Consider the following 144,179-nt stretch of genomic DNA (forward strand, 5'->3'; position numbering starts at 1 on the left):
AGGTCACACGATCGGACTCGGAAGGGAACTCTCACAGTTTTGTTTAGGCTTCTGATGGAAGTAGGAGTGAACTGTGCCTGTGGTTTGCTGAAGTGAAACCTGGACTAGTGTAGACTGTAGTCTGGACTGAGTTGCCGAATCTTCCGCTGTTTCGACGTCGGATGATTGAGGACCGTGATTCGTGAGCACTTGTACTAGGCCTATTTGTAGTTGGACTGAGGATGAACGTTCGTTATCTCGTCCTGGGGCTGGGGGAGCCGACGCGTAACGTTAGACCTGATTATTGGCTGATGGCATGTGTTCGATACCGTGCGTTTGGACGAATTTTGCAGTTAGAATAACAGTCAGTAACTTACCGTACCGGTACTGGGATCTTGGGGAGATCTATCGCTTTGGAGCTAGGCCTAAAGACGAGAGCTGAACATGTTCTAGTGAGTGCAAACTGGTTCAATATTATTGATATTTGGACGCTTTGCTGTGCTATAGTCTTCTTAATTGTTTTCTTTTCGAGCAATTGTTATTTGGACCAGTCTAAACTTGTTTGTGGATCTAGCCTATATTGATGGAAACTGTAGACTACATTTCTGGACTATTTGTCTTGGACCTGGTCTAGACCTAGATGAGTGGAGTTTTCATCATTTCCTGTGCTGGTTTTGGAATATGTTGAGCTGCTGAGACAGATTGATATCCATTTCGTGATGCCCAAACCCTGGACCTGGTCATGCTGGTTAGACTGATGGTGATGTCGAGGACTAGGACTAGAGATCTAGGACTAAGCTGTGAATTTTTGGACCTGGTGAGTTGGACTCAGTTGTGGATCATAAAAGGACTCAGTTGTAAATTTCAAATTGCTATGACTATGATGAGATACAATTGTTGTTTACAATTTGTGTATAATGTATGCTATGTTGAACATGTTTACATTCTATTTCTGGATTGAGAATTAGCTCTTACAGCTGACAGGTCATTGCTGGTTATATTTTATATTGTAATGTTCACTTTTTAATATTTATAGAAGTCTGTTATACTTATATTAGACACAGTAAACCTCGGATGTGTCGAAGTCGGTAAAGTCGAAAACCTCGCAAAAGAAAAGTCCCGATTTTACTTATGTAATTGGATTTGCCGAAGTAAGGAGTTGAGTTTCAGCTGTGTTGATGCATTTTTCTCAGTCCCGAGGACTTCGACATGTGCGAGGTTTCTTTGTACTCATTTGTTTTGTCAAAGAAATCAATAATTGTAAATTCTTCACATTTATGTTTGGAAATGAATTGCAATGAAAATATTGTGTTAGGAAATTACAATAGGGCTAGGGCTAGGCAATCGCATAGGAGAAGGTACAACATAAAATTGCAAATTGGAAGTAAAGATGGAATCTATATGACATTGATTTATTTCAAGGGGTAGTACAGCTGTTGTGTGGCCAAGTTTTAGTATTCAAAACTTGCAAAATAACATTACAAACTTAGTATTATGCTGCAAAAGTATAGAAAATTACATAAGATTATGTTACCAGCATGTTATCATTTAAAAGAACCATTAAAATACAAGAGAGCGCTATCAAAAAAGAATTTTTAAACTTTGTTTTGATACAAAATTATACATTTGATTTTTTCTTCAATAATGATTAAATATAGTAATCAAAAATTTTTAAAACCTCTTAGAAAATGTTCAAATAGTTCAAGAATTTGTTCTTATTTTTTTTAAGCCTAATAAATCTTAGGGCCCAGATTTATTACGATTGGGGATACATTTATCAATATTTCAGCTATTTATGAGCTGTTCTGACAAAATAAATTTTGTTCTGTCATTAAAATTGAATTTTCCTTGAAATTTGCAACTCAGTTTTTTGTTGCCTCGCTAAAGATGTGAGTTGTCCAGAGCCTTCTCTACCAAAGTTGAACTACCCCTTTAACGTTGTTTTGGTTAATACATAAATCAAATGTTAATAAAATGTTTTTAATGGAATGTTTTACAAATATTCACAATATATGTTGGAATACTGTTTTTATAATGTATTGTGAGAATCTCGGGGTAGGTCCTAGCCACTCTGGGCTCTTGTTTTTTGTATGCAGTACGTCGTTTCATTCGATTTGATATAGTTTATCAATTTGCTGAAAATGTATTTATATTAATTGATTTCTGCATTGAAGCTTTGTTCTATTTTATAATGGGAATATTGGATCGACATAATTTGTTTCTATACTTGTACATGTGATTTGAATTGTGAAGGATATGGGGATGCACGATTGGGTAAAACAGATATCATTAATTCCTGCCTTAATCATTGCAATTATTTCATTGTCATCCCAACTTGCCCCATAATAATGCAAGCTTAAGACACTATGTGTTAATTGTTTCGCCATTATTTATAAGAATATATGCAAATTGTTGAATTTCACTTGATTTCGTGTGCATGTCTGTCATTTGTTATTCACATTGTCATAAATAACCATGTTTTCGTGGCTATAGCAGGGCTGCGGAATGGCCACGTTACGACCACGTTTCGTGTTTAGGAATAATAACCACGTCCGAAGTGGTTAGGACAGAACCACGTTTGGAGTTATTAAAATGATAACCACGTTACGTGGTCATTTTCGGTAACCACTCGAGGCGTGGTCAATTTGACCACGTGCGTGACGTGTGCATAGTTGACGACGCGTGCGTGGTCATGCGTGGTCACAAAAATGTATATAACCACGCTTCGTGGTCATTTTCGGTAACCACTCGAGGCGTGGTCAATTTGACCACGTGCGTGACGTGTGCATAGTTGACGACGCGTGTGTGGTCATGCGTGGTCACAAAAATGTATAACCACGCTTCGTGGTCATTTTCGGTAACCACTCGAGGCGTGGTCAATTTGACCACGTGCGTGACGTGTGCATAGTTGACGACGCGTGCGTGGTCATGCGTGGTCACGAAAATGTGACCACGCAACGTGGTTACGAAAATGTGACCACGCAACGTGGTTAGGACAGAACCACGTTTGGGGTTAAAGTTATAACCACGCTTCGTGGTCATTTTGGGCAACCACTTGCTGCGTGGTCAATTCAACCACGTGCGTGACCTGTGCATAGTTGACGACGCGTGCGTGGTCCAAAACGACCACGTTTTGGTCGTTTTTTAACCACGCATTTTTAAGAGTGCATAGTCATCTAATGGGAGTGTCAAGTGTGTGATGTATGCCAATACATGTATCATTGCCTAACTACAACTGTACGATATTTATGCCTAACTATATGAAACCACTATGACTCAACCAACCATTGTCATGATTGTCAGAAACCTTTGTAACTTGTAAATAAAAATCACTCCTCATCTGTACCTCAACCAAGTCAGACGTGTATTTGAGCCTCCTTGTTTCCTCTTAGTAGAAACATCACATGGTGTCAGAAGTGGTCACATTTTGAGTGAACCTGTTACACTGAATTGAATTTGAATTTTGAAATTGTCCGAGTTCTGTTTTTGAGGAGTCACCATGTCGGGATTAAAACCCCCAGGACCCCTTTCCTTTGAGGGAAATGTGTCCAGAAATTGGAAAGACTGGTTGAGAGCCTTTGAATTTTTTGAGACGGCTTCCGAGCTGACAAGGAAACCGGAAAGTGTGAGATACGCAACATTTCTTCATGTTGCCGGACCCACAGCACAGCAGATCGTTGAAACTTTTCAATTCAATTCTGATGAAGACGGTAAAGTGAGTGCATTGAAAACAAAGTTATCTGGATATTGTGAACCGCGGAAGAACTTATCCGTTATCCGGTATCTTTTCAACTCGCGGAACCAGAAGACAGGAGAAAGTTTCAGTGCCTATGTAACCGACCTGAAAGCCCTGACTAAGGACTGTGAGTTTGGGCTGCTTGGAGATGACCTGCTAAAAGACAGAATAGTGTGTGGCATCAGAGACACGAACTTGAGAGAAAGGCTGCTTCAAGTTCAAGACCTGGATCTGCAGAAATGCCTTGAAATTTGCAATGTAGCCGAAAACAGTGCAAAGCAGATGGAGGAACTCCAAGACGCTAAAGGATCGCCCTCCAACGCCGATGTCGACTTTGTGCAACGTAGACGACATGATAAAGAACAGAACCGAGAGAAATGCCCTTATTGCACATATGTACACCGAGGCAAGAAATGCCCAGCAGAAAATGAAAAGTGTAGGGAGTGCGGAAAGATAGGACATTTCTCAAGATCGTCGAAATGCCATCGACAACAAAATGATCAATGCCAGAGATCAAATGATGATAATGACCACCGACAAGCTCGACGTCAGCGTCCACACCAGCCTGGACGAAGCTACCGACGACGAGAGGTAGAGGACCTCGAAAGAGATGACGAGGATGGACGCCACAATAGACCAACCCGTGAATCGACCAAGAAATATCGATATAAAGATGAATCTGATGATGATGATGATGAATTAGTTTACATTGATTTAGTTGTTGATAAACTAGACAAGGAAGAATGGAAGAAGCAGTGTTCCATTGATGGAGTGAACGTTAACTTTAAGTTAGATTCTGGAGCATAAGTTAATATTCTTCCTGAGCATATTTTCAGAAAGACGAAATTGATTCTGGAAAAGACGAGAGTGAGATTGCGCTCGTATTCTAAGCATTTGATGATTCCACTGGGGAAGACAACCTGCAATGTGATGGTGGGTAAGCATAAATACCTCATTACATTTCAAGTGGTTGGTGGTGATGTGACACCATTATTGGAATTGAGAGCATGTGAAAACATGAATCTAATTAAGAGAATTGGTGATGAAGTTGACGAAAATGTTGATGATGTGACAAAGAAAGCGAGCGAGGGAGCAAGCAAAGCGAATAATGGTGCTCCCAATCGCGCACGCGAGCGAAACAATGACCCTACCGAGGCGCATGCTGATCTATTTACAGGATTAGGGAGACTAAGAAATCATGAGTATAGTATTGCTATTAGTCAAGATGTAGAACCTGTTAAGTGCCCGCCGCGAACAATTCCACATAAGATTAGAGATAAAGTTAAGGAGGAATTGGCACGCATGGAAGAATTAGGTGTTATAGAGAGAGTAGACAAACCCACCGAATGGGTTAACCAAATGACAGTAGTTCATAAGCCGGATGGTCGAGTCCGAATTTGTTTAGATCCCCGTGGTCTGAACACAGCCATCCGAAGAGAGCACTTTCCGATGCCTACTTTTGAACAAGTAGCCGCCCGAATGGCTGGAGCGCAAGTTTTCTCGAAATTTGACGCAACAAGTGGATATTGGCAACTTCCACTAACTGAGAAGAGTTCGTATTATACGACATTTAATAGCCCGTTTGGTAGATATAGATACAAAGTCATGCCATTTGGTATATCATCTGCCAGTGAAATTTGGCAAAGAGCAATGACAGATGAGTTCGGACAACTCAAAGGAGTAGAAATCGTAGCAGACGACATACTTGTCTGGGGAAAAGACGAAAAAGAGCATGATGCGAGACTAGAAGCACTGTTAGAGAAAGTAAAAGCATCAGGGCTCAAGCTGAACAAAGCGAAATCAGTAATACGCAAAGATAGAATTGAGTATGTTGGACACGTTATCTCGAAAGACGGTGTCAAACCGAGTGATGATCGAATCAAATCGATACTTGATCTACCCTACCCGACTAACAAGAAGGAGGTTGAAACCCTTCTTGGCATGATGACTTATCTCGGAAAATTCATTCCGAACCTTTCTGAAATCACAGCGCCATTGCGACAATTAACACAGAAAAATATAGCTTGGCATTGGGAACCTGAACATGCAGATGCAGTTGATGCTTTAAAGAAAAAGATAACATCAGCCCCAACGCTTAAGCTGTATGATGCCCAGAAACCCGTTTCCATGGCAACCGATGCCTCGAATGAAGGGCTAGGTGCAGTATTGATGCATGACGAGTCCTACCCGATAGCATACGCATCTAGACGCGTAAATGACGCAGAAAGGAATTATGCTGCAATTGAGAAAGAAATGAGTGCGATTCTATTTGCATGCCGTAAATTTCATGACTATATATTTGGACAGAAGGTGACGATATTCACCGATCACAAACCATTGATAGGGATTTTCAGCAAACCATTGCATAAACTTAGTCCCAGACTACAGCGAATGAGGCTCCATCTCATGTCATATGACATAGATTTGCGATGGAAGCCAGGCAAAGAAATGTTTGTGCCCGACGCACTAAGCAGACTGCTGCCGGTAAGCAACTCAGATTTCAAATCTGAACAGACCCATGACATCGCAATAGAGACAGTCGATTGCATAATGCAAATGTCAGCCCCTAGACTTGAACAATTCAAAGTGCAGACGAAACGTGACCCTATTCTACAAAAGATAAGCACGTTCATACGCAATGGATGGCCAGAAAGTAAGCGCGATATTCCGAACAATATCCGTCCATACTACTCATTCCGTGATGAGTTGACAGAAATTGATGGCCTTATCATGAAAGGTAACAGACTTGTAGTACCATCTTGTCTACAAAAGGATATGTTAGATGTCCTGCATCAGTCGCACTTAGGAATAGTAAAGATTAAAGCAAGAGCGCGGCAAGTCCTATTTTGGCCTGGGATGAGCGCACAAATTGAAGACAAGGTAGCAAGATGCATTACATGTCAAACTACACGAAAAGCCCAACAGTCTGAACCGCTAATACCGCACCCAATGCCTAACCGACCTTGGTCTAAACTTGGGATGGATATATTTCATTTGGATGGAGTCAATTATCTTCTTGTAGTAGATTACTATTCAAAATATCCCGAAATACAAATGCTCACAGAAATGACGTCTCACAAAGTTATTTCTTCTCTGAATGAAATCTTCTCAAGAAACGGTATACCAGATACCGTCATATCAGACAATGCCCGTCAATTTGTTTGTTCTGAATTTAGGGAGTTCACAAAAAAGTGGGAGATAAAGCACATAACATCCAGTCCCACATACCCACAAAGTAACGGTCAAGCTGAAAGGTGCGTTCAGACAATCAAGATGCTCATGAAACGAGCTAAGATGAGTGGGAATGACCCCATGTATGCATTGCTAGAATATAGGAACACACCCATGGATGGTTTAAGAGGATTTGCACCATCTCAAATCCTGAATGGTAGATTATTGAGAAGTTGCATTCCAGTACAGTCATCCCTTCTCTGCCCTCAGGCTATACCCCCGTTGCAAACTGAGCTAAAAGAAAGACAAAGAAAGCACATGGCAAACTTCAATTCAAGAGCCAGACCCAGTTCCCTTTCCCCATTGCGAACCAATCAAAAGGTTATATTTCGTGCAAAGCCAGGCACGTGGCAATCTGGTTACATAACCAGCACAGCGCAGACCCCAAGAAGCTACAATGTAAAGACAGAACAAAGAGAGTATAGAAGAAATAGAAAACATATTCGACCAATGCCCCCTTCCCCTTCCACATCCAGCGCCCAAAGCTGCAGCGCGCCTTTGTCACGTCAACAACGCGATCAACAAAATGATCAACGATCACAGAGACATGAAACAATCACACTCTCAAAGCCCACAACCACTCGAAGTGGAAGGGTATCCAAACCACCTGAGCGTCTGCAATTGTAATACCCATATTATTGTTAATTTCATATGTTTCTATTTACTTTACTTTGCTCTCACTCACTATCAAATATTAATTCTGATCAATTTCTGCATGAACATTGACGTCTCATTTGTGTAATGAATACTTCGTTAATAATGATTGATAACTGTTGAATAATTATATTAATTGTAACAAATAACCAGTTAGTATTGATGCAATACCAACAAAATATATATCACCAAGCCTTTTATTCTTAGATTTAAATCTTTGTCATACCCATCATACGGAAGTGATGATAGTAACACAATAGAAGTTCGAACAGAACCAGAACTAGATATTTAGTGAACAATAGAACCTATTACAGTCATGAATAGACCAACTCTCACTATGCGTGTAAATACATCTGTAAATAAATCAGTGGTAATTGAAGAAAACCACATAAGTAGTATTGATGATGGAAAGTAACCATCAGTAACAATATTGTAGATTAACACAACTTTGATCAATTGTAGAAGTAGCGGTAACTACTAAAGCAATTCTTGGAAGATGGGAAGAAAGGAAATTATTGTATCAAAGAAGTTGAAAGTACATGTTGATTAATTGACTAACAGATAAACTAACCAAATTCATTAAGAACTTGTAATCATCTAGTACAGAAATAGACTGGGAATAATGAAAACTGTTATCTCTGAAAAGAATCCAATTAGGACTTGGGAACAATTGATACCTCAATTATAAAAGAGTTGTTATTCACAATTCTATTGAGCATTGTTTGTAAAAAGTTTCTTGATCTGAAGGTTCTTGAACTAAGGGGGGAGATGTGATGTATGCCAATACATGTATCATTGCCTAACTACAACTGTACGATATTTATGCCTAACTATATGAAACCACTATGACTCAACCAACCATTGTCATGATTGTCAGAAACCTTTGTAACTTGTAAATAAAAATCACTCCTCATCTGTACCTCAACCAAGTCAGACGTGTATTTGAGCCTCCTTGTTTCCTCTTAGTAGAAACATCACAAAGTACATGCTGAATTTGTTAGAATTACACCTAAAGACATACTTTTTGTAGTCATCGTAGTCTTATCATACGCATCTCACTCGTCAAATATTGCGAGCGTGAAAAATTCATATGGGAAATTAACGCCTGAAGAGGGACATTATGAGGCTTGTTTGTAGGAATTTGCGTAGACCATGCGTATTTCACTAACCAAATGATGCGAGCGCAAGCTGAAACTTTTGATATTCAGATCAGAAAAAGGGACATTTTAAGGACTGATTTTAGGAAATCATGAAGAGCAGACATATCTCACTAATCCACCAATGCGGCCTAAGCACGGACGGGAAATGTTTGATATTAAGACCTTAAAATGATATGTCACTACGTAAAACAATTATAATTCGAAGTGCGAGGAAATATATTTTGCCCGGGGGGGGCCACTTCCATTCACGAGTGGATACCATGCGCGACCATGGGGTCTCGAAAAGCACCCTAAACACGTAATTTCCATTTTCTGAAAATGCACCCCTTAACAAGTATTGGCGTGTGAAACCCTACCCTTAACAAGTATGGGAAACAAAACGATACTCTTGGCAAATATTCCCTGTAATGAACCCCTAAACAAGTACAGGAATGTTTTGTTGTTACGGGTCCTTCGGTCGTCGCGGCTTTACCTTATTTGGTTTAGTACGACCCCACCTTCTACACCTCGCGCAAATCGGACCCTAAACACGAAGTTTTGGGGCAAAAAGGACATCCTTTATAAAACATTTTAATTTTGTTTTATCATCCCAACATATTCGACCCTAAACACGTAATTTTCCTAGCGAAATAGATACCCTTTTTTCTTTATTTTTGTGTTTTGGACACCCTTATCACGTTACGTACGTAACGTGCCCTATCGTGAAAAAGACATCCTTTTTACGTGTTTTTTGGTCGCGCATGGTATCCACTCGCCAATGTAAGTGCCCCCCCCCCGGGATACTTTGTGTATATTAAACGGGAGGTTTTAGTACTACAGGATTATATATCTCAACAGACAATGCGACTCGGATCATTAACAATCGGAAGACATAGGCCCTGAGCAAATTGTTTTTCACACATGTAATGATCTATGTAATAATTTCTTCCTTCCCACTATACGTTTCTTTCACTTTCTCCCTCTTTTTATCTTTGTCCCCGTTTTTTCTTTTTTTTGGCAGACCGATGGGATAGTAGTTACGTCACTGCCTTTAATCTCTCTTAAACTTGTCAAAATTTCATGCCATGTACTTCTTTTGAGACGAGCTCAGCTCCTTGAAGGTCTCCCCCTCTTTACATGTATTTTCATCTTTAATCTGTTTCTTTATAGGCCTATAGATTTATTGTGAGCGATCGCGACAATCGAAAGGAGAAAGAATTACCATGATCACTAATACCACGTCAACAATCCTTGACAGCCAATCAAAATGAAAATTTCAGGGAAGCTAATTATATTGGATGGCAATGTTACATGATTGATGATAACTTTTCTGCACCCCCCCCCCTTGGGTTGTATCATAAGCGCCATGAGCACCGAAAGGTGGACCTGTGCGCTATATAAGTAGCCACCATTATTATAATTATTATTATAAGGCCATCAGGGGAATCCCCTGCTGCCTGGTCTGCAGCGCAGCTCTCAAGCGCAAGCATTATACCTTGGTCACATTTGTTAATTTATTAATTTAGATTTAAACCACCTTCATGTAGTTGGAAAAAAAATGTTAAAACGGCTGTTTTAGACTCGCCGTACGGCCGCCGTAGAATGGTGTTAAGCGCGCCTAGCCCAACGAATTGTTAATAAGGTCAAGTCCACTTCAGAAAAATGTTGATTTGAATCAATAGAGAAAAATCAAACAAGCACAATGCTGAAAATTCCATCAAAATCGGATGTAAAATAGGAAAGTTATGACATTTCAAAGTTTCGCTTATTTTTAACAAAATAGTTATATGAACGAGCCAGTTACATCCAAATGAGAGAGTCGATGACGTCACTCAATCACTATTTCTTTTGTTTTTTATTGTTTGAATTCTACAATATTTCAATTTTTACGAATTCGATGATTAGGATCGACCTCCTTGCCTGAAGCACAAAATGTTAAAATAATGGAATTCCACGTGATCAAGGAGGAATGAAACGTCATTTCACAAGACAATGACGAGAAAATCAAAATATTTCATATAATAGAATAAAAAAGAAATAGTGAGTGAGTGAGTGAGTGATATGTCATCAGTTCCCTCATTGGCATACCGACCGAGATAGATGTGCATATAACTGTAGCGAAACTTTAAAATGTCATAACTTTCTTATCAGTTTTACATCCGATTTTGATGAAATTTTCAGTGTTATGCTCGTTGAATTTTTCTCTTTTGATTCAAATCATGTTTTTGTTGGGGTGGACTTGTCCTTTAACTATTTCTGTGGCCTAGCCCAAGGCCTTGGCCAGCCTTAATTTGCCTAGCGCCTAGCTAGCCTAGCCTAGACCACTGATCTAGAGATCAGTGGCCTAGCGGCCTAGACCACTGATCTCTATAAAAAATTTTTATAGAGATCAGGGGCCCGTTTCTCAACACCTGGACAAGTTAGTCATATCTTTATCCACCAACCACGGAGTTAGTTCCAATCTTACTAAACCCGTTTCTCGAAAGGCTTCCTAACTAAAATACCTTGATATCGATATTATCGGTAAAAAGAGCAGACGAGACGTAGCCTTAGTCACAAAATAGCATAATTTTCAAAAAGAAAAATTATAACAAAATTGGAAATATTGTGATGAATTGGGAATTTCATCTTTTAAGAATAATAGCACAGGTATATTATGCACCATACATACTTAGACCATGAAGACTTGAGCATTCAATTGCTGAGAAAATGGAATTATGAATAATTGATCTCGTGACTAAAAAATCACATGTGGACATTGAGATGGGTACCCCCGGGATATCCAATTTTAATAGTTTACGAAAGTAAAACCATAACGGTTTTCGTTGTAAAGTGATGATAATTATACGGTATTTTACGATTCCAAACATCATCAAAATATAGTTTAACATTTTTCTTTTAAATCTTAGATACTGAAACTTACTATTTGACAAATTCTATGCATAAATTAGAGATAGAATTTATCAAAATGTTAATAGGGGTCTGAAAACGACAAATACGAGTCCATTTATGGATGGCCTGACGTGGTAGAATCTTTATAAAATAAATTATTTTACTATTTCAAAATGAATGGTTTTGTGGAGTATTACCAACAGTTTTTGTAGATTCTTTGTATTACAATGATCATAGAATGCATTATCCAACTTGTTTTTTGATGTAATTTCAACATCTTTGATTGATTACGTAAGATTATAATTTTCTCATTTCTAGGCACTTTTGCATGTCATAGTCTACCCACGTGATGCCACTACGTCATTAAGAAAGAAGTTGTGACAGGTTCGGAGGTGTCATAAATATTTAGTGAGGTTGTTGTACCCGATCTTGGTAAAGAGGGCTTCGTGAAACGGTTAGCGGACAAGTAGCTCACCATCTCCGATTTAGTCAAGAAGTTAGACTTATGACGGTGTTGAGAAATGGGCTACTGTGGCCTAGACAGACTAGACCTGGCATAGCCTGGATGTAGATGAACGTAGAGGGCTAATGTGGCAGTTTGACTGAGTCGTCGCGTCTACGTCTCCGGCAGCGAAACACCAATTTCGTGCTTTTTTGCGTTAACTTGGTAGGACTATATTTGGGAACAGCCTAAAGTTCAATTTGGTAAGCTCCTTGTGGTTTGATGAAGAAAGAGTCTGACTTGTCAAAGAGAGATTGGTAACTAGCGCTAATATACGATTGTGCGATGGCAAGTCAACTGTGCAGTGCCAGTGCAGTGGCAATGGCATGGTTAGCGGCACTCAAGGGTTCAAATCGTCTCGTGTGTGAAGGATTCATATGCACCGGTGCACGCGAATCTTTCACACCCTTTTTACTAAAATAACTATGACTTTACATCGTAGCTAAGCATTATATTTGAGCTATGACACTTACCGAACCATATGGATCGTTTGTTGAATTCTCTTTGCTGTTTTTTTAAATAAAATAAGAGCATTTTTCGTGATCTTCACGTAGATGCCTCTTGATCAGCGTTGATATCAACTTTTGCCACTTGTTCACTGCTACCATCTGGCCTGTGGAGAATCTACAGGTAGGACTATGGTATGCCAATGCTGTATAGAGCACACACTTTAAAAAATCATTAAAATATCACTTTTGTGACCAAAATTACTAATTTCCATATAGTTTTAATTTATTTATCATTAGTAATGTGGTAATAATTTTTGTATTCACCAGAGCGCTCAAAAACTTGAATTTTGGGCATATTTTTGTGTACGCCCTCTATTGGTGGAAAGTAATATGGCAAGAAAATTTTCATTTTTTGATCTCTATTTTTAATTAAGAAAAAATTATATAAAGAATCAAATTTAAATAAGAGCCAAGCAGTATGAATTAACAGGTCTAATGGAAACTGTCAGTGTAAAAAAAATCTAACATTTGCCCCAAAGAAAAAGAGAAAATAAGCCAAACATTGCCACCTTTATTTTGTCACACATGGAGATATAACTGAGAACAAGGTTATATTATAACCTTGTTCATTGAATGAGTGCCTGTAGGGCCTACTTGTTAATTAGGGGTTCATTTCAAGGAATATTTGCCAAGAGTATTGTTTAGTTTGCAATAGGCCTACTTGTTTACTTTAGGGCACTCATTCAATGAACAAGGTTATGATATAACCTTGTTCTCACTTATATCTCCATGTGTGGCAAAATAAGGGTGGCAATGTTTGGCTTATTTTCTCTTTTTCTTTGAGGCAAATGCTTGATTTTTTTACACTTACAGTTTCCATTACACCTATTATTCATACACAACTTGGCGCTTATTTAAATTTGATACTTTAAATCATTTTTTTCTTAATTAAAAATAGAGATCAAAAAATGAAAATTTTCTTGCCATATTAATTTCCACCAATAGAGGGCGTACACAAAAATATGCTCAAAATTCAAGTTTTTGAGCGCTCTGGTGAATACAAAAATTATTCCCAAGTTACTAATGAAAAATAAATTGCAACTGTACAGAAATTAGTAATTTTGGTCACAAAAGTGATATTTTAATGACTTTTTAAAGTGTGTGCTCTGGACAATGTTGGCATACCATAGTCCTACCTGTAGATTCCCCACAGGCAGGGTGGTAGCAGTGAACAAGTGCTTTAGGGTAGGGTTTCACACACCAATACTTGTTAAAGGATTCATTTTCAGAATATGGAAATAACGTGTTTAGGGTGCTTTTCGAGACCCATGGTCGCGCATGGTATCCACTCGTGAATGGAAGTGGGGACTAGACCGCGGGCCGAGGTGCTTTTTTCTTTCGTTTCGTGGCTCAAATTCTGTATTGTATCTACCTATAAATTTGTCACTATCTGTAAAAAATACATGTAATTTCAAAATCATGTGTCGAACTCATCAGTGACAAAACTTGCACATTTTCTGAAAAAAGTGAAAAAATCATAGGGCCTACCATAATAAATAATGTTTTCTTTATTACTGATTGTAGAATTGATTTCTGGAGCTTACTTTATGAGGTAAAAAAGAAAAAAAATTAGGGGAGATTAGGGTTAGTCGGAGCATGGTAGTGTTAGGCACTTCAGTCGGGCGCGCGATCGCGCGGACAAAGCGCTAGACGTCGATTTTTGCATTGCAGTGAATGGCAGGCGTATGTCTAACACACACAGTTCGCTCCGCTCGGCACTTCGGCCGAGTGCTTGAGTTGCATTCGGATTTTGGCCGAAAAGACAGAGTCATTTTCTTCCTTTATTTCCATGATTTTGATTGGTCAAAACTTCTCGCAGTTGCTTCGAACATCTTCGGTAAACGTCGGAAATACTATAACACAGAGTTACACTTACCTTCTTGCGAGGGAAGGACCTAATATCGAAGTATTTATTTTTCTTTGCTTGAAATTTCCTTCTTGTAATCATCAGATCTCTTGATAACTTTGGTCATTTATAAGTTTATATATTTGAGAACATTTTGTGAAATTTTAATCGAATTTGGTCCGTAGAGAGACTCCGAATTTGAGCTTCAAATTTGAGTGTCATGAGGCGTTTGCGAATCTGACTTGACGATCGAGCATGGTAGTTTTGACCGTGTGCGCGATCGCGAGAAGCTGTGTGTGACGTCATCCCCGTTGCGATGGGCATCAAGATTAGCCTGGATTTTCAGACACATTTCGTTTTGTTCGTTGTATATATTTTTTTGAATTACGATTTGAGCTCTATTTATTATGAAATTTGAATTGTTTTTTGAAAATTAATTTGTAGATTTTTCGCGAAATATGTATTAAGACAAAAAACTGCGAGTAAACTTCAAGAATTTTGATTGATAAGGGATTGTTTTGTTTCAATGCGTCTGAATGCATAGAATATGGAATTGTCAACGGAAGTCGTATTTTTAAATGGCACAGAAAGCCTTTGAATTCAAAAATACATGTGATACATCTGATTTATGGACCTTTGTTTTGGTGTTGATTATTAGTTTGAAGACAATAATGAGGCAATAGTGATGAGACATTAATAATAATTAGACAATAAATGTTGAGACAATTATAATGATTATTATTACAATAATAATTATTATAAAAGGATTTCAATTATATCAATTATAATTATAATAATTATGATTGTAATAATTATTGAGACAATGTTAATGAGACATCAATAATAATTATAAAATAATTATAATTGCATAGATAATGACAATTCTAGTATTTATTGACAATAATAATTATTATTACAGTAATCATTATTATTATAAAATAATTGTAATGATAACAATTATAATGATAGTACTTTTAGTTGTAATAATTACTGAGACAACAATATTAATGAGATATCAATAATCATAACAATACTCATAATCAAAATAAATGTAATTGTAGAAATGATTATAATTATAGTAATTATAATTATTGAGACAATGATACATTGTAACTATTATTACAATAATTATAAAATAATTATAATGATAACAATTACAATGAAAGTAATTATAATTGTAATAATTACTGAGACAGTAATATTGATAAGTCATCAATAATAATGATTATTATAAAAATGATTATAATTATAAAAATAATCATAATTATGATTAAAGGCCTTATAATTATTGAGACAATACAATAATAATTATTATAAAAGAATTATAATGATAACAATAATAATGTAAGTAATTATAATTGTAATAATTACTGAGACAGTAATATTGATAAGTCATCAAAAATAATTATTGTCATCAAATTAATATAATTATAATTATAAAAATAATCATAATTATGATTAAAGGCCTTATAATTTTTGAGACAATAATAATTATTATTTCACTAATAATTATTATGAAATAATTATAACAATTATTACTATAATGATAGTAATTTTTATTGTAATAATTATTGTAATAAAAATTTTGACAATAATGAAACGATGATGAGACAATAATATCAACAATTTTATTGAGACCACAATAACAATAATGAGATAATAGACAATTGAAATCAATCTGTTTTTATTTTTTCAAGAAATCCTAAGATTATTATTTTAATTCTTTGATGACAAATTATGTTAATTGAAAACTTAATTTCTAATGTTCAAGCAAAGTAAATCAATATCAAGTCATGTTTACCCTGTGCACAAACCTACCACAGGGCAATTACCCCCGAAATAGGCATAGGTTTACAGTATTACAGTATAGTTGTCCGGCGGGGGGGGGGGGGGGTAATTGTCCGGGCGGGGGGGGGATTGTCCGGGCGGTGGATAATTGTCCGGGGGGTGGGGGAATTGTCCAGGGGTAGTTGCCCTTGAACCAAAGACATCATATGCCAATATGTCAAATCAATCTGAGTACTTTAAGATATATTAAAAGATTGTACAATTCCCCATAAGCTATGTGTTATAAATGTGCCATGCCCAAAACAAAGAAAATAATAAGATTTTGCAATCTTCTTTTGTCCACAAAACGCCCTGTTTTTTCATCACAAAGATGACAATAACTCGACTTCTAGATATCGGAATTTGAAAATTCAAACAGTTTTGTGAATCGTAGATATAGGGCCTCATTGTGAGCCTATCAAATATGCTGGAACAGTCTTTCCTAATTTTCACCTGAAGTGCCTAGCATGGGGTAAGTTGAAACATTGTAATTTTCTTTAACACCTGTAAAATAAATTCATGCAATACTGCACTCAATTTATTGCTGTTAATAATACAACAGTGTGGAATTATTATTGCAATAAAATTGAGGGCAGTATTGCTTAAATTTATTTTACAATGTTTCAACGTACGCCATGTTCCGACCAAATCTGGTCTCCCCTAAAGTTTCACAAAAATAACTAGATAAAATCGAAATGTTCATTATTTCCCTTATTCAGAACACGGTGTTTAGAGACACCTTTCATTGATATTTCAACGAAAGAGACCCTTGTCCGACATAAAAATTGATTTAACTGAGTAATTTCGCCATTTTATTAGTTCAATATTCTACTTTAATACTCATATATAATGATAAGTTTGCAAATTATGCGTTAATATGTTATTTGTTGAGGTAGAAATAGGGTTTGAATGGAGTGAACAAAATCAACAGTGTCTAGCTGATTGTATGATCGACTAAAAAGGAAAATATTAGAGGCTGCGTGTGAAAAAAACTACTTAATTTTTTTTTTGTCCAATATAACGCAAGAAATACAAATGTTAGTGTAAACATACCTCACTTGCATAATGAGTTACCGAAGACAAGGAAAATATGAAAATTGCTGCATACATATCCAAGTGGATAAAGTAGAGCATGCTTTGCAATACAGTAGGGTCATTCCATAAAGGTCGGACGTACATGTACGTTCGGACACATTTAAGAGCTGCATCTCCTTTGATTTGATAGCAGTGTTATTATTTTTTTTCAAGTGTATCATAACATGTGACCTAGGTTATCATTACACCATGACAGGACCAGGCTGCAATATGAAGAATAGAAAATATTGGCAAAAATGTGAGGGGTCGGACGTACATCAGACGAAAGCAGGTTTTATGCTTTTAGAGTTCATGTCAAAATATCTGTGATTTTTGTGATGCAGGTACTAAAATTCTAATATGAGCTGTTAGCTAAAGGATGAATCTTAAAAGAAATGAAGCAAAGAAATTGATAGGCATTGCCTTGTTTTAGTTACAGGCTGATCTATTTGGGTCGGACGTACACTTCGAAGGGGTCGGACGTACATTGTGCAAAATATTTGCACACTGTACGTCCGACCCCCATTGAAGATCAGTTACACAAAACAGACAATCTAAACTGGATTTTTTAAATGTACATACTGTTTGGTTAGTCGTCTTTCACATAAGACAGAATTAACAAATGAATCTGATGCTGGTGAAGAGTTATGCTTGATTAAAGTTGACATGCATTCAGACAGTGTAAGTCCGACCCCCATACTGATTTTCTTATAGTCAAGCAAAATGCTCCTCATATCTATTACAAATAAGTCAGTGGGGTTATTCCCTGTCTCCATTTTGATATCTGTATTTTTAGATCACATCAATAATGAAACAACACAACTATTCACACAATGCAGGATATTTTTTACTGTTAAACTTCAAGTAAAAGGTATCTTTTTTTAATGGTTTGCAAAAGACATGACAAAGAATTTTCTTCAACATTAAAAAATTGATGTACCTGAGATTGAGGTGAAATGGGCAATTTCTTCTTTTATATGGAACTTCTTTGTTTATTGAATTTCTCATGTTATATTTTTAATTTTTATTTTCTTAAATTCTAATTTCCTGCAGGCTGTTATTCAGTCATAATTACCACTAAATTCATTAAGTTATGTGATAATTTGAGATGAAGGAAGGCAGTTTCCATTGAATATGCACACAAAACACAAATAAATCACCATTTCTGGAAGGTGATATCATCATATAAAAAGCTACATATTGTCAAAAATGTGTGGTATTCTTAATGAAATTGGTCTCAAAACTTGAGCGAGACTTCAAAAAAAAAAAACCAAAAGAACTATACAGCGATATCAAGGTGTATGTACAGTATCCAAGCCTTGAAATAAGTGGGCGCTGAGCGCAAATTCGCGCTCATAACTCCATCAATTGCGCCCATGAAGCCCCAAAATCATCAAAATTTTGACGACCGGGCGCAAATATTTTCCAGGTAATTGCGCCCGCCGTGAGTGAGCAGTGAAGCCATATCATACATGTAATTTAAATATCTGTAAAGCCAAAATCAAATAACTTTCAATTTACGATAAACACAGTTTAAAATTGCCAAGTGCGTCTTTTTTTCTGTACCATAAAAAGTGAGCTACGTCCGTCTTTTTTTTTCCTGTAATACATGTGCGCGCGTTCTTCCGGTAGCGGTTTTTCCATACTTCACCATGTGCAATTTCTAATGCACACATTTCCAGTCGGGATATCACAATTCTGTGATATAGTAATTCGAATTGCACAGGAGATAAATCCCTGTTCACAGCACATAAGATGTGCAAGTCTTTTATCCTCACAGTCGCCGACCTTGCTTGTCAAAACGGAGCCTTAATAATCCAAAATAACTTAGCTTATAGTTGTGAATTGTAGCTTTTTAATTTCTTTCCTGGAGAGGGGTAAATATCAGACAAAAAATAATCTAACAAGGCTCCATCTAAAAAGAAAAATAGGACGCCGCGGGCACTTAAGTGTGGTGTTAGCAAGCCAGTTTTGAGCTCATGTCTGCCAGAGCTCTGGGTGAGAATTCTATCAGTAATGGCCTAAGTGATGGTGATTTTCCATTTGAGATAGAGTTTAGATTTCATGTTAATTTTTGAAAACTGTCAAAAAACTTTATGATTTCTTCATTGTGATGAATATTTAAGTTATTAATGAATACATTTTCACAGAATTCAGACTCTCCCAGAATGAAAGGCATTTTCTGTGGAGATCTGCGTTTTCAAATAACTTGTGAAAAACTTAAGGTACGTGAACCTACAATACATGTACATAGCCTGTGGCTATGTGCTGGAATTTGAATAGACTGAGTTATTTATTGATTTCGTTTCTTAATTTCTTTAACATAATTTATATGCAATCCAAGTGCACCTCACAGCCACAATCACACACAAACACTCACCCACTCCCATGATTCAAACCATAAAAAACCCTTAAAATTTTTTTTTTCTAAATTTATTATTTGATCTGAATTCTCTTTCTCCATCTCTCTCTTTTTTTAAATTTTTATTTCATTCATTTATTTAGATTTTTTTTTTTTGGGGGGGGGTTCATTGATCATGGTTCATTAAAGACGAAAAATGAATAAGCCCATGTGTGTGTGGTTGTAAAGGGGATGTGGAGTGAGGGTGTCAAAACACTTAAACATTTAAATCTGATTTCTTAAATGTTTGAATAAGCCTAATACTTAGCATATGCTATTCATTTACTAATTAAAAAATTGCAGGAGCTGCGCTTACTATAAACAAATTTGCGGTGTGGTTCACCGTTATATATATATTCTTTAAATTGCCCCTGGTTCCAGAAAATTGCCCCCGGTTCCTGTAATAAGCCCTTGAGCCGGGGGCAATTTTTTTAAAAAATTGCCCCCGGCTCTCAGGTGCTTATTTCAAGGCTTGACAGTATCATGCAAAATGTTAAAGATTGAAAGTGAATTTTGCCCCCATTATTGTTGGGTAAAGAAAATACAAAAAAGGGTCATTTAAACTAGGTTGAAATTGAAATTTGTATTAAATTTTGAAAGATTGATACGAGTAATGGATGTTATGATATTAAACTTTTGCAAAAAACATCTAAGCAGTGCAAGATAACTTCAGAAAAAAAAGTTTAAAAGGGATCAGACCTACAGGGGGTAGGATGTACAAAAAAGTTGTACCCTGTACATCCGACCCCCACTTAACTTGAAATCCCAGACTAGTGGTGAGCTACCTTCTGGTGTATATATTAAACAAACCAAGCTTGCTTTACATCTGACTTTGGGAAAATTTATCTGCTTTTGTTTTGCTTGTAAGAAAAAAAGTATTCTGAAAAGGGGTCGGATGTACATTTGAAAGTGCCTGCTTTTAATATCTTTGGTTTAAAAAATATAAGAAAAATAGAAAAAACCTAACTTATTTTTTAGAAACCTGACATAATAACAACTTGGACAACATCCAACTTTGATTATTTCAAAGCTTATACAAGGTTTAAAATTTGTTGCAAACTTGACCTTTTAAAATAAGTAAAATTCTATTTTGTTGCTATGGTGACTTCAATGCCTTGCCAAAATTAAACGATACATTGTTTGAAATTACATGTACTTCTTTCAGATTTATACATTTCAGTGTCTGAGCTTTCAAGTGATACCTAATTTGTTCTGTTTGTAGGATTTTGAAATTTTGACCAAAAGGTTTACTATTTTATGGAATAGCCCAGTAGTAATTAAAACATAGAAAAAGGTGTGCAATTCGCAATGGAAAAAAATACTATTAACAGAATTAATTCTAAAAATTATGATCATAAGTGGTAATATTTAATATTGATCATTTAATCTATGAAAGTTTGTATAAGAATATAAGTTTTAATGATATAAAAGATATGTATGTTCAACCTTTCAAAGTTAAGGAATAGAGACTAAACACATATATAGCTATGGGTCGAAGGGGCCTGTATACCTTTGATTTAATGATGCGCCTCTTCTTATGGACTTTCCATTATCTTTTCATCTGGTCATTTTCAAACTTGAGTTATACGACAATCATGACTACTATATTATATACAATGTAGGACTGGCATGGGCCACTGCCAGTTTGATTTGAATTCTACTATTAGTTTAGTAGAATCACTCCTAACTGTATGAATATCATTGTTGCAGAAATTATGGTGGTGATGAAGCAGAGAGCATGAATGTAATTATTAAGCAAGATACTGATGGCTGGGAAGATCTCTCGGATACAGAAGAAGGAAATGGTGCTGATCTGACATGTAAACAAGAACAAGGTTTGCAAATCTTGAAAGGTTAAGTCTACCCTACATGTAGCCTCTTGTTGAGGCCCCGGCAGCTGCTTCCCGAGCGAAGCGAGGGATTTCGTAATTTGCGAAATTGGCCTGGCGCTGGCAAGGGCTTCCTGACATCTGAGCTGAATTATATTTTCATGAGGAACGTCTTCCCAATGATTATGATGAGTCATGATATTATCGGTCACCTACATGTAGGGCTAGTAAACCAATGAAATGTCAAAGCTGTTTTGTCCGGGGTTCGCAATGAAATAGTAGTCCACTATTCTGCAGGGGATTCATTTAATTGCGGGAGAATATTAAAGGGGATATAACCAGTAAAATGCTACAAGTAGTGGTACTACTACTGCTACTACTAGTATTGGCCGTATTACAGGCAAACCCATCACCGCCCCAAAACTTCCCGGGAGATACCGGTCAGCCACTGGTCAGACTCGAGTCAAGGGGAAGCTCCACTCCAGCATTCCCTCACTGCACAGCGGAGATCGATAATCGACGCATAGTGGAATCACATGAAATATTACATTTTTTCCATATCCTGTCGGTAGATTTACAAAAACATCTTGTCCTTTCAGTGCAGATTTAATTTCATCGACTTGCAAGTCCTTAGATTGGTCAATATTCAGCATTTTAGAGGCATATTCAATGCTCTTTGATATTTCATCGTCACTCTTCGCCAAGAATCCACGGGTTGCCATTCAAGATGACCTCATGAATAGGCAATATGACGTCATAGTGGCCCGTGCTCTCATTGGATGATTTTCAACGACCAGTTCTTGGTCGGAATATTGGTCAAACAATAATAAACAAAAAAAGTCAGTGAAATTCGACTCAGATGTCAAGAGGCCCTGTCTCACAGAGCTCTGCTTTGCTCTCTCCCTTGCTTAGCCATGTTCGCTCGGAAAGCAGCCAACAGGGCCTCGACAAGAGGCTAAGTCTACCCCTGAAAATGTTGATTTAAATCAATAAAGAATAACAAAACATGCATAACATTGAAAATTTAATCAAAATTGGGTGTGATATATACATGTGGGCTGTGACATTTTACTTACATATATTTTTCTCAAAACAGTTGATGCACCAAGTAGTAATTCGCAATAAGAGAAAGTCGATATCCCACACTATTTCTTTTTCCTCTTTACTCTTTTGAATTATAGAATATTTTGAGTTTATAGATTTGACAAATTACATGATGACAGAAATTCAAGATATATTATGAAATACAAAAATAATTAGTGGGGGTACATGTATTCTTGTTTAAAAATTTAATAGCAAGATTCTTTAAAGTTTTTCAAGAGTGAAGTTAAGCAAGCTCTCCATTGATGGTAATAGTTTGTTAACATTTTTACTTTGTTTATGCTAGGTCAAACCGTCACCTTCAGATCAGAAGAAGGTAGAGTCATAATGGACAAGGAAACAGACCAGGACAATCATTTTGTACAAGGTGAGATGAACTTTGATTTTTTTATAAAGTAAGTGCCTCCAATGAAAGAGGTCAAGATTAACTAAGTTCTATAAAATGAATTAAAGCTTGATTTCCAATAATTTTATGAAATGAAAAGGTTTTACATCATAGCTTTCAGACTTATTTTAACACTAAACTATGTGTACAATCAGCCGTGTGTACATTGCCTTTTGTTAAATCTGTGAAAACGTGATTTTTATAGGAAATACAAGCATCATTTCAACAAGACAGAACCTTGTTATTTCTTGACATTTTCTGTGATTGATGTACCAAATTAAAGTGCAGATTTTATAAAAATGTGACTTTATTTTTTAAACTCAAGATGCCACCCAATTCTTCAAATGTTTTACTCAATCATACATGAATGAGGAATCATAAGTTATACCAGATGAAGAAGAGACTATACAACTCTACCATGATAAATCATATATCCATTGGTTTTTTTTCTTTGAAAAATGATAAATCATTGATAGTTCTTTGGGTTTTTTGTGGGATATGCTGTACAAGGCAACCTTGACACAGTAATATGGTAACCAGTAGCATATGCAGGATTTTTTAAATGGGGGGGGGGGATTCTTAACCTGAATGAAGTTGACCAGCAAAAAAGGGCTAGTACCTTTAATTTGAGGTCATTTCATATACAAAAAACTGACAAGCAGAGAAAAATAAAAGGTCATCAACAAAAATTATTAAAGGTTGGTTTGTACTAGAATTGTTTTAAGGGGGGGGTTGATCTTTTAAGAGGGGGATTTGGTTTTCAAAATAAAATTGAGGGGGAGGGGGGGAACCCCTAAAACCACCCACCTGCGTATACTACTGATGGTAACAGAAATTTGTTGTGGCGAACTGTTCAAAGATATACCACACAATCAGATCTGACAAGAAAACCCAATCACAAATAGCTTGACGGAGCATATTAATATGAACCTCAAATATAATTGTAACTTCAATGAACAATTCAATACAAAGAGGTTGACAAAACAAAGTTTATTGATGCTCTGGTTCTGGCAAGCAATTTAGACATTCACTTTACAAATAAAATATACTCAAAAGAGCTATTCTTTGTGGTCTTAGGATATCTACATGTATGGTAATACCCAGGGGAAGGGGAGGGGTGCCGCTTTGATGACCTCCTTTTTCAGACCTAATTTTCAGTTCTCTAGATGTTTCGAATGACGGAACTTCAGTTCAGATGCCGCCGAGCCCCATCTCGCAAGACCAGGCCGTTTCTAGACATCTCAGTTCCCCAGCCCATCCAAAATTGTCAAGCGCTAGCGGCGTGCACCATACCTATATAGTGCCATGATCCGCCTCAATAGACCCTGCTTTTCACACACCGCAATATAGATTTAGTTCCCAAGACCCTGGCGTACTTTACCCTTTTAGTCAGTTCCTTAGAACCCATTTCAGAGTTTTGTGAGGCACACCCTCATCAAAAATAGATGGAAGACATTGCCAACAACGTTACAGGACAAAATCAATGGTCCAAGTAGTATAAACTGGTTCATTGTAATGTCGGTGTTTCTAGTTAGTAATTGCACTCATGTCAAACAGAATCAGTCAAATTTACATACCGTTAGTTTCTTTGTGTGTAGTATTAATGCAAAGCAATTCACAATCCAAGTTAGAATTCCCATTGCTAAGTATAACTTTTCGCCACTTGAGGGTAGCAATACACTTTCAAGATTGAGGACATTGAAGATACTTCACATATATTCTAGAACAAGCTTGTTTGAAGCTTAAAGGGTGAAGCATTGTTGATCGTTATCACTTAGTAATTTGTTTAAAATTTATCTTTTTATACTAGGTCAGACCATAACAATCAAACATGAGGTAGATGAAAACATGACCAACCCTGATACAGCTCAAGACCAATGGACCACACAAGGTAAGATAAAATGGTTCATGTATACATAACCACTTATGAACCATATAGGGGAAGGCGGGGTAAGTTGAGCATAGGGGCAAGTTGAGCCACCAGCCCCAGGCCAATAATGAATGAGTCAGACATTGTGGTGGTGTCATGTATTGATGACCCATAGCATAACCCCTAACCCCACCATATTGTTTTCAACTTTGAAACAAAAAGTAGTTTTTTAGAGGGAAAAATATGAATTTCAGCCAAAAAAGTAAAAAAGAGTGTGAAATAGATAAGTGCTTTATAAACACACACGTCTTTAAATATAATAAAGACATGATAACAACATTATTAGTCCAGGTATGGATCTTCATCCTTGTCATAGTCTTTTATATAATGGATGCATAATAAATGTGTGGATACAAAATTATCGCACTAAGTTCGGACTGGGGTAAGTTGAGCCAAATGGCATGGGGCAAGTTGAGCCATGGTAATTCCTATGGTAATGTATCTTAAAAAACAAACACACCATAAAAATCGATTGAAATGCTGGCTGAAAGGAGCAAATTTACATGACTGCTCTTTTCCTTTTAAAGGATGTTAGTATTTATAGAGAATTAGCAAGTGAAAAGACTTTACACAAAAAATTGACATGCTGGTTCCCCCTCATACATTTTGTACATAGTTTTTGTGGCTCAACTTACCCCAGAAGGTGGCTCAAACTTACCCCATATATGGGGCAAGTTGAGCCATTTGACATCGTTTTTTTCAAAGGTCACGATGACTTTCAGTGTGGGGATAGAAAGTTATATATAGGTGGAAAATATTTCAGAAGAATTAAATTTCAAGGCAAGGTACTTATTTCGACAAGATTATTAATCATATCAATTCTAACATGCAAAAAGCAAAAACTGTCACAACTTACCCCGCCTTCCCCTACATATTCTAGAACAAGCTTAATTGATGTTCAAAGAGTCAAACATTGTTGATTGCGGGGGGGGGGCACGACCAAAAAACACATAAAAATGATGATTTTTTTCAAAATAAAGCATGTTACGTACGTAATGTGATAAGGGTATCAAAAACATTAAAAAGATGAAAAAGGGGTATATTTTTTGCTAGGAAAGCTACATGTTTAGGATAATAATTTCCTGGGATGACAAAAAAAATTATAATGTACGTGTTTAGAGTCCGATTTTTGCGAGGTTTTGAAGGTGGGGCCGTACTGAACCAAATGGTGTGTCAAAGGTAAAACCGACGACCGAAGGACCCATGACATAACAATGAAATATAGCTGTACTTGTTTAGGGGTTCATTTCAAGGAATTCTTGCCAAGAGTTAATGTTGTAACCCGCTCCCGTTGCGGTACGGGTTAACCTGCTGATATGCCCCCGATTGCAGGCAATTCCGAGTTCATTCTCAAACACGCAGACCGTCATGCGAAAAAAAAGGGAGTAATAACGACGCATAATAAAAACATTAACAATCATGTCCTTGTTACGTGGCAGATTTTTTTAGAGACATAGATATTTTCTTTAAAAAATGCCAGCATATTTTTGTCTTGAACAGTGAACAGGACTGAGACAGTTCAACATAATACATCGAGCTGCTCTTTCATAGGAGCGCAAGTGCAGCGCAGTCAAAAGCAATCGCATTTCATCGAATGAAATGCAAAAACAGAAGGAAATAATATGGAGATATACGAGAAGAAAAAATTGACTGTATCATTATCGAGGTATTTATTTAAATTTTGATTACTTTATAGACGAGGTCCCATAGAATTGAATATTGTAATTATGATTGTTGTGAGTCGCTGTGTCGACTGACCTGGACTGAAAAACAACATTGCCGATCTTTGCTGGGCAGCCTGGGTCAGCTAGCACGCGGTGATCTGCGGCTCCGATCCGAGGAGTTAATTGCGTAATGCTGTCAATTTTTAGATCAGAGCAGACCCATTTCGTGGTACAAAGTCACCAAAAAAAAATTCTCTCCGGGATAAAAGGCGAATTTGCAAATTGTAAGTAAATTCACTCTAGGCTAGGTTAGTAGTTGGCATATATTTTCCTGATTTGAGCCTGTATATCGTGGGGATTGCTGAAATAATATTTTTCATTGTTCAAAGATGAATTGACTTGCGGGTTAAAACCCGACGGGTCAGCGGGTCCCGCTTGCAAATTATTGGATTATACGGGATGGTTCGGGTTTTCACTTGCGGGTTATCGCTTTGTTTCCGATACTTGTTAAGGGCAGGGTTCCACATGCCAATACTTGTTATGGGGTGCATTTTCAGAATATGGAATATCTGTATTTAGGGTGCTTTTCAAGACCCCATGGTCGCGCATGGTATCCACTTGTCGATGGAAGTGCCCCCCCCTCCCGGTGGGGGTCATACTAAACCAAATGATGTGTAAAGGTCAAACTGACGACCGAAGGACCCATAACATATCTTCATTATTTGCTTACTATTTATCTGTTTATACTAGGTTCAACCTTCACCATCAAACAGGAAGTAGATGAAGACATGACCAACCCTGATACAGCTCAAGACCAATGGAATACACAAGGTAAGATACACTGGTATTTTGGGAGTTCATATGGTCAGGGGGGTGGCTCAGGCCAGCTTTGAGATCTCGGTCGTTGATCTCACGATCGCGTAAAAAAATTGCATGCAGGTTGTCTGGAACATAATATACAAAATTTTATGTAATTTGATTCATGCAAAGGCATAATTAGTATGCAAAATTATACTTTTTCCTCTAACTGTACTCCCTAAATAAAGCTCCAAATGGTCTCAAAAGTGGTTTCAAAAGTTGTGCAAGATTTGAAAGTAAAAAAAAGGGAGCGGCGTGGTAAAAAAAAATTTGTATGGCAAAAATATTGAATGAGTTGTTTAGGTGCCTAGATAGGGTTAAGAATCATGGGTTCCTGTTTTTGTCTCACCTGCATAGCAGTGTGAGACAAAAAGTGTTGGTGTCAACACCAAATCTTAACCAAAGGTTAAGTTTTTGAAATGAAAGCATAACTAAGAAAGTATATGGACCTAGTTCATGAAACTTGGCCATAAGGTTAATAAAGTATTACTGAATATCCTGCCTTAGTTTCATGTCACATCACCAAGGTCAAAAGTCATTTAGGGTCAATGAATTTATACCATGTTGGGGGAATCAACATCAAAATCTTAACCTAAGACTTAACCCTAAAAAGACTGGGGGGGGGCTGATTCAGCCCCCCCCCTCGACAATTTTCGCGATAAATCCGCCGCGCGAAATTTTTTGACCGCGTCGCTCGCTGACATTTTACTTTCAAGTCTCGCGCAACTTTTGAGACCAAAATTGTGACCCCCGGGTACGCGGTCCCAAAATTACGCAACATTTCGTAAGTGCATGCAGACCCAAAATTACTCAAAAACGTGAATTTGTGTACAAATCCAATGCAAATAGTGTTCTTAGCCAAAATTCATAAATGTATCATTATTTTTCCTTTTACTGCTTAAAATCAATCAATTTCATCTTTTTTATGGTCAAAATAAATTCCCCAACAATTTCCATAGAAAAAACAATAAAAAACAAAAATTAAAAAAACAAAGAAATACATAAGAAATTTAGAAAACAATAGGAAAATAAATGTGATTTTGAATTTTTTTTCAAATCAATTTGATCAGATGCCTATCTAGAGTATGTGAAACAAAAATTAGCATTTCAGAGGCATTATTTTATTAATTAGAGCAAACTTATGATTTTTACGCATAAATTAGCATAATTAATGAAACATGAGATTTTTTGCAGAATTTGATGTTTATAGTTTTGTAGATAATGCCATGGGTAACGCGTGTGCCAATTTTCGTCGCGCTCGATCGACGGCCGAGATCATAAGGGGGGGCTTAATCAGCCCCCCCCCAGTCTTCTTAGGCGTCGAAATGGCCCAGTCTATTTAGGGTTAAGTTTTTAGCTCATCCGGCCCGAAGGGCAAGATGAGCTTATTTATGGCGTGGCGTCCGTCGTCTGTCCACAATTTCAAAATGCTACTACTTCGCCATTTCAAGTCCGATTTCAATTATGTGTGCTTTATATGATAGCACAAGGTGGGGGATTCAAAACTTCTACACAGACTTTTGAAATTCATTAAATATGCTAATTTATGCACATTTTTCAAAATTCACAAAAGAAAGCTTCTTCTTTATTTGTTGACAGATTTTGAATTTTTGCTTCCATCTGGTACTAGAGCTTCATGAGGTTTACCAAACTTCTACACAGAATTTTGAAATTTTGACCAGAACAATTTTTATGCTAATTTATGCGAAATTAATGTATTTATATTTTTAAAAATTCACATAAAATGCTTTTTCTTCCATCTTGTAGAACTTTTTGAGGTTCACCAAACTTCTACACAGATAATTATTAATACTTAATTCATATGAAATTTATTCAAAGATCACAAATTTCTATATCCTCAATTTATGTCACCAATATAATTCACTACAATGTCAACAGAGCTGAAATTAAAATTGTGTTAAATTTTGTTGCGAGATGCTGGATGAGCTCCACATCATTGATGTGCTAGTTGAAATGTCATCATAGCTTAGAAAATATATGGACCTAGGTCATGAAACTTGGACATAGGTTAATCAAGTATCACTGAACATCCTGCATGAGTTTCATGTCACATGACCAAGGTCAAAGGTCATTTAGGGTCCATGAACTTTGGCAGAATTGGGGGAATCTGTTGAATTACCATCATAACTTTGAAAGTGTCTGGATCTGATTCATGAAACTTGGACATAATAGTAATCAAGTATAACTGATCATCCTGTGCAAGTTTCAGGTCACATGACCAAGGTAAAAGGTCAATGAATTTAAGCCGAAAAGGTTTTTTTCAATTTTGTTTGCTTTATATGATAGCTTGAGGTGGTGATACAAAATTTCAACATAGAATTTTGAAATACATTAAATATGCTAATTTATTCATATATTTTTAATAAAAACTCACAAAAATTACTTATTTATGTGTTGATTGATTTTGGTTATTTTTGTTCCATCTGAGAGCTATTAGGTTCAGCAAGGTTCTACACAGAGTTAAGAAATTTTGACTAGATAATTATTAATACTTAATTCATATGAAATTTATTCATAAATCACAAAAAATGCTTCTATGTCATTTCTTAATAAAATTCAATTCTATATCCTCAGTTTATGTCACCAATATAATTCACTACAATGTCAGCTGGGCTGAAATTAAAATTGTGTTAAATTTTGTTGCGAGATGCCGGATGAGCTCCACATCATTGATGTGCTAGTTGAAATATCATCATAGCTTAGAAAATATATGGACCTAGTTCATGAAACTTGGATATAAGTTTAATCAAGTATCATTGAACATCCTGCATGAGTTTCATGTCACATGACCACGGTCAAAGGTCATTTAGGGTCAATGAACTTTGGCTGAATTGGGGGAACCTGTTGAATTACCATCATAACTTTGAAAGTGTATGGATCTGATTCATGAAACTTAGACATAATAGTAATTAAGTATAACTGATCATCCTGTGCAAGTTTCAGGTCACATGACCAAGGTCAAAGGTCAATGAACTTTAGCCGAATAGGTTTTTCTTTGTTGAATTACCACCATATCTCTGTAAGTGTATTAGTCTTGTTCATAAAACGTGGACGTAAGAGTAACCAAGTATCACTGAACATCTTGTGCAAGTTAAAGTAGTTTTCAAAGTCAGCACTGCAGCTATATTGAATCGTATGATGCAGGTGAGATGGCCAGAGGCATTCCACTTGTTTATTTCATGTATTTGAGAATCTAGGTTAATATCCTTTTTGGTGAATAAATGGTCTCGCTGGGAGGCACTGAGAGCAAGACCCAGGCGCGAGATTTCCCCGATATTTATCGGTTCCCGATATTTTTTCACCAACATGGGTGGTCTCTGAGATCGATGTAAATCCGGTATAAAATTAAAGGGGTTAGGGTGTCTATTTTCAATGCCTTATTCGGAAAAATTGCTAGAAAATGAAAGGCACATTGTGCCCAAATTCACACAAAGTTGTAAGTTCTGGCAACTTGCTGTCGTTAATTTTCATGAAAATTGCTGTCATGCAATCGAAAACTTGATTCTTCGACGGCTATTTGATGTTCACACAGTCGGTATTGATCATGGGCGCTGCCATTTTGTATTACCCTCCAGACCGTTCACGCGTTGCAGTGAAGGAAACAGTGTGCACTCGGTGCGCGCGCGATGGCTGCATTCAGTTCATGCATGCAGGTGCTTGGATAACCCAGGGAACTCGGTTTGCGGGCCGGAGCTCCCTGGGTACCGCTGGGCGTGATTACGGTGATTTCTCATTACAGAGGTTCTTCCGTGCGAGCGAAAAACAAGAAAAGTTTGTGAAAAATTATGGCTTTTCAACAGAAATTTCTTGATCGAGGTGAAGAGGTGAGGGTAAAAGGGATTGACGCCACAGTTCGTGAGAAATGGACTTTGAAGTGAGTTGAAAAATCAGTGGATAGAAGGGTAGCAAGTCAGTGAGTGCATACGGAAAATTGAGGAACCCGGTATAAAGAAGCTATAAAGAAGTCAAGTACGCGAATGGCGTCTGGAGCATAGTCAAGCAGCACATGGCCAAATCTAAATAAAAATTATAATCTAGATCTAGATAATAGAAACATGTATCAGTTATCAATTAGATTTAGTTTAGACTAGATCTATCTAGGTAGATCTTGCCTCACTTATCCAATGTACAACTACAAGGTTATGATATAACCTTGTCCTCAATTAGAAACCACTGTGTGGTGAAATTACATGAATAAGATTGTCAATGTTTGCCTGTTTTTTTCTCTTGATAGAATGGATAAATGTTTGATTTTTTTGGTTCAGTCAGATTTTACTACACAGTTATTTCATTAAAAAATATGCCTTGGCCCAAAACTTGATTCTTCAAATTATTTTTTCTAATTAAAAAGGGAGCCTGTAGAAACTCCCTCCAGGGCGTTGTCCCTGGACCCTCGGCCGTTAGGTGTGAGACTCTGGTCACTTCGCTCCCTACATTCACAAAAAACAGATTTTTTTTTAAAGGGCCACTCTCAGGCCTGGCAAGACCTATGAAAGACTGCTGTGAGACCATGAAACTTGCTTGATCTTTCAAGTGTCCTTTCTAAGATCTCAGAGGTCTTTCACGATTCCTGATGGCTCTTTCAGTGGTCTTCATGGTCTCCATGACCTCCAAGACTTTTTGAAATGGTTCAAAACAGTCTTTCAGCTGTCTTACTGGAAAATATATATTTTTTTTATTTCAGCAGTCTTTCAGTAATCTTTCAATGAACTTTCAAATTTCTTTTCGGTTTTTGCATGATCTTTCAGCAGTCTCTCAAGATTTTTGCAGAGATCGCTGGAGGGCTTGTGAAAGATCAATATGACATATAATTGAGGGACCAAGGAGGGTCCTTGGAAAGAATTCTGAAAGATCAATTTTTGCATAAAAGATCTCTTTAAGACTGTTGAAAGATCTCTATAGGACTAGCCAAAGACCAAACAGATAAGAAATATCCATCAGTCTTTCAGAATTCTTTGAGGGGTCTTTCTGAGCCATTCCACAGAAAATGACATATTTCAGTTATATCTTGAAGACTGCTGTGAGACCTTGACAAATTTTGGTCTTTCAAAGGTCCTTTAAAGGATAGAGCACTCACAATAGATTATGTCTTAGTGTTGAATGAAATGATTTTGTTTTCATTCCAGATAAAGATCTTTTGGATGGAGAGGACATGAGACAATCATCCATGACAGAATGCAGTGAAGATGAGTCCCATCCGTGTTTACAATGCAATAAGACATTTACAGATGAGAATTCTTTAGTTCTACATCATAAAACACACTCTAGGGAAGTTGAGTTTTCTAGTCATGCTTGGACAGAGATTGGAGACAGATGCTTCAAGTGCCCCCATTGTCATAAGAATTTTGAATGTAGGGATACTCTTATGACCCATGTGAGCACACACACTGGAGAAGAATCTTATAGTTCTCATTGTGATAAGGGATCATCTCAAAAGAGTTATCTTACCCATCATATAAGAACACATGCAGGAAAAAAAACCTTTATCTGCTCTCATTGTGAGAAGCGATTTTCTCAAAAGAGCGATCTTACCAATCATATAAGAATACACACAGGAGAAAAACCTTATCAGTGCTCTCATTGTGAGAAGAGATTTTCTCAAAAGAGCGATCTTACCCGTCATATAAGAATACACACAGGAGAAAAACCTTATCAGTGCTCTCATTGTGAGAAGGGATTTTCTCAAAAGAGCGATCTTACCCGTCATATAAGAATACACACAGGAGAAAAACCTTATCAGTGCTCTCATTGTGAGAAGAGATTTTCTCAAAAGAGCGATCTTACCCGTCATATAAGAATACACACAGGAAAAAAACCTTATCAGTGCTCTCATTGTGAGAAGAGATTTTCTGACAAGAACAATCTTACAATTCATATTAGAACTCATACTGGAGAAAAACCCTATATTTGCTCTCATTGTGGGAAGGGATTTTCTCAAAAGAGTGAAGTTACACGTCATATAAGAACACATACAGGAGAAAAACCATTTACTTGCTCTCAATGTCACAAGACATTTTCTAACAAGAGCACTTTTACAATTCATGTAAGAACACATACAGGAGAAAATCCCTACATTTGCTCTCATTGTGAGAAGAAATTTACTAAAAAGAATGATCTTACCTGTCATATTAGAACACATACTGGATCAAAACCCTATATTTGCTCTCATTGTGAGAAGAGATTTACTGAAAGGTCCACTCTTACCCGTCATATAAGAACACACACAGGAGAAAAACCTTATCATTGCTCTCATTGTGAGAAGAGATTTTCTGACAAGACCAATCTTACAAATCATATTAGAACACATACTGGAGAAAAACCCCATATTTGCTCTCTTTGTGAAAGAGGATTTTCTCAAAAGGGCGATCTTACCCGTCATATGAGCACACACACTGGAGAGAAATTTTATCGTTGCTCTTATTGTGAGAAGAGATTTTCTAAAAAGAATGATCTTACCTGTCATATTAGAACACATACTGGATCAAAACCCTATATTTGCTCTCATTGTGAGAAGAGATTTACTGACAAGTCTACTCTTACCCGTCATATAAGAACACACACAGGAGAAAAACCTTATCATTGCTCTTATTGTGACAAGAGATTTTCAGACAAGGTCAATCTTACAAATCATATCAGAACACACACTGGAGAAAAACCCTATATTTGCTCTCATTGTGACAAGAGATTTTTTGACAAGGCTGTTCTTACAAATCATATTAGAACACATACTGGAGAAAAGCCATATATTTGCTCTCATTGTGATCAGAGATTTTCTAAAAAGAGTCTTCTTTCCCGTCATATAAGAACACACACAGGAGAAAAACCTTATCGTTGCTCTCATTGTGACAAGAGATTTTCTCAAAAGAGCGATCTTACCCGTCATATAAGAATACACACAGGAGAAAAACCTTATCAGTGCTCTCATTGTGAGAAGAGATTTTCTGACAAGAACAATCTTACAATTCATATTAGAACTCATACTGGAGAAAAACCCTATATTTGCTCTCATTGTGGGAAGGGATTTTCTCAAAAGAGTGAAGTTACACGTCATATAAGAACACATACAGGAGAAAAACCATTTACTTGCTCTCAATGTCACAAGACATTTTCTAACAAGAGCACTTTTACAATTCATATAAGAACACACACAGGAGAAAAACCTTATCATTGCTCTTATTGTGAGAAGAGATTTTCAGACAAGGTCAATCTTACAAATCATATCAGAACACACACTGGAGAAAAACCCTATATTTGCTCTCATTGTGATCAGAGATTTTCTAAAAAGAGTCTTCTTTCCCATCATATAAGAACATACACAGGAGAAAAACCTTATCGTTGCTCTCATTGTGACAAGAGATTTTTTGACAAGGCTGTTCTTACAAATCATATTAGAACACATACTAGAGAAAAGCCATATATTTGCTCTCATTGTGAGAAGAAATTTACTAAAAAGAGTCATCTTACCTGTCATATTAGAACACACACAGGAGAAAAACCTTATCGTTGCTCTCATTGTGAAAGAGGATTTTCTCAAAAGGGCGATCTTACCCGTCATATAAGAACACACAGGAGAAAAACCTAATCGTTGCTCTCATTGTGTTACGATACTGCAACAAATAACAAGCAAATTTGATTTTTAATTTCCACTTTTTTTATTACAGGAAATAATTATACATAAATAAAACAAATAATGATCTTACATAAATCTCTTGAAGTGTCCGATGTAAAATCCCGAAGTGATGATACTATATCCAAGTAATAATCCAAATGATAAAATCCCAGTTGACTGGCGAAAATTCACAATGATGGCGATGATGAAACTGATGTTGAAGTCCGATGAATAATAAGAGTCACTGCAACGAGTTGAAATGTCCGTGAAGACGATGTTGATGATGATTAACAGTCAATTTCAGCAATCCATGGGTTGAAGCGTGTTCATTGAACAGGTTGATGATGTTGATGATCTCGATGAGAACTGATAATTTCTCTCTCAAAATAACTGCAAACAGTTCATTGATGCATAAACTGCTCTGATCTGATCTGGTGAAGTGATCTCATATGATGTGATGATCAAGTGATCTAATATGATGTGATCTTATCCTTAAAGAAACTGCAGCTTTATATATACCCATTACAGCTATCTTTCTAGAATTCACTATAATGGAAAGTTCTAGCATTGCTTTCCAAAAGAATATTCTTCCTCTTTTAGGAGCCTTCTTTATTTCTAAAACATTCTTGAATGACCTCATTGAAATCAACAGTGTCAATAGCATAGCTAAGCCTATTGTTCCTAATCTCTATTCAGAAATAACAATACAACTCCTTGGCCTTTTAAATAGGCAAGGCCTGCATAATAAAAAGACATCTGGAACGTTCTTACAAACATGCTGTGGAATGTACTTGATCATTCTAGGCTATTTTTAAAGAGGAAATAACTAATAGATTAATGTAACTGCTTTCATAATATTCTTCTACAATTCTTATATATAACAATTGTGAAAGAGATTTTCTAAAGAGTCATCTTTTCTGTCATAGGACACACACAGGAGAATAACCTTATCGTTGCTCTCATTGTGACAAGAGATTTTCTAACAAGGTCGGTCTTACATATCATATTAGGACACATACAGGAGAGAAAAACGTATATTTGTTCTCATTGTGAAAAGGGATTTTCTGACGAGAACACTTACAATTCATATTAGAATACAATTCATATTAGAACACATACTGGATCAAAACTCAATATTTGCTCTCATTGTGAAAGAGGATTTTCTCAAAAGGGCGATCTTACTCGTCATATAAGAACACACAGCACCAAGGGTTAATAAAGTAAGACTTAAGTGAATAAACTAGACAACTTTGAGGTTACGTGTGACTGTCTTTTATGACCATGGCCAAGAGACCAACACAAGGTGGCGCGCTTACACTTAGCGGTTGCAACATCGAATCATCATTATTACTAATATAACATACTGGCGTGACTGCCTCTTACTTTTCTCTCCTCTTTTACAATATAATCTGTATAACAAATTCATGATGATTCGTAACTAGCTCACTATTAAATAAAAGGGGTTAGACCTCCGTTGGTGTAATAGCTACATACCACCACAACACACCACAATATCGAATCATCATTATTATACTAACACAACATACTGGCGCAGAGGAGAAAAACCTTATCGTTGCTCTCTTTGTGAAAGAGGATTTTCTCAAAAGGGCAATCTTACCCATCATTTAAGAACACATTTGGGAGAAAAACCCTATATTTGAACTCATTGTGAGAAGGGATTTGCTAAAAAGATTGATCTTACCTGTCATATATGAACACACACAGGAGAAAACCCCTATATTTGCCCTCATTCTGATAAGAGGTTTGCTGAAAAGGGCAATCCAACCTGTCATATTATAAGAACATATAAAGGAGAATAACCCCGTATTTGATCATATTGTGGAAAGGTAATTGCAAAAAAGAGTGATCTTGCAACTCATAAGAACACATGCTGCAGAAAAAAACCTTATCGTTGCTCTCACTGTGAAAATGGATTTTGTAAACAGAGCTGTCATACACGTCATTTAAGGACACGCACATAGGAGAAAACCCCTAGATTTTTTCTCATTGTGAGATTTTCCAAAAAAAGAGATGATTACGTAGAACACATTAGAAACTCACAATCCTCTATGGTTTCGGTGTCCCACCAACCAAAATTGACTTCGCTCAAAAAATCAGTGAACTGTAGCATTGCTTGGTTCTTTTGGAGGGAGTTTTAGAACGGTTCTGAACTTTTTGTAAAATTCCGCCCCAGACGTTTGAAAGCTGAAACCGTAAACTACCTCCTGGATTCTCAAACCACCTGATTTCTCTGTCTAGGATTCCAATGTTCTTGTTTAAAACATGTCCTGTAGTGTCCACTCTAAAATGACAGCTATTTTGATACCCAAGAAGATTGGGGTGCTCATTCAGCTCACCCGTTTGTGTTTTTGGCCGTCCACTACGCAATGTGATGCGTGTTGCCCGTGGCATAATCTACAAACATTAAGATCAAATAAAAAAAAATCTCATCACTAATTGATTATGCTACTAGTACTTTGTGCTTAAAGCTTGTGTATAGTTTTGGTAAATCCACCAAAATGCACCTATCACTATTCCAATTCATTGCTAGCTAATATGAAAAGATATGCCCTATAACAGTTATGATGTGGAGGATATGAAGTGAAAATGTGTTTTACAGGATAAATTTTGCGATTTTACATGGAAATTTAACTTGATCGGGTCACCCGATCAAATTAAAATATCTGTGTGTTTTTGTCTTTCAATTAAATCCTATTCCAAATCATGGAATGGGCTGAAACTTTCAAGATATGTTCTTTGTAACTTTTGGATATCTAATCACTAAATTTATAAGATAAGTGCTTGAATGCCCATTTTTTAAATTTAAAACAAGCATCGCCGAGAGAGGGCGCTATATATCCAAGATTTGAATATTTGAATTTCCTCAGAGAAATGCTTCAGTAAGACTGTCATATTAGATGATATTCGATTATCAATCACATTATTGACCCTTTACCAAAGCTATACACAGGCTTTAAAATCGAAGGTTTGCTCTAATGAACTAAATAAGGCCCCCCAATTTCTAACCCTTACCCTCCTCCAGTCTTACTCGGGTCAATCATAATAATAAGAACAATGGAATAAATAATTTGCATTTACATGTATATAGCACGTTATCAATCTTACTACTGCTCAAAGCCCTTTACTATGGTTTTACTTGGCTATTTGGAAGCTTAAATTGGTAGTGTGTACCAACTCAAAACTTGAGCCAAAATGAAGGTAGATAATGATAGGAGCAATTACTACAGTATTGTTGGGTGGATGGTTTTTTAGTCCAGAATACTTATTTTTGTATTATCTCGGTAGAATATTACAATTTATAAAGTATTATTTACTCCACAGGAACTATAACTTGATTTTTGTTTTACTAATTTCTCAGATTTTACCAGTCACAGTAGTCAAAATACTATCAAACAAAATGTTGTTCATGTAAAAACATTTTTGTTAGAATTATTCCATCTCTTATGTTACGAACCTGGCTCATTGCTCATTTGATATTTTCTTGGGTGGGTATTTTCGTGTTGAAAAGAGACTTTTATATATTAAGATGACGCATGCTTTTTTAATAAACCTTTTTCATACAACTGAAAAAAAAATATGTGAATTTGATTATGCATTGCGAAAAGTGGGAAAGGGATTGAGGGAAGAGTGTGTGTGTGGGGTACCAGTGTGTGCCTGGGTTTGTGTATACATGATGAATACAACCTTGCGAATGCATGCGTGAGGTGTGTTTGTGAGTGTATCTTTAAAAATATGCCTTTGTGTGTGTGTGTGTGTGTGTATTTGATTGTGTGTCCACAGAGAGAGGGCTATATCATGAGAGAAACATTTGTGAGAGTGAGAGACACACTTGAAAGAAAGACAGGGAAGGAGGGAGTGAGTGCACCCTAATGAAAAATTGATTTTAATAAAAAGAGAAAAATCCAACAAGCATAACACTGAACATTTCATCAAAATCGGATGCAAAATCAGAAAGTTATGACATTTCAAAGTTTCGCTTAATTTCACCAGACAGTTATATGCACATCCTGGTTGGTATGCAAATGAAGAGACTGATGATGTCATCCACTCACTGCTTCTTTTGTATCTTATGAAATATTCTATATTTCAAGTTTCAATATGTCAAGTGAAACAGTGATTAATTCCTCCCTGAACATGTGGAATTAGCATTGTTTAATAGATTCAGTCAAGTCTGTCCCAATGGTCAAATCTGTAAAAAATGAAATATTGCATAATTCAAACAATAAAAAACAAAAAAGATAGACATCATCGACAGACTCATTTGCATGTCACTGAGTTGTGCATTATCACTGCATCGTTTTGTGAAAAATAAGTGAAACTTTAAAATGCCATAACTTTCTTATTTTACATCTGATTTTAATGGAATTTTCAGTGTTATGCTAGTTTGTTTTTCTCTACATATTCAAATCAACATTTTGCTTGGTTGGACTTGACCTTTAAAGGACAAGTCAACAACAAATTGATTTGAATGAAAAGAGAAAAAATCCAACAAGCACAACACTGAAAATTTCTTCAAAATTGGATGTAAAGTAAGAAAGTTATGAAATTTTAAAGTTTCGCTTAATTTCACAAAACAGTCATATGCACATCCTGGTGGTTATGCAAATGAGAAGACTGATGACGTCATCCACTTACTATTTATTTTGTATTTTATTATGTAAAATATTCTAATTTTCTCCTCATTGTCAAGCGAAACAGTGATTTATACCCTTTTCATAAACCTATCCTCCAATTAGCCGCCTAAGAGTAATGCGTATAATTCAATAAAAATTGCGTTCATAAACTCCGAAAATAAGCCGCATTATTTTTACGAGCGCCCGTCCTGAAAAAGGCGGATAATCGCCATGACAACTGGACACGCCCCCTCCGATGCGGTTGTGTTGGAAAAGGGTGACCTTGTGACCGCACCATGGCAATTATCCGCATTATTTGGAAATGCGTTCATAAACTCAAAATCTTGTCCCGATGCTGCTATTATGCGGATAATAGCAGCATCAGAGTAATGCGGATAACTCTTGTCCTCCTCCAATTTTACGACCAAATTATGCTGCTATTAGCCGCCTAATTCATTTTAATGGGGTTTATGAAAGGGGTATAATTCCTCCCTGAACATGTGCAATTACCATTGTTTGATACTATATGGTTCAGTCAAGTCTCTCCATATGGTCAAATTTGTAAAAAAAAATATATATTGTATAATTCAAACATTAAAAAACAAAAGAATTAGTGAGGGATGGACATCATTGACCGACTCTTTTGCATGTCACTGAGTTGTGCATATCACTGTTTTGTGAAAAATAAGCGAAACTTTAAAATGCCATAACTTTCTAATTTTACATCCGATTTTGATGAAATTTTCAGCGTTATGCTAGTTTGATTTTCTCTATTTATTCAAATCAACATTTTGCTGGGGTGGACTTGACCTTTAAAGAAGAAACTAAATTGGTAGCTTGAAAAGAGATCACGATGGGGAGAATGAAGCAGAAATCTGTCCCCAAAGGGAGGGGGGCCCAGGGGCTGGAAACTTTTTGTCTTATTGAGAAGAACAAAGAAAGCCGCTCCAAGCTATAGCACTTTCTTCTTATCGAGAAAATAAAGAAATCCGCTCCAAAGCATCGCATATTTTTCGTTACGCCGTTCCGATCGCATTGATCTGCTAGTGCTACAATGAGCTGCAATTTTGGTGAAAAGCGGCCGCAGAGCGCTGTCCTAGCTCACCTCAGCTCTCCCGGTGGAGGCCGCGCTAGCTGCATCATGCACACATGACCATTCCATAGGGATGCACTCACACGCTGGCTATCCGTTCCAAGGACCCCCGTTTTCACGAACATTTGTAGTTCCGAAGCCCGTTCCGAGGACCATCCTTTTTACAATAAGCCCGGTCCAAGGCCCCCGTCGCCCGCGCCAGTGCCGCGCAGTCAAAAGCAATCACATTTTATTGAATGAAATGCAAAATCAGAAGGAAATAATATGGAGATATACAAGAAGAAAAAATTGACTATCATTATCCTGGTATTTATTTCAATTTTATAGAGGTCCCATAGAATTGAATATTGTAATTATGATTGTTGTGAGTCACTGTGTCGACCGACCTGGGCTCCGTAATACAAAGATTTGCAATCAATCGCTATATACCAATGACCAATCAAGATCATCATTGTATGCGCACTCTGTTTATAATACTGACTGGGAGCCAATGAGCGCGGTTCTTTCATATTTGCAATTCATCGCAAACCTTCGTGTTACGGAGCCCTGGACTGAGAAACAACATTGCCGAGCTTTGCTGGGCCTGCAGCTTGGGCCAGCTAGCACGCGCTTAGACCAAAAGCTTCGGTCTCTGTTTTGTTGGTTGTTCAGCTGAACTCCGCTGGCTTCACTCACCAAATACAGAGACCGAAGTTCTAGTGCGATCTGTACAGGGGACTCAATGGCCATATGTTGATGTACTTAAGATTAATTGGATAGAGCGGGGAAGTGAATTTGCACAACAGCCGAGGTAAGTCACTTTTTTTGTTCCTTTTAACGTCATTTTTCTCCGTTTTTGGCAATTAATGCCAAGAGGGAATATAAATTTGCATTTTGGTCGCGTTAATTTTCAAAATTTTTATTCATAAAAGACAAAAATTGAAGAGCCGCTAATGGTGGCTGCATGATAGCGAGCCGTCTGTGTACGAGGAGAAATTACGAAATGTTAAAAAACTCCTCGAAACAGACGGCTGCCAGCTGTCTAGCATGCGCTGAGCTGCGGCTCCGATCCGAGGAGTTTATTGCGTAATGCTGTCAATTTTTAGATCAGAGCAGACCCATTTCGTGGTACAAAGTCACCCAAAAAAAATTTCTCTCCGGGATAAAAGGCGAATTTGCAAATTGTAAGTAAATTCACTCTAGGCTAGGTTAGTAGTTGGCATATATTTTCCTGATTTGAGCCTGTATATGGTGGGGATTGCAGAAATAATATACCGGGTGCAGAGATGCCAAGTTCAAAGACCAGCTATGCGTGAGATTTTCTGTGAATCTGAGTGAGATCACAGACATTGTGTACAATGTGTATGGGGATAGGCTGTGATAGTTGCGTGAGACAGAGATTTGAGGGGATGAACAAGAGTAAAAAATGCTTGAGCTTCATTTTTCAAAGATGAATTGACTTGCGGGTTAAAATCTGACTAGTCAGCGGGTCCCGCTTGCAAATTATTGGATTGTACGGTCCGGGTTTTCACTTGCGGGTTATCGCATTGTTTCCGATACTTGTTAAGGGCAGGGTTCCACATGCCAATACTTGTTATGGGGTGCATTTTCAGAATATGGAATATCTGTATTTAGGGTGCTTTTCAAGACCCCATGGTCGCGCATGGTATCCACTTGTCGATGGAAGTGCCCCCCCCCCCCCCCCCCGGCGGGGGTCATACTAAACCAAATGATGTGTAAAGGTAAAACTGACGACCGAAGGACCCATAACATATCTTCATTATTTGTTTACTATTTATCTGTTTATACTAGGTTCAACCTTCACCATCAAACAGGAAGTAGATGAAGACATGACCAACCCTGATACAGCTCAAGACCAATGGAATACACAAGGTAAGATACACTGGTATTTTGGGAGTTCATATGGTCAGGGGGGGGTGGCTCAGGCCAGCTTTGAGATCTCGGTCGTTGATCTCACGATCGCGTCAAAAAATTGCATGCAGGTTGTCTGGAACATAATATACAAAATTTTATGTAATTTGATTCATGCAAAGTCATAATTAGTATGCAAAATTATACTTTTTCCTCTAACCGTACTCCCTAAATAAAGCTCCAAATGGTCTGATTTTTGGTATAGAAACTCTTTGTCTTGTTCTTAGCAAATGTACATGAAAAATTGCGATATCAGATCAATATCTTACATGTATTTGTTTTGCAATTTCTTTTGTATTTCCTTGTTTTCTTGACCTTTTCTTGGCATTGTTTTTTCAATGAACTTTGTCAGGGACTTTTAAGATCATAAACAACTTAAAACAAATCCATTTAAACCAGCAAAACTAAAAATAATCGTATGTTTATGATTTTTTTGTTGAAATCATAATTTCCATTGACTTTGTACATCAAATCGCATTTTTGAGCAATTTTTGGTCTAACATGCACTTCCAAGATGTTGCGTAATTTCAGAACCGTGTATATGGGTGTGGCAAAAGTGGTTTCAAAAGTTGTGCAAGATTTGAAAGTAAAAAAAAGGGAGCGGCGTGGTAAAAAAAAATTTGTATGGCAAAAATATTGAATGAGTTGTTTAGGTGCCTAGATAGGGTTAAGAATCATGGGTTCCTGTTTTTGTCTCACCTGCATAGCAGTGTGAGACAAAAGGTGTTGGTGTCAACACCAAATCGTAACCAAAGGTTAAGTTTTTGAAATGACAGCATAACTTAGAAAGCAAATGGACCTAGTTCATGAAACTTGGCCATAAGGTTAATCAAGTATTACTGAATATCCTGCCTTAGTTTCATGTCACATCACCAAGGTCAAAAGTCATTTAGGGTCAATGAATTTATACCATGTTGGGGGAATCAACATCAAAATCTTAACCTAAGACTTAAGTCTTTAGCTCATCTGGCCGGAAGGGCAAGATAAGCTTATTTATGGCGTGGCGTCCGTTGTCTGTCCACAATTTCAAAATGCTACTACTTTGCCATTTCAAGTCCGATTTCAATTATGTGTGCTTTATATGATAGCACAAGGTGGGGGATTCAAAACTTCTACACAGACTTTTGAAATTCATTAAATATGCTAATTTAGGCGCATTTTTCAAAATTCACAAAAGAAAGCTTCTTTATTTGTTGACAGATTTTGAATTTTTGCTTCCATCTGGTACTAGAGCTTCATGAGGTTTACCAAACTTCTATGTACAGAATTTTGAAATTTTGACCAGAACAATTTTTATGCGAAATTAATGTATTTATATTTTTAAAAATTCACATAAAATGCTTTTTCTTCCATCTTGTAGAACTTTTTGAGGTTCACCAAACTTCTACACAGATAATTATTAATACTTAATTCATATGAAATTTATTCAAAGATCACAAATTTCTATATCCTCAATTTATGTCACCAATATAATTCACTACAATGTCAACAGGGCTGAAATTAAAATTGTGTTAAATTTTGTTGCGAGATGCTGGATGAGCTCCACATCATTGATGTGCTAGTTGAAATGTCATCATAGCTTAGAAAATATATGGACCTAGGTCATGAAACTTGGACATAGGTTAATCAAGTATCACTGAACATCCTGCATGAGTTTCATGTCACATGACCAAGGTCAAAGGTCATTTAGGGTCCATGAACTTTCGCAGAATTGGGGGAATCTGTTGAATTACCATCATAACTTTGAAAGTGTCTGGATCTGATTCATGAAACTTGGACATAATAGTAATTAAGTATAACTGATCATCCTGTGCAAGTTTCAGGTCACATGACCAAGGTAAAAGGTCAATGAATTTAAGCCGAAAAGGTTTTTTCAATTTTGTTTGCTTTATATGATAGCTTGAGGTAGTTATACAAAATTTCAACATAGAATTTTGAAATACATTAAATATGCTAATTTATTCATATATTTTTAATAAAAACTCACAAAAATTACTTATTTATGTGTTGATTGATTTTGGTTATTTTTGTTCCATCTGAGAGCTATTAGGTTCAGCAAGGTTCTACACAGAGTTAAGAAATTTTGACTAGATAATTATTAATACTTAATTCATATGAAATTTATTCATAAATCACAAAAAATGCTTCTATGTCATTTCTTAATAAAATTCAATTCTATATCCTCAGTTTATGTCACCAATATAATTCACTACAATGTCAGCTGGGCTGAAATTAAAATTGTGTTAAATTTTGTTGCGAGATGCCGGATGAGCTCCACATCATTGATGTGCTAGTTGAAATATCATCATAGCTTAGAAAATATATGGACCTAGTTCATGAAACTTGGATATAAGTTTAATCAAGTATCATTGAACATCCTGCATGAGTTTCACGTCACATGACCACGGTCAAAGGTCATTTAGGGTCAATGAACTTTGGCTGAATTGGGGGAATCTGTTGAATTACCATCATAACTTTGAAAGTGTATGGATCTGATTCATGAAACTTAGACATAATAGTAATTAAGTATAACTGATCATCCTGTCCAAGTTTCAGGTCACATGACCAAGGTCAAAGGTCAATGAACTTTAGCCGAATAGGTTTTTCTTTGTTGAATTACCACCATATCTCTGTAAGTGTATTAGTCTTGTTCATAAAACGTGGACATAAGAGTAACCAAGTATCACTGAACATCTTGTGCAAGTTAAAGTAGTTTTCAAAGTCAGCACTGCAGCTATATTGAATCGTATGATGCAGGTGAGATGGCCAGAGGCATTCCACTTGTTTATTTCATGTATTTGAGAATCTAGGTTAATATCCTTTTTGGTGAATAAATGGTCTCGCTGGGAGGCACTGAGAGCAAGACCCAGGCGCGAGATTTCCCCGATATTTATCAGTTCCCGATATTTTTTCACCAACATGGGTGGTCTCTGAGATCGATGTAAATCCGGTATAAAATTAAAGGGGTTAGGGTGTCTATTTTCAATGCCTTATTCGGAAAAATTGCTAGAAAATGAAAGGCACATTGTGCCCAAATTCACACAAAGTTGTAAGTTCTGGCAACTTGCTGTCGTTAATTTTCATGAAAATTGCTGTCATGCAATCGAAAACTTGATTCTTCGACGGCTATTTGATGTTCACACAGTCGGTATTCATCATGGGCGCTGCCATTTTGTATTACCCTCCAGACCGTTCACGCATTGCAGTGAAGGAAACAGCGTGCACTCGGTGCGCGCGCGATGGCTGCATTCAGTTCATGCATGCAGGTGCTTGGATAACCCAGGGAACTCGGTTTGCGGGCCGGAGCTCCCTGGGTACCGCTGGGCGTGATTACGGTGATTTCTCAATACGGAGGTTCTTCCGTGCGAGCGAAAAACAAGAAAAGTTTGTGAAAAATTATGGCTTTTCAACAGAAATTTCTTGATCGAGGTGAGGGTAAAAGGGATTGACGCCACAGTTCGTGAGAAATGGACTTTGAAGTGAGTTGAAAAATCAGTGGATAGAAGGGTAGCAAGTCAGTGAGTGCATACGGAAAATTGAGGAACCCGGTATAAAGAAGCTATAAAGAAGTCAAGTACGCGAATGGCGTCTGGAGCATAGTCAAGCAGCACATGGCCAAATCTAAATAAAAATTATAATCTAGATCTAGATAATAGAAACATGTATCAGTTATCAATTAGATTTAGTTTAGACTAGATCTATCTAGGTAGATCTTGCCTCACTTATCCAATGTACAACTACAAGGTTATGATATAACCTTGTCCTCAATTAGAAACCACTGTGTGGTGAAATTACATGAATAAGATTGTCAATGTTTGCCTGTTTTTTTCTCTTGATAGAATGGATAAATGTTTGATTTTTTTGGTTCAGTCAGATTTTACTACACAGTTATGTCATTAAAAATATGCCTTGGCCCAAAACTTGATTCTTCAAATTATTTTTTCTAATTAAAAAGGGAGCCTGTAGAAACTCCCTCCGGGACGTTGTCCCTGGACCCTCGGCCGTTAGGCGTGAGACTCTGGTCACTTCGCTCCCTACATTCACAAAAAAACAGATTTTTTTTTTAAAGGGCCACTCTCAGGCCTGGCAAGACCTATGGAAGACTGCTGTGAGACCATGAAACTTGCTTGATCTTTCAAGTGTCCTTTCTAAGATCTCAGATGTCTTTCACGATTCCTGATGGCTCTTTCAGTGGTCTTCATGGTCTCAATGACCTCTAAAACTTTTTGAAATGGTTCAAAACAGTCTTTCAGCTGTCTTACTGGAAAATATATATATTTTTTTATTTCAGCAGTCTCTCAGTAATCTTTCAATGAACTTTCAAATTTCTTTTCAGTTTTTGCATGATCTTTCAGCAGTCTCTCAAGATTTTTGCAGAGATCGCTGGAGGGCTTGTGAAAGATCAATATGACATATAATTGAGGGACCAAGGAGGGTCCTTGGAAAGAATTCTGAAAGATCAATTTTTGCATAAAAGATCTCTTTAAGACCGTTGAAAGATCTCTATAGGACTAGCCAAAGACCAAAAAGATAAGAAATATCCATCAGTCTTTCAGAATTCTTTGAGGGGTCTTTCTGAGCCATTCCACAGAAAATGACATATTTCAGTTATATCTTGAAGACTGCTGTGAGACTTTGACAAATTTTGTTCTTTCAAAGGTCCTTTAAAGGATAGAGCACTCACAATAGATTATGTCTTATTGTTGAACGAAATGATTTTGTTTTCATTCCAGATAAAGATCTTTTGGATGGAGAGGACATGAGACAATCATCCATGACAGAATGCAGTGAAGATGAGTCCCATCCGTGTTTACAATGCAATAAGACATTTACAGATGAGAATTCTTTAGTTCTACATCATAAAACACACTCTAGGGAAGTTGAGTTTTCTAGTCATGCTTGGACAGAGATTGGAGACAGATGCTTCAAGTGCCCCATTGTCATAAGAATTTTGAATGTAGGGATACTCTTATGACCCATGTGAGCACACACACTGGAGAAGAATCTTATAGTTCTTATTGTGACAAGGGATGTTCTCAAAAGAGTGATCTTACCCATCATATAAGAACACATACAGGAAAAAAAACCTATAAGTGCTCTTATTGTGAGAAGAGATTTTCTCAAAAGAGCGATCTTACCCGTCATATAAGAATACACACAGGAGAAAAACCTTATCAGTGCTCTCATTGTGAGAAGAGATTTTCTCAAAAGAGCGATCTTACCCGTCATATAAGAATACACACAGGAGAAAAACCTTATCAGTGCTCTCATTGTGAGAAGAGATTTTCTGACAAGAGCAATCTTACAATTCATATTAGAACTCATACTGGAGAAAAACCCTATATTTGCTCTCATTGTGGGAAGGGATTTTGTCAAATGAGTGAAGTTACACGTCATATAAGAACACATACAGGAGAAAAACCATTTACTTGCTCTCAATGTCACAAGACATTTTCTAACAAGAGCACTTTTACAATTCATGTAAGAAGACATACAGGAGAAAATCCCTAAATTTGCTCTCAATGTGAAAAGAGATTTACTGACAAGACCATTCTTACAATTCATATTAGAACACATACTGGAGAAAAACCCTATATTTGCTCTCATTGTGAGAAGAAATTTACTAAAAAGAATGATCTTACCTGTCATATTAGAACACATACTGGATCAAAACCCTATATTTGCTCTCATTGTGAGAAGAGATTTACTGAAAGGTCCACTCTTACCCGTCATATAAGAACACACACAGGAGAAAAACCTTATCATTGCTCTTATTGTGACAAGAGATTTTCAGACAAGGTCAATCTTACAAATCATATCAGAACACACACTGGAGAAAAACCCTATATTTGCTCTCATTGTGATCAGAGATTTTATAAAAAGAGTCATCTTACCTGTCATATTAGAACACACACAGGAGAAAAACCTTATCGTTGCTCTCATTGTGAAAGAGTATTTTCTCAACAGGGCGATCTTACCCGTCATATAAGAACACACAGGAGAAAAACCTAATCGTTGCTCTCATTGTGAAAGAGATTTTCTGACAAGTTCAATCTTACAAATCATATTAGAACACATACTGGAGAAAAGCCATATATTTGCTCTCATTGTGAGAAGAAATTTACTAAAAAGAGTCATCTTACCTGTCATATTAGAACACACACAGGAGAAATACCTTATCGCTGCTCTCATTGTGAAAGAGGATTTTCTCAAAAGGGCGATCTTACCAGTCATATAAGAACACACAGGAGAAAAACCTTATCGTTGCTCTCATTGCGAAAGAGATTTTCTGACAAGTTCAATCTTACAAATCATATTAGAACACATACAGGAGAAAAACCCTATATTTGCCCTCAATGTGAGAAAGGATTTTCTCGAAAGGGCGATCTTACCCATCATATAAGAATACACACAGGAGAAAAACCTCATCATTGCTCTCATTGTGAGAAGAAATTTTCTGACAAGACCATTCTTACAAATCATATCAGAACATACACTGGAGAAAAACCCTTTATTTGCTCTCATTGTGATCAGAGATTTTCTAAAAAGTCTTCTTTCCCTGTCATATAAGAACATACACAGGAGAAAAACCTTATCGTTGCTCTCATTGTGACAAGAGATTTTTTGACAAGGCTGTTCTTACAAATCATATTAGAACACATACTGGAGAAAAGCCATATATTTGCTCTCATTGTGAGAAGAAATTTACTAAAAAGAGTCATCTTACCAGTCATATTAGAACACACACAGGAGAAAAACCTTATCGTTGCTCTCATTGTGAAAGAGGATTTTCTCAAAAGGGCGATCTTACCCGTCATATAAGAACACACAGGAGAAAAACCTAATCGTTGCTCTCATTGTGAAAGAGATTTTCTGACAAGTTCAATCTTACAAATCATATCAGGGGCCTGTATCACTAAACAGTACTTAGTGTAACGGGACTTAGTGTCGCTGCGACGCTTCATACACTAAGACGGGTCTTACTGACGTCCTGTTGGTGTGTCAGTTCCACTCAACAGTTCTTTACTAAGTCCTGTGTGCGACGCGTCTTCAATAATAAAATGTCTCGATTTTGAGTCTATGAAGCCTAATTTCGTGACCTTCGACCTTGTGTGAAGATAAAAAGTAGTAATTTCCCGCAAGTTTTCGTCTGCGACTAAAAAGTGAAAGGAGGAATTTTGTCACTTTAACATAATTTTGACCTACTGTAGGAGGATAATGGGGAAGGTATGGTATTAACCTTTTTCTTAAGACAACATAAGATCTAGAAGTAAAATATTGAAAGTGAAATGTATGCAGGGGAAGTTAGTGATGGAAGTTGTATTTGATACCTCGACGAATCGCTGCCGATTTATTAATTAATGATTGACAGTGAACTGTGCTTGTGGCGGTAGCGAGCCCGCTGTAGCTGTCAGTCTGTGGTCGTGGATTACAATCATGCTATTTCTCATGCACGACCAAACTATTAACTAGACTAAGTTGTAGTAGGCCTAGGTCTAGTATCAGTACTGGCCCGGGGTAGGCCTAGACCGAAAATTTCTGTCTCTTTTGTTCGTTAGCCGCTAATTTGGGTAGGGTCGGCTCCTCTCTTTAGACCGACCCTACCCCATCAGATTCGGAGTAAGAGGCTAACGAACGAAACTAAAGGCGTAAAGTCTAAAGAGACATAATTTTTTGGTCTAGGCCTGGCTACAAGTACAACTTACCAGAAGGCCTAATACTTGTAGATACTAATAGATCTAGTAGAGATCTAGATCTAAATCTAATGTTAATCTTAGTCTTACTGAGTTACTCTTAGACTTTTAGTTGGGGCCTAGACTATACCCTAGACAAGTATTAGTAGGCCTAGACTCTCTAGGTTTAGGCCTGCTCCCGACCTACGGTCCTTATTGAGCAACTTAGTCTTACTCTTAGATTTATTTAGATCTAGGGACAGGGTCTATAATCAATACTAGCAGTAGCAGTACCAGTGGCAGTACTACCAGTATCAAGTAGATTTCTAGATCTAGCAGGGTCAGGGGACAGTCACATAGAATTAGATCTAGATGATAGATCTAGAACTCTAGACTCTAGGCCTAGACTCTAGTAGATCTAGGCCTACTAGTGTAACTAGAATAGAAGTAGACCTCTAGCCTAGAACTGAATTGGAGAAGATTGTTAATGTAACTGTTACTCTTAGTAGTGTTAGCAATAAAACTGAAAATATTTCTGCATTATAGACCTAGATGTAGACTAGTCTAGACCCTAGACCTATTTATAAATTGAAATTAATATTTTGTAGATTCTAGGCCTAGATCTACACAATTGGTCGTACGTGAGAAATAGTGTGGATGTACACTAGATCTAGATCTCTATATAGTATATGGCAGTACTATCGCTCATTTCTATTCACACTAATTAATTACATGCCCTTGAATTTGATAATAAATTTATCACATGACATTACACTAAGAACAGTTCCTACGTCTCAACGAGACGTAGGCTACGCTCTGTATCCAACTTAGTTAGATTTTCTAAAGAGTCATCTTTTCTGTCATAGAAGGACACACACAGGAGAATAACCTTATCGTTGCTCTCATTGTGACAAGAGATTTTCTAACAAGGTCGGTCTTACATATCATATTAGGACACATACAGGAGAGAAAACGCATATTTGTTCTCATTGTGAAAAGGGTTTTTCCGACGAGAACACTTACAATTCATATAAGAATACAATTCATATTAGAATACATACTGGATCAAAACTCAATATTTGCTCTCTTTGTGAAAGAGGATTTTCTCACAAGGGCGATCTTACCCGTCACATAAGAACACACAGAGGAGAAAAACATTATCGTTGCTCTCATTGTGAAAGAGGATTTTCTCAAAAGGGCGATCTTACTCGTCATATAAGAACACACAGCGGCAAGGGTTAATATAGTAAGACTTAAGTGAATAAACTAGACAACTTTGAGGTTACGTGTGACTGTCTTTAATGACCATGGCCAAGAGACCAACACAAGGTGGCGCACTTACACTTACCGGTTGCAACATCGAATCATCATTATAATACTAATACAACATACTGGCGTGACTGCCTCTTACTTTTCTCTCCTCTTTTACAATATAATCTGTATAACAAATTCATGATGATTCGTAACTAGCTCACTTAAATAAAAGGGGTTAGACCTCCGTTGGTGTAATAGCTACATACCACCACAACACACCACAATATCGAATCATCATTATTATACTAACACAAATTACTGGCGCAGAGGAGAAAAACCTTATCGTTGCTCTCTTTGTGAAAGAGGATTTTCTCAAAAAGGCAATCTTACCCATCATTTAAGAACATATTTGGGAGAAAAACCCTATATTTGCACTCATTGTGAGAAGGGATTTGCTAAAAAGATTGATCTTACCTCTCATATATGAACACACACAGGAGAAAACCCTATATTTGCCCTCATTGTGAGAATAGATTTTCTGAGAAGTCTGGTCTTTCCTGTCATATTATAAGAACACATAAAGGAGAATAACCCTGTATTTAATCATATTGTGGAAAGGTATTTGCAAAAAAGAGTGATCTTGCAACTCATAGGAACACATGCTGCAGAAAAAAAACCCTCATCGTTGCTCTCACTGTGAAAATGGATTTTGTAAACAGAGCTGTCATACACGTCATTTAAGGACACGCACATAGGAGAAAACCCCTAGATTTTTTCTCATTGTGAGATTTTCCAAAAAAAGAGATGATTACGTAGAACACATTAGAAACTCACAATCCTCTATGGTTTTAGTGTCCCACCAAACAAAAGTGACTTCGCTCAAATAAATTAGTGAACTGTAGCGTTGCTTGGTTCTCTTGGAGGGAATTTTAGAACGGTTCTGAACTTTTTGTAGAATTCCGTCCCAGACGTTTGAAAACTGAAACTACCTCCTGGATTTTCAAACCACCTGATTTCTCTGTCTAGGATTCCCATGTTCTTGTTTAAAACATGTCCTGTAGTGTCCACTCTAAAATGACAGCTAGTTTGATACCCAAGAAGATTGGGGTGCTCATTCAGCTCACCTGCTTGTGTTTTTGGCCGTCCACTACGCGATGTGATGCGTGTTGCCCGTGGCATAATCTACAAACATTAAGATCAAATTAAAAAAAAAATCTCATCACTAATTGATTGTGCTACTTTGTGCTTAAAGCTTGTGTATAGTTTTGGTAAATCCACCAAAATGCACCTATCACTATTCCAATTCATTGCTAGCTAATATGAAAAGATATGCCCTATAACAGTTATGATGTGGAGGATATGAAATGAAAATGTGTTTTACGGGATAAATTTTGCTATTTTACATGGAAATTTAACTTGATCGAGTCACCCGATCAAATTAAAATATCTGTGTGTTTTTGTCTTTCAATTAAATCCTATTCCAAATCATGGAATGGGCTGAAACTTTCAAGATATGTTCTTTGTAACTTTTGGATATCTAATCACTAAATTTATAAGATAAGTGCTTGAATGCCCATTTTTAAAATTTAAAACAAGCATCGCCGAGAGAGGGCGCTATATATCCAAGATTTGAATATTTGAATTTCCTCAGAGAAATGCAGTTGGAAAAATATCTAACGGTCTCTACGCTTCAGTAAGACTGTCATATTAGATGATATTCGATTATCAATCACATTATTGACCCTTTACCAAAGCTATACACAGGCTTTAAAATCGAAGGTTTGCTCTAATGAACTAAATAAGGCCCCCCAATTTCTAACCCTTACCCTCCTCCAGTCTTACTCGGGTCAATCATAATAATAAGAACAATAAAATAAATAATTTGCATTTACATGTATATAGCACGTTATCAATCTTACTACTGCTCAAAGCCCTTTACTATGGTTTTACTTGGCTATTTGGAAGCTTAAATTGGTAGTGCGTACCAACTCAAAACTGGAGCCAAAATGAAGGTAGATAATGATAGGAGCAATTACTACAGTATTGTTGGGTGGATGGTTTTTTAGTCCAGAATACTTATTTTTGTATTATCTCGGTAGAATATTACAATTTATAAAGTATTATTTACACCACAGGAACTATAACTTGATTTTTGTTTTACTAATTTCTCAGATTTTACCAGTCACAGTAGTCAAAATACAATCAAACAAAATATTGTTCATGTAAAGCCATTTTTGTTAGAATTATTCCATCTCTTATCTTACGAACCTGGCTCATTTGATATTTTCTTGGGTGGGTATTTTCGTGTTGTAAAGAGACTTTTATATATTAAGATGACGCATGCTTTTTTAATAAACCTTTTTTATACAACTGAAAAAAAATATGTGAATTTGATTATGCATTGCGAAAAGTGGGAAAGGGATTGAGGGAAGCATGTGTGTGTGTGTGGGGTACCAGTGTGTGCCTGGGTTTGTGTATACATGATGAATACAACCTTGCGAATGCATGCGTGAGGTGTGTTTGTGAGTGTATCTTTAAAAATATGCCTTTGTGTGTGTGTGTGTGTGTATATATATGATTGTGTATCCACAGAGAGAGGGCTATATCATGAGAGAAAAATTTGTGAATGTGAGAGACACACTTGAAAGAAAGACAGGGAGGGAGGGAGTGAGTGCACCCTAATGAAAAATTGATTTTAATAAAAAGAGAAAAATCCAACAAGCATAACACTGAACATTTCATCAAAATCGGATGCAAAGTCAGAAAGTTATGACATTTCAAAGTTTCGCTTAATTTCACCGGACAGTTATATGCACATCCTGGTTGGTATGCAAATGAAGAGACTGATGACATCATCCACTCACTGCTTCTTTTGTATCTTATGAAATATTCTATTTTTCAAGCTTCAATATGTCAAGTGTAACAGTGATTAATTTCTCCATGAACATGTGGAATTAGCATTGTTTACCGTAATAGATTCAATCAAGTCGGTCCCAATGGTCAAATCTGTAAAAAATGAAATATTGCATAATTCAAACAATAAAAAACAAAAGAATTAGTGAGTGATGGACATCATTGACCAACTATTTTGCATGTCACTGAGTTGTGCATATCACTGTTTTGTGAAAAATAAGCGAACCTTTAAAATGCCATAACTTTCTAATTTTACAGCCGATTTTGATGAAATTTTCAGCGTTATGCTAGTTTGATTTTCTCTATTTATTCAAATCAACATTTTGCTGGGGTGGACTTGACCATTAAATAAGAAACTAAATTGGGAGCTTGAAAAGAGATCACGATGGGGAGAATGAAGCAGAAATCTGTCCCCAAAGGGAGGGGGGCCAGGGGCTGGAAACTTTTTGTCTTATTGAGAAGAACAAAGAAAGCCGCTCCAAGCTATAGCACTTTCTTCTTATCGAGAAAATAAAGAAATCCGCTCCAAAGCATCGCATATTTTTCGTTACGCCGTTCCGATCGCATTGATCTGCTAGTGCTACAATGAGCTGCAATTTTGGTGAAAAGCGGCCGCAGAGCGCTGTCCTAGCTCGCCTCAGCTCTCCCGGTGGAGGCCGCGCTAGCTGCATCATGCACACATGACCATTCCATAGGGATGCACTCACACGCTGTAGTTCCGGAGTCCTTTCCGAGGACCATCCTTTTTACAATAAGCCCGGTCCAAGGCCCCCGTCGCCCGCGCCAGTGCCGCGCAGTCAAAAGCAATCACATTTTATCGAATGAAATGCAAAAACAGAAGGAAATAATATGGAGATATACGAGAAGAAAAAATTGACTATCATTATCCAGGTATTTATTTCAATTTTATAGACGAGGTCCCATAGAATTGAATATTGAAATTATGATTGTTGTGAGTCGCTGTGTCGACCGACCTGGACTGAGAAACAACATTGCCGAGCTTTGCTGGGCCGGCAGCTTGGGCCAGCTAGCACGCGCTTAGACCAAAAGCTTCAGTCTCTGATTTGTTGGTTGTTCAGTTGAACTCCGTTGGCTTCACTCACCAAATACAGAGACCGAAGTTCTAGTGCGATCTGTACAGGGGACTCAATGGCCATATGTTTATGTACTTAAGATTGGATAAAGCGGGGAAGTGAATTTGCGCAACAGCCGAGGTAACTTCATTTTTCTCCGTTTTTTGGCAATTAATGCCAAGAGGGAATATAAATTTGCATTTTGGTCGCGTTAATTTTCAAAATTTTTATTCATTAAAGACAAAAATTGAAGAGCCCCTAATGGTGGCTGCATGATAGCGAGCCGTCTGTGTACGAGGAGAAATTAAGAAATGTTAAAAAACTCCTCGAAACAGACAGCTGCCAGCTGTCTAGCACGCGCTGAGCTGCGGCTCCGATCCAAGGAGTTAATTGCGTAATGCTGTCAATTTTGAGATCAGAGCAGACCCATTTCGTGGTACAAAGTCACCCAAAAAAAATTCTCTCCGAGATAAAAGGCGAATTTACAAATTGTAAGTAAATTCACTCTAGGCTAGGTTAGTATATATTTTCCTGATTTGAGCCTGTATATCGTGGGGATTGCAGAAATAATATACCGGGTGCAGATATGCCAAGTTCAAAGACCAGCTATGCGTGAGATTTTCTGTGAATTTGAGTGAGATCACAGACATTGTGTTCAATGTATTGGGATAGGCTGTGATAGTTGCGTGAGACAGAGATTTGAGGGGATGAACAAGAGTCAAAAATGCTTGAGCTTCATTTTTCAAAGATGAATTGACTTGCGGGTTAAAATCCGACTGGTCAGCGGGTCCCGCTTGTAAATTATTGGATTATACGGTTCGGGTTTTCACTTGCGGGTTTTCACTTGCGGGTTATCGCTTTGTTTCCGATACTTGTTAAGGGCAGGGTTCCACATGCCAATACTAGTTATGGGGTGCATTTTCAGAATATGCAATATCTGTATTTAGGGTGCTTTTCAACACCCCATGGTCGCGCATGGTATCCACTTGTCGATGGAAGTGCCCCCCCCCCCCCCCCGGTGGGGGTCATACTAAACCAAATGATGTGTAAAGGTCAAACTGACGACCGAAGGACCCATAACATATCTTCATTATTTGTTTACTATTTATCTGTTTATACTAGGTTCGACCTTCACCATCAAACAGGAAGTAGATGAAGACATGACCAACCCTGATACAGCTCAAGACCAATGGAATACACAAGGTAAGATACACTGGTATTTTGGGAGTTCATATGGTCAGGGGGGGGTGGCTCAGGCCAGCTTTGAGATCTCGGTCGTTGATCTCACGATCGCGTCAAAAAATTGCATGCAGGTTGTCTGGAACATAATATACAAAATTTTATGTAATTTAATTCATGCAAAGGCATAATTAGTATGCAAAATTATACTTTTTCCTCTAACTGTACTCCCTAAATAAAGCTCCAAATGGTCTGATTTTTGGTATAGAAACTCTTTGTCTTGTTCTTAGCAAATGTACATGAAAAATTGCGATATCAGATCAATATCTTACATGTATTTGTTTTGCAATTTCTTTTGTATTTCCTTGTTTTCTTGACCTTTTGTTTGTCATTGTTTTTTCAATGAACTTTGTCAGGGACTTTTAAGATCATAAACAACTTAAAATAGATCCATTTAAACCAGCAAAACTAAAAATCGTATGTTTATTATTTTTTTGTTGAAATCATAATTTCCATTGACTTTGTACATGAAATCACATTTTTGAGCAATTTTTGGTCTAACATGCACTTCCAAGATGTTGCATAAATTCAGAACCGTGTATATGGGTGTGGCAAAAGTGGTTTCAAAAGTTGCGCAAGATTTGAAAGTTAAAAAAAGGGAGCGGCGTGGTAAAAAAAATTTGTGTGGTAAAAATATTAAATGAGTCATTTAGGCGCCTAGATAGGGTTAAGAATCGTGGGTTCCTGTGTTTGTCTCACCTGCATAGCAGTGTAAGACAAAAGGCGCCGCTTTTCCGACAGCAGCGGCGGCGGGGGCGTCAACACCAAATCGTAACCAAAGGTTAAGTTTTTGAAATGACAGCATAACTTAGAAAGCAAATGGACCTAGTTCATGAAACTTGGCCAATGGGTTAATCAAGTATTACTGAATATCCTGCCTTAGTTTCATGTCACATCACCAAGGTCAAAGGTCATTTAGGGTCAATGAATGTGTGCATGATATGATAGCACAAGGTGGGGGATTCAAAACTTCTACACAGACTTTTGAAATTCATTAAATATGCTAATTTATGCACATTTTTCAAAATTCACAAAAGAAAGCTTCTTCTTTATTTGTTGACAGATTTTGAATTTTTGCTTCCATCTGGTACTAGAGCTTCATGAGGTTTACCAAACTTCTACACAGAATTTTGACATTTTGACCAGAACAATTTTTGTCTCTCCTGCGAAGCAGAGTGAGACTATAGGCGCCGCTTTTCCGACGGCGGCGGCGTCAACATCAAATCTTAACCTGAGGTTAAGTTTTTGAAATGACATAACTTAGAAAGTATATGGACCTAGTTCATGAAACTTGGCCATAAGGTTAATCAAGTATTACTGAACATCCTATGAGAGTTTCATGTCACATGACCAAGGTCAAAGGTCATTTAGGGTCAATGAACTTTGGCCGAATTGGGGATATCTGTTGAATTCCCATCATAACTTTGACAGTTTATGGATCTGATTCATGAAACATGGACATAATAGTAATCAAGCATCACCGAACATTTTGTGCAAGTTTCAGGTCTCATGATTAAGGTCAAAGGTCATTTAGGGTCAATGAACTTTGGCCGAATTGGGGGTATCTGTTGAATTACCATCATAACTTTGAAAGTTTATTGGTCTAGTTCGTTAAACTTGGACATAAGAGTAATCAAGTATCACTGAACATCCTCTGCACATTTAAAGGAGAATGAAACCATTGGAACAAGATAGCTTGTGTGAAAACAGAAAAATCAAAGAAACAGATCAACGAAAGTTTGAGAAAAATCGGACAAATAATGAGAAAGTTATGAGCATTTGAATATTGCGATCACTAATGCTATGGAGATAGCAAATTGGCAATGCGACAAAGATGTGTGATGTCACCTGTGAACAACTCTCCCCATTACTTTAGTATATATTTCACTAGAATTGCCTCTTTTATCACATCTATCCATAAATCATGTGTTCTGTCTACACGAGGTCATGTAATACATATATTTAAGAATACATCATGGATAAAGAGTTTGTATCATCATAAGAAAAAGCAAAAAGAGACATTTTGAGGGTATTTTATAGACCACCAAAGGGAAAGTTGTTCATCAGTGACATCACACATCCTTGTCGCATTGCCAATGTGAGGATCTCCATAGCTTTAGTGATTGCAATATTCAAATGCTCATAACTTTCTCACTATTTGTCCGATTTTTCTCAAACTTTCTTTATTCTTATTCTTTGATTTTTCTGTTTCTACATAAGCCTATTTGTTCCAAAGGTTTCATTCCCCTTTAAGGTCACATGACAAAGGTCAATGAACTTTGGCCGACTTGGGTGTATCTGTTGAATTACCATTTTAACTTTGAAAGTTTATGGTCTGATTCATGAATCTTGGACATTAGAGTAATCAAGTATCACTGAACATCCTGCGTGAGTTTCAAGTCACATGATCAAGGTCAAAGGTCATGTAAGGTCAATGAACTTTGGCCATGTTGGGGTTTTTTTGTTGAATCACCATCATATCTCTGTAAGTTTATTGGTCTAGTTCATAAAAAGTGGACACAAAAGTAACCATGTATCACTGGACATCTTGTGTGAATTAGAGTAGTTTTCAAAGTCAGCACTGATGCTATTGAACCGCGTGATGCAGGTGAGACGGCCAGAGGCATTCCACTTGTTATGCTAATTTATGTGAAATTGATGTATCTATATTTTTAAAAATTCACATAAAATGCTTTTTCTCGTTCAATTGTTGACTGATTTGTTACTTTTTTCTTCCATCTTGTAGAACTTTTTGAGATTCACCAAACTTCTACACAGATAATTATTAATACTTAATTCATATGAAATTTATTCAAAGATCACAAATTTCTATATCCTCAATTTATGTCACCAATATAATTCACTACAATGTCAACAGGGCTGAAATTAAAATTGTGTTAAATTTTGTTGCGAGATGCCGGATGAGCTCCACATCATTGATGTGCTAGTTGAAATGTCCAAAGAACAAGAAATCATAGACAGAAAATTTCATGAAGATCCCACGTATAGGGGGTCGGACGTACATATTTTATGGAATTGCCCAATAGTAGTCAAGTTAAACTGATCATCCTGTGCAAGTTTCAGGTCACATGACCAAGGTCAAAGGTCAATGAACTTTAGCCGAATAGGTTTTTCTTTGTTGAATTACTACCATATCTCTAAGTGTATTAGTCTTGTTCATAAAACATGGACATAAGAGTAACCAAGTATCACTGAACATCTTGTGCAAGTTATAGTAGTTTTCAAAGTCAGCACTGCGGCTATATTGAATCGCATGATGCAGGTGAGATGGCCAGAGGCATTCCACTTGTTTATTTCATGTATTTGAGAATCTAGGTTAATATCCTGTTTGGTGAATAAATGGTTTCCCTGGGAGGCACTGAGAGCAAGACCCAGGCCTGAGATTTCCCCGATATTTATCGGTTCCCGATATTTTTTCTTAGGGTGTCTATTTTCAATGCCATATTCGGAAAAATTGCTAGGAAATGAAAGGCACATTGTGCCCAAATTCAAACAAAGTTGTAAGTTCTGGCAACTTGCTGTCGTTACTTTTTATGAAAATTGCTGTCTAGCAATCGAAAACTTGATTCTTCGATGGCTATTTGATGTTCACACAGTCGGTATTGATCATGGGCGCTGCCATTTTGTATTACCCTCCAGACCGTTCACGCGTTGCAGTGAAGGAAACAGCTTGTACTCAGTGCGTGCGCGATGGCTGCATTCAGTTCATGCATGCAGGTGCTTGGATAACCAAGGGAACTCGGTTTGTGGGCCGGAGCTCCCTGGGTACCGCTGGGCATGATTACTGTGATTTCTCAATACGGGAGTACTTCTGTGCAAGCGAAAAAAACAAAAGTTTGTGAAAAATTATGGCTTTTCTTCGAAAAATTTCTTGATCGAGGTGAAGAGGTGAGGGTGAAAGGGATTGACGCCACAGTTCGTGAGAAATGGACTTGGAAGTGGGTTGAAAAATTAGTGGATGGAAGGGTGGGAAGTGAGTGAGTGCCATACGGAAAATTCAGGAACCGGAAAAGCTATACGGAAGTCAAGTACGCGAATGGCGTCTGGAGCATAGTCATGCAGCACATGGCTAAATCTAAAAAAAATCATAATCTAGATAATAAAAACATGTATCAATTATCAATTAGATTTATTTCAGACTAGATCTATGAAGGTAGATCTTGCCTCGCTTATCCAATGTACAACTACAAGGTTATGATATAACCTTGTCCTCAATTAGAAACCGCTGTGTGGTGAAATTACATGAATAAGATTGTCAGTGTTTGCCTCTTTTTTTCTCTTGATAGAATGGATAAATGTTTGATTTTTTTGGTTCAGTCAGATTTTACTACACAGTTATTTCATTAAAAAATATGCCTTGGCCCAAAACTTGATTCTTCAAATTATTTTTTCTAATTAAAAAGGGAGCCTGTAGAAACTCCCTCCGGGGCGTTGTCCCTGGACCCTCGGCCGTTAAGCCTAGGTCACATAGCCCGGCCGGTGTCCGGCATCGGTGGAGCTCGGTGGATTTTTGAGGTGTCGCCGAGCTCCCCTCATCGGTGGCATAGCTCGGTGACGTGACCGGGCTCCGTCCGGAAATCTACAGGCGACCGACCAAACACCGGCCGATGACAGTCCGGAGTCTGTCTTAAAAGTGGAGATTTTTTTCGGCCGATGTGGCAGCAACTACCGGCCGATGGTCGGCCGGACATCGGGGGGTATACGGCCGGTACCCGAGCAGGTTAAAGGACACCGTGCGATCACCGGCCGGGTTGTTAACGGGCTTCGAACACTGCCCGGCCGATGTTCGGCCGGTGTACCTCGGACTTGGGGGGCCGATGGTCAGCTATTCCATACCTGTATATATATGTCCACCCTACCTGGAATGGTCAGTTCATCACTATGGCTGCACCGAGAAGACTACGAATGGCGTTGTTAGAACACGAGCTAGCTCAGCCGAGGTTCCAGTACAACTTGGTCCTGGCAGCACTGCTCGAAGAAGCCGAGAGGGAGCGACAGAGGGCCGGCAGAAGAATAAGACGTTGGTGGGTGCGCGAGTGGATCCTACGCAGACCTCGTTTCGGCCAGTATGAGACGCTCATGAGGGAACTCGAGGCCGAGCACGCTGCCGACTTCAAATCCTACCTCCGCATGGTGCCACAGATGTTCTATGAGTTGCTTGACCGAGTTGGCCCCCGCATTGCCAAGACCACAACGTAAGTTTACACTTTATGAACCTACTGTCAAATTGTGCTGAAATGTCTTCCATCCATATTTATTCTAGTTTGATTTTATTCATATTTCACCCTCTTCTGTTGCAGGCATCGAACCCCTTGGATCCTGGGCTAAAGCTGGCGATCACCTTGAGGTTCTTGGAGACCGGAAGCAGCTATCATGATCTGGCGTTCGCGTTTCGTGTCCCACACAACACCATCTCTCTGTTCGTCCCCGAGGTCTGTCAGGCCATCTACGACGAATACGAGGACGAGATGTGGGCCACTCCCCAGACAGAAGATGAGTGGCGCCCGGTAGCCGAGGGATTCGGAGACAGATGGAACTTTCCCCACTGTTGTGGCGCGATCGATGGGAAACATGTCGCCATCAAGAAGCCCCCCAAGAACGGCTCACTTTACTACAACTACAAAGGCTTCTTTTCCATCGTCATGCTTGCAGTGGTAAACTCTGACTACAAGTTCATCTGGGCGGATGTGGGGGTCACCAGGGTCGTATTCCGACGCCGGCATCTTTAACCGGTCGCGACTGGAGCCAGGTCTGCGTGAGGGAACGATCGGACTACCCCAGCCGGATCCCCTACCAAATGACGACCAGGACACACCCTACTACTTGGTCGGAGACGACGCCTTCCCCCTACGGCCATACATGATGAAGCCTTACCCTCATCGGCACCTGAAACGGGACGAGCGGATCTACAACTACCGGTGTTCCAGGGCACGCCGTGTGGTTGAAAACGCGTTTGGTATATTCGCCAATCGCTTCAGATGTCTGCTAACAACCCTGGGATTGAGACCGTCGAAAGTTACCAAGATCGTCAAGGCCTGCATGACCCTTCACAACCTCATGAGGACTCGTTACCCCAACCTTCAGAATGCTGACCTCGACCGGGAAGATGAGCAGGGTCAGATCATCGCGGGTGCATGGCGAGACCAAGCCGTGCTCGAAGATGTGCAAGCAGCAGGGCACGGGCCAAGATTGACCCGACCAGGCAAAGAACTGCGCGCATACCTCAAGAATTACTTTTGCAGTCCTGCCGGGAGTGTGCCATGGCAAGATGTGGCAATAAACCAGCAGTAACTTGTGTCTAATATTGTTACAGTATACCGGATGCAGCCACAGACATTCCATTATTCTTCTCAGGACTTAACGCATTTTTGATGTGTTATACTTTCCATTATTCAGTATGTTGTTTGCAAATAAATCTGTTATTGGGTAATCTTAAAACATTGCCTTTGCTCTTTTTAATTTGAACACTAGTAATAAATGCCAAAAGAAATCAAACCTGTTTGAAAGAATAAAATCAATATTAAAATACACCAGTATGAATAAGATGAGATGTGTGTAAATAATACAACAGCAACACATTCATTGTGATTGAATTATTTTTAATCAAAGAATAATCGTCATTGTATCTTTTCTTTCACCTTTAAAAACTAACCTTTCATAAAGAAAAACACTTGTATCAACCAATATGATTAGCTTTGTAATTTTGTAATAGGCTTCAAATGATTGCCCATTAATATGTTTTCACCTTTTAAAAAGTATGTGTTTTTTCATAATGAGGAAGGATCTCCATTGTTTACATATCAGATAAAGTCTTACGAAATATTAATTTTTACTTGAGTACTGTTTAACTTTTGATCTATGCAACTTTGTTAAAATTAACCAATTTTTATGGTGTGTTCTATAAAACCTTCTAAATGACATTTTCTTTCCTTCTAAATTAACTTTGTTTTACCTTTTGAGTTCTCAGTTTATTGCTCTAAGATGTTAAAAAGATAAAAACAATAAAGACAACGACAGAACTTTAGTTTTCATACCTTGGATGTTACCACATACACAATAAATATGGCAATAAACATAAACTGGCACGGGACACCGGCCGATACTCGGTCGTACACCGGCCGATGCGTATTCCGATGTGGTAAGGATGGGGCTTCGATGAGGGAGCTCGGTGAGAGCCCGTCGAATTTTTAACTCCGAAGTTAAATTTCCCCGAGCTGCCACCGATGCGGTTTTTAGCCCCAAACGCCGGCCGGTGACCACGGGAGTCCGGCCGGTGTCCGGCTAAAATCGCATCGCTGGCTCATCGGAACCTCATCGGCCGGGCTATGTGACCTAGGCATTAGGCGTGAGACTCTGGTCACTTCGCTCCCTACATTTACAAAAAACAGATTTTTTTTAAAAGGGCCACTCTCAGGCCTGGCAAGACCTATGAAAGACTGCTGTGAGACCATGAAACTTGCATGATCTTCCAAGTGACCTTCTTTCAAAGATCTCTGAGGTCTTTCACGATTCCTGATGGCTCTTTCAGTGGACTTCATGGTCTCCATGATCTCCAAAACCTTTGGAAATGGTTCAAAACAGTCTTTCAGCTGTCTTACTGGAAAATATTTTTTTTGGATTTCAGCAGTCTTTCAGTAATCTTTCAATGAACTTTCAAATTTCTTATCAGTTTTTGCATGATCTTTTGACAGTCAAGATTTTCACAGAGATCGCTGGAGGGCTTGTGAAAGATCAATATGAAATATAATTGAGGGACCAAGGAGGGTCCTTGGAAAGAATTCTGAAAGATCACTTTTTGCATAAAAGATCTCTTTAAGACCGTTGAAAGATCTCTATAGGATTAGTCAAAGACCAAAAAGATAAGAAATATCCATCAGTCTTTCAGAATTCTTTGAGGGGTCTTTCTGAGCCATTCCACAGAAAATGACATGTTTCAATTATCTTGTAGACTACTGTAAGACCTCGACAAAGTTTGGTCTTTCAAAGGTCCTTCAAAGGATAGAGCACTCACAATAGATTATGTCTTAGTGTTGAATGAAATGATTTTGTTTTCATTCCAGATAAAGATCTTTTGGATGGAGAGGACATGAAACAATCATCCATGACAGAATGCAGTGAAGATGAGTCCCATCCGTGTTTACAATGCAATAAGACATTTACAGATGAGAATTCTTTAGTTCTACATAATAAAACACACTCTAGGGAAGTTGAGTTTTCTAGTCATGCTTGGACAGAGATTGGAGACAGATGCTTCAAGTGCCCCCATTGTCATAAGAATTTTGAATGTAGGGATACTCTTATGACCCATGTGAGCACACACACTGGAGAAGAATCTTATAGTTCTCATTGTGACAAGGGATGTTCTCAAAAGAGTGATCTTACCCATCATATAAGAACACATACAGGAAAAAAAACCTTTATCTGCTCTCATTGTGAGAGGGGATTTTCTCAAAAGGGCGATCTTACCCGTCATATAAGAATACACACAGGAGAGAAAAACCCTATATTTGCTCTCATTGTGAGAAGGGATTTGTTAAAAAAAGTGATCTTACCCAGCATATACGAACACACACAGGAGAAAAACCCTATATTTGTTCTCATTGCCAGAAAAGATTTTCTCACAAGACCACTCTTACAAATCATATTAGAACACATACAGGAGAAAAAACCCTATATTTGCCCTCAATGTGAGAAGAGATTTTCTCGAAAGGGCGATCTTACCCATCATATAAGAATACACTCAGGAGAAAATCCTTATCATTGCTCTTATTGTGAGAAGAGATTTTCTGACAAGACCACTCTTACAAATCATATTAGAACACACACAGGAGAAAAACCCTATATTTGCTCTCATTGTGACAAGAGATTTTCTGACAAGACCATTCTTACAAATCATATTAGAACACATACTGGAGAAAATCCCCATATTTGCTCTCTTTGTGAAAGAGGATTTTCTCAAAAGGGTGATCTTACCCGTCATATGAGCACACACACTGGAGAGAAATTTCATCGTTGCTCTTATTGTGAGAAGAGATTTTCTAAAAAGAATGATCTTACCTGTCATATTAGAACACATACTGGATCAAAACCCTATATTTGCTCTCATTGTGAGAAGAGATTTACTGACAAGTCCACTCTTACCCGTCATATAAGAACACACACAGGAGAAAAACCTTATCATTGCTCTTATTGTGACAAGAGATTTTCAGACAAGGTCAATCTTACAAATCATTTCAGAACACACACTGGAGAAAAACCCTATATTTGCTCTCATTGTGATCAGAGATTTTCTAAAAAGAGTCTTCTTTCCCGTCATATAAGAACATACACAGGAGAAAAACCTTATCGTTGCTCTCATTGTGACAAGAGATTTTTTGACAAGGCTGTTCTTACAAATCATATTAGAACACATACTAGAGAAAAGCCATATATTTGCTCTCATTGTGAGAAGAAATTTACTAAAAAGAGTCATCTTACCAGTCATATTAGAACACACACAGGAGAAAAACCTTATCGTTGCTCTCATTGTGAAAGAGGATTTTCTCAAAAGGGCGATCTTACCCGTCATATAAGAACACACAGGAGAAAAACCTAATCGTTGCTCTCATTGTGAAAGAGATTTTCTGACAAGTTCAATCTTACAAATCATATCAGGGGCCTGTATCACTAAACAGTACTTAGTGTAACGGGACTTAGTGTCGCTGCGACGCTTCATACACTAAGACGGGTCTTACTGACGTCCTGTTGGTGTGTCAGTTCCACTAAACAGTTCTTTACTAAGTCATGTGTGCGACGCGTCTTCAATAATAAAATGTCTCGATTTTGAGTCTATGAAGCCTAATTTCGTGACCTTCGACCTTGTGTGAAGATAAAAAGTAGTAATTTCCCGCAAGTTTTCGTCTGCGACTAAAAAGTGAAAGGAGGAATTTTGTCACTTTAACATAATTTTGACCTACTGTAGGAGTATAATGGGGAAGGTATGGTATTAATCTTTTTTTAAGACAACATAAGATCTAGAAGTAAAATATTGAAAGTGAAATGTATGCAGGGGAAGTTAGTGATGGAAGTTGTATTTGATACCTCGACGAATCGCTGCCGATTTATTAATTAATGATTGACAGTGAACTGTGCTTGTGGCGGTAGCGAGCCCGCTGTAGCTGTCAGTCTGTGGTCGTGGATTACAATCATGCTATTTCTCATGCACGACCAAACTATTAACTAGACTAAGTTGTAGTAGGCCTAGGTCTAGTATCAGTACTGGCCCGGGGTACTTGCAGTAGGCCTAGACCGAAAATTTCTGTCTCTTTTGTTCGTTAGCCGCTGATTTGGGTAGGGTCGGCTCCTCTCTTAAGACCGACCCTACCCCATCAGACTCGGAGTAAGAGGCTAACGAACGAAACTAAAGGCGTAAAGTCTAAAGAGACATAATTTTTGGTCTAGGCCTGGCTACAAGTACAACTTACCAGAAGGCCTAGTACTTGTAGATACTAATAGATCTAGTAGAGATCTAGATCTAAATCTAATGTTAATCTTAGTCTTACTGAGTTACTCTTAGACTTTTAGTTGGGCCTAGACTATACCCTAGACAAGTAGTAGTAGGCCTAGACTCTCTAGGTTTAGGCCTGCTCCCGACCTACGGTCCTTAGTGAGCAACTTAGTCTTACTCTTAGATTTATTTAGATCTAGGGACAGGGTCTATAATCAATACTAGCAGTAGCAGTACCAGTGGCAGTACTACCAGTATCAAGTAGATTTCTAGATCTAGCAGGGTCAGGGGACAGTCACATAGAATTAGATCTAGATGATAGATCTAGAACTCTAGACTCTAGGCCTAGACTCTAGTAGATCTAGGCCTACTAGTAGAACTAGAATAGAAGTAGACCTCTAGCCTAGAACTGAATTGGACAAGATTGTTAATGTAACTGTTACTCTTAGTAGTGTTAGCAATAAAACTGAAAATATTTCTGCATTATAGACCTAGATGTAGACTAGTCTAGACCCTAGACCTATTTATAAATTGAAATTAATATTTTGTAGATTCTAGGCCTAGATCTACACAATTGGTCGTACGTGAGAATAGTGTGGATGTACACTAGATCTAGATCTCTATATAGTATATGGCAGTACTATCGCTCATTTCTATTCACACTGTCTAATTAATTACATGCCCTTGAATTTGATAATAAATTTATCACATGACATTACACTAAGAACAGTTCCTACGTCTCAACGAGACGTAGGCTACGCTCTGTATGCAACTTAGTTAAATGGGTACTAAGTACGGTACGTGTCTTGGTGGTCTTTGTGAAACTCCCGCTAAGATGCATCTTATACTAAGTCCTATAACCGGACTTATGGATGCTTAAGACGCATCTTAGCACTTAGTGAAACAGGCAGCCCCAGAACACACACTGGAGAAAAACCCCATGTTTGCTCTCATTGTGGTCAGAGATTTTCTAAAGAGTCATCTTTTCTGTCATAGAAGGACACACACAGGAGAATAACCTTATCGTTGCTCTCATTGTGACAAGAGATTTTCTAACAATGTCGGTCTTACATATCATATTAGGACACATACAGGAGAAAAAAATGTATTTTTGTTCTCATTGTGAGAAGGGATTCTCTGATGAGAACACTTACAATTCATATTAGAATACAATTCATATTAGAATACATACTGGATCAAAACTCAATATTTGCTCTCTTTGTGAAAGAGGATTTTCTCAAAAGGGCGATCTTACCCGTCATATAAGAACACACAGAGGAAAAGAACTTATTGTTGCTCTCATTGTGAAAGAGGATTTTCTCAAAAGGGCGATCTTACTCGTCATATAAGAACACACAGTGCCAAGGGTTAATAAAGTAAGACTTTATAAGTGAATAAACTAGACAATATTGAGATTACGTGTGACTGTCTTTTATGACCATGGCCAAGAGACCAACACAAGGTGGCGCGCTTACACTTAGCGGTTGCAACATCGAATCATCATTATTACTAATATAACATACTGGCGTGACTGCCTCTTACTTTTCTCTCCTCTTTTACAATATAATCTGTATAACAAATTCATGATGATTCGTAACTAGCTCACTATTAAATAAAAGGGGTTAGACCTCCGTTGGTGTAATAGCTACATACCACCACAACACACCACAATATCGAATCATCATTATTATACTAACACAACATACTGGCGCAGAGGAGAAAAACCTTATCGTTGCTCTCTTTGTGAAAGAGGATTTTCTCAAAAGGGCAATCTTACCCATCATTTAAGAACACATTTGGGAGAAAAACCCTATATTTGCACTCATTGTGAGAAGGGATTTGCTAAAAAGATTGATCTTACCTGTCATATATGAACACACACAGGAGAAAACCCCTATATTTGCCCTCATTCTGATAAGAGGTTTGCTGAAAAGGGCAATCCAACCTGTCATATTATAAGAACATATAAAGGAGAATAACCCCGTATTTGATCATATTGTGGAAAGGTATTTGCAAAAAAGAGTGATCTTGCAACTCATAAGAACACATGCTGCAGAAAAAAACCCTTATCGTTGCTCTCACTGTGAAAATGGATTTTGTAAACAGAGCTGTCATACACGTCATTTAAGGACACGCACACAGGAGAAAACCCCTAGATTTGTTCTCATTGTGAGATTTTCCGAAAAGAGATGATTATGTAGAACACATTGTCAGTTATAAATTTTGTACTGGAAAAATGACGATTTGCCAATTAGTAGAAACTCACAATCCTGTATGGTTGCGATGTCCCACCAACCAAAAGTGACTTCGCTCAAAATAATCAGAGAACTGTAGCGTTTCTTGGTTCTCTTGGAGGGAGTTTGAGAACGGTTCTGACCTTTTTGTAGAATTCCGCCACAGACGTTTGAAAGCTGAAACCGTAAACTACCTCCTGGATTTTCAAACCACCTGATTTCTCTGTCTAGGATTCCCATGTTCTTGTTTAAAACATGTCCTGTAGTGTCCACTCTAATAATGTCCACTTTGATACCCAAGAAGATTGGGGTGCTCATTCAGCTCACCCGCTTGTGTTTTTGGCCGTCCACTACGCAATGTGATGCGTGTTGCCCGTGGCATAATCTACAAACATTAAGATCAAATTAAAAAAAATCTCATCACTAATTGATTGTGCTACTTTGTGCTTAAAGCTTGTGTATAGTTTTGGTAAATCCACCAAAATGCACCTATCACTATTCCAATTAATTGCTAGCTAATATGAAAAGATATGCCCTATAACAGTTATGATGTGGAGGATATGAAATGAAAATGTGTTTTACGGGATAAATTTTGCGATTTTACATGGAAATTTAACTTGATCGGGTCACCCGATCAAATTAAAATACCTGTGTGTTTTTGTCTTTCAATTAAATCCTATTCCAAATCATGGAATTGGCTGAAACTTTCAAGATATGGTCTTTGTAACTTTTGGATATCTAATCACTAAATTTATAAGATAAGCGCTTGAATGCCCATTTCTTAAATTTAAAACAAGCATCGCCGAGAGAGGGCGCTATATATCCAAGATTTGAATATTTGAATTTCCTCAGAGAAATGCAGTTGGAAAAATATCTAACGGTCTCTACGCTTCAGTAAGACTGTCATATTAGATGATATTCGATTATCAATCACATTATTGACCCTTTACCAAAGCTATACATAGGCTTTAAAATCGAAGGTTTGCTCTAATGAACTAAATAAGGCCCCCCAATTTCTAACCCTTACCCTCCTCCAGTCTTACTCGGGTCAATCATAATAATAAGAACAATAAAATAAATAATTTGCATTTACATGTATATAGCACGTTATCAATCTTACTACTGCTCAAAGCCCTTTACTATGGTTTTACTTGGCTATTTGGAAGCTTAAATTGGAAGTGTGTACCAACTCAAAACTGGAGCCAAAGTGAAGGTAGATAATGATAGGAGCAATTACTACAGTATTGTTGGGTGGATGGTTTTTTAGTCCAGAATACTTATTTTTGTATTATCTCGGTAGAATATTACAATTAAAGTATTATTTACACCACAGGAACTATAACTTGATTTTGTTTTACTAATTTCTCAGATTTTACCAGTCACAGTAGTCAAAATACTATCAAACAAAATGTTGTTCATGTAAAGCCATTTTTGTTAGAATTATTCCATTTCTTATGTTACGAACCTGGCTCATTGCTCATTTGATATTTTCTTGGGTGGGTATTTTCGTGTTGAAAAGAGACTTTTATATATTAAGATGACGCATGCTTTTTTAATAAACCTTTTTTATACAACTGAAAAAAAAATATGTGAATTTGATTATGCATTGCGAAAAGTGGGAAAGGGATTGAGGGAAGAGTGTGTGTGTGGGGTACCAGTGTGTGCTTGGGTTTGTGTATACATGATGTATGAATATGTACATTTATACTACCTTGCGAATGCATGCGTGAGGTGTGTTTGTGAGTGTATCTTTAAAAATATGCCTTTGTGTGTGTGTGTGTATATATATGATTGTGTATCCACAGAGAGAGGGCTATATCATGAGAGAAAGATTTGTGAGAGTGAGAGACAAACTTGAAAGAAAGACAGGGAGGGAGGGAGTGCACCCTAATGAAAAATTGATTTTAATAAAAAGAGAAAAATCCAACAAGCATAACACTGAACATTTCATCAAAATCAGAAAGTTATGACATTTCAAAGTTTCGCTTAATTTCACCGGACAGTTATATGCACATCCTGGTTGGTATGCAAATGAAGAGACTGATGACGTTATCCACTCACTGCTTCTTTTGTATCTTATGAAATATTCTATATTTCAAGTTTCAATATGTCAAGTGAAACAGTGATTAATTCCTCCCTGAACATGTGGAATTAGCATTGTTTAATAGATTCAGTCAAGTCGGTCCCAATGGTCAAATCTGTAAGAAATGAAATATTGCATAATTCAAACAATAAAAAACAAAAGAATTAGTGAGTGATGGACATCATTGACCAACTATTTTGCATGTCACTGAGTTGTGCATATCACTGTTTTGTGAAAAATAAGCGAACCTTTAAAATGCCATAACTTTCTTATTTTACAGCCGATTTTGATGAAATTTTCAGCGTTATGCTAGTTTGATTTTCTCTATTCATTCAAATCAACATTTTGCTGGGGTGGACTTGACCTTTAAAGAAGAAACTAAATTGGGAGCTTGAAAAGAGATCACGATGGGGAGAATGAAGCAGAAATCTGTCCCCAAAGGGAGGGGGGCCAGGGGCTGGAAACTTTTTGTCTTATTGAGAAGAACAAAGAAAGCCGCTCCAAGCTATAGCACTTTCTTCTTATCGAGAAAATAAAGAAATCCGCTCCAAAGCATCGCATATTTTTTCGTTACGCCGTTTCGATCGCATTGATCTGCTAGTGCTACAATGAGCTGCAATTTTGGTGAAAAGCGGCCGCAGAGCGCTGTCCTAGCTCGCCTCAGCTCTCCCGGTGGAGGCCGCGCTAGCTGCATCATGCACACATGACCATTCCATAGGGATGCACTCAAGGACCCCCGTTTTCACGAACATTTGTAGTTCCGAAGTCCTTTCCGAGGACCATCCTTTTTACAATAAGCCCGGTCCAAGGCCCCCGTCGCCCGCGCCAGTGCCGCGCAGTCAAAAGCAATCACATTTTATCGAATGAAATGCAAAAACAGAAGGAAATAATATGGAGATATACGAGAAGAAAAAATTGACTATCATTATCCAGGTATTTATTTCAATTTTATAGACGAGGTCCCATAGAATTGAATATTGTAATTATGATTGTTGTGAGTCGCTGTGTCGACCGACCTGGACTGAGAAACAACATTGCCGAGCTTTGCTGGGCCGGCAGCTTGGGCCAGCTAGCACGCGCTTAGACCAAAAGCTTCAGTCTCTGATTTGTTGGTTGTTCAGTTGAACTCCGTTGGCTTCACTCACCAAATACAGAGACCGAAGTTCTAGTGCGATCTGTACAGGGGACTCAATGGCCATATGTTTATGTATGGTCAGTTCCCCCATGTCTGCGCGGTCTCCCAAGTCTGCGCACCCGCGTATCTGCGTGATTCTAGTAAGAGAAGATATGCAACGAGTACGAACTTTACACATGCAATACATAGACAGGTATTCATAAAAAATCTGACTCAAAATGATGGGAAAATAACGAATTTCGGGCATTTCTTGTGACGGCCTCAAAATGCAGCCTGAATCGTGTACAAAGTGAATGAGTGAGCAGACATGGGGTACCATTTTTTTTCAATCTGAAAATGACATCCCGAGGTTTTTTCAAGAAAATCCTATATTTTCTTTCATTTTTTCATGAGAAATTTTGTACACTTACTCATAATAATATAAGGAACATTATTAATTGAAAGATTTTGTGAAATAAGAAGGACTTCATATTAAATCTTAATTCAAATTGTTAAGTGCGCAGACTTGGGGCCCACCATCATACTTAAGATTGGATAAAGTGGGGAAATGAATTTGCGCAATAGCCGAGGTAAGTCACTGTTTTTGTTCGTTTTAACTTCATTTTTCTCCGTTTTTTGGCAATTAATGCCAAGAGGGAATATAAATTTGCATTTTGGTCGCGTTAATTTTCAAAATTTTTATTCATTAAAGACAAAAATTGAAGAGCCCCTAATGGTGGCTGCATGATAGCGAGCCGTCTGTGTACGAGGAGAAATTAAGAAATGTTAAAAAACTCCTCGAAACAGACAGCTGCCAGCTGTCTAGCACGCGCTGAGCTGCGGCTCCGATCCAAGGAGTTAATTGCGTAATGCTGTCAATTTTGAGATCAGAGCAGACCCATTTCGTGGTACAAAGTCACCCAAAAAAAATTCTCTCCGAGATAAAAGGCGAATTTACAAATTGTAAGTAAATTCACTCTAGGCTAGGTTAGTAGTTGGCATATATTTTCCTGATTTGAGCCTGTATATCGTGGGGATTGCAGAAATAATATACCGGGTGCAGATATGCCAAGTTCAAAGACCAGCTATGCGTGAGATTTTCTGTGAATTTGAGTGAGATCACAGACATTGTGTTCAATGTATTGGGATAGGCTGTGATAGTTGCGTGAGACAGAGATTTGAGGGGATGAACAAGAGTCCAAAATGCTTGAGCTCTGCGGGTATTTCATTTTTCAAAGATGAATTGACTTGCGGGTTAAGATCCGACTGGTCAGCGGGTCCCGCTTGTAAATTATTGGATTATACGGTTCGGGTTTTCACTTGCGGGTTTTCACTTGCGGGTTATCGCTTTGTTTCCGATACTTGTTAAGGGCAGGGTTCCACATGCCAATACTAGTTATGGGGTGCATTTTCAGAATATGGAATATCTGTATTTAGGGTGCTTTTCAACACCCCATGGTCGCGCATGGTATCCACTTGTCGATGGAAGTGCCCCCACCCCCCCCCCCCCCCCCGGCGGGGGTCATACTAAACCAAATGATGTGTAAAGGTAAAACTGACGACCGAAGGACCCATAACATATCTTCATTATTTGCTTACTATTTATCTGTTTATACTAGGTTCAACCTTCACCATCAAACAGGAAGTAGATGAAGACATGACCAACCCTGATACAGCTCAAGACCAATGGAATACACAGGTAAGATACACTGGTATTTTGGGAGTTCATATGGTCGGGGGGGGGGGGGGCTCAGGCCAGCTTTGAGATCTCGGTCGTTGATCTCACGATCGCGTCAAAAAATTGCATGCAGGTTGTCTGGAACATAATATACAAAATTTTATGTAATTTGATTCATGCAAAGGCATAATTAGTATGCAAAATTATACTTTTCCTCTAACTGTACTCCCTAAATAAAGCTCCAAATGGTCTGATTTTTGGTATAGAAACTCTTTGTCTTGTTCTTAGCAAATGTACATGAAAAATTGCGATATCAGATCAATATCTTACATGCATTTGTTTTGTAATTTCTTTTGTATTTCCTTGTTTTCTTCGCATACATTCGTAATTCCGAAGCTTCGTAATTCCGAAGGTTCGGTTATTCCGAAGGTTCGTATTTCCGAAGGTTCGTAATTCCGAAGGTTCGTCAATCCGAAAACGAAATAAGGTTCGTAGTTCCGAAGGTTCGTCAATCCGAAAACGAAATAAGGTTCGTAATTCCGAAGGTTCGTTAATCCGAAAACGAAATAAGGTTCGTAATTCCGAAGGTTCGTTAATCCGAAAACAAAATGAGGTTCGTAATTCTGAAGGTTCGTCAATCCGAAAACGAAATAAGGTTCGTTAATCCGAAAACGAAATAAGGTTCGTTAATCCGAAAACGAAATAAGGTTCGTAATTCCGAAGGTTCGTTAATCCGAAAACGAAATAAGGTTCGTTAATCCGAAAATCAAATAAGGTTCGTATTTCCGAAAATGAAAAATTATTCATTTTGGTAACAAAAACGGTGTTGTCATTACAAGATTACACGATATTATGCAATGACGATCGATGGTACATGCATGTGTTGTGGCCAAAAGCATGTATTTCATTAAGAATAGGCGCCCTGATCAAGCATAGGCTAATTTCGATTTATCTGAGCAATTGCTGCCTAAGCAAATGGTTTAAAGATGCAGGGGATCAAGTGTGTTGGTCGCGTGCGAGTAACCTCTAGATAATAGGATTTGTATTGGAGGGGATGTCATTTTTAATAACAGCTTCTGCTGGTAATAAAAATAATACTATAATAATGATCCTTGTGAGATGTTGAAAGCGCGAATCGCAAGCTCAAACTAGTAGACATTCCATGTAACAAGACGTGAACTTAAACATTCTGAGCAGTTTTTTTAATCGTGAGAAAGATGTGTATCTTTCTAAAGAAATTATTAACTCGAGGGCGAGTTGTAATTTGTTTATATACTGACCTGTTTTAAGGACTGCATTTAGTGACTCAAGAGCGCGAACCGCAAGCTTAAAATTTGTGATATTTCACCTGAAAAATGGACATTTTATATTTTTTGTAACCAGGAATAGAATGAGTTCCTCAATAAACAATACTTGATGCGAGCGAGAAACGTGAGCCAAAATTTTCCGATTTCCAACCTGAAAACTGGACATTCTAAGCATTCTTGTAAAAAAAATAATAGCTGGGAGAACAGTTTTCAGAACTGAAGTGGCTTCCCTGGGTAAATAATATCTATATCAATATTATCATTCTAGGCGTACATGAAATTTCCAAAAGTTTGAGCACGTGATTCACTCGCAACATCTCACAAGGATGCCCTTTTAACAGTAATTGACCAAAAAGGCGAATTTTACATCTTCAGATTTGATTTCTTTCCCCCCAAACCGCTTGCTCGCTACGCTCGCAGAAATGAAACGTAAATATATAATTTATCAATCAGTGATCACTTAATTTTTTTTGCTCAATTCAATTACTACAAAACACACAACCTCTTTACACAGATGATAATCTCATGGTGAAAATATACGTTTGCACCAAATTGCCCCTATTGGCCCCTTTTTTGGCTTTGCCCCGCCCCCCCCCCCCCCCCAAGGAAAATATATTCCGCCGCCACTGGTTGAAACACGCATCTTCTTCATGGCTAACTGCAAAAAGTTCTTTAAATGTCCCCTTTAGATCAGGTCAGAGCTTATATATTTAAAATTTCTGTTTGCGATCTTGCTCGCAGTTATTATCTGAAGTTAGTTACATAGGCATTTCGTTTTGAAGATCACAAACATATTGCCCATCATATTAAAAAAATATATAGCTCACGCTCGCATTATTTAAAAAGGGTTTATCATGCTATTACATATTTACTTTATTTTATAAGTATAAAGCTAATTATTGACTGTTAGGACTACCCTTTCAAAGAAACAAACAAAAATCAACTTTAAGCTGCCGATCGAGGAAAATTTGGCTGAAAAAATATTGCCCCCCCCCATTTGACGAAAGTTGGATCCGCCGGGAGGGAGGCAGGGGGCACTTGCACCCCCAAAATGAAATAAAAAACAGGGAAATGAATATTTTCCAAAATGGGAAAGTTCCTTTTTCAAAAATAAATATGCCGTTTTTCGTGTTTTTTTCGAAATAAAATACTCTTTTTAAAGTATACAAGTTAAGTTTTCAGGCTGGAATATTGCAAATTTTCAGCTTGCGCTTCGCACTCTCATTCGATTGGTGAAATATGCATCCTAAAGAGGTCACTAAATGCTTTCTTTAACAGGTTCCTTTTCTGGTCAGTATGTTTAAGCTGCGTTTTGCGCTCGTGTTAATTTTTTAGTTAGATGCACATCTTTTTAATGACAGCAGAAATCTGCTCGGATTTTTAAAAACTTATTTTCATTTTTTATTGAAATACCCTAAAGTTTTAGCTTGTGATTCACGCTCGCAACACCACGCAATTATGCCATTTTAAGAATAATTGACGCCAAAAACGTTTTAAAACTTCACCTTTGAATTTGTTTTACCAAGCCGCTCGCTCATTACACTCTCTCCCGAAAAATAAAGCCTAAATATACGTTTTGCCATTATAAGAAATCACTTCAAAAAAGGTTTTTCTCTACTTAATCACTATCAAACACACAATGACTTCAAGCAGATGATAATCTTAAGGGGAAAATATCACCAAAGTGTCCATTTTGACGTATGAGTTTCATTTTTTGGCTTTACCCCCCAAACGAAAATTCGTTCGGCCGCCCTTGCCTTCCCATCCTCGTAACAATTGAACGGCAACAGTGTCCCCCGCCCCATCCCCTTGCCTCTGCTTTCCCGGTTTTCATTTTTCGGATTAACGAACCTTATTTTGTTTTCGGATTAACGAACCTTATTTCGTTTTCGGATTAACGAACCTTATTTCGTTTTCGGATTAACGAACCTTCGGAAAAAACGAACCTTATTTCGTTTTCGGATTAACGAACCTTCGGAACAACGAACCTTATTTCGTTTTCGGATTAACGAACCTTCGGAACAACGAACCTTATTTCGTTTTCGGATTAACGAACCTTCGGAACAACGAACCTTATTTCGTTTTCGGATTATCGAACCTTCGGAACAACGAACCTTATTTCGTTTTCGGATTATCGAACCTTCGGAATAACGAACCGTCGGAATAACGCCACAAATGTTCGGATTAACGAACCCTTTTTCGTTTTCGGATTAACGAACATCGAGGTATAGGCAATTTACGTGTTTCGGAATTACGAACCTTCGGAATAAAGAACCTTCGGAATTACGAAGTGTAACCGTTTTCTTGACCTTTTGTTTGTCATGGTTTTTTCAATGAACTTTGTCAGGGACTTTTAAGATCATAAACAACTTAAATCAAATCCATTTAAACCAGCAAAACTAAAAATATTCGCATGTTTATGATTTTTTTGTTGAAATCATAATTTCCATTGACTTTGTTCATCAAATCACATTTTTGAGCAATTTTTGGTCTAACATGCACTTCCAAGATGTTGCATAATTTCAGAACCGTGTATATGGGTGTGGCAAAAGTGGTTTCAAAAGTTGTGCAAGATTTGAAAGTGAAAAAAAGGGAGCGGTGTGGTAAAAAAATTTGTATGGCAAAAATATTGAATGAGTTGTTTAGGTGCCTAGATAGGGTTAAGAATCATGGGTTCCTGTTTTTGTCTCACCTGCATAGCAGTGTGAGACAAAAGGTGTTGGTGTCAACACCAAATCTTAACCAAAGGTTAAGTTTTTGAAATGAAAGCATAACTAAGAAAGTATATGGACCTAGTTCATGAAACTTGGCCATAAGGTTAATCAAGTATTACTGAATATCCTGCCTTAGTTTCATGTCACATCACCAAGGTCAAAAGTCATTTAGGGTCAATGAATTTATACCATGTTGGGGGAATCAACATCAAAATCTTAACCTAAGACTTAAGTTTTTAGCTCATCCGGCCCGAAGGGCAAGATGAGCTTATTTATGGCGTGGCGTCCGTCCACAATTTCAAAATGCTACTACTTCGCCATTTCAAGTCCGATTTCAATTATGTGTGCTTTATAGATAGCACAAGGTGGGGGATTCAAAACTTCTACACAGACTTTTGAAATTCATTAAATATGCTAATTTATGCACATTTTTCAAAATTCACAAAAGAAAGCTTCTTCTTTATTTGTTGACAGATTTTGAATTTTTGCTTCCATCTGGTACTAGAGCTTCATGAGGTTTACCAAACTTCTACACAGAATTTTGAAATTTTGACCAGAACAATCTTTATGCTAATTTATGCGAAATTAATTAATGTATTTATATTTTTAAAAATTCACATAAAATGCTTTTTCTTCCATCTTGTAGAACTTTTTGAGGTTCACCAAACTTCTACACAGATAATTATTAATACTTAATTCATATGAAATTTATTCAAAGATCACAAATTTCTATATCCTCAATTTATGTCACCAATATAATTCACTACAATGCCAGCTGGGCTGAAATTAAAATTGTGTTAAATTTTGTTGCGAGATGCCGGATGAGCTCCACATCATTGATGTGCTAGTTGAAATATCATCATAGCTTAGAAAATATATGGACCTAGTTCATGAAACTTGGATATAAGTTTAATCAAGTATCATTGAACATCCTGCATGAGTTTCACGTCACATGACCATGGTCAAAGGTCATTTAGGGTCAATGAACTTTGGCTGAATTGGGGGAATCTGTTGAATTACCATCATAACTTTGAAAGTGTATGGATCTGATTCATGAAACTTAGACATAATAGTAATTAAGTATAACTGATCATCCTGTGCAAGTTTCAGGTCACATGACCAAGGTCAAAGGTCAATGAACTTTAGCCGAATAGGTTTTTCTTTGTTGAATTACCACCATATCTCTGTAAGTGTATTAGTCTTGTTCATAAAACGTGGACATAAGAGTAACCAAGTATCACTGAACATCTTGTGCAAGTTAAAGTAGTTTTCAAAGTCAGCACTGCAGCTATATTGAATCGTATGATGCAGGTGAGATGGCCAGAGGCATTCCACTTGTTTATTTCATGTATTTGAGAATCTAGGTTAATATCCTTTTTGGTGAATAAATGGTCTCGCTGGGAGGCACTGAGAGCAAGACCCAGGCGCGAGATTTCCCCGATATTTATCGGTTCCCGATATTTTTTCACCAACATGGGTGGTCTCTGAGATCGATGTAAATCCGGTATAAAATTAAAGGGGTTAGGGTGTCTATTTTCAATGCCTTATTCGGAAAAATTGCTAGAAATGAAAGGCACATTGTGCCCAAATTCACACAAAGTTGTAAGTTCTGGCAACTTGCTGTCGTTAATTTTCATGAAAATTGCTGTCATGCAATCGAAAACTTGATTCTTCGACGGCTATTTGATGTTCACACAGTCAGTATTGTTCATGGGCGCTGCCATTTTGTATACCCTCCAGACCGTTTGCGCGTTGCAGTGAAGGAAACAGTGTGCACTCGGTGCGCGCGCGATGGCTGCATTCAGTTCATGCATGCAGGTGCTTGGATAACCCAGGGAACTCGGTTTGCGGGCCGGAGCTCCCTGGGTACCGCTGGGCGTGATTACGGTGATTTCTCAATACGGGAGTTCTTCTGTGGAAGCGAAAAAACAAAAGTTTGTGAAAAATTATGGCTTTTCTTCGAAAAATTTCTTGATCGAGGTGAAGAGATGAGGGTGAAAGGGATTGACGCCACAGTTCGTGAGAAATGGACTTGGAAGTGGGTTGAAAAATTAGTGGATGGAAGGATGGCAAGTGAGTGAGTGCATACGCAAGGCTCCACATTAACTTTTTTTGGTGGTGGCCCGTTTGGGCCACCAAAACCTTCAAATAATTTTTTTTGGTGGCCCATTAGTAAAGTTTGGTGGCCCGAAAAATATAAAGAAAAACATTAATTAAGAATGAATAAAACAAACTGAAATATTCTGCAGTCACTACCATGTACCACTATTCTTTGTACATCTTGTATGTAAATCGTGCTTGCTGTTATTTTACTTTGCTTATTTTGTGGTAATAATATATAAACTGTTCTATCATTGTGAATATGAAATGATTGAAAGAGAATAAAAGAATTGTATTGTTCCCAGGTTGTGTGGACTTTTAATCTCTGTACCATATAGACACACACTCATAATGGTAAAGTAAATAAATAGTGCATATAGCAAACTCAGATTGATTTACAAAACAATGATTTTTCTTCCTTTTTGATCGTAGAACCTAGATTATGCAGGCCCCAAATGCAGTTTATTTCCTCTTCTCCAGCATATTATAGCAGGAGAAAATCACAGAAAATATGCTGCAGAATAAGAACAAAGTATAAAAGGGGGAAATAAACAAAAATAATTTCTGGAATAGTATATTGAAAAAAGAAACAAAAATTGTAAAAATGAATAAGTGAAATAAGACCAAAAAATGAAGTAAGAAAAAACAAAGAACAGGAAAAATTTGAGAAAAAATAAAAGAAAATGTAAGGAAAAAGAATAAGACAAAATTATCAGAAAAAATGGGGAAAATTGTTATTCAGTAGAAAAATGTTCCTTAATCAGGCATATTCAATGGGAAGGGGTATAAATGGTTTAATCACTGTAAAAAAAAATGACAGAAAAAAATAAGAAAAAGGCAAAAGTTATCTGGAAAAAACAGTGAGAAAATTTCTTCCCTATATTTGACAAAATGATGGAAAAATTCACATTTCATATCAATAAAATGCCTTCCCAAAGTATTTACTTAAGAGTGGTTTGAGAAGTCATTTATAAACAAGAAAGAAAGAAGCTGTCTATGCAAGACAGCTTCGAAAATAAACCAAATGTCAACATACATGTACATACAAATGCACATGTGGGACTGTGATGTACTTACCTATGTGTTTCATGTGTATTAATGCATTTGGAAATCGGTCTTTTTGAGTCAAAAGAGAGGTCATAATTCCTCCTTTTAATGCTTGCAAATTATCAGGTTACAGTAATATGGACTGTAGAAGGGCATTTCATTGGTGTAAAATGTGACTTTGACGTAGATTTTCAAACTTCTGGGGGAGATTTCTTAGCAGTAACATTTCGCATCGCAGCTCCCTGAGTCTGAATAGTCTGCTAGTGCACAGCTAGCTAGCTGCAGTGGTTTCACGCATGCAAAGCTCAGCCAGACAGCCGGCGCGGCATGGCCGGCTGAATAATAGTTACTGTATGCTGGCTTATTTCGAAAGGGTGGGTGCTGTCGCGTTAGGGTGCGTCAACGCGAACGCGAAGATTCGTCCAAAGCCCCCCGGTTTGGCCGAAAGGGTGCGTTGGGAGCGCCACGTCGCGTCGCGTTCACTGGAACGCGCCCTTTCGTCCAAAGCCCCCCCGGTTTGGACGAAAGGGTGTGTTTAATAATAATGAATAAATAAATACAAATATTTATAAGAAAGCTGAACAAACAAAAAAGACGAGTGATATGTGAAATTTGCATAGGAACATAAATCATCATATGACACAAACATTCTTTTAAGGTAAAAAAAAAACAATGACGGCATGCTGCATGAGGATTTTTCGGTGGAAATGTTTTATGGTGTAAAATTGATACATGTAAAAATTATGACTGATTTCAAGGTTCTTTCAAATAAAAAAAAGTAACTTACCTTCAATTTCATACTTTGCAGCTGTGTATCAAGGAAAACATTCGTTTACCTGGAGATATTTGGTGTCCCCCAAATTATAAAACTTAAACTTACGGCAGATGTGTCCTGGAAGGGCAAGGCCAAAATTGATGTCGGGTCAGCATTCACAACGTTTAACTCTTCAGACCCTACCTTACTATATTTTACACTTGAGACCCTGCCTCAGTATATTTTGTGAGATGTATCTGTTGTGTATGTGTGCGTGTTGTGTGTATAATAATAATAATAATAATAATATGTGCGTGTTGTTTGTATAATAACAATAATACTTATAATAATAAAAATTATAACAATAATAATAATAATACTTATAATAATGATAATAATAATAATTTTCACCCCAAAGAGTGAATTTATGGAAATGAATTTGGAGTGAAAAATTGGCGCCAAGTGGCTTATCGCAAGGGTGAGTATCTGATGTTATTATCATTATTATTATCATTATTATTATTATTATTATCATTATTATTATTATTATCATTATTATTCTTAGTTGAACTTTTCTTTCTTTTCCTCAAATTGTCAATGCTTTAAATGATTGAAAATCCACTATTTTACGTGCAAATTGGCAATGATTGACGAAATACCTTATATTCAGCTTTCTTATAAATATTTGTATTTATTTACTCATTATTATTAAACACACCCTTTCGTCCAAACCGGGGGGGGCTTTGGACGAAAGGGCGCGTTCCAGTGAACGCGACGCGACGTGGCGCTCCCAACGCACCCTTTCGGCCAAACCGGGGGGGGCTTTGGACGAATCTTCGCGTTCGCGTTGACGCACCCTAACGCGACAGCACCCACCCTTTCGACATAAGCCCTGTATGCTAGCGGTAGGCCTACATACTGTCATGACTATGCAATCTTTGTGTGTGTGTATTTGTGTGTAGATTAACAAAAAAGGCGCATGACGAATTGACTTGCAATTTGAACTGTAGAAAGTTGATAAATGCATGAAAAATCGGGAGAAAATTGCGCTACTTTGAAAATTATTGGTTGCCCGATTCGGGCCACCAAAACTTAACATTTTTTCAATAATGGTTGCCCAAGATGAATTTTTGGTGGCCCCGGGCCACCGCTAATGTCGAGCCATGGCATACGGAAAATTGAGGAACCCGGAAAAGCTATACGGAAGTCAAGTACACGAATGGCGTCTGGAGCATAGTCATGCAGCACATGGCTAAATCTAAATAAAAATCATAATCTAGATAATAAAAACATGTATCAATTATCAATTAGATTTATTTCAGACTAGATCTATGAAGGTAGATCTTGCCTCGCTTATCCAATGTACAACTACAAGGTTATGATATAACCTTGTCCTCAATTAGAAACCACTGTGTGGTGAAATTACATGAATAAGATTGTCAATGTTTGCCTGTTTTTTTCTCTTGATAGAATGGATAAATGTTTGATTTTTTTGGTTCAGTCAGATTTTACTACACAGTTATTTCATTAAAAAGTATGCCTTGGCCCAAAACTTAATTCTTCAAATTATTTTTTTCTAATTAAAAAGGGAGCCTGTGGAGACTCCGGGGCGTTGTCCCTGGACCCTCAGCCGTTAGGTGCGAGACTCTGGTCACTTTGCTCCCTACATTCACAAAAAACAGATTTTTTTTTAAAAGGGCCACTCTCAGGCCTGGCAAGACCTATGAAAGACTGCTGTGAGACCATGAAACTTGCATGATCTTCCAAGTGACCTTCTTTCAAGCATCTCCGAAGTCTTTCACGATTCCTGATGGCTCTTTCAGTGGACTTCATGGTCTCCATGATCTCCAAAACCTTTGGAAATGGTTCAAAACAGTCTTTCAGCTGTCTTACTGGAAAATATTTTTTTTTTGGATTTCAGCAGTCTTTCAGTAATCTTTCAATGAACTTTCAAATTTCTTATCAGTTTTTGCATGATCTTTCGACAGTCTCAAGATTTTCACAGAGATCGCTGGAGGGCTTGTGAAAGATCAATATGAAATATAATTGAGGGACCAAGGAGGGTCCTTGGAAAGAATTCTGAAAGAACTCTTTTTGCATAAAAGATCTCTTTAAGACCGTTGAAAGATCTCTATAGGACTAGTCAAAGATCAAAAAGATAAGAAATATCCATCTGTCTTTCAGAATTCTTTGAGGGGTCTTTCTGAGCCATTCCACAGAAAATGACATATTTCAGTTATATCTTGAAGACTGCTGTGAGACCTTGACAAATTTTGTTCTTTCAAAGGTCCTTTAAAGGATAGAGCACTCACAATATATTGTCTTAGTGTTGAACGAAATGATTTTGTTTCATTCCAGATAAAGATCTTTTGGATGGAGAGGACATGAGACAATCATCCATTACAGAATGCAGTGAAGATGAGTCCCATCCGTGTTTACAATGCAATAAGACATTTACAGATGAGAATTCTTTAGTTCTACATCATAAAACACACTCTAGGGAAGTTGAGTTTTCTAGTCATGCTTGGACAGAGATTGGAGACAGATGCTTCAAGTGCCCCCATTGTCATAAGAATTTTGAATGTAGGGATACTCTTATGACCCATGTGAGCACACACACTGGAGAAGAATCTTATAGTTCTCATTGTGAAAAGGGATCTTCTCAAAAGAGTTATCTTACCCATCATATAAGAACACATACAGGAAAAAAAACCTTTATCTGCTCTCATTGTGAGAAGGGATTTTCTCAAAAGGGCGATCTTACCCGTCATATAAGAATACACACAGGAGAAAAACCCTATATTTGCTCTCATTGTGAGAAGGGATTTGTTAAAAAAAGTGATCTTACCCAGCATGTACGAACACACACAGGAGAAAAACCCTATATTTGTTCTCATTGCCAGAAAAGATTTTCTCACAAGACCACTCTTACAAATCATATTAGAACACATACAGGAGAAAAACCCTATATTTGCCCTCAATGTGAGAAGAGATTTTCTCGAAAGGGCGATCTTACCCATCATATAAGAATACACTCAGGAGAAAATCCTTATCATTGCTCGTATTGTGAGAAGAGATTTTCTGACAAGACCACTCTTACAAATCATATTGGAATACACACAGGAGAAAAACCCTATATTTGCTCTCATTGTGAGAAGAGATTTTCTGACAAGACCAATCTTACAAATCATATTAGAACACATACTGGAGAAAAACCCCATATTTGCTCTCTTTGTGAAAGAGGATTTTCTCAAAAGGGTGATCTTACCCGTCATATGAGCACACACACTGGAGAAAAATTTTATCGTTGCTCTTATTGTGAGAAGAGATTTTCTAAAAAGAATGATCTTACCTGTCATATTAGAACACATACTGGATCAAAACCCTATATTTGCTCTCATTGTGAGAAGAGATTTACTGACAAGTCCACTCTTACCCGTCATATAAGAACACACACAGGAGAAAAACCTTATCATTGCTCTTATTGTGACAAGAGATTTTCAGACAAGGTCAATCTTACAAATCATATCAGAACACACACTGGAGAAAAACCCTTTATTTGCTCTCATTGTGATCAGAGATTTTCTAAAAAGAGTCTTCTTTCCCGTCATATAAGAACATACACAGGAGAAAAACCTTATCGTTGCTCTCATTGTGACAAGAGATTTTTTGACAAGGCTGTTCTTACAAATCATATTAGAACACATACTGGAGAAAAGCCATATATTTGCTCTCATTGTGAGAAGAAATTTACTAAAAAGAGTCATCTTACCAGTCATATTAGAACACACACAGGAGAAAAACCTTATCGTTGCTCTCATTGTGAAAGAGGATTTTCTCAAAAGGGCGATCTTACCCGTCATATAAGAACACACAGGAGAAAAACATAATCGTTGCTCTCATTGTGAAAGAGATTTTCTGACAAGTTCAATCTTACAAATCATATCAGGGGCCTGTATCACTAAACAGTACTTAGTGTAACGGGACTTAGTGTCGCTGCGACGCTTCATACACTAAGACGGGTCTTACTGACGTCCTGTTGGTGTGTCAGTTCCACTCAACAGTTCTTTACTAAGTCCTGTGTGCGACGCGTCTTCAATAATAAAATGTCTCGATTTTGAGTCTATGAAGCCTAATTTCGTGACCTTCGACCTTGTGTGAAGATAAAAAGTAGTAATTTCCCACAAGTTTTCGTCTGCGACTAAAAAGTGAAAGGAGGAATTTTGTCACTTAAACATAATTTTGACCTACTGTAGGAGTATAATGGGGAAGGTATGGTATTAACCTTTTTCTTAAGACAACATAAGATCTAGAAGTAAAATATTGAAAGTGAAATGTATGCAGGGGAAGTTAGTGATGGAAGTTGTATTTGATACCTCGACGAATCGCTGCCGATTTATTAATTAATGATTGACAGTGAACTGTGCTTGTGGCGGTAGCGAGCCCGCTGTAGCTGTCAGTCTGGTCGTGGATTACAATCATGCTATTTCTCATGCACGACCAAACTATTAACTAGACTAAGTTGTAGTAGGTCTAGTATCAGTACTGGCCCGCGGTACTGGCAGTAGGCCTAGACCGAAAATTTCTGTCTCTTTTGTTCGTTAGCCGCTGATTTGGGTAGGGTCGGCTCCTCTCTTTAGACCGACCCTACCCCATCAGATTCGGAGTAAGAGGCTAACGAACGAAACTAAAGGCGTAAAGTCTAAAGAGACATAATTTTTTGGTCTAGGCCTGGCTACAAGTACAACTTACCAGAAGGCCTAGTACTTGTAGATACTAATAGATCTAGTAGAGATCTAGATCTAAATCTAATGTTAATCTTAGTCTTACTGAGTTACTCTTAGACTTTTAGTTGGGGCCTAGACTATACCCTAGACAAGTAGTAGTAGGCCTAGACTCTCTAGGTTTAGGCCTGCTCCCGACCTACGGTCCTTAGTGAGCAACTTAGTCTTACTCTTAGATTTATTTAGATCTAGGGACAGGGTCTATAATCAATACTAGCAGTAGCAGTACCAGTGGCAGTACTACCAGTATCAAGTAGATTTCTAGATCTAGCAGGGTCAGGGGACAGTCACATAGAATTAGATCTAGATGATAGATCTAGAACTCTAGACTCTAGGCCTAGACTCTAGTAGATCTAGGCCTACTAGTAGAACTAGAATAGAAGTAGACCTCTAGCCTAGAACTGAATTGGACAAGATTGTTAATGTAACTGTTACTCTTAGTAGTGTTAGCAATAAAACTGAAAATATTTCTGCATTATAGACCTAGATGTAGACTAGTCTAGACCCTAGACCTATTTATAAATTGAAATTAATATTTTGTAGATTCTAGGCCTAGATCTACACAATTGGTCGTACGTGAGAAATAGTGTGGATGTACACTAGATCTAGATCTCTATATAGTATATGGCAGTACTATCGCTCATTTCTATTCACACTGTCTAATTAATTACATGCCTTTGAATTTGATAATAAATTTATCACATGACATTACACTAAGAACAGTTCCTACGTCTCAACGAAACGTAGGCTACGCTCTGTATGCAACTTAGTTAAATGGGTACTAAGTACGGTACGTGTCTTGGTGGTCTTTGTGAAACTCCCGCTAAGATGCATCTTATACTAAGTCCTATAACCGGACTTATGGATGCTTAAGACGCATCTTAGCACTTAGTGAAACAGGCCCCAGAACACACACTGGAGAAAAACCCGATGTTTGCTCTCATTGTGGTCAGAGATTTTCTAAAGAGTCATCTTTTCTGTCATAGAAGGACACACACAGGAGAATAACCTTATCGTTGCTCTCATTGTGACAAGAGATTTTCTAACAATGTCGGTCTTACATATCATATTAGGACACATACAGGAGAAAAAAATGTATTTTTGTTCTCATTGTGAGAAGGGATTCTCTGATGAGAACACTTACAATTCATATTAGAATACAATTCATATTAGAATACATACTGGATCAAAACTCAATATTTGCTCTCTTTGTGAAAGAGGATTTTCTCAAAAGGGCGATCTTACCCGTCATATAAGAACACACAGAGGAAAAAAACTTATTGTTGCTCTCATTGTGAAAGAGGATTTTCTCAAAAGGGCGATCTTACTCGTCATATAAGAACACACAGCGCCAAGGGTTAATAAAGTAAGACTTTATAAGTGAATAAACTAGACAATATTGAGATTACGTGTGACTGTCTTTTATGACCATGGCCAAGAGACCAACACAAGGTGGCGCGCTTACACTTAGCGGTTGCAACATCGAATCATCATTATTACTAATATAACATACTGGCGTGACTGCCTCTTACTTTTCTCTCCTCTTTTACAATATAATCTGTATAACAAATTCATGATGATTCGTAACTAGCTCACTATTAAATAAAAGGGGTTAGACCTCCGTTGGTGTAATAGCTACATACCACCACAACACACCACAATATCGAATATCATTATTATACTAACACAAATTACTGGCGCAGAGGAGAAAAACCTTATCGTTGCTCTCTTTGTGAAAGAGGATTTTCTCAAAAGGGCAATCTTACCCATCATTTAAGAACATATTTGGGAGAAAAACCCTATATTTGCACTCATTGTGAGAAGGGATTTGCTAAAAAGATTGATCTTACATGTACCTGTCATATATGAACACACACAGGAGAAAACCCTATATTTGCCCTCATTCTGATAAGAGGTTTGCTGAAAAGGGCAATCCCACCTGTCATATTATAAGAACACATAAAGGAGAATAACCCTGTATTTAATCATATTGTGGAAAGGTATTTGCAAAAAAGAGTGATCTTGCAACTCATAGGAACACATGCTGCAGAAAAAAACTTTATCCTTGCTCTCACTGTGAAAATGGATTTTGTAAACAGAGCTGTCATACACGTCATTTAAGGACACGCACATAGGAGAAAACCCCTAGATTTTTTCTCATTGTGAGATTTTCCAAAAAAAGAGATGATTACGTAGAACACATTAGAAACTCACAATCCTCTATGGTTGCGATGTCCCACCAACCAAAAGTGACTTGGCTCAAAAAAATCAGTGAACTGTAGCATTGCTTGGTTCTTTTGGAGGGAGTTTTAGAACGGTTCTGAACTTTTTGTAGAATTCCGCCCCAGACGTTTGAAAGCTGAAACCGTAAACTACCTCCTGGATTCTCAAACCACCCGATTTCTCTGTCTAGGATTCCAATGTTCTTGTTTAAAACATGTCCTGTAGTGTCCACTCTAAAATGACAGCTATTTTGATACCCAAGAAGATTGGGGTGCTCAGTCAGCTCACCGGTTTGTGTTTTTGGCCGTCCACTACGCAATGTGATGCGTGTTGCCCGTGGCATAATCTACAAACATTAAGATCAAATAAAAAAAATCTCATCACTAATTGATTATGCTACTTTGTGCTTAAAGCTTGTGTATAGTTTTGGTAAATCCACCAAAATGCACCTATCACTATTCCAATTCATTGCTAGCTAATATGAAAAGATATGCCCTATAACAGTTATGATGTGGAGGATATGAAATGAAAATGTGTTTTACAGGATAAATTTTGCGATTTTACATGGAAATTTAACTTGATCGGGTCACCCGATCAAATTAAAATATCTGTGTGTTTTTGTCTTTCAATTAAATCCTATTCCAAATCATGGAATGGGCTGAAACTTTCAAGATATGTTCTTTGTAACTTTTGGATATCTAATCACTAAATTTAGAAGATAAGTGCTTGAATACCCATTTTTAAAATTTAAAACAAGCATCGCCGAGAGAGGGCGCTATATATCCAAGATTTGAATATTTGAATTTCCTCAGAGAAATGCAGTTGGAAAAATATCTAACGGTCTCTACGCTTCAGTAAGACTGTCATATTAGATGATATTCGATTATCAATCACATTATTGACCCTTTACCAAAGCTATACACAGGCTTCAAAATCGAAGGTTTGCTCTAATGAACTAAATAAGGCCCCCCAATTTCTAACCCTTACCCTCCTCCAGTCTTACTCGGGTCAATCATAATAATAAGAACAATAAAATAAATAATTTGCATTTACATGTATATAGCACGTTATCAATCTTACTACTGCTCAAAGCCCTTTACTATGGTTTTACTTGGCTATTTGGAAGCTTAAATTGGTAGTGTGTACCAACTCAAAACTGGAGCCAAAATGAAGGTAGATAATGATAGGAGCAATTACTACAGTATTGTTGGGTGGATGGTTTTTTAGTCCAGAATACTTATTTTTGTATTATCTCGGTAGAATATTACAATTTATAAAGTATTATTTACACCACAGGAACTATAACTTGATTTTTGTTTTACTAATTTCTCAGATTTTACCAGTCACAGTAGTCAAAATACTATCAAACAAAATGTTGTTCATGTAAAAACATTTTTGTTAGAATTATTCCATCTCTTATGTTACGAACCTGGCTCATTGCTCATTTGATATTTTCTTGGGTGGGTATTTTCGTGTTGAAAAGAGACTTTTATATATTAAGATGATGCATGCTTTTTTAATAAACCTTTTTCATACAACTGAAAAAAAAAATATGTGAATTTGATTATGCATTGCGAAAAGTGGGAAAGGGATTGAGGGAAGAGTGTGTGTGTGGGGTACCAGTGTGTGCCTGGGTTTGTGTATACATGATGTATGAATATGTACATTTATACAACCTTGCGAATGCATGCGTGAGGTGTGTTTGTGAGTTTATCTTTAAAAAGATGCCTTTGTGTGTGTGTGTATATATATGATTGTGTATCCACAGAGAGAGGGCTATATCATGAGAGAAAAATTTGTGAGAGTGAGAGACACACTTGAAAGAAAGACAGGGAGGGAGGGAGTGAGTGCACCCTGATGAAAAATTGATTTTAATAAAAAGAGAAAAATCCAACAAGCATAACACTGAACATTTCATCAAAATCGGATGCAAAGTCAGAAAGTTATGACATTTCAAAGTTTCGCTTAATTTCACCGGACAGTTATATGCACATCCTGGTTGGTATGCAAATGAAGAGACTGATGACATCATCCACTCACTGCTCCTTTTGTATCTTATGAAATATTCTATATTTCAAGTTTCAATATGTCAAGTGAAACAGTGATTAATTCCTCCCTGAACATGTGAAATTAGCATTGTTTACCGTAATAGATTCAATCAAGTCGGTCCCAATGGTCAAATCTGTAAAAAATGAAATATTGCATAATTCAAACAATAAAAAACAAAAAAGATAGACATCATCGACAGACTCATTTGCATGTCACTGAGTTGTGCATTATCACTGCATCGTTTTGTGAAAAATAAGTGAAACTTTAAAATGCCATAACTTTCTTATTTTACATCTGATTTTAATGGAATTTTCAGTTATATGCTAGTTTGTTTTTCTCTACATATTCAAATCAACATTTTGCTTGGTTGGACTTGACCTTTAAAGGACAAGTCAACAACAACAACAAATTTATTTTAACGAAAAGAGAAAAAATCCAACAAGCACAACACTGAAAATTTCTTCAAAATTGGATGTAAAGTAAGAAAGTTATGAAATTTCAAAGTTTCGCTTAATTTCACAAAACAGTCATATGCACATCCTGGTGGTTATGCAAATGAGAAGACTGATGACGTCATCCACTTACTATTTATTTTGTATTTTATTATATAAAATATTCTAACTTTCTCATTGTCAAGTGAAACAGTGATTAATTCCTCCCTGAACATGTGCAATTACCATTGTTTGATACTATATGGTTCAGTCAAGTCTGTCCATATGGTCAAATTTGTAAAAAAAATATATATTGTATAATTCAAACATTAAAAAACAAAAGAATTAGTGAGTGATGGACATCATTGACCGACTCTTTTGCATGTCACTGAGTTGTGCATATCACTGTTTTGTGAAAAATAAGCGAAACTTTAAAATGCCATAACTTTCTAATTTTACATCCGATTTTGATGAAATTTTCAGCGTTATGCTAGTTTGATTTTCTCTATTCAAATCAACATTTTGCTGGGGTGGACTTGACCTTTAAAGAAGAAACTAAATTGGGAGCTTGAAAAGAGATCACGATGGGGAGAATGAAGCAGAAATCTGTCCCCAAAGGGAGGGGGGCCAGGGGCTGGAAACTTTTTGTCTTATTGAGAAGAACAAAGAAAGCCGCTCCAAGCTATAGCACTTTCTTCTTATCGAGAAAATAAAGAAATCCGCTCCAAAGCATCGCATATTTTTTCGTTACGCCGTTCCGATCGCATTGATCTGCTAGTGCTACAATGAGCTGCAATTTTGGTGAAAAGCGGCCGCAGAGCGCTGTCCTAGCTCACCCCAGCTCTCCCGGTGGAGGCCGCGCTAGCTGCATCATGCACACATGACCATTCCATAGGGATACACTCACACGCTGGCTATCCGTTCCAAGGACCCCTGTTTTCACGAACATTTGTAGTTCCGAAGCCCGTTCCGAGGACCATCCTTTTTACAATAAGCCCGGTCCAAGGCCCCCGTCGCCCGCGCCAGTGCCGCGCAGTCAAAAGCAATCACATTTTATCGAATGAAATGCAAAATCAGAAGGAAATAATATGGAGATATACAAGAAGAAAAAATTGACTATCATTATCCAGGTATTTATTTCAATTTTATAGAGGTCCCATAGAATTGAATATTGTAATTATGATTGTTGTGAGTCACTGTGTCGACCGACCTGGGCTCCGTAATACAAAGATTTGCAATCAATCGCTATATACCAATGACCAATCAAGATCATCGTTGTATGCGCACTCTGTTTATAATACTGACTGGGAGCCAATGAGCGCGGTTCTTTCATATTTGCAATTCATCGCAAACCTTCGTGTTACGGAGCCCTGGACTGAGAAACATCATTGCCAAGCTTTGCTGGGCCTGCAGCTTGGGCCAGCTAGCACGCGCTTAGACCAAAAGCTCGCTGGCTCGCTGGCTTCACTCACCAAATACAGAGACCGAAGTTCTAGTGCGATCTGTACAGGGGACTCAATGGCCATATGTTGATGTACTTAAGATTAATTGGATAAAGCGGGGAAGTGAATTTGCGCAACAGCCAAGGTAAGTCACTTTTTTTGTTCCTTTTAACGTCATTTTTCTCCGTTTTTGGCAATTAATGCCAAGAGGGAATATAAATTTGCATTTTGGTCGCGTTAATTTTCAAAATTTTTATTCATAAAAGACAAAAATTGAAGAGCCGCTAATGGTGGCTGCATGATAGCGAGCCGTCTGTGTACGAGGAGAAATTACGAAATGTTAAAAAACTCCTCGAAACAGACGGCTGCCAGCTGTCTAGCATGCGCTGAGCTGCGGCTCCGATCCGAGGAGTTTATTGCGTAATGCTGTCAATTTTTAGATCAGAGCAGACCCATTTCGTGGTACAAAGTCACCCAAAAAAAATTTCTCTCCGGGATAAAAGGCGAATTTGCAAATTGTAAGTAAATTCACTCTAGGCTAGGTTAGTAGTTGGCATATATTTTCCTGATTTGAGCCTGTATATGGTGGGGATTGCAGAAATAATATACCGGGTGCAGAGATGCCAAGTTCAAAGACCAGCTATGCGTGAGATTTTCTGTGAATCTGAGTGAGATCACAGACATTGTGTACAATGTGTATGGGGATAGGCTGTGATAGTTGCGTGAGACAGAGATTTGAGGGGATGAACAAGAGTAAAAAATGCTTGAGCTTCATTTTTCAAAGATGAATTGACTTGCGGGTTAAAATCTGACTAGTCAGCGGGTCCCGCTTGCAAATTATTGGATTGTACGGTCCGGGTTTTCACTCGCGGGTTATCGCATTGTTTCCGATACTTGTTAAGGGCAGGGTTCCACATGCCAATACTTGTTATGGGGTGCATTTTCAGAATATGGAATATCTGTATTTAGGGTGCTTTTCAAGACCCCATGGTCGCGCATGGTATCCACTTGTCGATGGAAGTGCCCCCCCCCCCCCCGGCGGGGGTCATACTAAACCAAATGATGTGTAAAGGTAAAACTGACGACCGAAGGACCCATAACATATCTTCATTATTTGCTTACTATTTATCTGTTTATACTAGGTTCAACCTTCACCATCAAACAGGAAGTAGATGAAGACATGACCAACCCTGATACAGCTCAAGACCAATGGAATACACAAGGTAAGATACACTGGTATTTTGGGAGTTCATATGGTCGGGGGGGGGGGGGGTGGCTCAGGCCAGCTTTGAGATCAGGTTGTCTGGAACATAATATACAAAATTTTATGTAATTTGATTCATGCAAAGTCATAATTAGTATGCAAAATTATACTTTTTCCTCTAACTGTACTCCCTAAATAAAGCTCCAAATGGTCTGATTTTTGGTATAGAAACTCTTTGTCTTGTTCTTAGCAAATGTACATGAAAAATTGCGATATCAGATCAATATCTTACATGTATTTGTTTTGCAATTTCTTTTGTATTTCCTTGTTTTCTTGACCTTTTGTTTGTCATTGTTTTTTCAATGAACTTTGTCAGGGACTTTTAAGATCATAAACAACTTAAAACAAATCCATTTAAACCAGCAAAACTAAAAATAATCGTATGTTTATGATTTTTTTGTTGAAATCATAATTTCCATTGACTTTGTACATGAAATCACATTTTTGAGCAATTTTTGGTCTAACATGCACTTCCAAGATGTTGCGTAATTTCAGAACCGTGTATATGGGTGTGGCAAAAGTGGTTTCAAAAGTTGTGCAAGATTTGAAAGTAAAAAAAAGGGAGCGGCGTGGTAAAAAAAAATTTGTATGGCAAAAATATTGAATGAGTTGTTTAGGTGCCTAGATAGGGTTAAGAATCATGGGTTCCTGTTTTTGTCTCACCTGCATAGCAGTGTGAGACAAAAGGTGTTGGTGTCAACACCAAATCTTAACCAAAGGTTAAGTTTTTGAAATGAAAGCATTACTAAGAAAGTATATGGACCTAGTTCATGAAACTTGGCCATAAGGTTAATCAAGTATTACTGAATATCCTGCCTTAGTTTCATGTCACATCACCAAGGTCAAAAGTCATTTAGGGTCAATTAATTTATACTATGTTGGGGGAATCAACATCAAAATCTTAACCTAAGACTTAAGTTTTTAGCTCATCTGGCCGGAAGGGCAAGATGAGCTTATTTATGGCGTGGCATCCGTCGTCTGTCCACAATTTCAAAATGCTACTACTTCGCCATTTGAAGTCCGATTTCAATTATGTGTGCTTTATATGATAGCACAAGGTGGGGGATTCAAAACTTCTACACAGACTTTTGAAATTCATTAAATATGCTAATTTAGGCGCATTTTTCAAAATTTACAAAAGAAAGCTTCTTTATTTGTTGACAGATTTTGAATTTTTGCTTCCATCTGGTACTAGAGCTTCATGAGGTTTACCAAACTTCTATGCACAGAATTTTGAAATTTTGACCAGAACAATTTTTATGCTAATTTATGCGAAATTAATGTATTTATATTTTTAAAAATTCACATAAAATGCTTTTTCTTCCATCTTGTAGAACTTTTTGAGGTTCACCAAACTTCTACACAGATAATTATTTATACTTAATTCATATGAAATTTATTCAAAGATCACAAATTTTTATATCCTCAATTTATGTCACCAATATAATTCACTACAATGTCAACAGGGCTGAAATTAAAATTGTGTTAAATTTTGTTGCGAGATGCTGGATGAGCTCCACATCATTGATGTGCTAGTTGAAATGTCATCATAGCTTAGAAAATATATGGACCTAGGTCATGAAACTTGGACATAGGTTAATCAAGTATCACTGAACATCCTGCATGAGTTTCATGTCACATGACCAAGGTCAAAGGTCATTTAGGGTCCATGAACTTTCGCAGAATTGGGGGAATCTGTTGAATTACCATCATAACTTTGAAAGTGTCTGGATCTGATTCATTAAACTTGGACATAATAGTAATCAAGTATAACTGATCATCCTGTGCAAGTTTCAGGTCACATGACCAAGGTAAAAGGTCAATGAATTTAAGCCGAAAAGGTTTTTTTCAATTTTGTTTGCTTTATATGATAGCTTGAGGTGGTGATACAAAATTTCAACATAGAATTTTGAAATACATTAAATATGCTAATTTATTCATATATTTTTAATAAAAACTCACAAAAATTACTTATTTATGTGTTGATTGATTTTGGTTATTTTTGTTCCATCTGAGAGCTATTAGGTTCAGCAAGGTTCTACACAGAGTTAAGAAATTTTGACTAGATAATTATTAATACTTAATTCATATGAAATTTATTCATAAATCACAAAAAATGCTTCTATGTCATTTCTTAATAAAATTCAATTCTATATCCTCAGTTTATGTCACCAATATAATTCACTACAATGTCAGCTGGGCTGAAATTAAAATTGTGTTAAATTTTGTTGCGAGATGCCGGATGAGCTCCACATCATTGATGTGCTAGTTGAAATATCATCATAGCTTAGAAAATATATGGACCTAGTTCATGAAACTTGGATATAAGTTTAATCAAGTATCATTGAACATCCTGCATGAGTTTCACGTCACATGACCACGGTCAAAGGTCATTTAGGGTCAATGAACTTTGGCTGAATTGGGGGAATCTGTTGAATTACCATCATAACTTTGAAAGTGTATGGATCTGATTCATGAAACTTAGACATAATAGTAATTAAGTATAACTGATGATCCTGTACAAGTTTCAGGTCACATGACCAAGGTCAAAGGTCAATGAACTTTAGCCGAATAGGTTTTTCTTTGTTGAATTACCACCATATCTCTGTAAGTGTATTAGTCTTGTTCATAAAACGTGGACATAAGAGTAACCAAGTATCACTGAACATCTTGTGCAAGTTAAAGTAGTTTTCAAAGTCAGCACTTCAGCTATATTGAATCGTATGATGCAGGTGAGATGGCCAGAGGCATTCCACTTGTTTATTTCATGTATTTGCGAATCTAGGTTAATATCCTTTTTGGTGAATAAATGGTCTCGCTGGGAGGCACTGAGAGCAAGACCCAGGCGCGAGATTTCCCCGATATTTATCAGTTCCCGATATTTTTTCACCAACATGGGTGGTCTCTGAGATCGATGTAAATCCGGTATAAAATTAAAGGGGTTAGGGTGTCTATTTTCAATGCCTTATTCGGAAAAATTGCTAGAAAATGAAAGGCACATTGTGCCCAAATTCACACAAAGTTGTAAGTTCTGGCAACTTGCTGTCATTAATTTTCATGAAAATTGCTGTCATGCAATCGAAAACTTGATTCTTCGACGGCTATTTGATGTTCACACAGTCGGTATTGATCATGGGCGCTGCCATTTTGTATTACCCTCCAGACCGTTCGCGCGTTGCAGTGAAGGAAACAGCGTGCACTCGGTGCGCGCGCGATGGCTGCATTCAGTTCATGCATGCAGGTGCTTGGATAACCCAGGGAACTCGGTTTGCGGGCCGGAGCTCCCTGGGTACCGCTGGGCGTGATTACCGTGATTTCTCAATACGGGAGTTCTTCCGTGCGAGCGAAAAACAAGAAAAGTTTGTGAAAAATTATGGCTTTTCAACAGAAATTTCTTGATCGAGGTGAGGGTAAAAGGGATTGACGCCACAGTTCGTGAGAAATGGACTTTGAAGTGAGTTGAAAAATCAGTGGATAGAAGGGTAGCAAGTCAGTGAGTGCATACAGAAAATTGAGGAACCCGGTATAAAGAAGCTATAAAGAAGTCAAGTACGCGAATGGCGTCTGGAGCATAGTCAAGCAGCACATGGCCAAATCTAAATAAAAATTATAATCTAGATCTAGATAATAGAAACATGTATCAGTTATCAATTAGATTTAGTTTAGACTAGATCTATCTAGGTAGATCTTGCCTCACTTATCCAATGTACAACTACAAGGTTATGATATAACCTTGTCCTCAATTAGAAACCACTGTGTGGTGAAATTACATGAATAAGATTGTCAGTGTTTGCCTCTTTTTTTCTCTTGATAGAATGGATAAATGTTTGATTTTTTTGGTTCAGTCAGATTTTACTACACAGTTATTTCATTAAAAAATATGCCTTGGCCCAAAACTTGATTCTTCAAATTATTTTTTCTAATTAAAAAGGGAGCCTGTAGAAACTCCCTCCGGGGCGTTGTCCCTGGACCCTCGGCCGTTAGGCGTGAGACTCTGGTCACTTCGCTCCCTACATTCACAAAAAACAGATTTTTTTTTTAAGGGCCACTCTCAGGCCTGGCAAGACCTATGAAAGACTGCTGTGAGACAATGAAACTTGCTTGATCTTTCAAGTGTCCTTCTTTCTAAGATCTCAGATGTCTTTCACGATTCCTGATGGCTCTTTCAGTGGTCTTCATGGTCTCAATGACCTCCAAAACTTTTTGAAATGGTTCAAAACAGTCTTTCAGCTGTCTTACTGGAAAATATATATTTTTTTTTTTATTTCAGCAGTCTTTCAGTAATCTTTCAATGAACTTTCAAATTTCTTTTCGGTTTTTGCATGATCTTTCAGCAGTCTCTCAAGATTTTTGCAGAGATCGCTGGAGGGCTTGTGAAAGATCAATATGACATATAATTGAGGGACCAAGGAGGGTCCTTGGAAAGAATTCTGAAAGATCAATTTTTGCATAAAAGATCTCTTTAAGACTGTTGAAAGATCTCTATAGGACTAGCCAAAGACCAAACAGATAAGAAATATCCATCAGTCTTTCTGAATTCTTTGAGGGGTCTTTCTGAGCCATTCCACAGAAAATGACATATTTCAGTTATATCTTGAAGACTGTTGTAAGACCTTGACAAATTTTGGTCTTTCAAAGGTCCTTTAAAGGATAGAGCACTCACAATAGATTATGTCTTAGTGTTGAATGAAATGATTTTGTTTTCATTCCAGATAAAGATCTTTTGGATGGAGAGGACATGAGACAATCATCCATTACAGAATGCAGTGAAGATGAGTCCCATCCGTGTTTACAATGCAATAAGACATTTACAGATGAGAATTCTTTAGTTCTACATCATAAAACACACTCTAGGGAAGTTGAGTTTTCTAGTCATGCTTGGACAGAGATTGGAGACAGATGCTTCAAGTGCCCCCATTGTCATAAGAATTTTGAATGTAGGGATACTCTTATGACCCATGTGAGCACACACACTGGAGAAGAATCTTATAGTTCTCATTGTGAAAAGGGATCTTCTCAAAAGAGTTATCTTACCCATCATATAAGAACACATACAGGAAAAAAAACCTTTATCTGCTCTCATTGTGAGAAGGGATTTTCTCAAAAGAGCGATCTTACCCGTCATATAAGAATACACACAGGAGAAAAACCTTATCAGTGCTCTCATTGTGAGAAGAGATTTTCTCAAAAGAGCGATCTTACCCGTCATATAAGAATACACACAGGAGAAAAACCTTATCAGTGCTCTCATTGTGAGAAGAGATTTTCTGACAAGAACAATCTTACAATTCATATTAGAACTCATACTGGAGAAAAACCCTATATTTGCTCTCATTGTGGGAAGGGATTTTCTCAAAAGAGTGAAGTTACACGTCATATAAGAACACATACAGGAGAAAAACCATTTACTTGCTCTCAATGTCACAAGACATTTTCTAACAAGAGCACTTTTACAATTCATGTAAGAAGACATACAGGAGAAAAACCCTATATTTGCTCTCATTGTGAGAAGAGATTTTCTGACAAGACCAATCTTACAAATCATATTAGAACACATACTGGAGAAAAACCCTATATTTGCTCTCATTGTGAGAAGAAATTTACTAAAAAGAATGATCTTACCTGTCATATTAGAACACATACTGGATCAAAACCCTATATTTGCTCTCATTGTGAGAAGAGATTTACTGACAAGTCCACTCTTACCCGTCATATAAGAACACACACAGGAGAAAAACCTTATCATTGCTCTTATTGTGACAAGAGATTTTCAGACAAGGTCAATCTTACAAATCATATCAGAACACACACTGGAGAAAAACCCTATATTTGCTCTCATTGTGATCAGAGATTTTCTAAAAAGAGTCATCTTACCTGTCATATTAGAACACACACAGGAGAAAAACCTTATCGTTGCTCTCATTGTGAAAGAGGATTTTCTCAAAAGGGCGATCTTACCCGTCATATAAGAACACACAGGAGAAAAACCTAATCGTTGCTCTCATTGTGAAAGAGATTTTCTGACAAGTTCAATCTTACAAATCATATTAGAACAACGTACCATACTGGAGAAAAGCCATATATTTGCTCTCATTGTTAGAAGAAATTTACTAAAAAGAGTCATCTTACCTGTCATATTAGAACACACACAGGAGAAAAACCACATCGTTGCTCTCATTGTGAAAGAGGATTTTCTCAAAAGGGCGATCTTACCCGTCATATAAGAACACACAGGAGAAAAACCTAATCGTTGCTCTCATTGTGAAAGAGATTTTCTGACAAGTTCAATCTAACAAATCATATTAGAACACATACTGGAGAAAAGCCATATATTTGCTCTCATTGTGAGAAGAAATTTACTAAAAAGAGTCATCTTACCTGTCATATTAGAACACACACAGGAGAAAAACCTTATCGTTGCTCTCATTGTGAAAGAGTATTTTCTCAAAAGGGCGATCTTACCCGTCATATAAGAACACACAGGAGAAAAACCTAATCGTTGCTCTCATTGTGAAAGAGATTTTCTGACAAGTTCAATCTTACAAATCATATTAGAACACATACTGGAGAAAAGCCATATATTTGCTCTCATTGTGAGAAGAAATTTACTAAAAAGAGTCATCTTACCTGTCATATTAGAACACACACAGGAGAAAAACCTTATCGTTGCTCTCATTGTGAAAGAGGATTTTCTCAAAAGGGCGATCTTACCAGTCATATAAGAACACACAGGAGAAAAACCTTATCGTTGCTCTCATTGCGAAAGAGATTTTCTGACAAGTTCAATCTTACAAATCATATTAGAACACATACAGGAAAAAAACTCTATATTTGCCCTCAATGTGAGAAAAGATTTTCTCGAAAGGGCGATCTTACCCATCATATAAGAATACACACAGGAGAAAAACCTCATCATTGCTCTCATTGTGAGAAGAAATTTTCTGACAAGACCATTCTTACAAATCATATCAGAACATACACTGGAGAAAAGCCCTTTATTTGCTCTCATTGTGATCAGAGATTTTCTAAAAAGAGTCTTCTTTCCCATCATATAAGAACATACACAGGAGAAAAACCTTATCGTTGCTCTCATTGTGACAAGAGATTTTTTGACAAGGCTGTTCTTACAAATCATATTAGAACACATACTGGAGAAAAGCCATATATTTGCTCTCATTGTGAGAAGAAATTTACTAAAAAGAGTCATCTTACCTGTCATATTAGAACACACACAGGAGAAAAACCTTATCGTTGCTCTCATTGTGAAAGAGGATTTTCTCAAAAGGGCGATCTTACCCGTCATATAAGAACACACAGGAGAAAAACCTAATCGTTGCTCTCATTGTGAAAGAGATTTTCTAACAAGGTCGGTCTTACATATCATATTAGAACACATACTGGAGAAAAGCCATATATTTGCTCTCATTGTGAGAAGAAATTTACTAAAAAGAGTCATCTTACCTGTCATATTAGAACACACACAGGAGAAAAACCTTATCGTTGCTCTCATTGTGAAAGAGGATTTTCTCAAAAGGGCGATCTTACCAGTCATATAAGAACACACAGGAGAAAAACCTTATCGTTGCTCTCATTGCGAAAGAGATTTTCTGACAGGTTCAATCTTACAAATCATATTAGAACACATACAGGAAAAAAACTCTATATTTGCCCTCAATGTGAGAAAGGATTTTCTCGAAAGGGCGATCTTACCCATCATATAAGAATACACACAGGAGAAAAACCTCATCATTGCTCTCATTGTGAGAAGAAATTTTCTGACAAGACCATTCTTACAAATCATATCAGAACATACACTGGAGAAAAGCCCTTTATTTGCTCTCATTGTGATCAGAGATTTTCTAAAAAGAGTCTTCTTTCCCGTCATATAAGAACATACACAGGAGAAAAACCTTATCGTTGCTCTCATTGTGACAGATTTTTTTACAAGGCTGTTCTTACAAATCATATTAGAACACATACTGGAGAAAAGCCATATATTTGCTCTCATTGTGAGAAGAAATTTACTAAAAAGAGTCATCTTACCTGTCATATTAGAACACACACAGGAGAAAAACCTTATCGTTGCTCTCATTGTGAAAGAGGATTTTCTCAAAAGGGCGATCTTACCCGTCATATAAGAACACACAGGAGAAAAACCTAATCCTTGCTCTCATTGTGAAAGAGATTTTCTGACAAGTTCAATCTTACAAATCATATAAGAACACATACTGGAGAAAAGCCATATATTTGCTCTCATTGTGAGAAGAAATTTACTAAAAAGAGTCATCTTACCTGTCATATTAGAACACACACAGGAGAAAAACCTTATCGTTGCTCTCATTGTGAAAGAGGATTTTCTCAAAAGGGCGATCTTACCCGTCATATAAGAATACACACAGGAGAAAAACCTAATCGTTGCTCTCATTGTGACAAGAGATTTTTTGACAAGGCTGTTCTTACAAATCATATTAGAACACATACTGGAGAAAAGCCATATATTTGCTCTCATTGTGAGAAGAAATTTACTAAAAAGAATGATCTTACCTGTCATATTAGAACACATACTGGATTAAAACCCTATATTTGCTCTCATTGTGAGAAGAGATTTACTGACAGGTCCACTCTTACCCGTCATATAAGAACACACACAGGAGAAAAACCTTATCATTGCTCGTATTGTGACAAGAGATTTTCAGACAAGGTCAATCTTACAAATCATATCAGAACACACACTGGAGAAAAACCCTATATTTGCTCTCATTGTGATCAGAGATTTTATAAAAAGAGTCATCTTACCTGTCATATTAGAACACACACAGGAGAAAAACCTTATCGTTGCTCTCATTGTGAAAGAGTATTTTCTCAAAAGGGCGATCTTACCCGTCATATAAGAACACACAGGAGAAAACCTAATCGTTGCTCTCATTGTGAAAGAGATTTTCTGACAAGTTCAATCTTACAAATCATATTAGAACACACACAGGAGAAAAACCTTATCGTTGCTCTCATTGTGACAAGAGATTTTTTGACAAGGCTGTTCTTACAAATCATATTAGAACACATACTGGAGAAAAGCCATATATTTGCTCTCATTGTGAGAAGAAATTTACTAAAAAGAGTCATCTTACCTGTCATATTAGAACACACACAGGAGAAAAACCTTATCGTTGCTCTCATTGTGAAAGAGGATTTTCTCAAAAGGGCGATCTTACCCGTCATATAAGAACACACAGGAGAAAAACCTAATCGTTGCTCTCATTGTGAAAGAGATTTTCTGACAAGTTCAATCTTACAAATCATATCAGGGGCCTGTATCACTAAACAGTACTTAGTGTAACGGGACTTAGTGTCGCTGCGACGCATCATACACTAAGACGGGTCTTACTGACGTCCTGTTGGTGTGTCAGTTCCACTCAACAGTTCTTTACTAAGTCCTGTGTGCGACGCGTCTTCAATAATAAAATGTCTCGATTTTGAGTCTATGAAGCCTAATTTCGTGACCTTCGACCTTGTGTGAAGATAAAAAGTAGTAATTTCCCGCAAGTTTTCGTCTGCGACTAAAAAGTGAAAGGAGGAATTTTGTCACTTTAACATAATTTTGACCTACTGTAGGAGGATAATGGGGAAGGTATGGTATTAACCTTTTTCTTAAGACAACATAAGATCTAGAAGTAAAATATTGAAAGTGAAATGTATGCAGGGGAAGTTAGTGATGGAAGTTGTATTTGATACCTCGACGAATCGCTGCCGATTTATTAATTAATGATTGACAGTGAACTGTGCTTGTGGCGGTAGCGAGCCCGCTGTAGCTGTCAGTCTGTGGTCGTGGATTACAATCATGCTATTTCTCATGCACGACCAAACTATTAACTAGACTAAGTTGTAGTAGGCCTAGGTCTAGTATCAGTACTGGCAGTAGGCCTAGACCGAAAATTTCTGTCTCTTTTGTTCGTTAGCCGCTGATTTGGGTAGGGTCGGCTCCTCTCTTTAGACCGACCCTACCCCATCAGATTCGGAGTAAGAGGCTAACGAACGAAACTAAAGGCGTAAAGTCTAAAGAGACATAATTTTTTGGTCTAGGCCTGGCTACAAGTACAACTTACCAGAAGGCCTAATACTTCTAGATACTAATAGATCTAGTAGAGATCTAGATCTAAATCTAATGTTAATCTTAGTCTTACTGAGTTACTCTTAGACTTTTAGTTGGGGCCTAGACTATACCCTAGACAAGTAGTAGTAGGCCTAGACTCTCTAGGTTTAGGCCTGCTCCCGACCTACGGTCCTTAGTGAGCAACTTAGTCTTACTCTTAGATTTATTTACATCTAGGGACAGGGTCTATAATCAATACTAGGAGTAGCAGTACCAGTGGCAGTACTACCAGTATCAAGTACATTTCTAGATCTAGCAGGGTCAGGGGACAGTCACATAGAATTAGATCTAGATGATAGATCTAGAACTCTAGACTCTAGGCCTAGACTCTAGTAGATCTAGGCCTACTAGTAGAACTAGAATAGAAGTAGACCTCTAGCCTAGAACTGAATTGGACAAGATTGTTAATGTAACTGTTACTCTTAGTGTTAATGTTAGCAATAAAACTGAAAATATTTCTGCATTATACACCTAGATATAGACTAGTCTAGACCCTAGACCTATTTATAAATTGAAATTAATATTTTGTAGATTCTAGGCCTAGATCTACACAATTGGTCGTACGTGAGAAATAGTGTGGATGTACACTAGATCTAGATCTCTATATAGTATATGGCAGTACTATCGCTCATTTCTATTCACACTAATTAATTACATGCCCTTGAATTTGATAATAAATTTATCACATGACATTACACTAAGAACAGTTCCTACGTCTCAACGAGACGTAGGCTACGCTCTGTATCCAACTTAGTTAGATTTTCTAAAGAGTCATCTTTTCTGTCATAGAAGGACACACACAGGAGAATAACCTTATCGTTGCTCTCATTGTGACAAGAGATTTTCTAACAAGGTCGGTCTTACATATCATATTAGGACACATACAGGAGAGAAAACGCATATTTGTTCTCATTGTGAAAAGGGTTTTTCCGACGAGAACACTTACAATTCATATAAGAATACAATTCATATTAGAATACATACTGGATCAAAACTCAATATTTGCTCTCTTTGTGAAAGAGGATTTTCTCACAAGGGCGATCTTACCCGTCATATAAGAACACACAGAGGAGAAAAACATTATCGTTGCTCTCATTGTGAAAGAGGATTTTCTCAAAAGGGCGATCTTACTCGTCATATAAGAACACACAGCGGCAAGGGTTAATATAGTAAGACTTAAGTGAATAAACTAGACAACTTTGAGGTTACGTGTGACTGTCTTTAATGACCATGGCCAAGAGACCAACACAAGGTGGCGCACTTACACTTACCGGTTGCAACATCGAATCATCATTATAATACTAATACAACATACTGGCGTGACTGCCTCTTACTTTTCTCTCCTCTTTTACAATATAATCTGTATAACAAATTCATGATGATTCGTAACTAGCTCACTTAAATAAAAGGGGTTAGACCTCCGTTGGTGTAATAGCTACATACCACCACAACACACCACAATATCGAATCATCATTATTATACTAACACAAATTACTGGCGCAGAGGAGAAAAACCTTATCGTTGCTCTCTTTGTGAAAGAGGATTTTCTCAAAAAGGCAATCTTACCCATCATTTAAGAACACATTTGGGAGAAAAACCCTATATTTGCACTCATTGTGAGAAGGGATTTGCTAAAAAGATTGATCTTACCTCTCATATATGAACACACACAGGAGAAAACCCTATATTTGCCCTCATTCTGATAAGAGGTTTGCTGAAAAGGGCAATCCCACCTGTCATATTATAAGAACACATAAAGGAGAATAACCCTGTATTTAATCATATTGTGGAAAGGTATTTGCAAAAAAGAGTGATCTTGCAACTCATAGGAACACATGCTGCAGAAAAAAAACCCTCATCGTTGCTCTCACTGTGAAAATGGATTTTGTAAACAGAGCTGTCATACACGTCATTTAAGGACACGCACATAGGAGAAAACCCCTAGATTTTTTCTCATTGTGAGATTTTCCAAAAAAAGAGATGATTACGTAGAACACATTAGAAACTCACAATCCTCTATGGTTGCGATGTCCCACCAACCAAAAGTGACTTGGCTCAAAAAAATCAGAGAACTGTAGCGTTGCTTGGTTCCCTGGGAGGGAGTTTGAGAACGGTTCTGAACTTTTTGTAAAATTCTGCCCCAGACGTTTGAAAGCTGAAACTGAAACTACCTCCTGGATTCTCAAACCACCTGATTTCTCTGTCTAGGATTCCAATGTTCTTGTTAAAAACATGTCCTGTAGTGTCCACTCTAAAATGACAGCTAGTTTGATACCCAAGAAGATTGGGGTGCTCAGTCAGCTCACCTGCTTGTGTTTTCGGCCGTCCACTACGCGATGTGATGCATGTTGCCCGTGGCATAATCTACAAACATTAAGATCAAATTATAAAAAAAATCTCATCACTAATTGATTATGCTTCTTTGTGCTTAAAGCTTGTGTATAGTTTTGGTAAATCCACCAAAATGCACCTATCACTATTCCAATTCATTGCTAGCTAATATGAAAAGATATGCCCTATAACAGTTATGATGTGGAGGATATGAAATGAAAATGTGTTTTACAGGATAAATTTTGCGATTTTACATGGAAATTTAACTTGATCGGGTCACCCGATCAAATTAAAATATCTGTGTGTTTTTGTCTTTCAATTAAATCCTATTCCAAATCATGGAATGGGCTGAAACTTTCAAGATATGTTCTTTGTAACTTTTGGATATCTAATCACTAAATTTATAAGATAAGTGCTTGAATGCCCATTTTTTAATTTAAAACAAGCATCGCCGAGAGAGGGCGCTATATATCCAAGATTTGAATATTTGAATTTCCTCAGAGAAATGCAGTTGGAAAAATATCTAACGGTCTCTACGCTTCAGTAAGACTGTCATATTAGATGATATTCGATTATCAATCACATTATTGACCCTTTACCAAAGCTATACACAGGCTTTAAAATCGAAGGTTTGCTCTAATGAACTAAATAAGGCCCCCAAATTTCTAACCCTTACCCTCCTCCAGTCTTACTCGGGTCAATCATAATAATAAGAATAATAAAATAAACTAGAATTTAATTCGTCATGCGGACGAATTAGATGGTCTGTCATGATTTTTCATTCAGAGTCGGCTAATGTATCAAATGAATAATTTAGATATGATTGATAATCTTGATTCTAGACATCCTAAGAATAAATTTTGACCATTGCTCAATGTGATTATTAATGTTTCCCATAGACTTTGCACGTAAGCAATTTTGAGAATTACAATTCCAATATTGCAAGTGAAAAACGGGCATGATCCCGGCATCTGATCAAAAAGTGGAGGGCACATTACCGAAAGCCCAGAATCTCAGCTATAACATATTAAAAGCTCCGGCAAAACTGACAAGAAGAAATGGAGATATGGCTCACGAAATAGAGGAATGTCGAATCTAGTTTTGAGAAAAAGTCATGTCCCATAGAGATTACACACAAAATACATGTGATATGAAAAAAACAATTATAATCTGTTTTATCTTGCTAAATTTTAACTTTCATACCTTTTATCATAAAGGATCATGTAAGAGGTGGCAAAAAGAAAAAAAAATGAAAAAAAAAATCATCTTTTCTACCCCAGGAATCGAACCTCCGCCCTCGAGAAAGCAAGTCAAATGCGTTATCCATTGAGCCACGATATTACCCATAGAGATTACACGTAAGCAATTTTGAGAATTACAATTCCAATTTTGCAAGTGAAATACGGGCATGATCCCGGCATCTGATCAAAAAATGAAGGGCACACTTCCGATAGCCCAGAATCTCAGCTACAACATGTTAAAAGCTCAAGGAAAGCTGACAAGAAAAAATGGAGATATGGCTCACGAAATAGAGGAATGTCGAATCTAGTTTTGAGAAAAAATCATGTCCCATAGAGATTACACGCAAAATGAGGAAAAATGACAGGCCTCTTTTCATCGCTGTTTTACGCAATGATGCGTTTCTCAAAACGAAGATTCATGTTAACTGAGGAGAAAGAGTACATTATAAACTACAACATGTTGAAATCTGGGCGAAAAATGATCTATATTCGAGAAGTTACAGCCAAATTTGCATAAATTTGATGACGTCATTTTTGAAAAAATGAAATTTTTAGTTTGGGCGCCATTTTGATGACGTCACGATATAATTTAGGGACAATGGTGACATGAAATCAAATCTACAACTAATACTCTATCGATATATGAAAAAAAAAGTTGGGGGTCAACGGACTTTTTAAAGAGCTACAGTGAATTTACAATAGGCATGTTTTTGCCCATATATGGCCTATAGTGAGAGCTCGTGCGCACACGTGCTGCAAACTTTAATGGGTGTTAATTTCTATATTAATGGTTGTAGAAGGTTGATCAAGGTATCAAATTGCTCAGAATTTTATTAGCAATGCAATGATATTAAAAGAAACGGTTTTTCTGCGTTGCGTTAAGGTGTAACGCGCGGAAACGCGCGCGCACGTGTGCGCGCGCGCAAATTTTTGAAATGCTTAAAATGACCTGAAACGTACCCAAAAAATTTTATAGGTCATTTAGACGATTTTTTTACCTTTGACGAGCGCGTACGCGCGCGTCATGACCTCTACATGACCTTTGATGACATTGACAGTTGACCCTTGACATGAAGTTAATGTCATGTCAATATTGTTAATTTTTGATATTTGATAATGAAGATATGATCAAATGAAGAATTTTACAAAATGGCGCGTAGATAACGTCATCATGACCATATGACCTTGAAAAGCTTATTTTGCCGTCTCTATGATAGATTCTATATATGACAAAAAAATCAGCAAAATTGATTCAGCCAATTTCGAGAAAAATGGCGACAAAAAATAGGTGCCATGAATAAAGAAATAAAGAAAGAAATAAAGAAAATTCTGACGAAATCAATAGGTGATCTGTCGTAGACAGACCACCTAATAATTTGCATTTACATGTATATAGCACGTTATCAATCTTACTACTGCTCAAAGCCCTTTACTATGGTTTTACTTGGCTATTTGGAAGCTTATATTGGGAGTGTGTACCAACTCAAAACTGGAGCCAAAATGAAGGTAGATAATGATAGGAGTAATTACTACAGTATTGTTGGGTGGATGGTTTTTTTGGCCAGAATACTTATTTTTGTATTATCTCGGTAGAATATTACAATTTATAAAGTATTATTTACACCACAGGAACTACATGTATAACTTGATTTTTGTTTTACTAATTTCTCAGATTTTACCAGTCACAGTAGTCAAAATACAATCAAACAAAATATTGTTCATGTGAAGCCATTTTTGTAAGAATTAATCCATCTCTTATGTTATGAACCTGGCTCATTGCTCATTTGATATTTTCTTGGGTGGGTATTTTCGTGTTGAAAAGAGACTTTTATATATCAAGATGATGCATGCTTTTTTAATAAACCTTTTTCATACAACTGAAAAAAAAATATGTGAATTTGATTATGCATTGCAAAAAGTTGGAAAGGGATGGAGGGAAGGGGCTGTGTGTGGGGGGTACCAGTGTGTGCATGACGTATGAATATGTACATTTATACAACCTTGCGAATGCATGCGTGAGGTGTGTTTGTGAGTGTATCTTTAAAAATATGCCTGTGTGTGTGTGTGTGTGTGTGTATATATATGATTGTGTATCCACAGAGAGAGGGCTATTCCATGTGAGAAAAATTTGTGAGAGTGAGAGACACACTTGAAAGAAAGACAGGGAGGGAGGGAGTGAGTGCACCCTAATGAAAAATTGATTTCAATAAAAAGAAAAATCCAACAAGCATAACACTGAACATTTCATCAAAATCGGATGCAAAATCAGAAAGTTATGACATTTCAAAGTTTCGCTTAATTTCACCTGACAGTTATATGCACATCCTGGTTGGTATGCAAATGAAGAGACTGATGACATCATCCACTCACTGCTTCTTTTGTATCTTATGAAATATTCTATATTTCAAGTTTCAATATGTCAAGTGAAACAGTGATTAATTCCTCCCTGAACATGTGGAATTAGCATTGTTTAATAGATTCAGCCAAGTCTGTCCCAATGGTCAAATCTGTAAAAAATGAAATATTGCATAATTCAAACAATAAAAAACAAAAAAGATAGACATCATCGACAGACTCATTTGCATGTCACTGAGTTGTGCATTATCACTGCATCGTTTTGTGCAAAATAAGTGAAACTTTAAAATGCCATAACTTTCTTATTTTACATCTGATTTTAATGGAATTTTCAGTGTTATGCTAGTTTGATTTTCTCTACATATTGAAATCAACATTTTGCTTGGGTGGACTTGACCTTTAAAGGACAAGTCAACACCAACAACAAATTTATTTTAACGAAAAGAGAAAAAATCCAACAAGCACAACACTGAAAATTTCTTCAAAATTGGATGTAAAGTAAGAAAGTTATGAAATTTCAAAGTTTCGCTTAATTTCACAAAACAGTCATATGCACATCCTGGTGGTTATGCAAATGAGGAGACTGATGACGTCATCCACTTAATATTTATTTTGTATTTTATTATATAAAATATTCTAACTTTCTCATTGTCAAGTGAAACAGTGATTAATTCCTCCCTGAACATGTGCAATTACCATTGTTTGATACTATATGGTTCAGTCAAGTCTGTCCATATGGTCAAATTTGTAAAAAAAATATATATTGTATAATTCAAACATTAAAAAACAAAAGAATTAGTGAGTGATGGACATCATTGACCGACTCTTTTGCATGTCACTGTTTTGTGAAAAATAAGCTAAACTTTAAAATGCCATAACTTTCTAATTTTATATCCGATTTTGATGAAATTTTCAGCGTTATGCTAATTTGATTTTCTCTATTTATTCAAATCAACAATTTGCTGGGGTGGACTTGACCTTTAAAGAAGAAACTAAATTGGTAGCTTGAAAAGAGATCACAATGGGGAGAATGAAGCAGAAATCTGTCCCCAAAGGGAGGGGGGCCCAGGGGCTGGAAACTTTTTGTCTTATTGAGAAGAACAAAGAAAGCCGCTCCAAGCTATAGCACTAGCTTTCTTATCGAGAAAATAAAGAAATCTGCTCCAAAGCATCACATATTTTTCGTTACGCCGTTCCGATCGCATTGATCTGCTAGTGCTACAATGAGCTGCAATTTTGGTGAAAAGCGGCCGCAGAGCGCTGTCCTAGCTCGCCTCAGCTCTCCCGGTGGAGGCCGCGCTAGCTGCATCATGCACACATGACCATTCCATAGGGATGCATATGCACTCACAAGCTGGCGATCCGTTCCAAGGACCCCCGTTTTCACGAACATTTGTAGTTCCGAAGCCCATTCCGAGGACCATCCTTTTTACAATAAGCCCGGTCCAAGGCCCCAGTTGCCCGCGCCATGCAGTGCCGCGCAGTCAAAAGCAATCACATTTTATCGAATGAAATGCAAAAACAGAAGGAAATAATATGGAGATATACGAGAAGAAAAAATTGACTATCATTATCCAGGTATTTATTTCAATTTTATAGACGAGGTCCCATAGAATTGAATATTGTAATTATGATTGTTGTGAGTCGCTGTGTCCACCGACCTGGACTGAGAAACAACATTGCCGAGCTTTGCTGGGCCGGCAGCTTGGGCCAGCTAGCACGCGTTTAGACCAAAAGCTTCGGTCTCTGTTTTGTTGCTTGTTCAGCAGCTGAACTCCGTTGGCTTCAGTCACCAAATACAGAGACCGAAGTTCTTAGTGCGATCTGTACAGGGGACTCAATGGCCATATGTTAATGTACTTAAGATTGGATAAAGCGGGGAAGTTTGCGCAACAGCGGAGGTAAGTCACTGTTTTTGTTCCTTTTAACTTCATTTTTCTCAGTCTTTTGGCAATTAATGCCAAGAGGGAATATAAATTTGCATTTTGGTCGCGTTAATTTCGAAAATTTTTATTCATTAAAGACAAAAACTGAAGAGCCCCGACTGGGGGATTTTGCTTTGCTAGTCCCCTAATGGTGGCTGCATGATGGCGAGCCGTCTGTGTACGAGGAGAAATTAAAGGTATTGTTTAACTTTGTGAGCAGCCGATTTAAAAAATTCTCAAACCAAGATGAAACATGTGTACAAGTGCATGTATTAGAACTAATAAACCCTGAAAACAACCATTATTGAGAATGAAAAGCTAAAACTACAAGGCAAACCCCGATTTTGTAAATAGGTGTCTTATAGACGCCTAAATAGTACACATAACTGTATGGGATAAAATTAAGATGGTGTTTCCGGTCACTTTATATTTCAATTTTTGAAGCACTAAATAGTTATTTTCGAACGCAATTTTTTCTGGGCTTCATTTTTGTAACATATCACAGACACAGGTGACAAGTGTGACCTTCTAGCTCAGATTTTTTAAAAGTCAAACCAATGTTAACCAATCACTTTAAGAAATGTTTAAAAAACTCCTTGAAACAGACGGCTGCCAGCTGTCTAGCACGCGCTGAGCTGCGGCTCCGATCCGAGGAGTTAATTGCGTAATGCTGTCAATTTTGAGATCAGGGGAGCGTTTCATGAACATGATGAAGAGTTGTCGGACGTTTTATCCGACAAGTCCCATTTTATCCGACAGTTACCATAGTAACACTGCTTCTTAGCCAATCACCATGAAGAGAAGTTGTCGGATCTGACATCTTGTCAGCCAAAAGTATTGATGAAACGCTCCCCAGAGCGGACCCATTTCGTGGTACAAAGTCACCCCAAAAAAATTTCTCTCCGGGATAAAAGGCGAATTTGCAAATTGTAAGTAAATTCACTCTAGGCTCGGTTAGTAGTTAGCATATGTATTCCTGATTTGAGCCTGTATATCGTGGGGACTGCAGAAATAATATACCGGGTATTTCAGGGTGACCAGATTTCACAAAATGAAATACGGGACAATCTACAAAAATAGAATAAACAAAGAAGGCAATACAGTGTTAGACTTGTGAAAAAATGTAAAGAATTGGAAGGGAGGGTGAACTAAAGAATGAAGGAGAGAATGAAAAGACAAACGAAAAAAGATTAATAAAGAAGAAAGAAAGAATAAGTGAAGGGAAAATTAAAGAAAAAAAATAAAAGAGAGAACAATTTATCGGTCATTTTTTAATTGAATATAAGAAAGAAAAAGAAAGGAATTTTTAAATGTTTGAAAAAAACAAAATAAAGGAGAAAAAAAGAAAGTATAAAAAAGGAGGAGGAAAGAAAGAATGAAGGAAAGAAAAAATGTTTCCTTCATTCTTTGATAGAAACAAAGAAAGAAGAAAACAGGATGGAGGGAGGAAGGAAGGAAGGTAGGAAGGGAGGGAAAGAAAGAATAAGGGAAAAGGATTAGAAGGAAAAATAACATAAAGAATGAAAGAAAGGAGAAAAGAGAGGGAGGAAAGAATGAAGGGAGGAGAGATTGAAAAAAAAGAAAGTTATGGAAGGAGAGAGAGAACGTTAGGAAAAGGAAAGTGAGGGAGAAGGAAGCAAAAAAATTAAGGAAAGAAAAAATGAATGAAATAAAACAGGAAATTTGATTTTAAAAAAGCAAGTAAGAGAAAGAAGCAAAGAAAGAAATATGAACACAGAGAGAAAGGATCAGGAAAGAAAGATATGAAATAAAGATAGTTGGAACAAAAAAGGCAAGCAGGAAGGATAGAATGATGGAGAAACTTGGATAGAAAAGGAAGAAACGGAAAAAGTTCAAACTTCAACTAACAAAAATAATCCAATCCTCTAACAAAAATCATAATGATATTTGGTTTTTTTAAATATATTTTTTAAATTTAAAAAACCTAAAATGTTAAAGAAATGAATAAAATTTCAAAGTGAAGCATTGTCAAACTAATTAGATGAAACATCGCGGCATGATACACATCTAGACTCAAAACGAAAAGCTGAAACAACTAGATCTAGTTATGAAAACTCAATAATTTGTTTGAATTCTCAGATTACTGATTTGGAGATGTATATCAGTAATCTGAGAATTCATAATATATTTTGTGATTATTTTGGTGGAAAAAAATGTTTATCATGTCATTGTTTGCACCATTGAGAATCTGCTCCGATCCTACATGCCTAGCTAGTAGCCTGTTACACATAGGCAGGAGGCCACTTCATTTGCAATGTATTGGGTTAGCAAGAAAATCACCACAGAACTTGCAAAAGTTAACAGTTATCGAAATGATTTTATCGTTGTCTCTATACTTCGTCACTTCTGTTGGGTATTTGATGAAAATTCGTCACTTTTGAATGTATTACATGTAACTACAATTTGTTCAATATTCTAAAATACGGGACAAATAGGCGTCCCGGGAAGGGTTGTCGGGACGCCGGGACAAAAGAGCAAAGTACGGGACAATCCCGGGAAATACGGGACGTCTGGTCACCCTGCGGGTATTTCATTTTTCAAAGATGAATTGACTTGCGGGTTAAAATCCGACGGGTCAGCGGGTCCCGCTTGCAAATTATTGGATTACACGGGACGATCCGGGTTTTCACTTGCGGGTTATCGCATTGTTTCCGATACTTGTTAAGGGCAGGGTTCCACATGCCAATACTTGTTATGGGGTGCATTTTCAGAATATGGAATATCTGTATTTAGGGTGCTTTTCAAGACCCCATGGTCGCGCATGGTATCCACTTGTCGATGGAAGTGCCCCCCCCCCGGCGGGGGTCATACTAAACCAAATGATGTGTGAAGGTAAAACTGACGACCGAAGGACCCATAACATATCTTCATTATTTGCTTACTATTTATCTGTTTATACTAGGTTCAACCTTCACCATCAAACAGGAAGTAGATGAAGACATGACCAACCCTGATACAGCTCAAGACCAATGGAATACACAAGGTAAGATACACTGGTATTTTAAGAGTTCATATGGTCGGGGGGGGCTCAGGCCAGCTTTGAGATCTCCGTCGTTGATCTCACGATCGCGTCAAAAATTGCTTGCAGGTTGTCTGGAACATAATACACAAAATTTTATATAATTTGATTCATGCAAAGGCATACCGGTAATTAGTATGCAAAATTATACTTTTTCCTCTAACTACCTAAATAAAGCTCCAAATGGTCAGATTTATGTCTCACCTGCGTAGCAGAGTGAGACTATAGGCGCCGCTTTTCCGGCGGCGTCAACATCAAATCTTAACCTGAGGTTAAGTTTTTGAAATGACATCATAACTTAGAAAGTATATGGACCTAGTTCATGAAACACGGCCATAAGGTTAATCAAGTATTACTGAACATCCTATTCGAGTTTGATGTCACATGACCAAGATCAAAGGTCATTTAGGGTCAATGAACTTAGACCATGTTGGAGGAATCAACATTGAAATATTAACCTGAGGTTAAGTTTTTGAAATGTCATAACTTAAAAAATGTATGGACCTAGTTCATGAAACTTGGACATAAGGTTAATCAATTATCACTGAACATCCTGCGTGAGTGTTATGTCACATGCCAAGGTCAAAGGTCATTTAGGGTCAATGAACTTTGGCCGAATTAGGGGTATCTGTTGAATTCCCATCATAACTTTGAAAGTTTATGGATCTGATTCATGAAACATGGACATAATAGTAATCAAGCATCACTGAACATTTTGTGTAAGTGTCATGTCTCATGATTAAGGTCAAAGGTCATTTAGGGTCAATGAACTTTGGCCGATTGGGGGTATCTGTTGAATTACCATCATAACTTTGAAAATTTATTGGTCTAGTTCGTTAAACTTGGACATAAGAGTAATCAAGTATCACTGAACATCCTGTGCGAGTTTCAAGTCACATGATCAAGGTCAAAGGTTATGTAAGGCCAATGAACTTTGGCCATGTAACTTGGTTTTTTGTTGTTGAATTCCCATCATAACTTTGAAAGTTTATGGATCTGATTCATGAAACATGGACATAATAGTAATCAAGTATCACTGAACATCCTGTGCGCATTTCAGGTCACATGACCAAGGTCAAAGGTCAATGAACTTTGGCCAAATTGGGTGTAACTGTTGAATTACCATCATAACTTTGAAAGTTTATGGATCTAATTCATGAATCTTGGACATAAGAGTAATAAAGTATCACTGAATATCTTGTGCGAGTTTCAAAGGTCATGTAAGGCCAATGAACTTTGGCCATGTAACTTGGGTTTTTTGTTGAATAACCATCATATCTCTGTAAGTTTATTGGTCTAGTTCATAAAAAGTGGACATAAGAGTAACCATGTATCACTGAACATCTTGTGCGAGTAAGAGTAGTTTTCATAGTCAGCACTGCTGCTATATTGAACCTCTTGATGCAGGTGAGACGGCCAGAGGTTGGTATAGAAACTCTGTCTTTTTCTTAGCAAATGTTCATGAAAAATTTCGATATCAGATCAATATCTTATGTATTTGTTTTGCAATTTCTTTTGTATTTCCTTGTTTTCTGAACCTTTTGTTATTGTTTTTTTCGATGAACTTTGTCAGGGACTTTTAAGATCATAAACAACATACAGCAAATCCATTTAAACCAGCAAAACCAAAAATAATCATATGTTTATGATTTTTTGTTGAAATCATAATTTCCACTAACTTTTTACATGAAATCACGCTTTTGAGCAATTTTTGTTCTGACATACACTTCCAATATGTTGCAGAATTTCAGAACCGCGTATTTGGGTGTTGCAAAAGTGGTTTCAAAAATTGCGCAAGATTTGAAAGTAAAAAAAGGGACCGTCGTACGATAAATTTGTATTGCAATAATATTGAATGAGTTGTTTAGGCGCCTAGATAGGGTTAAGAATCATGGGTTCCTGTTTTTAGCTCATCCGGCCCTTTGGGCCGGATGAGCTTATGCCGTGGCTTATGCCGTGGCGTGGCGTCCGTCGTCTGTCGTCCGTCCACAATTTCAAAATGCTACTACTTCGCCATTTCAAGTCCGATTTGAATTCTATTTGCTTTATATAATAGCACTAGGTGGGGCATTCAAAACTTGTAAACAGAATTTTGAAATTCATTAAATATGCTAATTTATGCGCATTTTTCAAAATTCACAAAAAATGCTACTTCTTTATTTGTAGACCGATTTTGATTTTTTTGCTTCCATCTGGGAGAGCTTCATGAGGTTCACCAAACTTCTACACAGAATTTTGAAATTTTGACCAGAACAATTTTTGTCTCACCTGCGAAGCAGAGTGAGACTATAGGCGCCGCTTTTCAACATCAAATCTTAACCTGAGGTTAAGTTTTTGAAATGATGTCATAACTTAGAAAGTATATGGACCTAGTTAATAAAACTTGGCCATAAGGTTAATCAAGTATTACTGAACATCCTATTAGAGTTTCATGTCACATGACCAAGGTCAAAGGTCATTTAGGGTCAATGAACTTAGACAATGTTGGAGGAATCAACATCGAAATCTTAACCTGAGGTTAAGATTTTGAAATGTCATCATAACTTAAATAATATATGGACCTAGTTCATAAAACTTGGACATAAGGTTAATCAAGTATCACTGAACATCCTGCATGAGTTTCACGTCACATGACCAAGGTCAAAGGTCATTTAGGGTCAATGAACTTTGCCAAATTGGGGATATTTGTTGAATTCATTCATTCATTTCGGTTTATTGTACACAATACTTCCTTGTTAAACAGTTGGGAGACTGATACAAACAAAGATTACAATGTAAGCATAAATTTCATAGTTACATAAGTGAAATGAAATAGTCAAATGATATAAAGTAACAATTAATTAATTGATGTTGGTATATTGCACTTACAAGGTAATTCTAGATGAGAGCACGTTACAAAATTATTTCCAAAGATATTTATAAAAAACTATAATATGGTAATGATAACTGAAATACATGCACTAAATTAAATAAACAAATTTATACCCTTATAAAAAAAATTGAATGGTATACCATTGACTACCATTTATCATACACCACTGATATACCATTGGAATACCATTCGCACAGCACCCACCATACACCAATGGTATACCATTCAAGCCTCAATGGTATACCATTCAAACTAATTTAAATAATTGGGACGTTACTATTACCATATTCATGAGCACCATTTACCATTCATATACCATTGATCAAACACCATTCACCATTGATCTACCATATGGCCACTATAGACAGGTTTACCATTGACCACCATTCACCATTCAGCCACCATTCACTGGCCTACCATTTACCATTCAGCCACCATTCACTGGACACCATTGGCCTACCAATTGCCTTTCACCATACACCATTCGCCTACCATTGACCATACACCATACACCATTCATGTACCATTCACCATCCGCGTACCGTTCAATGTACACCATTCGACACTCACCATTCAACTACCATTCGCCGTACACCATACACCGTTCACCATTGATTGACCATTCACTTTACACCATTTTACCATACACCATTGACCTACCATTTACAGTACACCATTGGCCTACCATACACCATTGAACTACTATTCACCGTACCGTAGGCTTACCATACACCATACACCATTGGCTTACCATACACTGTACACCATTGACCTACCATTTACCATACAATACTGTCATACCATACACTCTATACTATTAGTCAACCATTCAAATAACACCATTGGTCATACACTATAGACCACAAGTGTACATTCAATGGTAGACCAATGGTAGACAGAAGAACAAAGATGTGCAATGTATAGTAAGCCAATAAAGTACAGTGAATGGTAGACCAATGGTGTACAACATATCTCTGGGGTTAATGGTAGGCTTAATAATGGAATATGTATACACAAGAAAAATAAATGAAAGCAGTTATTTCAAGAACGTCATTAAATTGTTTTTACTATAAGAAGTTTAAGTACAGCATAAATGGCACAGAGTATTCACAAGTATAGACTTTATAATTAAAGCACATAAGTTATTAATATATATGACTTAGTCTTAGCTACTCGTTGATATCTCTGTCAATCTTGTTATGAAAAAAATAAACATGTATCAAGACAGATCGAGTTTGATTGAAAAACACAACAAATGAAGACTAACATTTCCAAGAATAAACCTGTTCTCTCTTATTGCTTTTTACATGGATTGAGTACTTGGCAAAACCACTGTTCTGCGTACAAACCTGATACTTGATGTTAAATCTGTTGTGTGTAATTGCTTTCAACAATATTAATAAACATTTTTTTTACTAATAAGTTCAAGTACAAAAGAGTATTGACAGGAATGGTATAAAAGCACCATATTATGAATACATGTGACTGCGCGACACTACAAGAGATCAATGATTACACTCCACATAGGTATTATGTTAATCTTCCTATAAATAAATTTACATGCAAGACAGAATTTGGAAAACAAACTAATGAACACCAAATTTTGAAGATTAAACTCAAAATGTGCGATAGCCTTCACATGGCCAAATGAATAAAGGGTACCACACCTAGAAGAAATGAAATATCCCCAAAAGGGGGAAAATAGTACCCCGTCCCCCAAATTGTTCCCTTTTTTTCTTTTCACCTAAAAAGATATATCAATGGCGTGTTTCTACAAAGAATTGTTAAAAAGTATTACCCGCCTAAGTATCCAGAATCCTGGATAAGTTTCCTGTAGAAACAAACGCGATGCAGTTAATTGATAAATTGCATCGCGCAAAATACGGTTTCTCATAACCATCTTTGAGAGGTGGTTATTGCCATGTTAATCCGTTTAACTTTTCTGTAAACATGGGGCAAAATAGCATTCATGTCTGGCTTAAGTGCTTGAACCCAGAAGTGCGATCTCACAGTATACATATATTCTGGCCTGTTTAATCTCGCCAGCTGATCGCGAAACATGTATACCTGCTACAATGAGTGAGATCTACCATGAATTTTGAAAATTTTCCTGACGAGATGCAATTTTTGACATTCCAAAATGCAATGTTGATGTTATAGGTTGAATTTTCCGATTTCTGCCGTATTTGCGAAGCGAAATGCAAGTTAATCAGATTCTTTGGTCTGTAGAAACAGCTTGGTTTAAGAGCGATAAGGTTATTCGAGTCTGGAAAAGATAAACTGTTTTTAATGATTTACTGTAGAAACATGCCAAAAGTTTATCATAAATACAATAAAGATACATTAAGAAATAAATAATATATCACACATAGAAAGAAAATATAATGAAAATAGGGAAAGAAAATTATTCAATTTGGAACACTAAAAAACATAAAAAAATAGAGACCTCTTTTTGCAAAATATATAGAAAATAATATATACAAGAGCAAGATACCCACTTATTTCTTTTCTGTCTATTTTTGCTGTGCTGAATCAGATGAATAACTCAACTATGTGTGAGAAATAATATGATTGTCTTACACAGAATCAGTAGTCAATTGTAATTTGTTACAACCTAGCTTGGACAAAATTTGAATTCATATAATACAAAAAATATATAAATTGTGATTTTGTATATTCATGAGGACTTGAAGAGAACAGTTTTACCAAAAAATAACAACTTTAATTCGTCATAACTTCGTTAATCCTCAACAAATTTTGATGAAATTTTAAGTGCTTTTTGTTTGTCTGATGTACACTTTGAATTGTATCACATAACTTTCAGTCTCGAGTACCTCTAGCCCTTCAATCGAATGGGTTGGACGACTGGTTACATTTTACACATAAAATAGTTATAAGGAGAATGAAGGGGACCATAGAAAGAAAGCATGAGAAAAGGGGAGATTTTGGTAGGGAGAGAATGAATCAGAAAAGCATCATGCTGAAAATTTCATTAACATCTAATAATAACAAAGTTATTGAATTTGAAATTTTAACAATATTTTGGTAAAAAAATTAACCTAATGTACACATGATCGTCAGGAATATTTGCTATGCTTATTGTATAAAATGAAATCATAATTATTTAATATTATCATACATGTGTGTATGATATGTCCCAAGTATCATATCATTATTTCCAGCAATGAATATCTTCACATTAAAGGTCAAGTCCACCACAGAAAAGGTTGTTTTGAATCAACAGAGAAAAATCAGGCAAGCATCATGCAAAATATTTCATCAAAATCGGATGCAAAATAAGAAAGTTATGACATTTTGAAATTTCGCTTATATTTCACAAAATAGTTATATGCACAATTTACCCACATGCATATGAGAGAATCGATGATGTCCCTTTTTGGTTTGTTTTTCATTGTTTGAATTCTACAATATTTCAAATTTTACAGATTTGACAATAAGGACCAACTGGACTGAACCAAATAATGTTAAGCAATGGTAACTCCACATGTTCAGTGAGAAATAAAACTTTATTTCATAGGTCAATGGGGAGAAAATTATATTTCATATTCAAAAAAACAAAAGAAAAGTGAATGAGTGATGTCATCAGTTCCCTCATTTGCATACCGACCAGGATATGCATATAACTATTAAGTGAAATTGAGTGAAACTTAAAAATGTCATACCTTCCTTATTTTTCATCCGATTTTTATGTTTGATTTTTCTCTTTTTAATCAAATCAACATTTTGTTAGGGTGGACATGTCTTTGAAATAAATTTTCACTCCATTTTTTATAGTTCTCGGAGGACAAAGTGTAAATAAGCACGACTTCTTGTAATAAAATACAAAAGAACAAGTGGGGATATGACATCAGCTTGGGTACGTCATGGTCTAGTGGTTCTGACTCTCACCTTACAAACAGAGGGTCATGAATTTGAGTCCTAGCCATGGTGTGTTTTCCTTCAGCCCGAAATTTATCCACACTGTGCTGCACTAGACCCAGGTTAAGTGAATGGGTACCCGGCAGGATTAATTCCTTGAAGCTGTAATAAGAAATATTGGATGAAAACAATGCAAAGGACAGTATATTAGCTACGGGTTCAAAACATCAATGCTTGTCGTGTGTGTAAGCTTTCTTTAGAAGTTCATATATTTTTTTAAATATCGAGAAATTTGCAGTATACACTACCATTCAATTGAATGGTACCAATTAACAAATACTAACAAAACATTTTGTAAAATATGATAAATAAATTTATGTTTAACCATAGATGGGAAGAAAATAACCTATTATCTAATGGGAGGCCCCAATGATGACAAATACCACAACAAATGAATACCTGAGGACAAAGCGTCCACCCCTCCCCCTCAGCCAACATACTGATTTTTTTTTTCAGCTATGCCACTGCAGGAATACAATCTGTTTTATCTCATGAAGCTTTGCAATTTTTCCTACTGAAGAAAATTCTTACACACATACCTTTCATAACTCCATTTTTTTTTCTTGTACACGGCACGTTTTCTGTGTTCAACACCCGTCGTGTCATTCCCAGATAAGGCTGGACCATTAACCTTATCATCCAGTGTATCCGTCGTCCAAACTTTGAAAATGAAATAAAATCAATTTGAGTGTTGTAAAATCTGCATGTATGTGCAGATACAAACAAAAATAGAATACTAATATAGTAATAGAAAAAGAATGATCTTAGAACATTAATTTTAGAGATATTTTTCATGGATCTCTGATTACCAGCCCAGAATTCAGGAAAACAATAAGGAAATGTGATATTGTTCAGCTTAGTTCAGACAAGGCTGTATTATAACTGTGCATGATTTATACTAGTAATAGCTATGTCATCTGAAATCAAATTTCCAGAGCAGCAATTTTCAAAAGGAGGGTAATCGATGACATAAATTCCATTTCCCTGGTATTGACAATCCCAGAAGCGGATCCAAGTGGGCACATTTGACCTGGGGTCCGTTGTATATTTAGAGTTGCAATAAATCGCAACTCTAAATATCATGCGCAACTTGATTTTCAACCAATCAACAGCGCGCATTTGGGACTTGCGATTGATTTTTTACCTGCGTTTAAACGCAACTCTTTCTGCAATGGACCCCTGTGCCCCCACCTTGAGAGCAAGATAAGAATGTGGCTTTCTTACACAAGTGTTCCCCCCCCCCCCCTTCGAAAGTTACAGCAAATATTTATATTGAAAATATTGTCTCATACAAGAGGATCTCTTTTTTGGTTTGCTTGTTATTTAAAGTTTCCTTGGGAAAATCTGCCCCACTACCCCCTTTGAGAAATCATGGATCCGTTCATGGACAATCATATGTCAGTGGATGAATTCCAGACATTGTTTTAGGCAAGTTTTGATCAGTAAATAAATAAAAACAGATAAAATGTGATCACAGGACAAACTTAAAAAAGGATAAAATTTACTTTAAAAATTGATATGCCTAGCCCCATGAAAAGATCTAATAATACCCTCCCGCATTAATGCTTCACAAGTTTCACACCAGCCAACTTCGAGCAAAACTCCCCACCAGAAATTGTCTACACACATTTTGAGGTCAATACACAATATGCCCACCACTAAAATATTGCGGATTGCTTGGATTTGCCGTCATGTTGATATGGACCGAAGTTATGCGACCAGAAGATTCGCATGTGGCATGTTGGCTGTTTGTTCGCCACATGTAAGCATGATTTGTTCGCTAACTTCAGTCCCAATAAACATTACAGCGAATCCAAGCAATCCGCGAAGTGATGTCTACGGATTAGATCAACGCATCGAGATCGAAGACTAAATACAGCCGTTCCAGATATTTTGAAAAGCGGTGGTATTAACATCGAAATGTGACTGAGAGACCTGTCATGACATTTGGGAACAAATTTTGGTGATGAGGTATGCTGGTATTAATCGGCCGGTGCAAAACTGCATTAGCACCACTTTTCTCTGCATAATTATTGCAGCCTCTGTAGAAAAATTGAATAGGAATCGTTTGTCACTCTGTCCAGTCACAGTTCCACACACAAAGTGCACATTTCACCTTACGTGCCATGAGTGGTAGAGTGTAACTTTATAGGGGCTGCGTAGCCTTTATCATTTTTTAAACTTTAGGACCCCTTCCATGTTTCACCTCCATTTTATCTCATTTACCAACATCCATCAACAACAACAAATTTATAGGCCTAATTCCAAAACATTATTTGTCGGCAAGTTTTTAATTTCAGTGAATTAACGTTGTGCAGTAGGCCCTACGTGTTTCACAATTAACGTTTTGACAGTCTTGACATTAGTTTAACAAATCATTCATTCATGAATTCAACGTATTCAGAGACGGTTTTTGTAAAACATTGACAATAAACATCAGGCAATATGAGCGAATTACTAATCTATTCAATGCTCCCCGAGCTAAACTCAGCCAACACAAAGCATAAGCACTCCCTATCGTCATAGCCACGTCCCGGCCGCGTAGAGCAGCGGCCAGCGCCAACGGGGCAATGGCGGTGGCAGTGCAGTGGTCGTGGTAGTACACCGACATCTAATATTTTGAGGCAATTTGAGAAATAAATCAAAGAAAATTGTTATAGAACTTACTGTTTAGACTTCTACAAATGACTTTGAAGTCGCTGTCCGAATCTGACCCATGTTCCTTTCGTTTTTGATGAATTATCGACGGACTTATCAACAGCAAAACGGCGGTCCTGGTAGATGGAGTTTTCTTTTTCAAATATTGTAATTGGCGGTTGGACGCACGTGCGCGCGCGTGCAATAGAGCTAGCTAGCAAGCAGCCAAGCGGCCCAGCCCTGCTTGCCAACGCATATGGGGGGGGGGGGGGGGGTGGATTAAAACCAAATCAGGGGTGTCTTCTTTTTCCTCTCGATTGCTTCTGGGTTGGAAACCATGATGGCGTGAGTGCCACTGTTTTCCTTGGATCTTGGAATCTATGAAAAAAGTTTTCGATCCCTTCACTTTTTTTTCCTGTTCTCTCTCTTTTCTTTTTTATTTTCGTTGTCTTTTTTTTCTGTTAATCTTTCTTTTCTTCTTTGCCTTTTTTCTTTTCTTGTTTTTTCCCCTTTATATATTTTTTTTTTACTCACTCCTCTTCCCTTTTAATTTGCTTTTGTAATGATTGAAATTGAGATTTCATTCAGTAGATTTCTTTTCTGTTAGATTGTACTATACCCTGTATGGCGGCAGGGAATTTTGATAGGGGTGAGGGAGCAAGACCATGTGGATAAATCATTTCAATCAAGTAATGCCGGTCTATAGAATAGCTCTCCTCTTTATAAACGCCGTCCACAAGTGGGAAAGAATATTTAGGGTCTAAAAATAGAATTAGAATTTTGAAAATATCATTTGTAAAAAAAGGGTGAAATAATTCATGATTGGAAGCAGCTATAATAGCGTACAAATGGGTTCAGATGGGGCTTTTGACGTTGCAGACAGACCAAATCAGGGTTTGCGGATGGGAATTTGATAGAGGTTGGGGGACCAAGACAACCAACAGTGAATTCATTTTGAGCAAAATATGGGGCATTGCAAGAAACTTGCAATCGAAGCAATCGAACGCAAATCAATTTCAGACTCCAAAATCATGAGAGTCATACTTTTCATTGCAAACTTGCAACTGATCCATAAAAAAATCCAAATTGATATGTTCTAGATAAACTTAATGTATCATCACCTGTAAATTTGCATCTGATCGAATTTTGGGATTGATTGCAAATATCTTCTTGGAACACTCAGTATATAGTTCTTTTTACAAAAAGCGGCCATAAACAAGCAAAATGATTATAAAAATAGAATAAAACTTATTAATTAAAAATTAAAACCCTTTTTATCAAAAAAGGTTTCATTGACCGATTGATTTTATTTTTGCACCCATTGCATCAGATTGAAATTTAGAAGGTAATATGTACAATTGTAAAATATAACAAATTTATAATATTGTATCATAACCACTGGATCAATAATATTTAAACACATATAGACCTTTTACTTAATAAGGACAAAGACAATTTAAAAGAATGCAAGAGACCATGTTTACAATCATGAGCGATTACACTTGATTTGGGGAAGCTGCTCGCATAAAAGTCACAGGTCAGATATTTAATTAACTCTAAATACCTTTTAATCTTTGATATATTTTCTTTAAATCTTCGGAATTATGTTAATGGGTAATGCACTTGGGCATATCATTCACCATTAACACAAATGGCATTCAATAGGCAAACACCACTAAGCCACTATAGCTTTACAATTATCCAACATGATTATATATACCACTAGGCACATACTACTAAGACACCATATTGATACCAATCATACCATTATAGAGGCACACACTACTGAGACACCATTGAATACCACTGAGACACCATTGTATACCACTGAGACACCATTGGGTATATAATGATATACCATGCAGTCATACCATTAGAGGCACATACTACTCAGACACCATTTGACACCACTGAGACACCATTGGGTATAAGGTATACAATTCATCATACCAGTCATACCATCATAGAGACACATACTACTAAGACACCATTGAATACCACTGAGACACCATTGTATACCACTAAGACACCATTGGTGCATGGTATACAATTCATTATACCAGTCATACCATTAGAGGCATACTGAGACACTATTGAATACCACTGAGATACCATTGTATACCACTGAGACACCATTGGATGTATGGTATACTATTCATCATACCAATCATACCATTACAAGCACATACCACTGAGACACCATTGAATACCACTGAGACACCATTGTATACCACAGAGACACCATTGGGTATGGTATACCATGCAGTCATACCATTAGAGACACATACTACTGAGACACCATTGAATACCACTGAGACACCATTGTATACCACTGAGACACCATTGGTGCATGGTATACCATTCATTATACCAGTCATACCATTAGAGGCATATACTACTGAGACACTATTGAATACCAGTGAGACACCATTGTATACCACTGAGACACCATTGGTGTATGGTATACCATTGATCATACCAATCATACTATTACAGGCACATACTACTGAGACACCATTGAATACCACTGAGACACCATTGTATACCACTGAGACACCATTGTATACCACTGAGACACCATTGGATGTATGGTATACTATTCATCATACCAATCATACCATTACAAGCACATACCACTGAGACACCATTGAATACCACTGAGACACCATTGGGTTAATGGTATACCATTCATCATACCAATCATATCATTAGTCACATACCACTGAAACACCATTCGGTATATGGTATACCATTTACCATTAAATAAACTACCAATTACCATTAAGAACTTACCATTGAAACACCACTTAAATACCATTCGCATACCATTTACCATTCAGATCACCATTCAACTACCATTCGGCACCATTCAAATACCATTGGCGATTTTTATAAGGGTAAGTTGTGGAGAAGGTTGAGATTGGGATATAGAATTAAATCGCAAAGTGGAAGGTTCACATTGAGAAATAAAAATGGAATTGTGTTTTTAAAATATAATTATGAGGCTAATGTAAAATATCTGACATACGGAAAATGAGGCATAGAGTACTGTAAATTTTATTATCATAGATTATATCATTATTGTCACTGTATATAAAAATATCGTCACTACATGTATTATTATGCTATATTATTATAATAATTACCATTTAACAGTTATCATTTGCAAAGAGATCAATATCGTTATCATAATCATCAAACACAGAAGGCATGAAAAGCAAGATAAACTACATAATGTAGTATTATATTGCATGCACATCCAATTGGCCTACATTTGAGTTAGATGTTATTCAAATTGATGACAAGTGAAACAAAAAAAAACATATTCAATTAAATCTTCAGAAATTAAAGAATTTTATCTTCGTATTTAGTTGTGATATTGTTTACGTTGTTTAATAGCAGTAAGATTTTTTTTATGTAAAAAGGTTTATGAATACGTAATTTATTTTTTGTATCAATAGTTCGAAACATCAAGTGTTAAATTATATAGCAATAAAGCAGATGAAAGAAATATAAAAAAATGAGGGTAAAAACGTGTGTGATTTCACCAAAGGCAATTATATACTTTTTAGATATACAGATATGGATATTCTTGGCAAACACAATATACTGATTAATAGCATAAAACTACATGTTGGAATTTAGCATTCTAGTTAAGGAGGGAATCGCAGAGTTCTTGTATCGTTGGGTTTTACAACGTGGCAAGTGGAGTAGATGAGCATTTCTTAATCCTGAACTACGATTAGAGATGCTTTGACGAGTGACCGGTAGCATGACACGGTGGCGATCAGATTTCAGGAGAACGCGTCCAAATCGCAGAAGAAGATCATTCCTGCGCTCACACAACATAGGTAACTTAAAAAAGCAAGCCGTTGTGCATATGAGAGGGGAGACGGATACACATTGAAACAAAGCGCACGTTTTTGGATCCGTTCAATTGCATCACTCTGCTTCTTCGTAACTCCTGAGCCCCTAACAGGGACACCAAACTCTACAAGAGGACGGATGTAAGCTTTGTAGATGGTCACAAGATCATGCTTGTCGATTCCGAATTTCTTTAGAACACACAGAATGTAAAGTCTCCGCGCAGCCCGTGATGTCATCTGTTGGACCTGATCGTCCCATTTCAGATCCAAACGAATCGCTACACCGAGTAGTGTCAGAGAATCAACATGTTTAAGGTGAACATCTGCGATGGTGATATCCAACATGGGAGGAGGATTCTTCAAGAGAGACACCTGCATAACTTGACACTTTTCAGGCTTTGGCTTGACGTCGTTTAAGGCGCACCATTCCCCGAGTTCGTCAACGTGATCCTGGATGTTACTTTGCTGGTTCGTAGATAATACCTCTACCAAACTCAGGTCGTCGACATACTTCCATCTATATGGTGTAGATAGGGCAGCATCATAACTTTGAAAGTTTATGGATCTGATTCATGAAACTTGGACATAATAGTAATCAAGCATCACTTAACATTTTGTGCAAGTTTCAGGTCTCATGATTAAGGTCAAAGGTCATTTAGGGTCAATGAACTTTGGCCGAATCGGGGGTATCTGTTGAATTACCATCATAACTTTGAAAGTTTATGGATCTAGTTCATTAAACTTGGACATATGAGTAATCAAATATCACTGAACATCCTGTGCGCGTTTCAGGTCACATGACCAAGGTCAAAGGTCAATGAACTGGCCGAATTGGGTGTATCTGTTGAATTACCATCATAACTTTGAAAGTTTATGGATCTGATTCATGAAACTTGTGCATAAGAGTAATCAAGTATCACTGAACATCCTGTGCGAGTTTCAGGTCACATGATCAAGGTCAAAGGTCATGTAAGGTCAATGAACTTTGGCCATGTAACTTGGGTTTTTTGTTGAATAACCATCATATCTCTGTAAGTTTATTGGACTAGTTCATAAAAAGTGGACATAAGAGTAACCATGTATCACTGAACATCTTGTGCGAGTTAGAGTAGTATTCAAAGTCAGCACTGCTGCTATATTGTACCGCGTGATGCAGGTGAGACGGCCAGAGGCATTCCACTTGTTTATTGCTTTTTCAATGGAAATCGTTCCAGACTCAATTCTGATCATAAACAAGACAAAATTAATTAAGTTTAATCAGTAAAAGTAGAATTAATGATACATTTATGAATTTTGACTAAATACACATTTTGCATTGGATTTGTACATGAAATCATATTTATGAGCAATTTTGGGTCTGACATGCACTTACATAATGTTGCGTAATGTCGTAACCGCGTACCTGGGCGTCACAAATTTGGTATCAAAATTAGCGAGAGACTTAAGTAAAAAGTCAGTGAGCAGATATATCGCAAAAATTCCCCCCCCCCCAGGAGAATTAGGGTTAATGGTAAAAATAAAGTCCCCGACAAATTCCATTGAAAAAACAATAAAAAACAAAAGTCCCCAAAAACAATAGAATACATAAGAAATGATGTTGAAATTGTTTTTGTCTCACCTGCATAGCAGAGTGAGACTATAGATGCCGCTTTTCCGACGGCGGCGGCGTCAACATCATATCTTAACCTGAGGTTAAGTTTTTGAAATGACATCATAACTTAGAAAGTATATGAACCTAGTTCATAAAACTTGGCCATAAGGTTAATCGAGTATTACTGAACATTCTATTAGAGTTTCATGTCACATGACCAAGGTCAAAGGTCATTTAGGGTCAATGAACTTAGACCATGTTGGGGAATCAACATCAAAATCTTAACCCGGGGTTAAGTTTTTGAAATGTCATTATAACTTAGAAAATATATGGACCTAGTTCATGAAACTTGGACATACGGTCAATCATGTATCACCAAACATCCTGCGTGAGTTTCTTGTCACATGACCAAGGTCAAAGGTCATTTACAGTCAATGAACTTTGGCCGATTTGGGGGTATCTGTTGAATTACAATCAAAACTTTGAAAGTATGTTGGTCTAGTTCATAAATCTTGGACATAAGAGTAATCAAGTATCACTGAACATCCTGTGCAAGTTTCAGGTCACATGATCTTAGTCAAAGGCCATTTAGGGTCAATGAACTTAGGCCGAATTGGGGGTATTTGTTGAATTACCATCATAACTTGGAAAGTATGTTGGTCTAGTTCATAAACCTTTTACATAAGAGTAATCAAGTATCACTGAATATCCTGTGCAAGGTTCAGGTCACATGATCAAGGTCAAAGGTCATGTGAGGTCAATGAATTTTTGCCACATTGGGGGTATTTGTTGAATTACCATCCTATCTCTGTAAGCGTATTGGTCTAGTTCATAAAACATGGAAATAAGAGTAACCAAGTGTCACTGAACATCTTGTGCGAGTTATAGTAGTTTTCAAAGTCAGCAATGCTGCTATGTTGAATTGCGTGATGCAGGTGAGACGGCCAGAGGCATTCCACTTGTTAAATAAATTTGATCAGGTGCCTATCTAGAGTATGTGAAACAAAAATTAGCATTTTAGGTGCATTATTTTATGAATTAGAGCAAACTTATGATTTTACGCATAAATTAGCATAATCAATGAGCAATTAGATATTTTGCAGAGTTTGATATAGTTTTGTAGATAATGCCATGGGTAGCGCGCTTGCCAATTTTCGTCGCGATCGCCCGGCCGAGATCATAGACCCCCCCTCTACTGGGCAAACCCTTCACTCGAGATAAGGGTCTGAATGTGCAGCCTACTCATGCCTTGTGTACTGAAGGCTCTCTCGCTCTGTATTGGAACAGCAAGTTTTGTTTGTGCTAGTCTTTGCGTGGAGGCACACTTGTTGATCAAAGTTCCAATCAGGGTCTGTGCCTGCAGACTACCCCCCCCCCAGTCTTAGGCATCGAAATAGCCCAGTCTATTTATGGTAAAAGACTGTTCAAAGATCTCTATAGGACTAGTCAAAGACCAAAAGACAAGAAATATCCATCAGTTTTTCACAATTCTTTGAGGGGTCTTTCTGAGCCATTCCAGAGAAAATGACATATTTCAGTTATCTTGAAGACTGCTGTAAGACCTTGCCAATTTTTGCTCTTTCAAAGATCCTTTAGCAATTACAATACATTGTGTCTTAGTGTTGACATGATAACACACCCTCAACAAATTGGAAAAAAAATCTTTTTAGATGAGAGCTGTTTTACTTTGGTCTGAATGTTTTTACGATTAAAACAAGATGATTTTTTTTTCTTCCAGATAAAGATCTGTTGGATGGAGTGGACATGAGAAAATCATCAATAACTGAATGCAGTGAAGATGAGTCCCATCGGTGTTTACAATGCAATAAGACATTTACGGATGAGAATTCTTTAGTTCTACATCATAAAACACACTCTAGGGAAGTTGAGTTTTCTAGTCATACTTGGACAGCGATTGGAGACAGATGCTTCAAGTGCCCCCATTGTCATAAGAATTTTGAATGTAGGGATACTCTTATGACCCATATGAGCACACACACTGGAGAAGAATCTTATAGTTCTCATTGTGACAAGGGATCTTCTCAAAAGAGTGATCTTACCCATCATATAAGAACACAAGCAGGAAAAAAAACCCATATCTGCTCTCATTGTGAGAAGGGATTTTCTCAAAAGAGAGATCTTACCAATCATATAAGAATACACACAGGAGAAAAACCTTATCAGTGCTCTCATTGTGAGAAGAGATTTTCTAACCAGGTCCGTCTTACAAATCATATTAGAACACACACAGGAGAAAAACCTTATCATTGCTCTCATTGTGAGAAGAGATTTTCTAATCAGGCCAGTCTTACATATCATATTAGAACACATACTGGAGAAAAACCCTATATTTGCACTCATTGTCAGAAGGGATTTGTTACAAAGAGTGATCTTACCACTCATATACGAACACACACGGGAGAAAAACCCTATATTTGCTCTCTTTGTGAAAAGAGGTTTACTACAAAATGCAGTCTTACCTATCATATTAGAACACATACTGGAGAAAAACCCTATATTTGCTCTTTTTGTGGAAAGGATTTTATCAAAAGAGCAATCTTTACTGTCATATAAGAACACACACAGGAGAAAAACCTTATCAATGCTCTCATTGTGAGAAGAGATTTACTGACAAGTCCACTCTTACGGGTCATATAAGAAAACATACTGGAGAAAAACCTCATCAATGCTCTCATTGTGAAAAGAGATTTACTCACAAGACCGCTCTTTCGAATCATATTAGAACACATACTAGAGAAAAACCTTATCAATGTTCTTATTGTGAGAAAGCTTTTTCTAGCAAGAGTCAACTTTCCTCTCATATAAGAACACACACAGGAGAAACACCTTATCATTGCTCTCATTGTGACAAGAGATTTACTCACAAGACTGTTCTTACAAATCATATTAGAACACATACTGGAGAAAAACCATATATTTGCTCCCACTGTGAAAAGGGCTTTGTTAAAAAAGGCGATCTTACCCGTCATATTAGAACACACACTGGAGAAAAACCCTATATTTGCACTCATTGTGAGAAGGGATTTGCTACAAAGAGTGATCTTACCCATCATATAAGAACACACAGGAGAAAAACCTTATCATTGCTCTCATTGTGAGAAGAGATTACTGACAAGTCCATTTTTACAAATCATATCAGAACACACACAGGAGAAAAACCTTATCGTTGCTCTCATTGTGAGAAGAGGTTTTCTACCAAGGGCAATCTTACAAATCATATCAGAACACATACTGGAGAAAAACCCTATATTTGCTCTCATTGTGGTCAGAGATTTTCTCAAGAGAGTCATCTTATCCGTCATATAAGAACACACACAGGAGAAAAACCTTATCATTGCTCTCATTGTGACAAGAGATTTTCTAATCAGGCCAGTCTTACATATCATATTAGAACACATACTGGAGAAAAACCCTATATTTGCACTCATTGTCAGAAGGGATTTGTTACAAAGAGTGATCTTACCACTCATATACGAACACACACGGGAGAAAAACCCTATATTTGCTCTCTTTGTGAAAAGAGGTTTACTACAAAATGCAGTCTTACCTATCATATTAGAACACATACTGGAGAAAAACCCTATATTTGCTCTTTTTGTGGGAAAGGATTTTATCAAAAGAGCAATCTTTACTGTCATATAAGAACACACACAGGAGAAAAACCTTATCAATGCTCTCATTGTGAGAAGAGATTTACTGACAAGTCCACTCTTACGGGTCATATAAGAAAACATACTGGAGAAAAACCTCATCATTGCTCTCATTGTGAAAAGAGATTTACTCACAAGACCGCTCTTTCAAATCATATTAGAACACATACTGGAGAAAAACCTTATCAATGTTCTTATTGTGAGAAAGCTTTTTCTAGCAAGAGTCAACTTTCCTCTCATATAAGAACACACACAGGAGAAACACCTCATCATTGCTCTCATTGTGACAAGAGATTTACTCACAAGACTGTTCTTACAAATCATATTAGAACACATACTGGAGAAAAACCATATATTTGCTCCCACTGTGAAAAGGGCTTTGTTAAAAAAGGCGATCTTACCCGTCATATTAGAACACACACAGGAGAAAAACCCTATATTTGCACTCATTGTGAGAAGGGATTTGCTACAAAGAGTGATCTTACCCATCATATAAGAACACACACAGGAGAAAAACCTTATCATTGCTCTCATTGTGAGAAGAGATTTACTGACAAGTCCATTTTTACAAATCATATCAGAACACACACTGGAGAAAAACCCTATATTTGCACTCATTGTGAGAAGGGATTTGCTACAAAGAGTGATCTTACCCATCATATAAGAACACACAGGAGAAAAACCTTATCATTGCTCTCATTGTGAGAAGAGATTACTGACAAGTCCATTTTTACAAATCATATCAGAACACACACAGGAGAAAAACCTTATCGTTGCTCTCATTGTGAGAAGAGTTTTTCTACCAAGGTCAATCTTACAAGTCATATCAGAACACACACTGGAGAAAAACCCTATATTTGCTCTTATTGTGAGAGAGGATTTGCTAAAAAGAGTGATCTTACCAATCATATAAGAACACACACAGGAGAAAAACCTTATCATTGCTCTCATTGTGAGAAGAGATTTTCTTCCAAGGGCACTCTTACAAGTCATATTAGAACACATACTGGAGAAAAACCCTATATTTGCTCTCATTGTGGGAAGGAATTTTCTCAAGAGAGCGGTCTTATCTGTCATATAAGAACACACACCGGAGAAAAATGCTATATTTGCTCTCAATGTGGTCAGAGATTTTCTCAAAAGAGCGGTCTTATCCGTCATATAAGAACACACACAGGAGAAAAACCTTATCGTTGCTCTCATTGTGAGAAGAGATTTTCTAACAAGGTCAGTCTTACAATTCATATTAGAACACATACTGGAGAAAAACCCTATATTTGCTCTCTTTGTGAGAAGAGATTTGTTAAAAAGATTGATCTTACCTGTCATATACGAACACACACAGGAGAAAAACCCTATATTTGCTCTCTTTGTGAGAAGGGATATTCTCAAAAGAGAGATCTTACCCATCATATCAGAACACATACTGGAGAAAAACCCTATATTTGCTTTCATTGTGACAAGAGATTTTCTCAAAAGAGTAATCTTTCTTGTCATATACGAACACACACAGGAGAAAAACCTTATCTATGCTCTCATTGTGAGAAGAGATTTTCTACCAAGTCCAGTCTTACAAGACATCTAAGAAAACATACTGGATAAAAACCCCATTGCTCACATTGTGGAAAGAGATTTACTCACAAGACCGCTCTTACAAATCATATTAGAACACATACTGGAGAAAAAATGTATATTTGCTCCCACTGTGAAAAGTGGTTTGCTAAAAAAAGCGATCTTACCCGTCATATAACATACACAGGATAAAAACCCCTATATTCAAATCCTGCTGTGAAATGGAATTTGGTAAAAAAAAAATTAAAGATGCATATCTTACCTGTCATATTAGAACACACACAGGAGAAAAACCCTATATTTGCTGTCATTGTGAGAAGAGATTTCCTGACAAGTCCACTCTTACCCGTCCTATAAGAAAACGCATTGGAGAAAAACCTTATTATTGCTCTCGTTGTGAGAAGAGAATTACTGAAAAGTCCATTCTTACAAATGTTAGAACACACATGGGAGAAAACCCTGTATCTGCTCTCATTGTGGGGAGATATGCTTAAAAATGGTGATCTTATTCATCATAAGAACACACACAGGAGAAAGAGCTAATCATTGCACTCATTGTGAGAAGAGATATTTTGAGAAGTCTGTTCTTTCCTGTCATATCAGAACACACACAGGACAAAAACCCTATATTTGCCCTCATTGTGAGAAAGGATTTGCTAAAAAGATTGATCTTACATATATTAGAACACACACTGGACAAAAACCCTATATTTGCACTCATTGTGAGAAAGGATTTGCTAAAAAGATTGATCTTACATATATTAGAACACACACTGGACAAAAACCCTATATTTGCCCTCATTGTGAGAAAGGATTTGCTAAAAAGATTGATCTTACATATATTAGAACACACACTGGACAAAAACCCTATATTTGCCCTCATTGTGAGAAAGGATTTGCTAAAAAGATTGATCTTACATATATTAGAACACACACTGGACAAAAAACATATATTTGCACTCATTGTGAGAAAGGATTTGCTAAAAAGATTGATCTTACATATATAAGAACACACTCAGGACAATAACCATATATTTGCACTCATTGTGAGAAAGGATTTGCTAAAAAAATTGATCTTACCTATCATATACAACACAGGAGAAAAACCCTATACAGTGCGTCCCAGAATAAACGAAACCGAGATTTAGCAATCATTTTTCATAACTTGATCATTAAAAGAATAGATAAATGACCTACCAATTTAAAGCTGAGAATCTCCTCTTTCATCTGATATTACGGAGCTTATTTCTTATCCTTGCATGAGTGAGCAAAACAATTTGAAGAAAGGATACCAAAAACTCATTTGGCGAGGGGTATCTGGGTTTCAAAAAGAAAACCACATTTCCGAAAAGTTCAATATCTTCTCTTTAATTTGGTACCTCAATTACAGAAAATGGTCAAGAAACAAAAAAGTTCTGGTCATTTGAAATAAGGCTTGTATTTCCATAATTTCATGAGATAAAAGTGTTTTCACCCGTTTCCCACGTAAGTTTTCGCATGGTGAACAAAAGAATTCATGCATAGCTGATCGTCAACAAAACAAAGTGTTGAGTGAGTTTGAAAGCCAGCCTGGAGAACCTCTTCATTTTATGAAATTATTGAAATTTCAAGCCTTATTTCAAATGACCAGAACTTTGTTATTTCTTGACCATTTTCTGTAATTTAGGTATCAAATTAAATGGGAGATATTGAACTTTTCAAAAATGTGGTTTTCTTTTTGAAACCCAGATACCCCCCGCCAAATGAGTTTTTGATATCCTTTCTTCAAATTATAATTGCTCACTCATGCGTGAACGAGAAATAATCTAAGTAATATCAGATGAAAGAGGAGATTCTAAGCTTTACATTGGTATGTCATTTGTCTATTTTATTTATGATTAACCCTAATTTTCCTCAACAATTTTCGCGATATATCTTCTGCGCGAAATTTTTTCACCTCGCAGCCCACTGACTTTTTACATTCAAGTCTCGCGCAAATTTTGAGAGTTGTGACGCCCGGGTACGCGCTTACGACATTACGCAACATTATGCAAGTGCATGTCAGACCCAAAATTGCTCATAAACGTGATTTCATGTACAAATCCAATGTAAATTGCGTATTTAGCCAAAATTCATAAATGTATCATTATTTCTACTTTTACTGATTAAACTTAATTAATTTTGCCTTGTTTATGATCAGAATTATGTCTGGAACAATTTCCATTGAAAAAACAAAAGTAAAAAAACAAAGAAATACATAAGAAATTCATAAAACAATAAAATACATAAGAAATCAATTTCCAAACCAAAGTTTTTTTGAATTACGATTGTTAAGAATGCAACAAAGAATATTTTTACCAAAATTTAGCATTCTAGGAGCTTTATTTAGTGAATTAGAGCAAAAGTGTGATTTATGCATAAATTTGCATAATTAAGTCATATAAAATCTTATTATTTTGGGAAATTTTACCATACAGCCTTGTAGATTACATCACACACTACCAGCGTGCAAATTTTTGCGTCGCTCGCGCGATCGGCGGCCGAGATCTTAAGGGGGGCCATAATGCCCCCCCCCCCCCCCCCCCGGGAATGACAAGAATCAAACTACCCCGGGAGATTTAGGGTTAAGTAATGATAAATGATCGCTAAATCTCGGTTTCGTTTTTTTCTGGGACGCACTGTACATGTATTTGCCCTCATTGTGGAAAGCTACAGAAAAAAAACCTTGTTGCTCTCACTGTGAAAATGGATTTTGTAAACAGAGCTGTCATACACGTCATTTAAGGACACGCACATAGGAGAAAACCCCTAGATTTTTTCCTCATTGTGAGATTTTCCTAAAAGAGATGATTATGTATAACACATAGTCAGTTACGAATTTTATACTGAAAAAAATGATGATTTGCCAATTAGTAGAAACTCACAATCCTCTATGGTTTCGATGTCCCACCAACCAAAAGTGACTTGAACTGTAGCGTTGCTTGGTTCTCTTGGAGGGAATTAGAGAACGGTTCTGAACTTTTTGTAGAATTCCGCCCCAGACGTTTGAAAGCTGAAACCGTACTACGTCCGGGATTCCAGAACCACCTGATTTCTCTGTCTAGGATTCCAATGTTCTTGTTTAAAACATGTCCTGTAGTGTCCACTCTAAAATGACAGCTATTTTGATGCCTAAGAAGACAAGACGATTAGGGGGTGCTCATTCTACTTTGTAATTAAAATCAAGTTTGCTCTAATGAACTAAATAAGGCCCCCAAATTTCTAACCCTAACCATCCTCCAGTCTTACTTGGGTCAATCATAATAATAAAAACAATAATAATAATGATTTGCATTTATACACTGCATATCAAAAAAAGTATACACTTTGAAAAAGCTCTGGGAATTATAAAAATACAACATATGGGTAATTTTTTCACATATATTCTTGGGTTCGGGTCGCATCTATCCAATGAAAGTTAAAGTTTTGACAGAATGTTACACTTTAGTGAGCACTAACCATTTTTGTAAAGCTCGCAGAAATCTGTTTGCGCAGAAATGCTCATTTTCACGCTCTGTCCAGGGGAAAGGCCAAAATCAAACTTATCCTGCGAAACATTTCTCATACATTTCTCTTGCAATTTTAGTCAATTGAAATAAAACGGATACATTCAAGCATTTTGGAACAATTTTGCCACCAAAATTGAAATTTCAACACTTATTAAGCACAACTTTTACCCTTTTCGTACCAGCTGGATCCGAGGACATACCTGAATCTGACCAAAAGTTTATATCATATATCTCCAGCATTTTTTTACAAAGTTTTTATCATTTGTTGTGGGTTAACATTTCATTTTTCATTTAAACTTGCCTCTCAAGTCTTTTTCCAGACTTTTTCTAAGCTTGACAGTGATTAACAAAATGAAAATCAAGCTGAAGCCATTTCATGTGGATCACAGCTCAGTGTAAAGCAAATACCATCATGATGGCCTTGGTGTGAGGGGGAGAGGGGTGGGGCACAATGTACTCTTTGAAGTGTGTTGGGCAATGAAACAAGTTTAAAAAGGTAATAGATATCTTCAAATCAATTTTTGTCTCACCTGCTTAGCAGAGTGAGACTATAGGCGCCGCTTTTTCCGACGGCGACGGCGGCGGCGGCGTCAACATCAAATCTTAACCTGAGGTTAAGTTTTTGAAATGACATAACTTAGAAAGTATATGGACCTAGTTCATGAAACTTGGCCATAAGGTTAATCAAGTATTACTGAACATCCTATTAGAGTTTCATGTCACATGACCAAGGTCAAAGGTCATTTAGGGTCAATGAACTTAGACCATGTTGGAGGAATCAACATCGAAATCTTAACCTGAGGTTAAGTTTTTGAAATGTCATCATAACTTAGAAAATATATGGACCTAGTTCATGAAACTTGGACATAAGGTTAATCAAGTATCACTGAACATCCTGCATGAGTTTCACGTCACATGACCAAGGTCAAAGGTCATTTAGGGTCAATGAACTTTGGCCGAATTGGGGGTATCTGTTGAATTCCCATCATAACTTTGAAAGTTTATGGATCTGATTCATGAAACTTGGACATAATAGTAACCAAGCATCACTGAACATTTTGTGCAAGTTTCAGGTCTCATGATTAAGGTCAAAGGTCATTTAGGGTCAATGAACTTTGGCCGAATTGTGGGTATCTGTTGAATTACCATCATAACTTTGAAAGTTTATTGATCTAGTTCATTAAACTTGGACATTAAAGTAATCAAGTATCACTGAACATCCTGTGCGCGTTTCAGGTCACATGACCAAGGTCAAAGGTCAATGAACTTTGGCCGAATTGGGTTATCTGTTGAATTACCATCATAACTTTGAAAGTTTATGGATCTGATTCATGAAACTTGTACATAAGAGTAATCAAGTATCACTGAACATCCTGTGTGAGTTTCAGGTCACATGATCAAGGTCAAAGGTCATGTAAGGTCAATCAACTTTGGCCATGTTGGGTTTTTTTGTTGAATAACCATCATATCTCTGTAAGTTTATTGGTCTAGTTCATAAAAAGTGGACATAAGAGTAACCATGTATCACTAAACATCTTGTGCGAGTTAGAGTAGTTTTCAAAGTCAGCACTGCTGCTATATTGAACTGCGTGATGCAGGTGAGACGGCCAGAGGCATTCCACTTGTATTTGCTAGATTCGACATGTTTTTCATGATTAAGGTATACTTTTATTCGCATGACTATTTCAAAGTTCTGTGCGAATCATTTTTCACTAACTTTTCAAAAGTAAGTGGTGCTCACTCAAGCGGAAATATTTTCCAACAGTTATATCGTCATTTGCTTAAATGGATCTGTACCAATGTTAAAATGTGGAAAAATCTTCAGGATATTACAAATAATTGTATTCCGCGAACAGAGTTCGGAGGATACTATGGATTACGCTTTAATTGTCGCGTCTGTCGCAGAGATTTCCTTGTTAGTGCTCTATCAGCTGCATTTCTTCTCCGATCGTCTTCAAATTTGGCATGAAGGTTGAGTATGGTATAGCAAAGAAGCCTATCGATTTTGGTGTGGGTGGAGATCACATGTTAAGGTCAAAGGTCATTTTCAGGTCAATATTAGAGTTTACATGCAAGACTCTTCTGACACCTACCTCTGCAACCGTAAGTCACTTTTCAACCAAACCTGCATGGTAGATGGACTTTGCGGACCTGCATGTATAATGCTGCAGTCAGAGGTCACATGGTAAGGTCAAAGGCCATTTTCAGGTCAACGTTAAAGTTTACATGCAAGACTCTTTCTCAGCAATCATAAGTCATTTTTCAACCACACTTGGATGGTAGATGGACTTTGGGGACCTGCATGGTAGGGTCATTGTCGCCATGATAATTGTATTTATTTGTCAAATTTCTGTGCAGTGTGAGCTCTATATATCGCAATGACATAGGACGTGGTGGGTTCGGGGGATGCATGTGCTCGGCTGTGCGACCCGCCGAGCATCTCTAGTTTTACTGGATTTTTTCAAAGTGTAAACTTTTTTTGATATGCACTGTATAGCACTTAATCAATCTACTACTACACAAAGCCCTTCACTATGGTTTAACTTAACTATTTGGAAGCTTGATTTGGTAGTGCGTACCAACTCAAAACTCGAGCCAAATGATGAAGGTAGATAATGATAGGAATAATTACTACAGTATGGTAGGGTGGATAGTTTTTTAGTCCAGACTATTTTTAGTATTATCTTGGTACAGTATTACAATTTATAGTACACCACAGGAACTATAACTTGATTTTTTCTATTACCCACCCCCCCCCCCCAAGAAAAAAATAGGAATCATAATGAAAATATATCAATAAAAATTAAAAAAATAAAATGAATAAGAAAGTGAATAATTGGATTGGAGTTACTGGTTAAATTGTGAGTTATAAATTGAAGCATTTTTCATTTCATTGGAGGGGAGGTAAACTTATTTTTCAGGTTTTACCAGTCACAGTAGTCAAAACACAAACTAAAGTTCATCTAAAGCCATTTTTGTTAGAATTATTCCATTTATTGTATTACGAACATGGCTCATTGCTCATTTGATATTTTCTTGGGAGGGTATTTTTGTGTTGTCAAGAGAGTTTTATATATTAAGGATGATGCATGCTTTTTAATAAACTTGTTCATACAGCCGAAGAAAAATATGATGTGAGTTTGATTATTCTTACAGTGCATTGTGAAAAAGTGGGAAAGGGATTGAGGTATTAAGGGTGTGTGTGTGGGGTGCCAGTGTGTGCCTGGGTTTGTGTATACATGACGTATACATTTATACAACCTTGCGAATGCATGCGTGTGGTGTATTTGTGAGTGTATTTAAAATATGCCTGGGTGCGTGTATGTGTCTGTGTGTATATCATTGTGTATCCACAGAGAGAGGGCTATATCATGAGAGTAAAATTTGTGAGAGTGAGAGACACACTTGAAAGAAAGACAGGGAGGGAGTGAGTGAGTGCATCGGGAGGGTTTAAATAATATGGGAAGGGGTTTAGAAGGAGCAGGCTTTCAGTCTATTTTATAAATCACCTTTTATTAATAAAAAGGAAAACAATTTCAATTAAGCCCATGTTATCTGTTCTAGACGAACAGTATACCCCCCCCCCCAACTCAGTGTTATTTAGGGTACGTACACCTTTGCTCGTTATCTCTCTTTGAAAGCACCCCTCTATCGAAGGTAAGCCAAAATTTCTGAACCCCCCTCTCAAGGGCTTTTCGCAGGCTTTTTCTGTCTTGGAGACCCCCCTAAATCGGGAAAACTGCTCAATGTACCTCCTATCTCAGGTTAGCTCTAATTCCAACAAAGGTCCGTGCTTTGCAAAACTAGCAGGAATTTGATCTCGGGATTTGATAAATTTTTCTATGTTATTCAAGATATTTTGTAACCCCTTTTCAAAATTTCCGAGTCAGGAGTCCAAAGTGAGAGATAAAAAAAAAAAACCTTCTTTTTAAAGAAATCTCCGGGTGAAAATTCGAATCCCCCCCCCCCTTTTTTTACGAATCGCGGGCCGGATTTGTCCTGCGAAAAAAGGACCCCTTTACCGGACATTTTGGGAACACGTATGCAGTCCTTCCGACTCCGGAGTGGGGGGGGGGACAGTATTTAGGGCAACATTAAACGAGTATACATAAACATAAAGTAAGATATAATGTGCACGTGGATTATAACGAGTCAATTTAATTCATAACAAAATTCATAATAAAGTAATGAGAAAGGGGAAGAGGGGATATACTGACGCGTGGTTTAACTGAAGTTTTGATCCTTTTTTAACATGAATTCGTAATTGTACTAACATATTGCATGTGGTAAATATATATTATGCAAATACAATTTTATGAAAAAAGCAAGAATGGTTGGAATAGAGTATTCATATCTTAAAGGAGAAACTAAATTGGGAGCTTGAAAAGAGACCACGATGGGGGGAATGAGGAAGCATGGGCGGAAATCTGTCCCCAAAGGGAGGGGGGCCAGGGGCTGCAAACTTTGGCAAGCAAAAAAAGGTGTATCACCAAATATGTAAGGGCATTTAGTAAAAAAATACACATATTACTTCGATTTGGAATGATGTATTTTTCTCTGTCATGAAAGACCAAAACTAGTAGGGGGACATTTGATATTGTGTCCCCCTACTATTTTTGGTAGGGGGACGCCCCCCCCCCCTCCTGGGATTGAATTTCGCCCATATGTGAGGAAGCTATGACTGAACATAACAGAAAAGAGGAAAAGGGTTGAGGGCAATAACCCAATAAAGATAAAGAAGAGACTAGAGAGG

The 144,179-nt window shown here is 37.1% G+C and overlaps 4 protein-coding genes, 1 long non-coding RNA gene and 2 pseudogenes across 10 annotated transcripts; 6 read left to right on the plus strand and 1 right to left on the minus strand.

Annotated features, from left to right (window-relative positions):
• The first annotated feature begins 4,732 nt into the window (after positions 1-4,732).
• Positions 4,733-7,573, plus strand: LOC121419564 (uncharacterized protein K02A2.6-like). Its single transcript, XM_041614018.1, has one exon. The coding sequence runs from the start codon at positions 4,733-4,735 to the stop codon at positions 7,571-7,573; it is 2,841 nt and encodes a 946-aa protein (XP_041469952.1).
• Positions 7,574-12,190: 4,617 nt separating this feature from the next.
• Positions 12,191-35,210, plus strand: LOC121420183 (zinc finger protein 260-like). 3 transcript variants are annotated; one of them, XM_041614732.1, is made up of 7 exons: positions 12,193-12,336; positions 21,501-21,625; positions 23,007-23,087; positions 24,916-24,996; positions 27,450-27,530; positions 32,705-33,631; positions 34,136-35,208. In XM_041614732.1, exons 2-7 carry the CDS (start codon positions 21,529-21,531, stop codon positions 35,158-35,160), a joined length of 2,292 nt encoding a protein of 763 aa, XP_041470666.1. In that variant the 5' UTR covers positions 12,193-12,336; positions 21,501-21,528; the 3' UTR covers positions 35,161-35,208. The 3 variants fall into 3 exon arrangements, with proteins under 3 accessions (XP_041470664.1, XP_041470665.1, XP_041470666.1); XM_041614730.1 differs by having other exon boundaries at positions 12,191-12,336; positions 32,705-35,210; XM_041614731.1 differs by lacking the exon at positions 21,501-21,625 and having other exon boundaries at positions 12,191-12,336; positions 32,705-35,210.
• Positions 35,211-36,007: 797 nt separating this feature from the next.
• Positions 36,008-53,044, minus strand: LOC121420187. The gene is made up of 2 exons (XR_005970720.1): positions 52,742-53,044; positions 36,008-37,409 (listed from the first exon to the last, which is right to left on the minus strand). It is a non-coding gene; the product is annotated as an uncharacterized LOC121420187 (long non-coding RNA).
• On the plus strand, positions 41,259-105,637 carry LOC121420184 (gastrula zinc finger protein XlCGF57.1-like). 4 transcript variants are annotated; one of them, XR_005970717.1, is made up of 6 exons: positions 41,259-41,704; positions 42,706-42,786; positions 56,861-56,941; positions 74,535-74,613; positions 84,872-87,046; positions 104,598-105,637. XR_005970717.1 is itself a non-coding variant. In XM_041614733.1 (5 exons), the coding sequence occupies exons 2-5, from the start codon at positions 42,744-42,746 to the stop codon at positions 86,403-86,405; spliced, it is 1,737 nt and encodes a 578-aa protein (XP_041470667.1). In that variant the 5' UTR covers positions 41,259-41,704; positions 42,706-42,743; the 3' UTR covers positions 86,406-89,463. The 4 variants fall into 4 exon arrangements, 1 of the variants encoding a protein (XP_041470667.1); XM_041614733.1 differs by lacking the exon at positions 104,598-105,637 and having other exon boundaries at positions 84,872-89,463; XR_005970718.1 differs by lacking the exons at positions 41,259-41,704; positions 42,706-42,786 and adding an exon at positions 55,840-55,879.
• LOC121420186 lies at positions 61,644-64,342 on the plus strand. The gene is made up of 2 exons (XM_041614734.1): positions 61,644-62,193; positions 62,299-64,342. Exons 1-2 carry the CDS (start codon positions 61,781-61,783, stop codon positions 62,324-62,326), a joined length of 441 nt encoding a protein of 146 aa, XP_041470668.1. The 5' UTR covers positions 61,644-61,780; the 3' UTR covers positions 62,327-64,342.
• LOC121419565 lies at positions 94,485-107,243 on the plus strand (annotated as a pseudogene).
• An 8,293-nt stretch (positions 107,244-115,536) lies between these two features.
• On the plus strand, positions 115,537-137,094 carry LOC121420188 (annotated as a pseudogene).
• Positions 137,095-144,179: the final 7,085 nt, after the last annotated feature.

This window comes from Lytechinus variegatus, chromosome 8 (genome assembly GCF_018143015.1).
Source record: "Lytechinus variegatus isolate NC3 chromosome 8, Lvar_3.0, whole genome shotgun sequence".
Classification (NCBI taxonomy): Eukaryota; Metazoa; Echinodermata; class Echinoidea; order Temnopleuroida; family Toxopneustidae; genus Lytechinus; species Lytechinus variegatus.

Excerpts from the sequence above, each read along its gene's own strand:
- LOC121419564 (XM_041614018.1), top strand. The coding sequence starts at position 4,733 with ATGAATCTAATTAAGAGAATTGGTGATGAAGTTGACGAAAATGTTGAT.
- LOC121420183 (XM_041614730.1), top strand. The coding sequence starts at position 21,529 with ATGAATGTAATTATTAAGCAAGATACTGATGGCTGGGAAGATCTCTCG. Across the intron at positions 23,088-24,915 it reads GGACAATCATTTTGTACAAG|GTCAGACCATAACAATCAAA; the intron begins GTGAGATGAACT and ends TTTTTATACTAG. Across the intron at positions 24,997-27,449 it reads AGACCAATGGACCACACAAG|GTTCAACCTTCACCATCAAA; the intron begins GTAAGATAAAAT and ends TGTTTATACTAG.
- LOC121420184 (XM_041614733.1), top strand. The coding sequence starts at position 42,744 with ATGACCAACCCTGATACAGCTCAAGACCAATGGAATACACAAG. Across the intron at positions 42,787-56,860 it reads AGACCAATGGAATACACAAG|GTTCGACCTTCACCATCAAA; the intron begins GTAAGATACACT and ends TGTTTATACTAG. Across the intron at positions 56,942-74,534 it reads AGACCAATGGAATACACAAG|GTTCAACCTTCACCATCAAA; the intron begins GTAAGATACACT and ends TGTTTATACTAG.
- LOC121420186 (XM_041614734.1), top strand. The coding sequence starts at position 61,781 with ATGTTCGGCCGGTGTACCTCGGACTTGGGGGGCCGATGGTCAGCTATT. Across the intron at positions 62,194-62,298 it reads CGCATTGCCAAGACCACAAC|GCATCGAACCCCTTGGATCC; the intron begins GTAAGTTTACAC and ends CTTCTGTTGCAG.